This window comes from Lissotriton helveticus, chromosome 2_1, assembly GCF_964261635.1.
Source record: "Lissotriton helveticus chromosome 2_1, aLisHel1.1, whole genome shotgun sequence".
Lineage (NCBI taxonomy): Eukaryota > Metazoa > Chordata > Amphibia > Caudata > Salamandridae > Lissotriton > Lissotriton helveticus.
Genome location: NC_136059.1, coordinates 309796369 through 309940547, shown reverse-complemented (window position 1 = coordinate 309940547; position 144179 = coordinate 309796369). Strand labels below are relative to the sequence as shown.

Sequence of the window (144179 nt, the reverse complement as noted above, 5' to 3'; positions counted from 1 at the left end):
GGCAGTGCCTAGCTCTACTGCAAACTACAGAGAATTATCTGTATCTTTCTTTAGCTACCTAATAAACAGGCAAGCTCTCACTTTCTGGCATGGAATATGGTGCAAAGACGAGACCAAATTTACCAAAGATTTAATTATGGACTGTTTAGCTCTCGACTATTGCAAGAATATCCCTTGGTTGGAGCATATCTATACCCTTTTGAAATTCTGTAAGATAGATACTGATAGAAAGAACCCAGTAGCTATCCAAGATTTTAGCAAAAGAGACTTAAAGCTAAGATACATGAATTCTGCAGAATGCGTAAGGGAGGCTGAAGCTAGCCAAATGCATAGTGTTATTTCTTACTGTGAAAATATAACTGTAAGAGGCGTACCGATGTACTTAACACAGGCTAGGAATTTACAACACAGATTTTACTGAACACAGCTTAGATTAGGCACGATTCACTACTTAACAGCCTTCCCCAAAAGGGAAAATTGGTGCTATAAACTCCTGTATTGCCCATGTGATGGTAAAACCCCTCTATCCATGATGCATTTTATCCTTTTTTGTAGTTTTTATAAAGATATCCGAAAATGTATTTTAAAACCTCTGTTTTTATGTAATACCCTTTTCCATTACAAACATGCTTTTAACTCTATATGTGGACTGTGCAATGAAAAAGTTATCAATGCTGTTCTTCTGTTTATACTATTAGCAATAAGGAAAAGAAAAGCATATGCATTTTTGGACGCTCTGCAATACGAAAATGTTGATGATTAATTATAGCTGGTTACATACCCTATTCTTTTATGTTTAATAGCTTCATGCACTTTACTCACTTGTTTGAAATGTCTGCATCCTGTTAGGATTTTGCACCTTGCACTTTACTATGTATTTGATATATCTGCGCTTTGCATTTTAGGCATCCGGTCACTTGTTATATGCATTATTTTTAAAGTATAATACGTTGTGTCATACTGAATGTTCATGAAATGTTTTAATTTTTATTGTTTAAATTCTGACAACTAACTGCAGCTTGTATTGATTCCCCTTGATTAGCATGCTTTTATGGTGATATAATTTCACCGAATAAAGTTGTTTTTGACTTTTGACCTTTTTAGAAGCAAGTATTAGCAAAACCAACAGGTCTCGACAGTGAAACTTGCTGGATTTTACCAATGCTTTTTTTTGTTTTAGTTAGCCAATGTGGATGCATGTGCATCCACCATGGTCCTGTTTGAATGGATTTGTTAAATTGTAACAAACTAATTTAAAGATGGCTGTCAAATACATGTGTGTGTGCCATGACAGCCATCTTTGAATGCATTTGCAATATTTTAACAAACTGATTAAAAAATGGCTACAGCATATGCAGGTGTGACTCTAGCTGTCACCTTTGAATACGTTTGTTAAATAATACAGCTCCTGGGAAGCTGTCTGTAGCCTACACCTAAAAACAACCAATGGCAAAGCCAATAGGTCTGATGCCTAGAGACTCTCTTTGAAGTGCAAGTGTGCTACACAAGCACCAAATAAAAAAATGTAAAAACGTGACAACGCATGCAAATACAGGCACACAGAAATGTATGTATATACAATAATACATCAGAGCCAGATTTATTGGCTTAAAAGACATGCTTTGGTGGCGGTGTAATGAATAGTTGTGTTGGTACTGGTGGTGATGGGGTAGTATTGGTTCTGGAGCTATTGATATTGTGGTGGTGATATTGGTATTGAGGCAGGGATGGTGATGTGGTATTGGTGGCTGTGATATTGGTTGGGGTATTAGTGGTATTGATGTTGGTGTTAGAGGATTTAGTGGTGTTATTGGTACTTCTCGTGATATTAGTGGTGCATTGGTAGCAAACATAATGCATGTTTTGGACATATAAATACAACTAACATCTAAGAAATTAGCAGTGTTTAAATACATTTATGATAAATCAATTAACCTGATGCAAGTCGATGGTTCAACCAAAGCCTAGAATTACTAAGATTTGCATGGTCTCTCAAGCTAAGCAGCACAATGTTGCACTTTGTCTGATGCACATTTGAATGGTAAGTATATAGACACAATGGTTTGCAACAATTTGCACCATAAGGCTAATTTTGTGTAGGCACCCGCACTTTTTAATTGCAAAATTATAGGCAGAGAGCTTGTCAGGGTAAACATTCTAAGTGGACCCTGGGTTAGGAAATGCAAGAGAAATATCTCTGTGTGGACAATTATATCAGCATTGTTGTGGCAACAACAATGGAATCCAATAAGCCTACTTCAGATGTTTGTTCTGTGAAATCCAATCTGTAGGACTCTACAGGTGTTTACCCACAGATGACTGAAGATGCTGAGTTGTCTTTGAAACGGGCATTCTGTAATCTGGATCACACAGTGGCTACAGCCCCAGTCAATGCACAAGAGAAAACGAGAAAACGCATTCCTACCTTCAAGTGGCAGAGAATTATCTTTCTTGCTACTTGCTGCACAAAAAACTCAGAAGCACACAAAAGAGAAAATGCATTTGCTAGGGGCTGCTCTGCCATATTTAAAGAAGCCTAGAAAAGCTGTGCTGGTCTTGTGATGGGAAATTGAGCCTGGGAGAGGATTACAATTAGGGTAGTCTGCTAGTGGGTGAACAGGCGCCGGGGAATCACAGGGATGTAAGAGGTTGAAAGCTGACTGCCGCTCCCCTCAAAACTGTCTCCAAACTGTTTGTACTCAGACCACATACAGCTGCTTTTCATGATCCCTGCAGGGCCCAAAAGGTGAAGCGGCAGATGTTGAGAGTTAGAGCTTGGAGCTACTAGGAAAACCCTCGTCATTTCCCAAGGTGATCTGACTTCTGGCTGACCTGAAGTGTTAGGATTCGAGGAGAAGTGATCCTTAGAATGCTTCAGGCACTACAGTGGCATTCACATACCTTAAGGTGGTCTGTGCAGAAGACTAACGGTTAGAGCCTAATAATTGATTCCCCAGATTCCTTCTCTACTGGAGCCTCTATGCTCTTGGTCCAAGGAGGGAAAAAGTTCTAGGATTTCAGCATCTTGGCTGCTAGAGTAGAGTGACTGGGCGAGTAAGCGGTGCAGATCACTGCATTGAGGCTGGGAGTAAAGATGCAGGGCACAGACCCCTGCTTATTGTATTCAATTTTATTCTATTCTTGGCATTTCTACAGCGCAAGGCTACCCAACAAACTCCCCAGGGTTCGGTCGACCACAACTAGACTCTCAGAAAAATACCTGCACACTTAGCCAAAAAGCAACATCTTCAATTGTTTCCTAAAACTCAGCTCATCCTTATTTATTCTTAAAATTACACGTTGCGCATTCCATATTTTAGAGGCCTGATCGTCCTCTGCTTATTGCTTTCTTAATCTTAGGGACTGTTAGTAACGCTGCGGAGGAGGATCGCAGTGATCTCCTTGGGCTATATGGACATATCAAATGCTGTGGTATCTGGGGGCCCTACCTCTGCTCTGCCTCAGGGGCTATACATAGTACCTTGTACTGAATCCTTTTTAGTATAGGCAGCCATTTTAATAATGCCAGTCCATTGGATATTTCATGGTGTTTGGCAGTATTTGAGCAGCTTCATTCTGAACTACTAGTAGTCATTTGATCACAAATTGGGGCTACCCAAACAGAGCACATTCCTGTAGTTCAGTTTGGATATCGGTAAAGATTGCACCACTACTCTTCGGTTTGACCTTGGTAGCTTATGCAGCAATTTTCTGAGTATTTTCAGTAGCCAAGAGCAGCACGCAACTAATTTCTTGGCTTGAAAACTCCAGAGAGAGCTTGCTGTCAAGCCACATCTCCAAGCTCTTTCAAGCAGATTTGATGATTGAATGACCACCTAAAGAGTGTGGCCAGTTTATTTCAGATCAAATAGTAGAGTTATTGCTGACTGCCGTACTACTGTTTTGTCTGTTTATTCTTAGGCAGCTAGCAGACATTTTGCTGTTTGGAGACTAACTCTGGGTCAGGCCCAAGTGACAAGAAAATGTGCATGTCATATGCATGAGACACCAATGAAACCCCATGCGTAGATAAAATCTCCACTAGTGGACGAATGTATAGACTAAATGGCATGGGATTTAAGGCAGAGCCCTGTGGTACCCCACACTTTAAGAGGTATGATTTTGATTAATATGGTTCCTCATAAGACCTGAAAGCTTCTATCTTTCACAGAGGAGACACGCCAAGTAAAAGCTGAGCCCATAAAACCCACCTCTTATAGTCTTGTTAACAGGATGGGGTAGGATACGGTATCAAACGAGGTTCTACGATCCAATATTTTAACTGTGGCTAACCCGCCTTTATCAAGACTTTTTTTTATTTCATCTATAACTACTAGTAGTGCTGTTTCCGTACTGTGGGTTAAATATATTAATCCAACTCCAAGCAGCACAACAGTATGGAAAGCGTTGGACTTCATAGGGAATACATTTACTATTTCCACTCCAGTCTGTGCAACAGTAGGGAAAGCGTTGGACTTCAGAAGGGTAAAATTTACTATTTCCACTCCAATCTGTGCAACAGTAGGGAAAGCGTTGGACTTCGGAAGGATAACATTTACTAGTCCCACTCCAATCCAAGCAACAGTAGGTAAACTATTTATTTTCAAACACATTACATATTTGCATAACCATTTTAATTTAGAAAATGTATAAAACTCTTAACATATAAATATGATTAATTAGCACAACAAAATACATAAAAATCAATTAACCAATTTATAAAATGTATTATCAATCTAATAATTAATTTCAATTTAAAAATAATGATGATTCAATTATTATGTAATTAACTGGCCACCCTATACCCTACAAGTCTAGTAACCCACAACTAGAATATATAATTAAAATAAATAAGTATAAAACAATTTACATAATCAATAATTGTTAGATCTGGGGGTCTCTAGTTGGCAGAGGTAGGTACCACTGTCCAAATAGGGACCCTTGCTTCTAGTCAGGGCAAGGAGATAACCCTCTGAGATAACCCCTGCTCACCCTCTAGGTAGCTTGGCACGAGCAGTCTAGGCTAACCAGAGGCAATGCGTAAAGTATTTGTACCAACACTCACAGTAACACAGTGAAAACACCACAAACTGACTCCACAACAGTTTAGAAAAATAAAGGTATTTTTAATCTAAACTACACAAGACCAAAACGACAAAAATCCAACATACACAGTTCAAGAATATGGTTTCAAAAAGAGTTCTTAAGGTTGCGTTAAAGTTCTTCAAGTTGCGGTAAAATAAACCACAGATGCGTGAAAAGTTCACAGTTGCGTCACGTTTACTCACAGTACCTTTAGTTGCAACAAAGTTCCAAAAGCAGTAGCTGGTGCGGTGGAAAACAAGCGATGCGTTGCTCCTGAGACCCTGGGGAGGCGATGCGACAGCCCCGCTGCAGCAGCGGGCGTGTTGCGACGAATCCGGTCTGTATGGGGAGGAAGGCCACTTGTATGGATTCCGGTGCGTAGGTTCCGTAGGAAGTCTGTTCTCGCAAAGGCACGATGCGACGATCTAGTAGGGGCTGCGACGATCTCCGGGGTGACGATGCGCGGTCCAGCAGGGATCCTCTCTCTCGCAGCTCCTCGATGCGTTGATTCTGCGACGACACTCGCAGCGACGTGATGCGACCCGCAAGCAAGCGGTGCGGCGATCTCACCCAGCGACGACAGGCTCTGCGACGATACTCGCAGCGATGTTCGATTCTCCCGCACCGGTCTGGTGCGTCCCGCAAACGGAGGATGCGACGTCTCTGGCAGCGGCGTCAGGCGCTGCGACGATCTCGACCTCCGCAGCGGCGGGAAACTTCTCGCACTGTCGGGGATGCGCTCCGCAAGCCAGCGATGCGACACTTTTCAAGTTCCAAAGTCACTCAAGCTCTGTTTCAAGCTTCCCAGCTCAGGTACAACTTCCAGAGGCCCCACAACTGGATCAAGCACTCTAGGAAGGACAGAACTCTCTCAGCAGAGTTCAGGGAAGCTGGGGGTGAAGTCCTTTTGTTCCTGGGACTTCAAAACAGGGAGCCAGCTCTTCTCAGGCCCTTGGAGATTCCTTCAAGACAGGGGACACAGCACACAGCAAAGTCCTTCCCCTCTCCTTGGCAGCAAAGCAACAGGTCAGTCCAGCAGAGCAACAGCAGGACAATCTTCCTTCTTCAGTTTCAGCTTTCTCCTTGGCAGAGGTTCCTTCTTGATTTCCAGGATGATCTAATTTTCTGTTGTCAGGGGTCCTGTACTTATACCCCTAAAGTCTTTGTTCTCTTGGTGCATGTGGGCCCTGAGCCCGGTCTAAACCAGTTCTGGGTGGATCCTGAGCACTTTGTTTTGCTGGCTGCATCTTTCCTTTCAGAGTGAGGGGCAGGGTCCTCAGCCGCCCAGCAGGGGGGTGGAGCCAGCATTGTGGAAGGCAGGCACAGCCCTATTCAGCCCAGGTGCTAACTCCTCCCACCACTCCAGTTGCAACTGCAGTCATTCAGCCTAGTGCTGACTTATCCATCCTGCTGGGGAATTCCCCAGCCCCTGTCACTCACAAACCAGACAGTCAATACACAAACAGCCCAAGGCACACAGAAGGGTTAGACAAGAGAACAGCAACTTTCTAAAAGTGCTGTTCTCAAACACAGGATCTAAAAACAATCTTTCCTAAAAGATGTGTTATTAAATTCTGAGTTCAGGGATACTAGATACTTATGTCCTATCTTGTTCCTATGAGAAGAAATGCTGTTAACCACTGTAGCCAGCATCCCCCATGTTAATCTATGTAGCAAGATAACCTTACAATAGTGAAAAACGAAAATGGCTGTAATTCACTACCAGAACATGTTACCTGCACCAGTACATGCTCTACCTTTCACATACACTGCACCCTGCCCAGGGGGGTACCTTGGGCCTTCCATAGGGGTGGCTGATGTGCACAAAAAGGGAAGGGTTAGGCCTGGTCAGTGGGGACACTGACCAGGAGGACATGGCAGTTCTAAACTGCCCATAGGCACTGCAGTGGCAGGCCTGAGACACCATTTTAGAGCTACTCCTGTGGGTGGCACAATCAGTGCTGCAGGCCCACTAGTAGCATTTGTCATCACCTGCCCTGGCACACCCAGTGCACTTTACTAGGGACTTCATGGTGATACAAATATGCCAAACATGTATATTCAATCAGAATAACAATTTACACAGGGAGCACTTACACTCTGGCACTGATCAGCAGTGGCAGAGTGTCCAAAGCATCTAAACCAGCAAAAACGAAATCCAGCACAGCATCAAAAAATACAGGAGGTAGAGCCAAAAGATAGGGGAAACCACGCCAAAGATGCCAGGTCTAACATGTGTCCCCTCCAGCTGAAAGTGGGGAGAACTACCCACCCTCTTGGGAGTTCTCTTCACTAAGGCGGAAAAACCTGGACAGACCATCAGCGTTGGCGTGTTCTGTACCAGGGCGGTGTTCCACCGTAAAGTCCATTCCCTGTAGGGAGATGGACCACCTCAACAGCTTTGGATTCTCACCCCTCATCTGCATTAACCATCTGAGGGGCCTGTGGTCGGTCTGAACACGGAAGTGAGTCCCAAACAGGTAGGGCCTCAACTTTTTCAGAGCCCAGACCACAGCAAATGCTTCTCTCTCAATCGCACTCCACCTCTGTTCCCTGGGGAGTAGTCTCCTGCTAATGAAGGCTACCGGCTGGTCTCCTCCCTCCTCAGTGATTTGTGAGAGTACTGCTCCCACACCATGCTCTGAAGCGTCTGTCTGAACTATGAACTCACTGGAAAAGTCAGGTGCCTTGAGCACCGGCGCTGTGCACATGGCAGTTTTCAGGGTTTCAAAAGCAGTTTGGCAGGTGTCAGTCCAGTCAACTCTTTTGGGCAACTTCTTGGAAGTGAGTTCTGTCAAGGGGGCGACAATGGTGCCATATCCCTTGACAAACCGTCGGTAATACCCGGTGAGTCCTAAAAAGGCCCTCACCTCTGTCTGGGTCTTGGGGGGTTCCCAAGCCAGAATGGTATCAATCTTGGCCTGTAGGGGCGCCACCTGGCCGCTCCCCACCTGGTGTCCCAAATACACCACAGATCCCTGCCCTATCTGGCACTTGCTGGCCTTGATAGTGAGGCCTGCCCTTTGCAGAGCCTTCAACACTTCGCAGAGGTGTTGCAGGTGTTCCTCCCACGTGGAGCTAAACACAGCAATGTCATCCAGGTATGCGGCGCTGAATTCCTCCAGCCCGGTCAGTACCTGGTTAACCAGTCTCTGGAATGTGGCAGGGGTATTCTTCAACCCAAAGGGCATGACACGGAACTGGAAGTGCCCCTCTGGCGTTGAAAATGCAGACCTCTCTTTGGCCCCATCAGTTAAGGCAATCTGCCAGTACCCTGAAGTCAAATAAAATGTACTGAGGTACTGGGCAGCTCCCAACCGATCCACGAGCTCATCAGCTCTGGGGATGGGGTGTGCGTCAGTCTTCGTGACCGCATTGAGCCCACGGTAGTCCACGCAAAACCGGAGTTCTGGAGGGCCACCGGGGGTAGCAGCTTTCTTGGGTACCAAGACCACTGGGCTAGCCCAGGGGCTGCTGGAGGGCTCAATCACCCCTAGTGCCAACATCTTGGAAACCTCTTCCTTGATGCTGGCCCTGACCTTGTCAGCTACCCTGTAAAATTTCTGTTTCACAGGCAGACTGTCTCCAGTGTCCACATCATGGACGCACCAGTTGGTGACTCCTGGGGTCAGGGAGAACAGGGAGGAGAACTGACCCAACACTTGGCGACAGTCACTCTGCTGTTCTGGGGTCAGAGTGGGCGAGAGGACCACACCATCCACTGACCCATCTTGCTCCTTAACTGCCAGGAGGTCAGGGAGAGGATCACTATCCTCTTCCATTCCTGCATCTGTAGCCAGGAGCATGGTTACTTCAGACCTCTTAAAGTGTGGTTTGAGGCGGTTCACATGCAAGACTCTCAGGGGCTGCCTGGGAGTCTTCAGGTTAACCAGGTAGGTTACCTCACTCTTCCTTTCCACCACCTCATATGGCCCAGTCCACTTGTCTTGGAGCGCACAAGGCTCCACTGGCGCCATCACCCACACTTCCTGCCCAGGTTGAAATTCGACCAGAGTGGTATTCTGGTCGTACCATCTTTTCATTTCTTCCTGGCTTGCTTCCAGGTTCGCCTGAGCGAGCTTCCTGAAGCGTTGTGTCTGGTTGCGGATGGCCAGCACATAGCTGAACACATCCTGGGGGGTTTTCCCACGGGACTTTTCCCAACCCTCCTTCACCAGTGAGAGAGGTCCTCTAACAGGGTGGCCATACAGGAGTTCAAAGGGACTGAACCCTAAGGACTTCTGAGGCACCTCCCTGTAGGCAAACAACAGGCATGGTAACAAGACGTCCCACTTGCGTCTCATGGGCTCCGCTAGGCCCATAATCATACCTTTCAGGGTCCGGTTGAACCTTTCAACCAACCCATTTCCTTGAGGGTGGTAAGGAGTGGTGAACTTATAAGTTACCCCACACTCCTCCCACAGAGACTTCATGTACTTAGAGATGAAGTTGGTACCTCGGTCGGAGACCACCTCTCTGGGGAACCCCACACGGGAAAAGATCCCCATCAATGCACGGCCCACCACGGGTGCTGTGATTGTCCTGAGAGGGACTGCTTCCGGGTACCGAGTGGCATGGTCCACCAAGACCAGGATGAACCTGTTGCCTAAGGCCGTCTTGGGGTCCAGGGGCCCTACGATGTCTATGCCCACCCGCTCGAAAGGGGTGCTCACCACTGGGAAGGGCTGAAGGGGGGCCTTCAGCTTCATTCCAGTCTTGCCACTGGCTTGACAGGTTTGGCAAGATCTGCAAAAGGAACCAACATGCTTTCTCATCTGGGGCCAGTGAAAGTGGGTGACAAGCCGGGTTAGGGTCTTGTCTTGCCCCAGATGTCCTGCAAGAGGCACGTCATGAGCCAGACCCATTAGGAAGTTTCTGAAGCGCTCGGGTACCACCAGCACACGGGCTGCACCGGGCTCAGCAAACTTAGGCTCACTATACAACAAGTCATCTTCCCAGTAGATAAAGTGATCTCTGGCTGCTCCACCTGCTGCCTGGTCTACAGCCTGTTGCCGCAGACCCTCGAGGGAAGGGCATTCTTTCTGCGCCTGGCAGAACTCCTCCCTGGAGGGACCACCTTCTTGCTGCCAATGGGTCAGCTCAGGTAATTCTCCCAGTTTGGCTACCTGTTCCCCTGTAGGTTCCAGGGCATCCCCCTCGGGTTCTGCTCCTTCCTGGACCGTGGGAACGGCTGGGGCTGGTTTCCCGCGCCCTCTGCCTCTTCCTCTCCTGGCAGGTCTCTGGGCCACTGTTTCAGGCTCCAGTTCTGCTGAATCACCCTTACTGGCTGCCATAGCACGCGTGGTCACACAGATCCACGCAGGCAGACCCAACATCTCCAAGTGAGTTCTGTGTTCTACATCCTTCCATGGAGAACTCTCCAGGTCGTTGCCTAACAGACAGTCTACAGGCAAGGCATCACTGACAACTACCTCCAAGAGACCAGAGACTCCTCCCCATGCAAAGGGAACCTTCGCCAGCTTGCAGAGGCGCACTGAGCTGTCAGCTGCCACTACAGGGCGGAGTACACCAGGGATGATTTGCTCTTCAGACACCCACTGACACCTCACGGATGTCACACTGGCTCCTGTGTCTCTCAGAGCCTCAATCTCCCTCCCATTGATGGTCACCTTCTGCCCATATTTCTTAGTGTTAGAGGGCAGCAAGGTTTCCTGGACCATCTCTTGGTCTCCTAGAGAGACAAGGGTCATGACTGCTAGCTCCCCCCAATCACTAGAAACCAAATCCCCTCCCAAAGCTACACTAGTTAACGCTGGGGCGGGGGCACCAGTGGGTGCTTGCTTCTTCTTGGGACATTTTGGAGCTATGTGGCCCACCTCATTGCAGTGATAGCAGGTAGGTGGGCCCCTGTTGTCTTTATTGTCCCGCCTGCCCTTAGAGGGCCATGGCTGTTTAGGTTTGGGGGGTTGGGATTCCTTTCCCTGGGAACTATTTTGGGGCCCTTCTGAGAACTCCTTTTGATTACCCTTGTCCCCCCCACTCTTCTGCTGGGGACCCTGCCCACCTTTGGCTGTGGTACCCACAATTCCTCTGTGGACCCTGGTACTGGTCCAGCGGTCCGCCTCCTTAGCAAGCTCAATGGGGTCTGTCAGCTTGCGGTCTAAAAGATGCTGGCGCAGCTCTGGAACACAAAGACTACTCAAGTGCTCCCAACTGATTAAATGCAACAACCCCTTAAAATCAGTTACTTTACTGCCCTTCATCCAACCTTCCAGTGCACGCGAGTACAAATTCACACACTCCATCCAAGTCTCAGACTCTCTCTTCTTGGAGTTCCTAAACTGCAGTCTGTACTGCTCTGGGGTAAGGCCATACCTGAGACATAAGGCCTCCTTCATATTGGGGTAGGTCATGGCACCTGCTAATTCTAAGGGCTCTAGAGCACTCCTCCCAGAAGCCTCAAAATGTTTCCACAGGCCCGCCCCCCAATGCTGATCAGGCACACCATTCATCTTCAATGCAATTTCATACGAAGTGAACCAGGCATAAATATCCTCACCCCTATGGTAATTCTGTACCAGGTCCTTGGGAATATATACTTTACCCCCATGCACTGGCTGCGCGCTGCCACCATTTGAACTGGCATCCACCTTCTTGGCTTCAAGATCCAGTTCTTTCATGCTCAACACATGAGCCAAAAGCAATTTCTTTTCCTCTAGGGCACGAGCCTCTCTCGTCTTCCGCTGCCCTTTCTTTCTCCAATTCCAATTGCCTCAGTTTCATTTTCATGACTTCCAAGTCATATTCTCTCACTCTCTGATTTTCTTGTAACTCTTCTGGGGTGAGGCCCCTACCAGAGTGGTTGCTGCCAGCTCCTGAGCCTACTCTGCCCACTGGCAGATCTGCGCTTTGAAAACCATTTTCTACATCCACATCATTTCCCTCTTGTGCCTCCCAATGGGCTCTCAAGATTCTCTGCAGCTCCTCCTTTCTGTAGGCGCTTTTTATGGGGCACTCAAACTCAAGGCAGAATTTCTTCAGTTGCTCAACTTTGTATGAACACAAATCCTCAATGCAAAACTCTAATTCTGCTTCTGCCCCCTCACTGAGTGCCTTTCCTTTCGCAGACATGATGCTTTGAAGAGTTACTCAAAAATAGAAAAATCAAAACCAAAAAAAAATCAGTAGTATGCGGTGGCGTAGTGGTCTGCACTCACTAGTGATGTACACCAATTACTGTGGGTCAAGTACAAATACAAGTTCAAATCCCACCGCCTGACCACCAATGTTAGATCTGGGGGTCTCTAGTTGGCAGAGGTAGGTACCACTGTCCAAATAGGGACCATTGCTTCTAGTCAGGGCAAGGAGATAACCCTCTGAGATAACCCCTGCTCACCCTCTAGGTAGCTTGGCACGAGCAGTCTAGGCTAACCAGAGGCAATGCGTAAAGTATTTGTACCAACACTCACAGTAACATAGTGAAAACACCACAAACTGACTCCACAACAGTTTAGAAAAATAAAGGTATTTTTAATCTAAACTACACAAGACCAAAACGACAAAAATCCAACATACACAGTTCAAGAATATGGTTTCAAAAAGAGTTCTTAAGGTTGCGTTAAAGTTCTTCAAGTTGCGGTAAAATAAACCACAGATGCGTGAAAAGTTCACAGTTGCGTCACGTTTACTCACAGTACCTTTAGTTGCAACAAAGTTCCAAAAGCAGAAGCTGGTGCGGTGGAAAACAAGCGATGCGTTGCTCCTGAGACCCTGGGGAGGCGATGCGACAGCCCCGCTGCAGCAGCGGGCGTGTTGCGACGAATCCGGTCTGTATGGGGAGGAAGGCCACTTGTATGGATTCCGGTGCGTAGGTTCCGTAGGAAGTCTGTTCTCGCAAAGGCACGATGCGACGATCTCGTAGGGGCTGCGACGATCTCCGGGGCGATGATGCGCGGTCCAGCGGGGATCCTCTCTCTCGCAGCTCCTCGATGCGTTGATTCTGCGACGACACTCGCAGCGACGTGATGCGACCCGCAAGCAAGCGGTGCGGCGATCTCACCCAGCGACGACAGGCTCTGCGACGATACTCGCAGCGATGTTCGATTCTCCCGCACCGGTCTGGTGCGTCCCGCAAACGGAGGATGCGACGTCTCTGGCAGCGGCGTCAGGCGCTGCGACGATCTCGACCTCCGTAGCGGCGGGAAACTTCTCGCACTGTCGGGGATGCGCTCCGCAAGCGAGCGATGCGACACTTTTCAAGTTCCAAAGTCACTCAAGCTCTGTTTCAAGCTTCCCAGCTCAGGTACAACTTCCAGAGGCCCCACAACTGGATCAAGCACTCTAGGAAGGACAGAACTCTCTCAGCAGAGTTCAGGGAAGCTGGGGGTGAAGTCCTTTTGTTCCTGGGACTTCAAAACAGGGAGCCAGCTCTTCTCAGGCCCTTGGAGATTCCTTCAAGACAGGGGACACAGCACACAGCAAAGTCCTTCCCCTCTCCGTGGCAGCAAAGCAACAGGTCAGTCCAGCAGAGCAACAGCAGGACAATCTTCCTTCTTCAGTTTCAGCTTTCTCCTTGCCAGAGGTTCCTTCTTGATTTCCAGGATGATCTAATTTTCTGTTGTCAGGGGTCCTGTACTTATACCCCTAAAGTCTTTGTTCTCTTGGTGCATGTGGGCCCTGAGCCCGGTCTAAACCAGTTCTGGGTGGATCCTGAGCACTTTGGTTTGCTGGCTGCATCTTTCCTTTCAGAGTGAGGGGCAGGGTCCTCAGCCGCCCAGCAGGGGGGTGGAGCCAGCATTGTGGAAGGCAGGCACAGCCCTATTCAGCCCAGGTGCTAACTCCTCCCACCACTCCAGTTGCAACTGCAGTCATTCAGCCTAGTGCTGACTCATCCATCCTGCTGGGGAATTCCCCAGCCCCTGTCACTCACAAACCAGACAGTCAATACACAAACAGCCCAAGGCACACAGAAGGGTTAGACAAGAGAACAGCAACTTTCTAAAAGTGCTGTTCTCAAACACAGGATCTAAAAACAATCTTTCCTAAAAGATGTGTTATTAAATTCTGAGTTCAGGGATACTAGATACTTATGTCCTATCTTGTTCCTATGAGAAGAAATGCTGTTAACCACTGTAGCCAGCATCCCCCATGTTAATCTATGGAGCAAGATAACCTTACAATAGTGAAAAACAAAAATGGCTGTAATTCACTACCAGAACATGTTACCTGCACCAGTACATGCTCTACCTTTCACATACACTGCACCCTGCCCAGGGGGGTACCTTGGGCCTTCCATAGGGGTGGCTGATGTGCACAAAAAGGGAAGGGTTAGGCCTGGTCAGTGGGGACACTGACCAGGAGGACATGGCAGTTCTAAACTGCCCATAGGCACTGCAGTGGCAGGCCTGAGACACCATTTTAGAGCTACTCCTGTGGGTGGCACAATCAGTGCTGCAGGCCCACTAGTAGCATTTGTCATCACCTGCCCTGGCACACCCAGTGCACTTTACTAGGGACTTCATGGTGATACAAATATGCCAAACATGTATATTCAATCAGAATAACAATTTACACAGGGAGCACTTACACTCTGGCACTGATCAGCAGTGGCAGAGTGTCCAAAGCATCTAAACCAGCAAAAACGAAATCCAGCACAGCATCAAAAAATACAGGAGGTAGAGGCAAAAGATAGGGGAAACCACGCCAAAGATGCCAGGTCTAACAATAATCATGTAAATAATTAACAATTATTAATTAGTTGTTAATTAATAATGACTTGATTAACTTCCCCTAAAACAACCCTACAAACCCAACAGCCCACACCTAAAATATAACTAATATATATTTATTACACAATTTAAATAATTTTTAATCAATTAAATATTTACTTATACATGAATAATAATATTTCAAATATTTCTTTATTAACTTCCCACCTTATACCCACCTTAAACCCCACAAACCTAGCAACAAACAACTAAATTATAACTAAAATGATTCAGTATTACATAATGTGCATAATTAATCACTTCAATAATTCATAATAAATGAATAATTTAATATTAGCTCATTATTACTTAACTTTTTACTCTGTACCTCTACAAATCCAGTAACCCGCACCCAACATCTAGATGCAGTATATGATAATTACACAATGTACATAATTAATAATCAATTACATAATTAAAGATGATTAAACATGAATTGCTATATAATGATTTCCTAATTAACTTCCCACCCAATACTCCTACAATCATAGCAACTTGTACCTAAAATATTATTAATTAAATGAGTATTACATTAAATATATAATTATTATCAGTCACATACTGTTGTATAGTTCCTACTAATTCAATAAGACTGTGCTTTTAAGCAACATAAAATTCCAAACTATTTGGGACTGAGTCCGCTCATACCAACAAAATATATTGACACTTTTCCTGGCTAGCTAACAGTGCACCATATGGACCTCTAAACCTTACAAAGTACCGGATGATGTCTGCAACCTCAGAACATGACAATGCTGATTTCCCCAAAGAAATCGTAGAAACAGATCTACCCTTTCGTTGTTATCTCAGGCATGCCCAAAGGGAGACACAAGAAATAAATGAAATAGCATTTCAAACATTTATTGAAACAATTGGATTCTTGTGTAAAATATGTGTGCTGCGATGATTAGTATAATAAAACAAACATAGTAGCCAGCTTTATGAGAATGGTGAAAAAGATTAATAATTCAACTATGGTAGTTATTGCATGAATTATGTGAAGTCATTCAAAAGGGAGGAACCAGGAGCAATTACAGGTCCAACCAGCCCGTGCTCCTAACTCTACATCTAATATTCATAGAAAAGTAGGGAGGCTGTTCGTAAAGTGTGGAAGGTAAAAGAGAGAGAAGGTTGGAGTACCAATTAATACTGGAAAGTCTTCTTTTTTGGAAGATAAAGCCCTCACACACCCGAATAGGTGTCATGCTTCTCTCTCTCCTATCTTCCTCGCTTTAGGAACAGCCTCCCTACTTTTGTATGAATGGATTATATGAATACATATAATTGTACTCCTATACTGCCTATCCTAGAGAGCATAAGGTGGATGTACTTCTGCCAGGTACCTTAGAGTGTCCTAACTTCCATTAACCTGCATGCATGTGTCATCTGGTAGCCAGTCTGGTGTAGAAAAGGCCACTCTCCCTCTCAGGATAGCGATGAGATTCAGCTGAGCTGGAACTCAGACACAGTGCGACCACGACAATTCATAGGAATGCTCCTCTACCAAACACAGACTTAGGGGCAGATTTACTCTTCCTGGTGCATCCCTGCAAATCAGCAGAGATGTGCCAGGAAAGATGTGTGATGCAAGTTTACCCTTGCACCACCACGGATGCACCATATTTACAATGCAGCGCATCATGGCGCAAGGATAAACAGATGCGTGTCGCATCTGCCAGCGTAAGGTTGGTGCAGTGCTGGAGTTGTGTCGCGGGCACGACGCAACTCTAGCACTGTTCCAACCTGGCTTATCCTCAACATGGTGCTTCAAGCAGGCGCAAGGTTTTGACGTTGTGGCGTCGGAAAAGTGACTAAGTGAAATCTTGTAGATTTCACTCAGGCACTTTTCTGAGGCGTTCCTACGACGGAACGCCCACCCTGCGCTGGAACGCCCACATGAAACCTGACGCAGGTTTCATGTGGCGCAGGGCTGTACAACGTGAGGCATCTCCCTAGATGTGTCAAGTTGTAAATAGGGCGCAACGTGGCGCATGGGTTATGCCGCCGTTGCATCACAAAAGTGACGCAACAGCGGTGCAAATGTGGTGCATGGGGCTCATAAATCTGCCCCTTAGTATAGCATATATAATAAAAAACCTTTCCCATTGGTTCTGTGCCTGAGCTCCGGTCCGGCTGTCATTGTTGATTCTACTTACCCAGTGGTGTGGCCGAACAGACAACAACAAACAAGAGCAGTTTGCGCAGTGCATGTGGTCATTGAACAAAAGGAATAATGAACAGAGTGCTGAAACCTAAACCGGTCCCAGAATGTTTGTTTCTGGTCCAGGGAGAAGAGGAACCAGAAGAGGACCCAGAGGAGGAGGGGTTGATGGTGGGCGCAGCGGCTGCCAGGTAGGTGAGTACTATAATTTTTAATTAATTCCCCCGTGACCTGTATTTAAATGTTTCATTTATCCCCCTGTAGCCCCCCACTGCCTTCAAATACCAGCCACCACTGTGAGAGTTTGTTTCCCCGAAAACGGTCCCAGGATGCTTGTTTTGGGTCCAGGGAAGACCTGGCTTGGCAGTTTGGGCTGGACTGTTCCCATGAGGAACATAGTCAAGACTGATTTGCATATAGCTGGGTCTGAACTGGGGAGGCGAAGTGAGCTAAAGAACGATGATGGATTCAACCTCGTTCTGTGACTGGGGGTGTGTCTCAAAAATATCAGTGCTCTATCCATCATCTCCTTGTGTTTACCTTGTTCACTCTAAGTTGGCAGGATATGTCCAGACGTGGGTCCCTTGCTCACTTTGCCGCTGGATTCATGCTAGTGTGGCTGATGAGGAGTGTTTCCCCGAAACCTGTCCCAGGAGGCTTGTTCCCGGTCCAGGGAAGACCTGGCTTGGCAGTGTGGGCTGGACTGTTCCCATGAGGAACAGGGTCAAGACTGATTTGCATATGCCTGGGTCTGAACTGGGGTGGCGAAGTGAGCTAAAGAACTATGATGGATTCGCCCAGATCTGTGACTGGGGTGAGTGTCTGAAAAGTTTCAGAGCTCAGTCCATCATCTCCTTGTGCTTGTTTTGTTCACCCTAAGTTGGCAGGGTTTGCCCAGGCATGGGTGCCTTGCTCACTGTGCCACTGCATTCAAGCTAGCCTGGCTGATGAGGGTAATACCCCAAAACCGGTCCCAGGATGTTTGTTTCCGGTCCAGGGTGGATCTGGCTTGGCAGTTCGGGCTGGACTGTTCCCAGGCAGAGCATGGGGTCAAGAATGATTTGTATATGGCTGCGTCTACATTTGGGTGGCATGATGAGCAAAAGAATGATGGATTTAACCCAGATCTCTTGTCTGGGGATGAATTTATGATTTATTCAGCAATACATCCATCATTTGTTTGTGTATCACTTTTAGAAAGTTGGCATTTTCATGCCCTTGCTATGTGGTGCCTGCAGCTAGTCCCAGGTCACATGACTGGGTGTAGTTGGCAGTTGGACTTTCTTCCTTTCAGATAGTAACACAATAGAGGGATTGGGTGTACCTGAATTGGCCATCAACTGGCAGGGTTGGTGTATGGAGATTGGCACAGCCCCACTTGAAACTGAGTAGTCGGTGTTCTGTCTTTAGACAAAGGACTGGGCACACTGCATAACTCATTCAACCAGCTTGGGGCCAGAGCAGGGGAGTCACGAAACTTTAAAAACTTCAAAGCGAATTCTGTAGAAGCTTCTACTTCAAAGAAGGCAAACTTTAACACAGGCTTCCTCTGAGGGCCAATTTGCTGGCTTCCTAACCAGAGCCTCAGAACAAAAATGTATCCAACCATCTTGTACCTGCACCTGGACACAGCCTGAGTGAGCCCTAACCCCTTAAGTGGTGTCCCTCCAATCGTGGAACCTTGGTTGTGGTGTTCAAGGTGCTCAGATAGCCAAAATACAAAACTTGGCCCTTAGAAAATGTATGGCTAAAAACTGCTCTAAGTACTAAGGGAACACCAGAACCAGCCTTCTTGTCTTTCAACCCCAAGTTGCATCGCCGGTCAGCTTGACTACACAGTAGGTCTAACCACATTCTTCTCTTCAGCAGAAAATCCTGCTCAGCAGTCCTTCACCCAAAGAGCATCTGGCTTCCTGAAACTCTCATCAGCTCCAGCTTCTAGCTTGGTCCTGCTGAAGATTTTCAACTTCCAAAAAAAAGACTAAGTCTGAATGTAAAAATCTTTACCACAAGTTACTCCAATGGCACCCTGATGATGAAGCCTCTCCTCAGACACCACCTACAGGCTTGCCCTGCTGAACTTTACCTTCTCAGACAATTTTCTTCAAAATGTTTTCCAGGTTGGAAGGTAAGCATAAGCATCGACTGGGTCCAACCGTGCTCCACCGCAGTTGGCCTTATTTTTTACTTTGACGCGGTGTTGCACAGCTAGATGTCCGCAGTTGGCGCTTTGATCTTTCAGGTGCTTGATTTCACCTATAATTTAAAAATTCATAACTCTGGTTGTACTGATTGAATTTTTGTCTCTGTAGGGTTAAATACATCATTAAAATGTGTTCTAGTTTTCTAAATTGGAGTGGAATTTTCCTTTTGTTGTAGTTTCACTTTATTACTGTTTGTGTGCTAAATAAATACTTTACACATTGCCGCTACCAGAAAGTTAAGCACAGGTTAACTTAGTGACTTTTCAAAGTCCTCCCTGACAGGGACTGTGGCTAATGTTTGACCAGGGCTCACCCCAGTCAACCAACAACCCAATCTCTCACACTGAAATGTTGCATGATTTAATAGGCGGAAGGATACATTCTCCTGGGTCTGGGATTTTTTCTATTTCACACTGTTACTACTGTCTCAGTTACCAGGTGGTAACATAGAAATATTCTGGTACTAGGACATATTTTCCAATAATTATTAGAAATGCTTCAGGCAGAAGAGGTGTAGTAGGCACTGAAAGAAACAATCTGTGGGTTGATTTGTTTTCTCATGCTAAAATGTATTTATTGTTTAAAGAACTGTTGCAAGGATTCTGCTCATACACAGAACTATGCACAAGAAAACAGGACCTCAGTTAATAGGGGTGTACCTCCTACCACATTAGTACCAAAAATCCTAATCAACTAGCAATAGTGTCTCATTTGCTCTACGAATTATTAGACAACCCAGAACCCAAGCACTCTCGACTCACCTCAGGAATCACAGGAACAAGACACTCTTTCGCTCTCTCATACTTGTCCACAATAAGAATAATCAGAGTCACTAAATAAGTTCAAACTTTTTATTTTGACTATAGTCATTCATAAAACAGTATGCGAACCACGACCAGCATCAAAATGTATAAATCTAGCATTATCAGCATTGTTACAGTACCATAGAATACAAAAGAAGTCGTCATTTTATAAAGACTGTAAAAAAGGCAAAACAACTAGGCTAATCACCCTCCCCTTGGCAGTAAGAAGTTATTTTATATAACAGAAGATCTCTAGGTGTTGTTAGCAGACCCACTACCTGAAAGCCTAAACGCAAAGGTTTACATCATAGGAACAGCAGAGCTCAGCTCCATGGAACAGATTTCTTCAAGTGTGTATTAAAAACATGCAATTACGATATATCACAGCACGATTCTTTCATACTGCAGCTGTTGGTAACATGTTTTGTCTAGGTAATAGGTACTGACCAGAACAGAATAACAAGAGACATTGTTGATCGACCTTGCACATTATGTTCAGACAGAATTGAAGGGAAAGCTGAGAACGTGAAAAACAATCTGTTATCAGAGGCAAAGTGTCGCGAAAACAAACTCTAGCAGAGGCATGCGCAAAAGCAGCAGCATAGGGCAAGCAAAACTCATGCTAACTTCGCAATGTTGACAATGTATGTAAGAGCCACATAAACCAATATAACAGGACTATGGGCCCGTTCTGCCAGTAAATGTTTTTTAATTCTTTGTTTATTCGTTTTTTGTTTGTTTCCATTTCTACATCAGGTATAACACTGAGACTGTTGAATGAGAGATTTCCCATCAGGGTGATAAGTGGAACTCAGTGATCAATTATTGGTGAGGCTTGCGGTTCCTTCGAAAATGTAACATCACTCCAACTGCAAACAAATCGAGTCATTCCAAGACGGAGGCAAAGAGTATTGCAGTCATCAAAAGGTTGCAACAACTATATGGTAGGGCTACATTCCCACAAAAAGGACCACTCTATGTCAACATAAATCATGGTTTGTGAATTTTACAAGTGGGATATGTAATTTGTGATTAGGTTACCAAATGAATCATGGCTGGTACATCATACACCATAAAAGGGTGAATAACATCACTTCATAAATGAGCGTTTGAGTGTTTTTGCATACCATTTGCATTTTAGCTTCTCTAAGATTCTTTTTATGCCCTCACCCAGTGTTCCACCTCACGTTTCCAATCAGCATATTCGGGTCCCGGTGCCTGTTGGACTTGGCTCTTTCTGCCAGGTCATCCCTAAACTTTAGCCTCAGCCCTAGACTGTGGAACTCTTTCCCCCTGGAGATCCGATCATGCACTGACCTTCTGAAGTTCAGCAGGTCCTTCAAAACATGGCTATTTGCGCAAGCCTACAACTGACTTCTCCTTAGGTAACGCACAGAGCCTACTACAGTGCCATGAAACCAACCGGTGAACATGTGCTTTACAAATCATTCTTTACATTAACATTAACATTAGCCTTCTTGCTCCTATTTTATTTTTTTGCTGAATTTGTTTTCATTGGGCTGAGGAATCTGCACACTTTTACAACTGCTAACCAGTGCTAAAGTGCTTGTGCTCTCTCCTTAAAATGTGGTAATTTTGGCTACCTCACAATTGGCATATTTATTTTACTTGTAAGACCCTAGCAAAGTGGCTCTACCTGTGCCAAGGGCCTGTCAATTAAATGCTACTAGTGGGCCTGCAGCACTGATTGGGGCATTAACTTACAAAGCACTTTAAACATGTCTTTGGCCGGCCATTGAAGCCTGTGTGTGCAATTTTTAAACTGCCAATTTCGACCTGGCAAAATAAACCTTTTTCAAGGCTTAAATATTCTTTTTTATTTAATACATGTAAGTCACCCCTAGGGTACACCCTGAAGAGCCCATAGAAAAAGGTGCAATGTATTTAAAAAGTGGTACATGGGCTTTTTAGTTTTACATGTCTCGTGGTAGTGAAATACTCTTACATTCGTTTTTCACTACTGAAAGGTCTACCTCTCCCTTAGGCTAACATTGGAGTTACCATTTTACATTTTTAAGTATAATTTTCAAATGGGAACAGGTGACCAGATCATGTTTGGTGTCTCTGGAATTGTAATGTAAAAACCTAACTTATAGTGAGGTCAGTTTGTAAATGTCGATTATAAAAATACCACTTTTAGAAAGTTGGCATTTTCTTACCTTAGACATTTGGTGCCTGCAGCTTGTCTCTGGATCACATGACTGGGTGTAGTTGATAGTTGGGCTTTGTGTATTCCTCATAGACAGCCACACACAATGGGTAGCTTAGGTGTGAATGGACAGGCAGGATGAGAGGAGCTGTCCCACTTAAACTTGAATTGACTGTCTTGTCTCCACACAAAGGGCTGCATACTTCCTGTAGTTAGTATAGAGCCAAGAAGGCAGGGCATCTGTGCACTTCACATGCATGACTCTAGAAGCTTCTCCCCACTGCAAAGGCACAAGTGTGTATAAATACTGGACCTCAGACACCACCTCTTCAATACAGCTGTGCTGCTGAAAAGACTGCCACTCTGCTGGACTCCTGTTCTGAAGAACTGCTGCCATGCTGTGATGGCATGATGTCCTCCTGCCTGGGTGAGCAGGACTAGACCTGCATCTCTTGAATCAGATCCCAGAGTGACTCCAAGGGCTAATTGGCTGGTCTCCTGAACTGAAGCTCAGGGACACAACAGGCTTCCAACAACCTTGCATTTGCACCTGGGCTCTGCCATTTGCGAGGCTACCCTGCAAAATGGAGCCACCCCAGTCCTGGACCCTTGGAAGTGGGTGTAAGGAGCTCTGCCAGTGTCTGTGGATTCATCAGAACCAATGAATCACCTCTGCTGCACGGCGCAAAATCGAGCAGAACTAAAGCATCGCCGCTGCGTGGATTCGACCCGTCAAAAAGACCCACATCACATCTCAGCTCATCTGAGCCACCGCTCTGAGGTGCATCCTTGGATTAGGCCCTTGCATCTTTTGTCAACGGCAGCCATGGTGACGACACCAGCCTCTGCTTCGCAGTTCTTCGGAACCGCTGCATCGCCCTGACTGCACGCCTCATCACCCAACGCCAGACTTCGCATCACATGCAAAATTGACAGGATCCTCAAGGAAGATGCAGGCCCGCTCATCGCCCGCTCATCGCTGCCTCATCACATCTCAGAACCGACATATCAGATGCATGATGCATCTTCAATTCGGACGCCTTGCACACTCTATAACCCGGGATTTAAGGTACTTTGCTCAGTGGGCCTAACTGGGTCCCTGCAGCCGGCCCATGCTCCGTCATTGTCAGACTTAATTTGTGACTTGGTCCCAGTCCAGCGCAATCAGATATCCACAGTTGGCGCTTTGTACTTTGCCATGTTATTTTCACTAAAATCTTTAAAATTGCATATCTCTGGTTCTACTGATTGGATTTTTGTCGTTTCACTCTTGTTTTATTTATTAGAGAAAGTTAGTTCAAGATGCTTTTGATGTGGTGTTTTTTACTTTATTACTATTTGAAGTGTTGCACGAATTCTTTACACATTGCACAGTTCAGCCTGACTGCTCTATGCCAAACTACCAGAGGGTGGAGCACAGGTTAATTTAGGGCTGGCTTGTGCCTCATCCTGGCAAGGACTGTGGTTGCTGTTTTACCAGGGCTCGCACCCCAGTCAACTACACAACCCAAATTCGTTCAGCCCCCATTTGCAAACAGCCATTTAACCAATGCCATGGCCAGGTCGAGGAGCTTTTTCCCCACTTGTTTAGCCTTAGGTCTAGGTAATAGGCCCAGGAGACACACCATAGGCCCACTTGGAAATTCCCTTTTCATTGTTTTCGCTAGATGTCATTTGAGCTGCTCCCAGAAGACTCCTTCTTGAGGGAAGCTCCATACCATGTGAAACAAATCCACTTATGTTAGTGCACAGCAAGAGCAGGCTCTTGGGTCATCACTAAATATCTCACTAATTTGAGAAGGGTATAGGTATGTCTGGTGAAGGTAATTGAACTATATCAGCTTAAGTCTGGTATTTTGAGAATGTGTTTGTGCGTATCTTCCAGATCTTATTGCCCATGTCTGTACCAATGAGGTATCCAAAAATGATGGATGGAATGCTTGAATTAATCTCAGTTACTGGTAATCACTCTGAGCTGTATCCCAGTCCATCATTATTTTGCACCACATGCCATCTCAGTTTTGACCCAGCCACATGCAAATCAGCCTTGACCCTGCTCCAATGGGAACAGTCTACCCCAACAGCCAGGCCAAGTCCTCCCTGAGCTTGAACACAAACAACTCAGGACCGGTTTCTCCCTTATTGGAGCTCATCAGTCAAGTATAGCGTTGTTGCCAGTGGCACTGTGTACAAATGATCCACATCTGGGCATACCCCTCCAACCTAGGGAATCACATTGAAGAATACAAAACGTGATGGATAGAATACTTGAATTAATCTTAGCCACTGGGAATTACTCAGAGCTCCTTTCCTGTACATCGTTATATTGAACTCCATGCCACCTCAGTTTGGACCCAGCCCGATGCATATCAGCCTTGAACTTCCTCCAGTTAGAACAATCCAGCCAGAACTGTTAGATCCTCCCTGCAGCAAAAACAAGCTGCCCAGGACTGGTTTTGCCCTTGTTAGGGCTCATCAGCCAAGTTTATCTGGGCTCCAGTGGCACATCTGGGTATACCTGTCCCACCTAGGGCATCATACTGTACCATAAAAAAATTGATAGATAGGATGCTTGAGCTCCCTTGAGTATGAGAGACATACTTTTTACAGTTCTGAGCCATGTAGAGCTCTCATAACCTCGTACCGAAAACTGTTCTTTGCGGTTTTCAGTACGAGGTTATGAGAGCTGAACACGGCTCAGACCTATAAAAATGACATCTCCCATACTCGAGGGAGATCTTGACATCTTCACAAGCTTTTTGGGGATGTTTCCAATGGATCACACTCTTGGACACATCACCCCTGCTATTATCGAACCTGAACCGACCTATTGAAAGTTCATAACTGGGACTACAGTAACAGCTACTAGTGCCTAGCACCTTCGGTCAGTTCTTTGCGAGTTCTTTTATATTGTACTTGTTGTTTTAGGGACCTCCTGTTAAAGGCTCTTATGTTTTTAACACTTTGAATGCTGCACTGATTCTAGCCATATTGATTTTAATTGCCTGCATTGCTGCTCATCACGCTCTACACTGTCTCCTGCTGCTTAGCCACTTAGCTGCTCTTTCTTTTACTTCAGGGCCGACCCCGTTTCTCTGCGGCTGACGTGGCGTTTGTGTGGAGGGCGGACTCTTTCACTTCAGTTCAGGCCAGACTTCCGGGGAGGACACGGTCTAGTCGTCCCCCGGAAATCACTACTTAACCAGCAGATGGTGCGGACACGCCTTAAAGGCAAGACCTTCGGCACCCGTCCGCGCCCGGACTGCACCCAGTGCCAGAAACTCTGGCCCAACGCCCGCCCAAACTGTAAGTTACTCCGTCAGAGAGCTATATTCTTTTAATAAAATGAAAGGGAGTTGCTGTGTGGTAGGGAAAGCTTTGCTAGCTGCGTATGCAGCTTCTCACTTCCTCAAGCGCAAGGCATTACTGCCTTGCAATCTCCCCAAAACCTTCAGAGTCACAATGCAAATACATCTTCTAACAGTTTATGCTGTATGGTGGCCTTGTCAACACTAGATCCTTGGCAAAGCATAAATATGAGGTAGCTTTCATCATACAAAATTTGGGTCTGGAAATATTATTTATAACAGAAACCTGGGCAGATGCTGCCTCGGACCCCGATTTTATCACCGCTACCCCTGTAGGGTATCGAGCAATCAGAGTAAATAGGTCACTAAAAAGAGGTGGTGGAGTGGCTTTCATTTTCGGAGAACACCTTTCTGTCACCCACTACCCTGCTTCTACTCCTTACTATGAGGCCCCCCACTTCACATTTGAACTTAGCCCTAAACTGACTTTCAGAGGCATTCTAATATATCGACCACCAGGTTCCAGAAATGTTTTTAACTAACCTTGATACCCTCCTTGAACCCAATCTTTTAAATAATGATTTTACCATCCATGGAGATTTCAATTTTTACTTGGAAGATAAAGATAATAGAGAAACTGCAGTACTTTTAGATACACTTGGAGCCGTAGGACTAGCCCAGTTAGTGCAATCCCCCACCCATGAGTCCGGGCACACACTGGATGGCGTGTTTACCTTTAGCTCATGGGCTTACAGTGAAAGAAACTCTTCCACTTACGTGGTCAGACCACTCATTAATTAAATGTAGTCTTCCTAGCACCACAACGGGGCAGGTTGACACTACCAAGCCACCTGTTTTTCCTTGTAAAGCATGGAGTAAAGTGGACAAAACACTCCTTCGCACCCATCTGGAAAGCTCACCACCTCAACTTCAGGGCCATGTGGATTCAGCGGTCACTAAATACACTAACTGGATTTTTGAGGGAGTTAACACCTCGGGACCCACAAAAATAGTGTCCAGAAATAGAAATACTCCTTCCGACCCCTGGTTCTCAGAAAAAATTCGGAAAGAAAAACGGAACGTCGTTGGCGAACAAATTATCACGAGTCAGAAAAGAAAGCATATAGGTTGACCTTAGTGAACTATAAAACCGTACTTATATCTGAAAAAATAAGCTATTTCACTCACCAGATTGAGACAGCCAATAATTCCCCGAAGGAATTATTTTCGGTAATAAACAAACTTACTGTACCTAAAAAATCAGGAAAGAAGGGCAACCAAAAGTTCTGCAATGATATTGCTGCCATATTCAAATCTAAAGTTCTGGACATTTTTAAATGTCTTTAAGGACAGTTCAGGCCCCTGTTTTTCGACTCCAGTGAGCTGCCCCAACCCTGATAAAAGTACTCTGCTTACCTTCTCTGTTTCTTCGGAAGCAGTAGAAAAGTTCATAAACAAAGCCAGGTCAGGATCTCCTTTGGACCCATGCCCACCAGTACTTCTTAAGGAAATAGCAGATCTGGTGAGTCCCGGGCTTGCTGACATTTTCTTTTTTTAAATTTCTTTTTATTAAAGTGAAAAACATGTAAACATAAAAGAAAAAACAGCACAAGGCAGTACATTCATAAATGTGTCACATCAATGCGAGGATAAGGACATACAAATGCAATACAATCGGCAGAATCACGGGAGAGGCAGGGGAGAGGAAGTCTGGAACAGGAGAAATGCTTAAATGGTTGTGGAGGAAACATCAGGTTGGGAGGGAAGCAGTTCAGTCTCTAAATCCACGTGGGGGGGAGCACATATCTCACCACGGTACGAGTTCCATTGATTCCAGATCTTCCCCCATTTACGAGGTCTGCCACGGGCAACGTACACCGTCTTCTCTCTAAACATGCACCAATCCATGTTTTGTTTCCATGCCAAAACCGCAGGCGGCCTCTGGGCGCCCCATAATTGGGCTATGTCTCTCTTGGCAATCATATTGCCCAGGGTCACCCATTGAAGCTGCGCCACATTGTAGTCATTCGGCTCCCACACATTCAACAAGCACCGCCTAGCCTCAGGCAACGACATCACACCCGTGACCTCACTCATAACCTCATGCCCACGAGTCCAATAGCGCGCCACCGCAGGACATTCCCAGATTATATGGACAAAGGTACCCACGAGGCCACAACCACGCCTACACAGCCCATCCAGAGAAAATCCCATGTGCATCAGACGCGGACCGGTAACATAGACCCTGTGAAGAATTTTGAGTTGAACAAACCGAAGGCACGCCGGGATTGCCATCTCCTTAGGGGAAGACACTGCCGCCTGCCAATCCTCATCATCTAGCTCCAAGCCGTCACTGGTCCAAGCCTCTCGGAGGCGACATAGGAGGTCAACCCTGTTATTTATCAACTTTTTATATATCAGCGAAATCGTGCTGTCCGGGACATACCCGTCCAGTATTCGGTCTTCAAGCGGGGATGCCTCCGGAATATCCACACCCAATGGAAAAACAGATAACACCGCATGTCGAATTTGCGCGTAACGAAAAAATTCCCTAGCATTCAAATCATACTCCACCGTCAGCTCCTCAAACGTCTTGACCCTACCTTTGGTCCACACATCAGTCACCCTGCAGATACCAATTACGTCCCACTTATCGAATCCCTTCGTTTTCCATAGGGACCCCAGTCTCTCAGACGCATACAGCGGGGTCGCTCGAGTCAATTTATCCGTGGGGGCTGTGGCGCGATGCCATACCTGTACTGCTATCCTGGTGGGGCCCGTGAGTGCCCTCCCAGCGGATCTTGCGTACAGAACCCTGTTGTAGTCTCCGCCGGGTAACAACCACTTATCCATCTCGAACGCCGGATTCGGCGCGGGACCATAAATACAGTGGTTAATCGCCCCCATCTGAGAGGCCCAATAATAACGACGAATGTCAGGAAGCGCGATTCCGCCATCGTACCACGGGAGTGTCATCTTCGCGAGGGCAATACGGGGACGACCTCCCCATAGAAATTGCCTCTGTAGACTTTCAACCTCCCGAAAATAGCTAGCAGGCATAGTGTCGAAAGTATTCTGCAGCGCATATAAGAATCGGGGCAGCGACATCATCTTGAACAACGCCGCCCGTCCTAGAGGGGATAGAGGTAGCCTATGCCAGGCAGCAACGTCAGACCTGAGGCGCTGAAGCGGAGGTAACAAATTACGCTCATAACGGAGTACGGGGTCCAAGGGGATAAAGATCCACAAATACTTGAATCCCTCCCGCACCACCTGTATAGGACATCCACGAGGCAAAAGGGGAGTGTCGCCCGAGAGAACATAGATACAAGACTTAGACCAGTTAATGACAAGACCGGAATTTTTACGGAAAGAGTTCAAGACGTCGAACAGGACTATCAACGACTTCCGAGGTGACGTAAGATACAACAGGAGATCCTCCGCGTACAAGGACACACGGTCTTCAAAGTCTGAAGTCCATCGGATGCCCTTCAAAGATGGCTCCCACCTCAGCCAGGCCGCCAGGGGTTCCAAGGCAAGAGCAAAAAGAAGGGGGGACAAGGGGCAGCCCTGGCGCGTCCCTCTGCCAAGGGCAAACGGAGCAGAAACTCGGCCGTTTACAACCACTTGAGCTAAAGGATCAGTGCAGAGCAACTTCACCCAACTAATAAATATTGGGCCAAAACCGAACTTTGCGAGGGCCGCCTAAAGATATGGCCATTCCAGCATATCAAACGCCATTGTGGCGTCCAAAGAAGCCAAAATGGCCGGCTCACGTAACGTCGCCGCCCTCGCGAGGGCGCCATGCAGGCGCCGGAGGTTCAATGCTGTGTTGCGGTGTGGTATAAAGCCGGATTGATCGGGGTGAACCAAGTCGCCGATGAAGGTTATTAAGCGATTAGCAAGCAGTTTGGCCAGGATCTTAGGCTCGGAATTTAAAAGAGATATGGGTCTATAAGAGGTGCAGCGGTCGCGCGGCCTCCTCCTTGTGGATGACAACAATAGAAGCCAGTCTTTGATCAGGAGGGAGGGAACCCGCTTCCAACGATTCCAAGAACATCGACCTAAGATAAGGGGCTATCGTATCCGGGCGAAGCTTGTGGAGCTCAAAGGGGAGTCCATTCGGGCCCGTGGCCTTCCCCGACCGAACCGCGCGGACAGCAATAGCCACCTCCTCGACAGTAGGTGTGGCATCGATGAATTCTCTTTCAGGGTCTGACAAACAGGGCAACGCGATATCCCACAAAAGTAGCCGAGAGTCCTGCTCAGTTCTATCCGACACAGGGGAATAGACATTCCGGAAATATTCCGCAAAACACTCCACTATCTCAGCAGGGCCAGTTATTCTCGCTCCATTCGCACTCTCAATCACCGGAACCACACGACTAGCACACTCCTTCTTATCCAACCACGCGAGCAATTTCCCCGCTTTGTCACCCACATCATACAGACGTCCTTGCTGCTCTCTGCTCATTACTTTTGCAGCGTCAGTAACCAGTGCTCTATAATCAAGTTGCTTAAGACCAAGGAGATGCAGCCTATCTTGGGTAACCCCCGAATCCCACTCCCCTTCCAAAGCAGTTATTTCATTTTCGATTCGAACAACCGCCTCCTGTTTACGCTTCTTAACATTGCTAACTAAGGAAAGGGCCTGTCCCCGAATGACAGTCTTGTACGCTTCCCACAGTGAGACAGAAGAGGACACAGAACCCACATTCTCCGCAAAGTAATGATCTAGCGCTTTAATCAGTTCCGCCTGCACCTTAGGGTCCCGGAGATACCAGGGGTTAATCGGAGCCACCCGACCCTCCATTCCCAGCTTCGTGTTCATGATCAACCATAATGGGGAGTGGTCCGAAACACCCCATGCCAGATGTTTAATCTCCCTGATAGAGGAGGCCTGCGGAGAGGGCATCAGCACGTAATCTAGTCTTGAAAGACTACCGTGGGCACCGGAATGGAACGTGTACTGCAACTGCCACAGGTGGAGCAATCTCCAACAATCGACCAGTCCCAGAGTGTCCAAGAAGCCACCTAACCAGGAATGAGACTTCGCAATTTCCCTGGGAGGGTAGCGATCGCACATCCCGGACACCACTGAATTAAAATCTCCACCCACCACCAGCTGACTCTCTGGAACTCCCAGGATCACTTTCCCCAAATCGGCAAAAGTCGTAGTCTGCAGGCCAGGCGGAACATAGACAGAGAGGAGGGTGATGACCCTCCCCTCCCAGCGCCAACAATGGCGGCGTACCGCCCTCTATCGTTGAGGATAATATCATCAACCTCAAGAGGGAGGGAGTTCCTAACTAGAATACCAACCCCCCTAGAGCAAGAGGTGAAACCGGAGTGCGCTAAGAGACGATAACCACGCCTGTTCATAGCATGGCACGTATTGCCTATTAAGTGCGTCTCCTGTAGCAACACCACATCAGGGGATAAACGACAAATCAATTGTAGTACCACTCCCCGTTTTATCCTATCTCCAAACCCATTGACGTTCCAACACAATAACCTCAATCCCCTACCCCCATCCCAGAAACCAACCCCGCCCCCATCCCACAACAGATGCAACACAGAAGTACAGGAGATCATCAGTACATTGCCTTGAGAGAAACAAAAGAACAGTAACTTCGCCCCTTCTACCCCCCAACAGACCCCCAACATCATACCCCCACCCTGCACCCCTGCGTGAGACTCAAAAGCCACCCCAACTTGCAGTGTGCCTGTCGCCCTAACATACAACTAATCTACGAAAAGAACCCTAGAGGAGGAAAGACTCACCCACCCCCTGCCCATACCCCCGAAAGACAGTACAGTAGCAATCAGATTTGCATAGCATCAAACCACTGCTGAAAGTCAATATGTTGATCCGGGAGCCGAATTCGCCCCCTATTCCTGCTCCACCGGGCCGCCCTCAGCCCCTTCGGAATATTCAGAGTGTTCTTGCCGCATGGGCAGTGTGTCAAGCCAGTCTCCTGCAGCCTCAGGATGGTTAAAGAAAAATGTCCGATCTTCGTACACCACACATAGCCGGGCCGGGAAGAGCATAGCATACTTCATGTCCCTGTCTCTCAATCTCTTTTTCACCCCTCGGAACCCCAATCGCTGTTTCTGTACCTGCTGGGTGAAGTCCGGGTAAAAACTCACTGTAGTGTTTTCAAAGGCAGTGGGATCACTCTGTCGCGACGCTTGCAGGATCGCGTCTCTGTCCCGAAAGTTGAAAATCCTAGCAATAATGGGTCGCGGGGTGGCCCCCTGCTTGGGCATTCCTCCCGGTATCCTATGAGCCCGTTCCACAGCGAAGAACTTACTGAGACCCTTGGGAGCGAGGTGGTTCACAACAAGGTCCTCCACAAGCAGGTCAACCGAAGAAGCATCTGTTTTTTCAAGGACACCGACCACACGAATGTTGTTCCGTCGTGCACAGCTTTCAAAATCTTCCAGGCGACGAGAGAAAAAGTCGTGTGAAGATCGCAGGTTGCTGACCTCCGCCTGTAGATCAGAGACGTCGGTGGTGAGACTGGAGGTCTTCAAATTGAGAGATTTGACCTTTTCATTGGTCTTAGCTAGATCTGCCCTGATCAGGGTGACATCAATAGCAACTGTGTCCAGTTTGTGGGCCAAGGCCTCATACTGTTGACCCAGCGAGGCCTTCATGCCAGCAATGGCGCCCATGATGTCTCGCAGCGTCAAGTCCTCACCCGTCAAGGAATCATCTCCAACGTTGCTCGGGGGTTTATTCGGTCCCCCCGGAGAGCCCTTGGAGAGAGTGTATCTGTCCATGACGTTTGACTGTATGGAGCTCCCACGAAGAGCCGGCTTGGTCTTGCGCTTCTCACCCTCGGGCTTGGTGGCCATCTTGGGTACAGCGCCCCGGAGGGGAGCCTTGGACCTGGTGAAAATGGCTACACTTGATGCGCCCAAAACGGGTTCGTAAGATAAAGTGGGCACTTCACACCACCCGATGAACCACAATAGGCCAGCGCAGCACTCGAGGTGGAGCAGCAAAGCAGAATGTGACCAGGGCAGGTCAGGGCAAACCAGAGTCGGAGAGGTCTCAAAGCCAAAAACGAAACCGAAAGTGAATGGCAGGGCAAGGAGACTCGGGCAAGCCGTTGTTGTTCGATTACTGCCCGACTGGCAGAGAAATCGAGCCCGGGCCAGCACCGAGGAGCAGGCCAGAAAAGTTCAGGAGCCCGTAACTTCGGCTCCCAAAATCAAAACCGGAATCCGAAAACGGCTATTAGGTCAGCCGGGTTGTGCCAGTAATGACCCGTCGTCGTGGCCAGGATAAGATGCAGGATAAGCGGCGGAGGTGGCGGAGGTCCGGGAGCCCTGTGCTCACGCGACCATACCGGTTGCGCGCGAAGCTCCTCCTTCGACATTTTCAACTCTATGTTTTACTCTGGTACCTTTCCTGTTAGCTGGAAAGAGACGTCCATTCTTCCTTTGTTAACAAAGCCTACCTTAGATGCATCTAACCCTAATAACTATCAACCTATTGCCAGACTGCTAACACTGGCTAAAATAGTGGACAAAATTATAAATATTCAATTATCACAATTCATTAGTGATAACAACTTGCTGGATCATTCCTAGTTCGGGTTTCAGAAAGAACACAGGACAGAAACGGCGCTTATTAAGGCTATCGAAGAGATCAGAGCTGAGATGGACGAAGTAGGCACAGCTGCTCTTTGCTTCTCGATCTATCTGCCGCTTTTGACACGGTTGATCACGTTCTTTTGCAGCAGCGGTTGGAGAAGTTGGAGTAGCCGCTACTGCCCTGGCACTGCTGTCCTCCTTCCTGAAGGACCGGAGATCAACGGTGTCATTTGACGGTTTCGACTCGTCTCCTTATACCCTGCCATATGGAGTGCCAGAGGGCAGCTTATTAAGCCCTTCTTTGTTCAACATTAAGTTTTCAAACTGGCCATACTGATCCGGGAATTTGGGTTTAGTTTGACATCATACGCCGATGACACCCAGATTGTGGTAGCTGCATACAAAACACCAAACCTCGCCTATCCAGCAGTTCCAGAACTGTATGGGCACAATCAACAGATGGATGAATGCACATTGCCTCAAACTTAATTCCGAAAAACCTGAGGTTTTGATCTTTGGTAACATGCAGCCAACCTGGGGCAATATGTGGTGGCCAGCAGAGATGGGTACACCTCCCAAACCAGCAGCCAAAGTCAAGATCTTGGGTGTCTGGATTGATAATAAATTAACTCTTTATCAGCAGACCAATACCATTGTCTCTGCCTCCTATTTTCTTATAAAGAAAATAAGGAAGATACTCCTGTACATTACAACGTGTACCAGAAAAACGATAGTAACATCTCTCATTCAGTCCAAACTAGACTACTGTAATGGGCTATATCTGTATGTTCAGAAGCAGTGTCTAAGGAAGCTTCAGATAGTTCAAAATTCAGCTGCACGCCTATTGTTCAACATCCCTAGGCACAAAGCGGTTTCTAAGGAAATGCGCAATCTGCACTGGCTCCCTGTTCCTCAGCGTATTAAGTTCAAGGCACCGTGTCTCACCTGCAAAGCTTTGAATCGCACAGGCCCTTCTTTTCTCCAGAATCTTTTTGTATGGTACCAACCGAACAGACACCTACGTTCCGCGGGGGCTAGACTCCTTACAGTGCCCAGAATTCGTACTGCACACTGGGGTGGCTGCAGTTTTCACTACGGCACCTCTAAACTTTGTAACTCCCTTCCAATGGAACTTAGAGACGCTAGCTCCTTAGTGAGTTTTAGGAGAAAGTTAAATACTGGTCTGTTTCAGGACCAGACGCTAAACATACTTACTGTGGTCTTCAGCGCCAAGACACCGCCGGGTATTCGTGCGCTCTTACAAATCCCATTAACATTAACATTGATCTAAGACTACAGTCTCTAAAGGGGGTCCTCCACTCTGGCTTAACACTCTACACCCTAAGAACCACCTGGTGGTGTTACCAGTACCCTGATTTAGCCCTGTTTAGGGAGAAACGTGTTGGCTGCAGGTGTACTCGGTTGAAGTCATTAAAGAAGAATTTTATATCATCTGAAGACTCAAGAACATTTATTTGGTCATTTAACTGTCTATATCTGTTGCCTCTCTTTCTTTTGTGTTTTGTGTAACCTTATTACATGGTCTATAAGCGGCAGACCTTAAAGGAGGGCAATAGTTTTTACAGAGAAAATGAGTTTGTTGATATATACTGAAGTGACCAACTGGGCTGAGCGGCTTTATTCATCCTTAGCTGCTTTTTCTTTGATATTTCAGGAGTACCTTTGAAGCAGACTCTCCGTATTTCAATTGAAAGTACTGCCCCAGGGCAGCACGTGTTTGCAGCTTCCTGAGGTTCGGTACAAAAGGGGGTGGAGATGGATGTAGCATCTGAACCAATCAAACACTCACACCCAGTCAAAAGATCTGGGTTTAATCCATCACCGTTCTTTAGCCCACTTGCCACCCCAGTTCAGACATGGCTATATGCAAATCAGTCTGACCATGTGCCTCATGGGAACAGTCCAGCCCGAACTGCCAAGCCATGTCTACCCTGGACCGGAAACAAGCTTCCGAGGACCGGTTTCTGGCATTACAGCCTTCTTCAGCCCGGCTTGCTTGAATCCAGTGGCAAAGTGAGCAAGGGACTCACATCTGAGCATACCCTGCCACACTGATGGCGGCCAAAGCGGTACAAAAGGGGGTGGTGATGGACGGAGCATCTGAACCAATCAAACACACACACCCAGTCAAAAGATCTGGGTTTAATCCATCACCGTTCTTTAGCCCACTCTGCCACCCCAGTTCAGACGAATGTATGACGGTACGACGCATACCGTCACAACGCGTGCTGTTACAACGCGTCTTTTACAACGCAAGTCGTGACAACGACTTGCGTTAGGGGCGCAGATCGTGAATAGTATCATTTACTATTCTAACACCAGTCCCCCTGGACACTAGGGAAGGTGTTGGAATAGTAAATATACTACTCTTAATCCTGTAGCGCCCTCCAGCGCAAGTCGTGGTTACGACTTGCGTTGTAAAGGACGCGTCGTAACAGCACTGCGTTGAAACATCCGCGGTGTAAAGGATGTTAACCGTTCAGACATGGCTATATGCAAATCAGTCTGACCATGTGCCTCATGGGAACAGTCCAGCCCGAACTGCCAAGCCATGTCTTCCCTGGACCGGAAACAAGCTTCCGAGGACCGGTTCCTGGCATTGCAGCCGTCTTCAGCCCGGCTTGCTTGAATCCAGTGGCAAAGTGAGCAAGGGACTCACGTCTGAGCATACCCTGCCACACTTATGGCGGCCAAAGCGGTACAAAAGGGGGTGGTGATGGACGGAGCATCTGAACCAATCAAATACTCACACGCAGTCAAAAGATCTGGGTTGCTCACTTTGCCACTGGATTCAAGCAAGCCGGGCTGAAGACGGCTGGAATGCCAGAAACCGGTCCTCGGAAGCTTGTTTCCGGTCCAGGGAAGGCATGGCTTGGCAGTTCGGGCTGGACTGTTCCCATGAGGCACAGGGTCAGACTGATTTGCATATAGCCATAACTGAACTGGGGTGGCAGAGTGGGCTAAAGAACGGTGATGGATCAAACCCAGATCTTTTGTCTGGGTGTGAGTGTTTGATTGGTTCAGATGCTCCGTCCATCACCACCCCCTTTTGTACCGCTTCCTGAGGTTCAGCATATTCAACATAATAGGGCACACTTTCCCTGTTTGAGCATGGTGCACCAGTCCTCACTCGGAACACAGAACTATCCCACATTGGATCGTACACACGTCTTCTCCTACAAACGGTGCCACATAAACAAGAGGGTTATCCGCCCGTCCACGCCGCATTGATTTACGCTTTTTTAACTCCCTTAGATTCCCAATATTAGAGAGTTTGTCACCACAAAACTAGCTTCTGACGGTGGAAAAATAGAATTCCACCTTTGTGTACGATTTTGACACATCTGACTTCTATTTAGGACCGGGGAATCTATAGACTCATCCCTAGATCGGATCCCTCTACTCCTACAAGTCTACTACGCCTTTGAGTCCTGGGCCCTGCCGGGTCGGAAATTTCACCGGTGGAGCAACTTCCCTTGAGATTGATTCTTTCAACATAGCCCTGAGGAGTTGCAGGAGAATAATCCCACTAGCAACGAAACACGTGTTGGCTGGACTGCTTTGAAGAACATTAAACACTGTGGGGCAGATTTATGAAGGCCTTGCGCCGCCGGTGCGTCACTTTTAACATGGGAAAAAGTGACGCACCGGTGGCGCAAGGCCTTCATAAATAAGGCCCTGTCTTTCTTACGCACCAGATGACAAACTTGTTGTTTTTTCCACAGGCTTTGTTTTCAGTGTACAAATGTCTACACAGACACATCGTATCATATGTAACAGTTGTGTGCTAGGGTATTTTGTTGTGTATTTCTAGTGTGCTGGCCTTTGCTGTCACACAATTGGGGGGTTATAGGGCTTAACCCCTAACCCTTTTTTGCACTACATTTCTACCCAAGATTCCAGACCCACTTTTTTGCGTCCACTTTTAGCAGTGCGCCCTTTTCCTGACTTAAAAACCCTTTGAATTCTCTCACCAGTTTGAAGGTGCTCCATGGCGTAATCAGGAAAAGTGCTCCCTAGACAAAATAGAGCCCAGGTGTTAAACCATACTCATTTGTGAATGTATATAAGAAAATGATTTCACCATCGGAACAGCGGTACCCCACTGTAACTTTACCAACCTCAATTCACTGTAATGAAAGATGTGCTACAAAGAAGGGAAAGTCCCCTCGTGGAAGGCTGACAAGAGGCAGGACAGGGGCATATAAAGGGCAGCCTGGTGTCCTCCTAACATAGCAGCTCCAACTTTTCAGCACAATAGAAGGAGCATCACATGGTTCTGTCTTGTACTCTTTCTTCCCTTTAAGAGCACCACAAACACCGCTGGTTACGTTCCCTCCCAAGCCGTCCCATCTCCGCACACCCAACTCCATTTAGCCAACACGCAATCCATTGCAACTGTGCTACCAGATAGTAGAGCTCATAGTCAAGGGGTTCCCAGATCACCCTCAGTAATAGGCCTTTCAAATATTCAATGCAAAACTCACTGCTGTCCCCATCCCATGTAAGCTCCCTAATAAGGGAATCAAATTGTTTAAACCAGCAGCACAGAAGCCACACTCGCAAATTTCTGAACAAATAAAGGAGTCTGGGTAGCATAATCATTTTAATTAGGGATAATCTAGCCATGCTTGCTACCTGTTAAAAGCGCCAAAAAGTTGTGTTGCCTCCTAGTGCCATGAGTAGATTGCTATCTCGGAGATCCGAAGCAACGGGATAAAATTTCACTGCCAGATATTCAAAGGTGTGAGGAGAACACTGAATCCCGAAATTGAGTAAGTGGGATTCTATGCTGTCAGGAAGAAACGAGAAAACAAAGCTTTTTCCCATATTAAAAGTGACGCACCGGCAGTGCAGGGAGCTTGCAAATAAGACCCAAAGGTTTTAGACCTATTGGTGTTAATCCCATAAACAGTCTCATATTCTAATAACAGCTGAAACGATGGTGTTATGCTCCTCTAGTATAAAGCATCCCTTCCTGCCACTATGTTAACTGTACTCTGACTTCCTAGCTATAAAATGCCTATCACTGAAGTTCAAGGACCAGGTAAAGAAATTTGACCTGATCGGCCGGTGGTTTACAGCATTCCTATATTCCAGCTAAAGCGGGAATTCGCGCATTTCCGGATAAAGCTAGCACCTCATGGACAACAGTGCATGAGCAAAGCCGACCCCTGGCAGCAAGGTCTTAAAGGGGCCACCTGGTGAATGATGTCAAAGTAGATCTCAAAACCCAAGCTCCCGCCAAGAAACAAAGCAATGTTCTCAAATGTCTATTGTTGGCGATTGTTAGAGATACAGAACTAGGCAAAGGAAACTTTTCACGAGGGCCCCTTTAAAAATCTTTCTGTTTTAAAATTGGGAACAAAGGGCTATATTATCAAGAACGGCGTTAAAAATTATCGCCGTTTTAGCAGCAGAAAACTGCCACTAAAGCAGCGATAATAGGCTAGATAATATGCCCTGGAGAATTCCAATAGAAGTCCATGTTCTGGTGTGAACATGGACTTCTATTGGAATTCTCCGGGGCATATTATCAAGCCCATTATCACCGCTTTAGCAGCAGTTTTGTCGCTAAACCGGCGATAATTTTAACGCTGTTCTTGTTAATATGCCTCAGAGTTACTAGTTGCAGCGCTTAGATGCCTTGGGGTATTTAGCGCTCTATACGTCTAAGTCTGATGATGCAGTGAAGCTATTACAGACCTCTGTCTCTAATTGGGATTCCGTAAACTGACGGGTCATTCTCCAATCTGCTGAATCGCTTTCACTGGAGGAAATAAATGTGCTGTTTGATGGGGCTATCGAATACTCAGAATATATGAAATATAGGTTAAATATTAAGAAATGTGAAATATGCTGCTTCATCACTTATATATTTTACTACGAAATAATTTATCCAATGGCGCCCTCTGGTGGAGAAATAGAAAGTAGGCCATACTCGAGCTGACGATGACCTGCGAGGCCATAATGCACATGGAAACACTGCTGAAAAGGTCTGCAGTGCAGAATTGCTTAGAACATCACAGGGATTCGTTTTCGTTTCTGCACTCTCACCGCACAGTGCGAGAGGATTTTCCCCATTTATTTTGCTAATTTCTAAAATAGAAACAAGCGTAACAATCGGGAATCATTTATGTGATTCAGTTCAAAATACTTTATTTCCGCCTGTAAGACCATAAAAGTAAAAATACAAATTTATGTGATTGTTAAATCACTTGACAATGGGGCAAATGTATAAAAATATTTATGAGAACCCCCCCCCAGCAAACGTGCAAACTGCCTTTTCATTTATAATACGTACATAAGAATATTTCCATTTTCCCATTTGAGATGTTTTGGGGCGTTTCACAAGGTATGTCAAGGAGTGCTGTAGAAGCGCTAATTTACAAATACCATGGGGCAGATTTACACGCCCCTTGCGCCACCACTACATCACTTTTCGTGACGTACTGGTGGCGCAGGGGACTCCTCCATATTTACAAGGAGATAAAAAGCCACCCTGCGTGACTTTTCCTCTCCTCATAAATATGGCCCCATCACATGCAGCAGTGTGCGTTGAAGGGGCGTTCCATGGGTGTTGCTGGGGGTGTTCCCACGAAGCACCCATGGAACAAGGCACATCTCCAGATTTACGAGAAATCGTAAATCTGGGGATGCGTGTGAATGCTACGCCACCCTAGAGGTGGAGTAGCGAGGCGCAACGAGGAGAAATGTTTTCATTTCTCCTCGTTTTTTCCTCTTTCAATGCGTGATGCATTCTACAGCACGCATTGAGACGAAAAAGCCTCTTGTGATTGTTTTTGTGCAGGAAGGTGTGCCTTCCTGCACAAAAACAATCTCCCCACAACGCAGGCACCCTTGCACCATGGTGCAAGGGTGCCTGCACCGGCGCATGGCTGCAGTTTGTGCGTCAGCGCAGTGAAAGGACAGAGATGCGACATATTCTTGTAAATATGTCGCATCTCTGTGCTTTCCAAACGTACGCAGCACAGTGCAGCAAAATGACTTTCTGCACCATGCTGCGTTACTTTGTTGGAAATCTGCCCCCAAATGCTTTTGAACAGGACAGTTTTGAAGAAGATCTAGACACGTAAAAGCAATATTTTGTGCTCCAAGACTTAGTTTTCCTCATCGCACTCTTTCCTCAAACGTGGGCGAGCTGTTACCTTGAAGACTACAATGCCACATATTCTGTAGCTCTGGATATTCCGCCTCTTCTTCATCACCATTTCGGGCAGCCTCACACTTTTTGCACCTTTGGGCAGCTCCCCTGTGTGCATACAAAGCCATTTCAAAATCCCTGAGGCCAGAAACCAGGAATCGGGACTGTGCAAGGAAGTGCTTAATTTGTAAAATAATAAGTGCCAGGGCTCTGACCAGGAGGCCACTGCAGCTTGCACCACCCATCACTCCTGCCATGGGGTGACCAAGCGTCCTGGATTTGCCTGGACGGTCCCGGTTTTTCACCAAATGTCCCCGCAGATTTCAGGAAATTTAGCTCCTGATCCGGTTTTTAGAGAGGGTTGAAAATAGCAGGTGGTGTTTTTTATGTTGTACAAAGCAGGGATAGTTAGCAGTTGTTTCTATAAAGCAAGTGAATTAACAGGCAAGCTTCTGGGTTTAAAAATTGCATTTTATTTATGTTTTAACCTCCTGTTCTGTACTGCTGAGGAGCGCTGTCATTCTGTGCGCTCACTTGGAGTAAAACTGTAGTCCTTCTTCTATTTTTGTGAAATGTCCTGGTTTTTGGCTTTACAATTCTGGTCACCCTACCCCTGCCATCACTATCAAAACAACTACTATCGATCTTTCCCACCTGCAAGTGGGACAGTTCAGATTATTCCAGGTCCCCAAAGCTAAAGGAATGGCTGGGGAGGCTGGTGTTAGTAATTTTAAATGTATATTGTATTACCAAACAACCGTTGTTTTTGCTTATCTCTAAATTAGATGAACAGCGCCACCATGTGGCAGACAGCCATAAGTGCGGTGTTGATAATTTAGTGCAGGTGCCAAGAGCTGGAAACCAATTACCTGCCGATGCTGAGCACCGGAAACCATCGGCTCAAATTAAGCACAGGTGCAAGGAAGGCTAAAAGCTATACAAATATTGAAATGCAGGTATGTAATAATGGGCTTAATGTGCAAAGCATCTATGCCGGAGAAGGTCATCTGGCCAAGGCATTCTGAGTTCGTAGTTCTCTTTTATAATGGGATCAACAGGACTACAAATCCCAGAACTCAAAGGAAAAAGCCTGCACTGGTTGAACTACTCAGGTATGGAACTTGGAACCTGGGAGCTTTTTAACTTTGCATATTCAGATTTAAAAGTCAAGGGAGGCCTATTTAGTTTTCAGATGGGCTACATGCTGGCTTTTGGATTTTGAAAACACAGCATCATAAGACACAAGGCAAATAGGAGCATAGACAGCATCAATGAGCAAGTGATTAAAGGGCAACTTAGAGAAGAAAAGAAAATGGCCAGCGCTCACAATTCACCGGAAATAAGCTACACTTGATTTCGGTTTTTACAAAAAGCAGTCTTCCTTTGAGCTCTCTCAAGCACACATTCACTCTAGAAGAACGGCTATATTTCTCATCTGGGGTATACCTCGCAGATTAAATATACTTTCATGATCTTAAAAAAAATGTACGTGAGTGCGCACATTTTTTAATCCTACATTTCCTATACGTTATATATCGAACCCTGTTGAAATAAAAGTCAGTGGGAAGTAGCCTGTGCAGTGAGCTATTTAAGTAGGCATGTGCTATGTTGTGACCTTTGAGTTTTTGAACCTCATAATTGTTCAAAGTGATCTTAATATGGTCTTTCCCTCTTCTTCCTCAACTTTCCAAACTCCCACTGTACTATGATGAATTAACTAGAATGATTTTATTTCCTAAATGGCACCAATCAAATACCATCTTAACCTGTAGCTAAGTATTTCGTTCACAGTAATGTGTATATCTAGGCAGCACCTCTTTAGCCGAATGTGTTCTCTTATAACTTGTTCTTTTGAATGAAATGGCCTTTCTTTACTTTTTATGCCTAAAATCAAGCAATCAAATATCAGCCTATATCAGATAAGCATCTCTCAGGTTTGGGTATGTATAGAGTTAGCAGTCAATTTTGTGGCGTAAGATGCCCCTGCAGACAAACGTGCAAAACTTTCTTATAGTTAGTGAGAGGGTTTCAGAGATCACACGGCAAGTAGAGGTTACTGGGCTCCGATTGTGACAGACTGAGGGGCATATTTATGAGAGGCTTTTGTTACGCTTGCACCGGTACAAAGCCACTTTGCGTGACTTTGAATGCTGTTAAAAATCTAGAGTAAGGCAACGCAGCACAAATCGCTGCATTGCCTTACTCTGCACAAGGGAGACGTTCCATGGGCGTTGCTGCAGGTGTTTTCATGCAAATCCCATGGTTTTTGATGCATTCACAGATTTACAAGGACTTGTAAACCTGGAAATTTGCCAAAATCTTACGACTCCCCAGGTGAGGCGTAACAAGGAGAAATATCTTTATTTTTTCCTCTTTCTATGTGTGCAGCCTTCTGCAGCACACATAAAAGAGGAAAAGGCTTTGCAGGATTGCTTTTGGGCAGGAAGGTGCCCCCCTTCCTGCACAAAAGCAATCCTGCTTGCAAAGGAGGCCCTCATGCACCGTGGTGCAAGGGTGCCCGCATTGCCACTAGGCTGGCAAAGCGGTGCCAGCACAAGGGGAATGGACAGGAACGCGCCATATCAGATAAATAACAGTGCATTCCTGCCCTTTCCCAATGATGCAGGGCAGCGCAGCAAGGTGACTTGCTGGCCCGATCTGCGCCACTATTTTCATAAATATGCCCCTGAGTTGTTTACTCTGAGGTATCTGAAGCAACCATACTTTAAGACACAAATTGATTAGCAAGTTCTCTCCTGAATCACTTGGCTTTCTCAGGGTAGCAATGCAGTGCAGTTAAAGGGTTACACAATATTGTGGATAGAAACTCAGAACAAAGCCAAATACCCCTTAATAAATCGATGTGCAGATAGTGCTTTACTTTAAAAAAAATACTTTAAGAGTTGCAGAACTAAATACTGTACATACAATGGAGTTTAACACCGGAAACCAGAACTTGCTAGCCTTTCCTGGCTAGAGTACACATGTATGTATACAACTCAATCCCTAAGTGCTATATTGTACTCAATATTAGGTCAATGGTAATGTTTTTTCAATGGTGTTTATGAATAGTGACTACAGTGCCCAAAACGAAGCCCATCCCAAAAACGGGCCCATCCATGTTTGGTAATGCAGATCAGCGTACAAAGGTTAAGCAGGGTGAAGGGGCAGTATACCTCTGGTCAGGGACCTGCTCTCTTCCCCAGGAGCTTTGTTGTTGTGCCGCTGCTGCTGAGAGGTGGCTGATAGGTGTTCAAGCCTTGCCTCTGCTGTGTCCGCTGTTACCCGTCTGCCTCATTCTGCCCGTTTATCCTTGTGACTTGGCTGTCTTTTTGGTAATAATTTGTAAATTGTGGTTGCTGTGACTTGTTGGGCCTCGTGACTTAGGCTGTCTTTTTAATAATTATCTGTAATTTAAATTGTTACAGTGCCCGTTTTATCCTTTTTCTTTGTGCTTTATCCTTGTGTCTTCACTGAGTGGTGTGGCTCACTGGTTAGAGGCGGCAGACCCGGAAGCAGAGAATGGCCCGGGACCAGGGTTCAATTCCCGACACGGCAGGGTCGTGGACCAGGGTCAGCGGACTCGATAATTCTCGCCTCGGGGCCTACTCTAACCAGGGATCACACTCGGCAACTCTGGGCATTAGCTTGCCTCATCTCTACAACGGCCCCCCACATTCGCCGGGGATGCCTGGTTTCACCTTGGAGATACCCAGTAGAGACCATCTCACAGGGATAGCCAGGACGGGTTCCCCAGCAGTCTACAGTGCCGCGACACCTCAGGGCAGCAGTGTGCTTTACAAGACACATACATTTACATTTTACATTTACTGATGTGCCTGTTATCTATGCCCTTGCTAGCTTTTCTGTGCCCGTTCTCTCACTGCCCTTTTCCTGCCGCTGGTCCCCCATGGCCCCTCCCCCCTGCTGTTCCTGCTCCTGCCTCCCAGCTGAGCTTCCCACCCCTTTTTCTATTTAATGACAGCCGCTGCGAGGGTGAGCAAGCACGATCTCTGATCTCTGGTCAGAGACCTGCTCCCTCCCCCAGCAGCTTCGCTGTTGTGCAGCTGCCGCTGAGAGGTGGCTGGTAGGTGTTCGGGCCTTGCCTCCGCTGTGTCTGCTGTTACCTGTAGGCCTCGTTCTGCCCATTTATCCTTGTGACTTGACTGTCTTTTTGGTAATAATTTGTAAATTTTTAAATATGTAAAATTAATAACTCCAGATTTACTTATTTAATTAGTTTTGACGTCATTTTATTTATTAAAATGTACTCCATTGTTTGCAATTGGTTTTGGATTTTTCTTGGGATGTGTTGTCACGTTATGACTATTTGTGTACTGCATAAATACTTTACACATCTAGGTTAAGCCTGACTGCGTTTGAGCCAAGCTCCGAGAGGGTTAAGCAAATCTTAATTTACTGACTATTGGGGTTCACCCTGAAGAGGATTGTGGTTCTTGCCTGAGTGAGGCTTCCACCCCCTCAACCAAGAACTCAATTTCTTATTCCTATCCAATGGGAATGTGTTGCCTCGCAAATCACACTACCACTTTGCAGACAAGTTCATAAACAATATCTTGAGATCTTGGATTAGGACCAATCCGATTACCTTAATCACAAAGAACAACATTAAAACTTTTCATATATGACAAATATATCAAAAGCACAGTAATTTAACCACTGACTTAATTTAGAATCAGCAGAGCAAAACCACAAAGGCCAAATGCTGTGTAACAATTCATAACTCAACGCAAACCACAATCTCAACTATACTTCCTACAATACATCACACTGAACACTCGCAATCTCAAGAATTATTCTGCCCTATTGACACTCACAATTCTTTTGCTCAGGAACAGCACCGGAGCGCTGGGACACAGCAATTATTTCAAAAGTGGATTCTGGAATGTAGACAGAAAATCAGTCTAGGAATAGGGACAAATATAATCTCTAAAACCACCATCTCTCTAACCATCCTCTGCTACCAAAAAACTGTAGATGCTCTGTGCACGAAAATCTTGCAGCTTAGCTGGGTGCCTAGAGTTGGGTGGATCAGGGACAGTGTTAACCTTAGGGTAGGATAGGATAGGATAGGATAAAGATTTGTAGAGCGCACTAAACCAAAAAGGTGTCAAGGCGCTAGGCTGAACGATAGGGAACCAACTACAACGCAAAAAGCCAGCTCTTTAACATCGTCTTAAAGGAGACAAGTGAGTTTGCCGTAGTGATAGAAAGAGGTAGATTGTTTCAAAGTTTGGCAGCTGCCACGGAGAACGAATGACCCCCCATCTGGAACGACAGAATCTAGGCGAGATAAGCTTTTTCTGGATGAAGGCCCTCATGGAACTGCCTGTGGTGTACCAGTGGAATAAGGTTGTAAGGTGAGATGATTCAATATCATGCATGGCCTTGTACATCAAATTCAGAGCCTTAAAGGTGATGCGCTTCCTAATCGAAAGCCAATGTAAGTTATGAATTCCTTCACTAATGGAGTGATATTTGGGGGATGTTCAGTATGAGTCTTGCTGCAGCATTTTGAACAACCTGCAGCTTGTTCAGTGAGCCTTTACTGATGTTGAAGTATAAAGCATTTCAGTAGTCAAGCCGTGAGGTGACTAAGGCCATGATAGTGGGTCGATGAAGATCTAGGGGAATGTAAGGCAACACTTTCTTAAGCATTTTAAGAATATGAAAACAGGTGCTAACCATACGGTTCACCTGTGTGTCGAAAGCCAGCCCCTTGTCAAAAATGACTCCTAGGTTTTTGGCTGTTGTTACCGGGACAGTAAGAGGGCCACAGAAATCAGGCCACCAGGCGGCAGACCAGATTAGGGGCTGAGTGCAGAAAACCGGAACTTTGGTTTTCTCCGTATTAATTTTAAGAGAATTATCCTGCATCCAGTGTATTATAAGACCCTCCAGGATTTCGCGATTTTGCGATTACGCGATTTGCCACGAAATCGGCACTTTTGTAAAAATGCAGCGGTTTTTACAAAAGTGACAGCGAAATTGAAGGAATGCAGAGACAAACTAAAACGGCACAAGACTAGTGCATTTGAGTTTGTCTCCGCATTCCTTCAATGCTGTGGTACCCTTGCCAATAACTTCCCCCAAACCCTCTTGCTAACAAAACACCTATCTGTAAGCTCAGGCGTATGATGAATCGTGCATGGAAGCGTGCATGAATTCCTGCACGTAGAAGCGTAATAGTAGGAAATGACTGGGGCATGTCTGTACCCCTGGGGTGAGGCGGGGTTACGGTGTCCGGCAATTATATAAAAAGGAGTAGGGTGTATGCCTTTGCTAACAGTGAGAGAGGGAAGGAGGCGCGGCCCGTAGTGTGGCGTGGGTAAGAGGTCCTCAGTATGCATAGATAGGGCACGCATGTTCATCACTCCTCCTCTCGTACTTCATCCTGCACCATGAATCTTTCTAGAAGGGCAAAACTGTACAGACAGGATGTCCTGTGATGAGGACCAGAAGGGATGGGAAGGCTGTAGGAAGTCCTGTGTCTGTGTGTGATATGTAAAGAGTCTTCAAGAAGGTAATGTTTGTTGTATTCAAAGTTCTTAGACCAGCGGGAAAGTGACAGGTGGCCCCGGATCAATTCAGGATGCTTTTATAGGGTGATACTGCAATCTGGATGTTTACCTCAAACTTGTACTTAACACACGGTCTGGATGTCTTCCTACATCCATGAGGTATTTGAAGATGGTCCATCATTGATGCTAGCGCTCATCCATCCTGAGTTGGGCAAGGTGTTGCTGAAGTGCAACACTTCCATCAGTTAGCCTCATTCCATCTAGCATTGCTCCTCCTCATCAAAACCCTATGTTGGAACCCATGGGATGCAGGATTCTCCCATGCCTCTTTCACCAAAAGTAAAACTTCTTTCTCTAGTATGCTCACACATGGCAGGATCAGTCTCAGACTGGTTTTGGGGACTTAAGAGCCTTGTCCACCTGCCTGTACGCAAGCACCACTCGGTTGAGTTCTTTGACCAGTTGTTTCACTGACCAGACCAGTGTATGGTCCACAGGTCTGGCTTGTACAATGACCTGGCGCACAACAACTCCCCTTGGACTCTTCAGACCGGATGCTGGTTTTTGTGTTTTTGAGTCTCTTCTGTGCAATGGTGACCTGATGCTTGCCCAGGCTGGGGCGGTCTTTCATGGTTAGCCTAAGCTTTGCAGTTTTGACTGTACTGCACAATGTGAAACCGGAAAACCTGGTATTAATCCTGTGTTCCCCTCTTTACCAAATTATGCGATCCTAGGCAATTGTTTCACTTTTCCTCCTTTTTCTCAAAGATCACATACAATAGAACCTCGAAATATATGATTTCAGGATGTGTGCTTTATAAAATCCTCTCCTGTGTTTGAATTGAAAAATTATAATGTTGTTCATGTGTAATATGAACTCAGGCCACCCAGAGGATGCACATAACAACTGACTGAACTCTTAGTTCAATATTCACATTGTTCTCAGGATGGGGGGAAGAATGAATGTCAACGCACTAATGTGACCCTGACATACTGACAGTGCCTAATTTGAGCCTGTGGTTTTCGGTGCTCCGCACCAACACTTAATTGTTAGAACCGGCGTGTGTGACAGTCTGCCACAAGGTGGTGCTGTCCTGTTAATGTAGAGGTGATCAGAACAACAGTTGATTATTAATTCAATGCACATTAAAAATGACTATTACCTGCCGTGCAAGCCTTTCTTAATGCTTTGGGGGACTGAAATAGTCAGAGTTGCTACACCTGTAGGAGTGTGATGGTTAGTAGTTGTGTTGGTACTGTCATTGGCAGCATGGCAGGGGCAATGTGTGGTGCAAGCTGCAGTGGTCTCCTGATGAATGCCCTGGCACTTCCTTTTTCACAAATTAAACACTGTGTTCTAAGGAGATACAAATCAATTAATGTAATGATGGCACAGTACTCAAACTGAAAGTAATGTGAACATAAAGAGAAACATGAAGAGAAATAGGCCCATAGTTCTTCAATTCTGAGGGATCAGCATTAGGCTTCTTAAGGAGGAGTGAGACAGTGGCTTCCTTCCAGATGTTTGGATATTGTCCAGATAGAAGAATGTTATTATACATTTTGCACAAAGACTGCTATGGGATCGGGCACCAGCTTAAGTGTGGAGACTCTACAAGGATCAATAGGGGACCCAGATTTGAGACCAAGTAGGAGTTCCATAGTACGCAAGACTGCAATAGCTGGAAACCGTGCCAGGTTAGGAGTAGTAGGCAAGGCTGCCAAAGTGCAATCTGTTGCAGGCTTACTTTCCTCAGAGGAGGAGAATTTGTAAAAAATTTTCAGGACTTTCTGCTGAAAATGAAGAGCTATGTCATCGCAAAAGTCGTGGGTAGGATTGAGTAGTGGAACTCCTGGGGGTTCTGTAATTTCTTTGATAACTTTAAAAAGCATGCTAGATGAGTTATCAGCAGACCTAATTTTGTCAGTAAAATACTGGGATTACGCCTGGAAGGTGGCATGCTAATAATCCTTCACCAAGGATCACTGTATCACTTTTTCCCATAAACAGGGGGCTGCCCGCCACTTCCGTTCTCGCTTGCGACAGAGCTGCGTAAGAGTTCTAAGTTCATTAGAGAACCACGGGGCTGAGGGTTTGGCTGTCTTAGTGGTACAGCATTTAACATGAGCGACAGTGTCCAGTGCCTTGGTAATCCAATCACGGAAACCCTTAGCCATTGTAGGATAAGCAGTAGGACTACTGGCCGAGGTTGAGGTCAGAGCCTTCCTCCAGTCCGTGGCCGTGACCTTTTGCATTTTTCGGCTAACAATGAATTTGGGAGGCAAATTAGACGTGACCTTAGTACAAGAGGGAAAAGTGATAAGAACTCAACCAGCTCATGGTCAGCCCAGGTAAGAAGCAAAAGGGTTTTGAACTTGAGATAGCTGTGGTTGACAAAAATGCCATCCAGAGTATGGCCGGCCCTATGTGTGGGGGAGTGAATAAGTTGCTCGAAACCCATGGATTTCATGAGATCAAGAAGGTGTACTGAATCCGTGTTCAGGTTACAATCAAGATGGTAGTTGAAGCCCCCAAGAATTGTATAATTTGTCATAATAGCATAGGGTTCTAAAATCTGGAGGGCGATAGACCAGCAGGACTGAGAAGCTACCGTCTCCTCCGGATTTAATGCAAAAAGTGCCCGCTTCTAGAAGCGAACCCGGAGCTCCCAACTGCGGGGTGAGGGTACAGTTAAGAAAGTCTTTACCCACAAAGGCTAGGCCGCCACCCATTCTGCGGGAACGGTCATGTCTAAGAATAGTGTAGCCTGGGGGAACAGCAACGGTCAGGTCAGGCATAGTGTGTTCTGTAGCCCAGGTTTCAGTAATAAAAAGGCAGTCCAGATCAAGCATAGTAATAGTTAGAGCGATTTCTGTCTTATGCATGATCATGGAGCGGGCATTAATCAGTGCCCCCTTAAGGACAGAAGATCTGCTGGTTGTCGGGGGACCATGGATATGCATCTCTGCATTTCCCAACACCTGTGGCCAGTCTAAAGAAGCCAGAAAGGAGGCCAGACCATTAACCATTAATGGGATGAAAATTGCACAATTGGCAGTAGTCAGTCTCCCCATTAGTTAGGTTTATACTAGGTTTACACTTCCTAAATGGGGATTTGGGTCATAGTGCAAGTAATTGAGCCCCCAAATACCTAATTATCTGGTAGATACTATTTTTTTAAAGAACTTACCGCATGCCTGGCCCCTGGCGCCGGCCTGTTGCGGACGGGCGCAGACGTGCTGGGCTTTGGTGCGCCAGAGGCGCACCTGCTGCACACGTCTGCTGCGGGCTCGGGGAAGCACCTGATTAATATGCCCCCTTCACCGGAACCGGAAGGGGGTAGAAGCGGTGAAAGAACTAGACTGCTAACCAAAAAATGGTATCTAGCTAGGATATATTAAGAAACAGAGAGCAACAGGAGAAATTGTTTCTAGGGCTCTTTCCGCTCAAACGGGGAGCCCCGCGGCAGACCGTAGAGTCAGGGAAAGTGAAGAGAAACAAAAAAGCTTCACAAGAACAAGGTAAGTAATAGTCCGTCCGATAAGAGCAAATCAGAATGTTAAAAGAATGGCACGATTAGCACCCAAATGAGCCAGGAACAGAGCAGCAAATAGTGTGAAAGTTAACACAATAAAACCATGACAGAGGTACAGGGTGGAAGGCAATTGAACTTACTCCCCAAGTCCGCTTCAGGGTGCATATGTCCTGGAGATAAGGTACAAAACAATATCTCAGAAATACAGTTTAATATGTAAGAACTGTCTCAAAAGGTAAGTTCTAGGGCATCATTTAGAAAAACCATGAAGGTTTAATAAGAATTCAAAAGTAAAATACAGAAATAGAAAAATTCAGAAGCTGCTGAGTTATGTAGAAGTCAATTACCATAAAGGCAATTAAGGCAGAATAATACAGAATTGTGGCAAAATAAGGGAAATGGCAATTGCCAAGTGTGTTGCAAAATTAACAGGAAATCGGACAGCATCCTTATTAGAGAACTAAAAAGATCAATAGAGTTCTGCCTCAGACCCAAATTCAACGGTTTATATAGCCAATTTCTTCATAGGGGAACTTTTGATCGCAAAATTACTGTGGTGTGAGTAACTAAACACATTTTCAACAAATCAGCATGCAGAATTTTAACACGTCGTACAGCCCTACCAACTTAGCACTACCCCACTACATAAATATATTGATTCAGCCCCTTCTCACCTAATATCATCTTGAGGTTTCAGGACAAACTTGTTACATAAACAACAGTGAACAATTGTGAATTATTGCAATACTGCATGCAAGCAGATCCTTGAGAAACTGTTACAGTATGCTAGAGAAACTTCTTCGAGAGAAGTGTAATTCGGAAATAAACAAATCACAATTGCTTGACTACATTCAGCAATAACACAAAGAATAAACATAATTTGGCATCCAATTTGGACATGATGGCATCATGGCCTAACTGCGGCCTAGTTAGTATAAGCCAGGAAAACACATTTTAGCATGTCATAGCAAATTCATTGCAATAGATTCATGTCAGTATACACATGTGAAATTGATTGTAGATGCATTGTTATGTATACTATTCATAACTCATATCTTAATAACACCCTTAAATTCGTCCTCACCAGGGGCGTAACACAGACCCCTGCAGCCCATGCGGTGCGGGGGGCCCCTAGTTCCAAGGGGCCCCCTCGGCACTGAACTCTGGCCGGGAGAGCTCCTGATTGAACCCGGGGGGGCCCCACTAAGTACCGGGCAGGGAGGCCCCCTCACTTTTTGTTACGCCAGTGGTCCTCACTCCTGCATTTTAAAGTGCACCATAAGATATGACATGACAAGTGCATCATAAGATGTGATATGGGGATTTCTCAGGGCACCATTTTCTGATAAACCGCATGTCAGTGTGGAATGTGCAGAGTATTACAAAGAAGGATGAATCGCCACGTTTACTTAAGTTTTAAAAATACACTATGAAGAAAAATAAGCACAAATTGAGGGGAAAATATGCACCTTAAAGCAAATAGTTCCCAATGCTATATACAACTCAAATAGACAATTTAGCACCATGGGCCAGATGTACAAAGCTTTTTTCAGCTCGCAAACCGAAAACCCACTAGATACCAGGGACTATTTTTACATTGTGTAGGGATGCCCCCCTCAAAAATATTGGGCAGTCTTGCTAGATTTTTTAAGCAAAATTTGAGGTTTGCAGGGGATTCTGGGTACGAAAGCATTGGGGGGATCCACACAAGCCACGCCTCATTGGACTTCCCCGGGTGTCTAGTTTTAAGAAATGTCTGGGTTTGGTAGGTTTCCCTAGATGGTTGCCGAGACAGAGACCAAAAACGCAGGTGACTCACTCGCAAAACAAGGTCTTTTTGTGATTGATCATTTTGAAGTCTCCATTGTACGCTTTAAACCATTTCCTGTCAAAGTGAGGTACCATTTTTATCGGAAGACTTGCAGGAGTGCTGAATGGGCGGTAGTTTGTGGCTCCCAGCAGATTCCAGAAATTTCCATCACTGAAATGTGAGGAAAATGTGTTTTTTACAAAGTTTGAGGTCTGCAAGGGATCATGGGTAGGTGACAGTGGTGGCCTGAAAGGCTAGCCGGGCCGCGGGCCTCGGGCTTGGTGCTTACACAGGCATGTGGTGGGCCCTCCATGACACACGCCGATGTCAGATGCAGATCAGTGTGGCCTGGCTGCGTAGGCTCGGGCCTGGCAGGTTCGTGGCCAGCAGGCCGGGGTATGGCAGGTGCACAGAATCTCAGGCAACTATGCTAACTAAGACGGCATCGGCCTCGTGGCAGGGTGGGAGGCACCACCCTGGCTGAGATGTTGGGCTTTCCCAAAGAGGACCACACCCAGGGCTACGTGCTTTTTACTCACACCCCTATGCTGGCCTGGCGTACGCTGGGCCATTCCACTCTGCTCACACTTACGGGGTATAACAGGCAACATGTCCGCAAGGACCCCCACTGGCTGGGGTGAAATGGCTGTGTCCACTGTCCACTACACTCCATACACCAGAGGTGTCTGTCGCCATGGATATGGGTGTATTCTGCATACTGCGGTCTGTCCAGCACTCCTCCATCACTCTTGCAATTGTGTACGTTCCCAATCAGGGTTCTACTGCATCCTTCACACATGCCTGGTTGCCTCCTCTCCCCACATTCGTCTATTGTGTGGCTGAGATGCCATGCTGTTGATTGGTCATGTCCACAGTTTTCCCAGGTTACCATTGTAAGTTGTTCTATCGTGTCTGGTGGGTGGGCATGTTGTTGTGCATGTTGGTTGTGAACTTGTGACGTGTGCATTGCCAGAGTTGTGTATTGCATGGTTGTGGAGTTGAGATGAGTGGGGTGTTAATTGGGAACTTGCCAAGGGGCTGTGCATTTCCCTTGGTCCCATCCTGGGAAGTCTGGTTGCTGATGCACTGTCGGAGTATGAACGAATCATGCACACTGGCTGTGTATTTGGAGGCGACATTGGTGTAGGTCCCACGGTGTTCTGATGTTGTCTGCACATTGATGTGTGACGTGTGCTTCCTGTTGCTCTGATTGTGTGCTGTGTCACCAGGGGGCACAGGTGGGACATGTATGTATTGGATTGCCCACAACACATGCCTGCATCCGGCTATGGTGTATGGTCCTTGCTTGGTCTCCAGCGTTTCCTGCACATTGTGTTGGCCGTACGGTATGGTGATATCCAGGACAGGTGTGGGGACTTGGATGTGGCAGGCTGTGAGACGCTGCCGACTCTGGCAGGTGTTGGTTGGGGTGTGCCAGGGGCCAACAGCTATCCTGGCTGAAGACGGCCATATGGCCATGTGTGAACTGGGGTGGTGAGGTGAGAAAAAAACGATGGATTTAGGCCCAGATCTCTGTAGTGGGGTGAATGTATGACATTGTTCTGCATTCTATCCATCAACTTTTGTTTTTGCATTTGTCACCCCGAGTGGGACGGGTATGCTCAGACGTGAGTCCCGTGCTCTCCACGCCACTGGAGTCAAGCTATCCTGGCTGAAGGCGGCTGATAGCCAGAAATCGGTCCTAGGATGCTTGATTCCGGTCCAGGGAAGACATGGCTTGGTAGTTCGGGCTGGACTGTTCCCATAAGGCACAGGGTCAAGGCTGATTTGCATATGGCCATGTCTGAACTGGGGTGGTGTGGTGAGCAAAAAAAACAATGGATTTAGGCCCAGATCTCTGTACTGGGGTGAATGTATGACATTGTTCTGCATTCTGTCCATCAACTGTTGTTTTTGCAGGGGTCAACAGGTGCAGCACAGCAAGCAGCTTGGTGTGGGGTGAGATGTTGGTTGTCTGCTGTGTTGCTGCCGTTGGCCTGTTGGGGCGAAGACGGCCAGGATGCGTAGGATGGTTATCCTGTTCAGTCTGTAGTGGACAGTGACATTGTCAGATGTTGTGCCTGTGAGGCAGGTGCATTTCCTGGGGGGCCGCTGTCTTTGTCTGCGCTGCCTCTGTGGTGGTCGGGGGATTGCCGGGTGGGTGTTGTGGACCGTTTGGGTGTTGGGCTGCATGTTCAGTTGCTCCATGGCATCTGTTGCTCTTCAAATGGCGCCCTGGGCTCTGCTCTCTACTGTGGTGAAGGCTGCTGTCCGACTTTACACCAGGTCGGAGCAGGTGTAAATTTCCTGCTGCTAACGCGCCTTATCGCATATTTTGTGTTCTTGTCCCGATCTGTCCGGTCGTTGTGAATGTTGAGGTATTGTGTTGTTGCGGGTTTTGTCACGGGAATGCCTACTTTGCATCTCATTAGCCATAGTTGCGTTGGTCCTCTGTGGCGATGATTTTTGCGGCTGCTATCGTTGGAAAACTGGTGCTGTAAGCTGTTAGCACCAGCTTGTGAATGGTGGGGTAAATTTATCATGACTTTGGCTGCGCAAAAGTGCGGTTAATTCGGCGATAGCACCTTGTGAATATGCCTCATTGTTCTCTATTCACAGAAAAAGTTACAACAAAGTTGTAACTCTGCACCTGCAGTCTTACTACCTTATACGGATACAGACTGTGGAAAACAGGCTTGTGGAAAACTGCAGCAGTCGTCCAGGCGTAAACTGGAACAGGCGTGAGATCCGAAGGAAAAAAGGTAAACACATATTTTTTGCAGGAGAGAAAAATGCAAGTGCAAAAGCACGTGTTAACTTTTTCCGTTTTTATCTCCACGGACAAAGCATTTATCCCTGTTTCCCGTCTTCTACACCCCTATTTATTTTAGAGGTGTGAGCTTTACCTTTCTGCAAAGGAACTGATTGCCTCCCCTGCCCGTTTTTATCTTTACGCTCATACAAGGAGCTATATGCACATATAAATCAATTTTACAAATGCGATCAGCTTTATGAGTAGGACAAAAGCAATTTGCAGCACTGACTTGTGCATGAAAAAAGTACGAACATAACACCCCTGTACTGAGAAATATCGCGTGAAATAACATTTTAGTACAAACTAGCAGCGCTCAGCACTCGTTTAGTCCCACTTCCAACTGCCTTTCACAGATAACAGGTGCATATTTTAACAAGCAGATGGCATTTGTAAAGGACATTTCATTTAGAGGTACACCATGAAGAGGGGGAAGTCTTTGATAAAAACTGAAAGGAAGGAAGGCGACATTTTCACAGAATGTCGCACTTTTCTGAAGAGATGAAGGTCCGATCGGGAAGAGCGGATGCGTTTCTAAAGAGGAGCAGGTGCGACCACGAAGTCCCATTTAAAATAGGAGCCGGGCTTTCTTTGGTGAGCACGAGGACTCGACTGTGTCCAATGGGCGTCATTGATATGTGCAGGAAAAGCGGTTAAAACTGGCTGTGCTTTAAAAGTGTTCAAGCGAATTACAGTTTAGATATATTTGGTTCTACTGAATAATCCTGGAGCGCCCTCTTATGGCCAGTTAAGCCTGTTACCAAATACATTTGAGCTATTTCTAGTGAATGTTATTTAAATTAAAATATTACACATTTTTATAACTGTTAATTTGAAAAGCGGGCTCTTGCTCTCTAACTTTTGGCCGACTCTAGGAAAACTTTACACAGCAATGAAGATGTCTGAGCTCAGCATCCATGGCTTAGAACACCCCTTCCACAAAAACTCAAATGCGACATTTTCTTTTCTTATTCTATGAGATCTCATATATCCGCATAGGTAACCTGATGCTGCAGATGTTTTGTCACCGAATTTATGTTGACAGTGCAACCAAATTAATATTTTGTGTCTTTAGTTAGAAGCAGTACATTCATATAGTTTCTGCTGTTGTATTTTCGTTAGTAACTGTATCAGTAGTGTAAGAGCGTGGATTATTATCCGAGATGGGAGACTGCCCATCTCAAGGAATAATAACACTTCTTGTTAGGGTGAACCTTGAAAGTAAATTAATTAACCTGAGCTCAAACCCCTTGTTAGCTATGGTGCAAACAAGCTTAACTTTGGGCAGTTTGTAGAGTATTTATGCAGTATCAAAACAGTAATAAAGTAAAACCACCAAACAATAAAAAAAATCCAAAACTGAATTAGAAATATAGATAAAAATGTAAGAAACAAAATTACACAAAGAAAACTAAAATCTAATAAAGGGAACTAGAGGTATGAATTTTTAAATCGTTAAGTGGAAATAGTGCCAAAAGCACAAAGAGCCAATTACGGTCTGACTAAGCAGAGCAGGACCTAGGCGTGATTTGAAGCTGAACACAATGGAGTCCTCTCAGATACAACAAGTGGATTGGTCCGGGTCAAAAACATGGAATTCAAAAATCACAAAAAGGTTTTTAACTCCCACTTCAGAAAGGAACATTGAAACTTTTTTGAAGAAAAACTTTGACATTTCTTCTAGGTCCATGTGCAGACTTGGTCACATTTTAGAAGAAAAATCCTCCCTGAGCAGAATGCCGCCATGAAACTGAAGGCCGGAAACTTGAAGTAGAATGGTCCTGTTGGAGCACCAGAGCTTTGGAGATTTCTCACAGAAAATTTCTAAGTACCAAAGCAGAATGAGATTATGGGGCTGATTATGATATCGGGCAGAGAGATGCTTCCACCTGACATTGTCTCGGTCATGGGACCAACCGACACCTGGTCAGCAGTCCCGACCGGCCCATTAGGATGCGACCGAACACTGTTTGGTCTCAATCCTACATTTAACAATGGGAGCATGCATACTGGCCGTAAACCGCCCGGAATGCATGCTCCAATTGTAAAGTGGAAGGTGCAGTTCATCCCTGCACCCCGTGGCAGGCACCATAAGGAGCCTGCCACGGGGTGCCGGGATCATCAGGGGGGAACCCGGACTCCAACTGAAGGCCGTGCACCCAAGGGGGGCCCTGATGTGGGCCCCAAAATGCGAGTTCCAATAGCCTTTCTGATTCGGAAAGGCCGGCACGGAAAGGCTTCCAAAACCCGACATCATAATCCCAAGGGCAGAAAGAGCAGGCGTTTGGTTTACAGGCTTCATTCTGACTGGCCGACGGGCTCTCCGAGCCCATTGGAAGCCAGTCAGAATGACCGTCAGATTCCTTTCCGACCACCGCCATTGTAATGAGGCGTTTGGAAAGGAGTTCAACAGGCAAATTATGATGCGGTCGGAAAGGCTGCAACCAAGGGTCGGGCCTTTTACGACCGCATCGTCATAGGCCCCTGAGTCGTTTTTTGGAGGTGCTGTAAGCCTTGATCAGGATGAAGTTGAAGCTGTGGAACTGCTTTTGGGATATTTTGCTGACAAGTATTCCTTAAGCTCTGGAAGAATAATTTTCAAAATTTCTAAACTTCTTCTGGTCCCAAACAACCACAGAGATACACTTCAAAAGCCCCTAGGACATCTTTTGGAAGGTACGTAGAGACTCTCTGGGTTCCAGGTAGAGGCCAAAACCAAAGTCCAGTTCAGGTCCAGTTGCCACTGATCAGCTGAGTATTTCCGGAAAATAGCCGCCTTTGTGGAGTGGTGTTTTTCCGAACTCCGTAAGCTCCGCATAACCTAGGCATAATATTAACTTAAGTTTCCATGCCAGGGGTGTAGTTCTGCACAATATAGTGTGGTCTTATGAGAAACCTAATTGCACTAATCGTGTTTAAACCAATTTCAATATGTTTAAAGGGGGAGCACAGACACTTTACTCCTGCTTAGCAGGGGTAAAGTGCACATATTTCTAAGTACTGCAAAAATAGGATCCAGAAAAAGGTGAAAAATATGGGTGACCATGCAGAAAAAGTGCAAGTAGCTTTTAGTCAATTACATTTCAGTGGAATACTAGAGCATGAAGTGTATTGTTTTAACACCTTTTAATAATAAAATATTTTTTTAATTGTCCAAAAGCTCCAGAAACTGTGCAGTTATTAATTCTAAAACCCGTCCCTTCTTCCTCCTCTCAATGTCCCCTGCTTATGACATTCCCTGCTCATGATGCCACATACACTGGCATAACAAATGGCATTCTATAGACAACTCAAGTTTCATCTTTCCATGCGTCCGTAACTTGTCCAGTCCAGGTTTTTTTGTGGAATGAAAAGATGCATAGACCTGTGTAAACCATTATTTGAAAATCAGGATTACAAGTCCCAGATTTCACAAAGAACACCTGCAATGGGTGGTCTATGTACATGACTAAGTAATATGAGAGCTCTGTTCCCATGACCATACATATAACATTATTGGTTTACATCACTGATGTCCTTTAACAACAAGTCTGCAGCAGTGTTTCTTAAGGATAGGCAGGGAATGGCTTGTGTTTGTCTGCACTTCATATAAAACTAGGGGTAGGCGGTGAACTCTGCTCTGCCCTTGGAGTTTTCAGAGTTTTTCTCACTCCGCACTCTGTCAGAGGCAGGGGCGTAACAGAGTTTACCGACGCTCACCCGTAATAAGTTGGTTAGTGTTAGTTCATAAAATAATACATCTGTGTTCTTATTCAAGATGTGCAAGTTGCAATGTTTAGTGCATCGTCGAATCATTACTTCTCTTTTAAACTTTGCAAAATTTTTATTTTAAAAAACATGAGAGGTTGCTTCAGTGGTCTTTCGATGGTATAGCCAATTCTTCCTGATGCGACAAATGAACATAAGCGGCAGGGTCTACTGGTGTTTGGCAGCAATCCTCCCTGTAACAGAGCTGCAATCCAATGTTCTAAAAATGCTACAGGGTCCACTCTCTCTACTATCTCCTGGAGGCCAAAAATGCAAATGTTGCGGAATGAGCGGCCCTGAGCATCGTCAAGTTTACTTTCAGCAACACACAGACTTTCCATGGTGTCTTGAGTTAACCACATGTGTAGAAGGTTGTAGTTCCTCTATAGCTTGTGTATTTGCAGTGATCTTTTTTGGACATCTTATGTCAAATTTGTCCTCAAATGCTTCTCGAGACTCGTCAATAGCTGCTAATATTTTGTCCATCTTATCCCACGTAGGCGTCATCCCACACAAATTTACACCTATAGTGGATGATTTGTCAGTCCTAGGCAGGGAATCCTTTCAAAATTCCTGCCTGGTGCCTGCACATTCCCCTCCGTCATCCCAAAGTCCTAAAAACGTCCCCTAGTAAATGATTAACCACGTTGCCAAGAACTTGGGAGAAGGAGGAGGGGCCGGCAAGGGGCTAGGGGAGCAGACGGTGCCGGAGACCCGCCTCACTTATTTCCAGCATGAGCCATGCATACAGGGGCACGAGCAGTCTCAGGGATCCCAAGAAGCAACAAGTATTGGCATAGCCAATAGGTCTCGCTTTTGGGACCCTATAAGTATTTAGGTATGCAGCACAATATCCTTGATGCATCAACATCAACTGTTACATGGCTAAACACTTACAAGGTCCCAAAGGCGAGACCTATTGGCTATGCTAATGCTTGTTTTTTTTACTGGCGGCCAACCAAAGCCTAAGGAGGGGGAAAGTAGACAGATGTAAGTATCAACCCGAACCTACAACAGAACCTTTCTAGTACTGGCCCAACCTCAAAAGGAGAGAAGGGGAGGGGTGAAGAATCTGCAGAAGATAGATTATACACCATAAAAAGAGTTATCGGACACAAGGGATACTTCTTCCCCAGACACCTAATCTTAAGAAAGTGTCTCAAAGCAGTACCCAACAGGCGGCATTAAGAAGTGCCAATCAGACAAGAAAATCATGCAAAACTGGCCAGGCAAATGAGTTACTGCTCCTCTCCTGACAAGCCAGACAGTTGTCCTTGGCAAACACATGCCCCGTAGTTCCTGAGTCAGCCTTGACATGTTTAGCTGTTCGAATCGTTGTCTTTTAACCGAGCGAGCAGAACATCAAGACCGGTCAAGGGGCATTTCAGGGAGAGCTTTGAGACGGTCTGTGGCAGATTGAAATACTGAGGCAAGTTTGTAAGGAATAAGGGTCGGTGTCCGAGGTGATTAGCTCCATTTGGGACAAGTTGTCTACACGATTTACAGCAGGCTGTCAGAAACGTATGGGAAACAGATGGGAAAAGCATATGGAATCTGTATTGCAGCTACACAGCTCTGGAGCGTTTTGAAAGTACAAGCTTTGATCAGAAACATTAACATTTAATTTCCATTAGGAGAAAAGACTTTTCAATATTAGAAATGTTAATGTTTTCAAGGGAAATAGATTTAAATAACACTTTTTATTGCCCTTAAAGGAAAAAATATTTCTACTCTGACTTTCTGGATGTAAATGTTACGATATTCTTAACACCTTAATTAAATGTGTGCTTTAGACAGACACTGCCACAGAGAGCAAAAAAGAGACACGGGGAGAGGATACAGAGATGGAGAGAGAAAGTGCGAGATAAATAAAGGATGAGAACATGAGAAGGAGGAGAGGAATAGAGTGAGGGAGAGAGGCAGAGAAGGAAGAGGAGAGGCAGAGAGAGAGAGAGAGAGGAGAACGAGAAAGACAGAATGCGCACAAGAGAGCATAATCCCAGGGTGATGAAGAGTTAAACTTCTGGGCCCCGATGTAGGTAATCCCAGATTACCGATTCTTAAATACCGAATCATACCGATTCGGTATTTAAGAACTGGCAATCGGGATGTAGGTAATTTTACCGAATTAATTACCGAATCGGTATGATTCGGTAATTAATGAATCTGTATTTACCAATTCTGTAATTGGCAATGATTCCTATGGGCCTTGAGGCCCATAGGAATCAATGTCAATTACCGAATCGGTAAATACCGATTCAGTAAAAATACCGATTTTGCAAGGGGGACAGGGTGTCACTTTGACACCCTGTTGCACCCCTGATTCTGGCTTGTGTGCCATGTGGCACACATACATGCCCTAAGGGGCATGTATTCCCTTAGGGCATGTATGTGTGCCACATGGCACAGGTGTACATGCACAGATGTGCATGTACACAGGAATTTGTTATTTACCATGACATAGTATGTCATGGTAAATAACAAATTCTTAAGGGCCGGTGGCACTGTTTTCAGTGCCACCTACATCACAAATGTGAGATTCGTTATATTTACCAATTTGGTAATTTACAGAATCTGTAAATTTACCGATTCTGTAAATATACCGAATCGGTAAATTCAAGGCCCCCTACATCTCAATCACCAAATACCGGTCGGTAACGGCCGAAATCTGCCGTTACCGACCTGTATTTGGTGACCTACATCTGGCCCCCGGAGATTACAATTCCTCACCACACAGAGTAGATATACATCTCCTTGCTGCATTGTTTCAAGTCCATGATTGTGCCCAGTGGTCGAAGTGGGGGAAAAAAAGTAGGGGAACTGTGGGCGGTGACTCTGAGTGTGGAGATAACCCAAGGATTGGATCAGTGGGCGGAGTCAGAGGTGTGGCCAGAATGTGCCAAACATCCCAATTTTTTGTATTTCTTTGGCATTTCACCGACCAGTGACAGCTTTTTCTGTTATTTAATTCAACCAATGGATACACTTGATTATTTAAGGTATAATAGGAGTTATTGGCATTTAAATACATTAACAAAGTGGAATATATTTCCAATCACACAATGTCCCAAATACGCTTGAAAGTGGAATCACAAGCCATTTGTCTCCAAGCCATGCAGTTTCTCTCATTAGCACTTCTCCGCCCTTCTTCCACAAGAGCAGTTCAAACATGAATGGCAAAGTATCCTAGTTTGCATATGTTTTTTATATAATTATGGCTCTGTCATATTTGTCACATCATCTACTGCATATTCTTACAGTTTTAACTAATCATTTTTGTAGCTCAAATGGAGAAAAAGTTACTAAAAAATGTGACTTGAGTTGCTGCAAAGTGGATGACCCTTTGCAAAGGTTGACTGATCACCTTTCTCACTGCTGCATTTGTATGTTATACTGATACTAAGGAGGATAATTCTTTGCTGAGACTTAACATGTGTAAAAATGTCGAAATAATAAAGTATAAGAAAATATATTGCATTACGCTGCAGCCTTTTTTTGTTGCATAATTTAGTCAACACAGCGCCATCATTTTGTCCCCCATTGCTGCATAATTCCAGTGGCTCCAGAGCAGGTAGCACATGTTAAAATGCTTGTGCATGAAGCAGAGAGTGTGAAGTTTGACAAACCTAGTTTGGTGTGTGTGCAAGTCCTGCATTGCCGATCCTTGGTGAGTTGCAGCTACTACTGCTGAAGCAAGGCCAATGGAGGTACCAATGGGTGAGGGGGACTGGCCTCGATGGCAGGATGGGCTTTAGTGCTGTGCGACAATGTTTGTTGGTGCCCCCAAAGATCACCTACGCCTCGGACACTACACAGAGACAATCATTTATACGTGTGTAATTCACTGTATAGGAAATGTTACATAAGACAAAGGACTACAAGGTGTAGAAGCCACATTACAACCACACTAGTAGGCAGTATAGTTTAATAGCTCACTGTTCTATGTTAGGATTTTAACTTATAAACTGCAAGTAACAAAAGGATCTCTCTGACACAAGCAGTAACCTACTAACCTAGTTAACATTATGTGCACTTTGTGATCTGCATGGTACATGTTCTTTGCAGCAGGCACATTAACGCTCTGTGCCACCTTTCCAGGAGTCAAACCTTCCACAGACAAAACTCCGATCTCTCTCTAGGAAGAACATTAATCACTGAAGTTGTCATGACATTTTTATTGTTGCTGAAAGTTGCTGGAGGCCAGGAAGGAGGCAGCAAATGTTTTTTTAAAACCATAATATACTTGCAAACACTACGCACCCACCCGAAATAGGTACCCAGTATGGTCACACTATTCGCAGCGCCCTAACCTGCTCAAGGTTCATGTGACCTCAGTGACAGAGTCACAGTGACTGGATCAATGTTGCTCTAGGGAGTGCTGCTTCGTAGGCCTGCCCTCAAGGCTGGAGGTGAACTTCAGTATGGATTGTTGTGGACATGCCTTCAAGGTCATCCAACACTTGCCATTGCAATGGTCCACCTGCTGGTGTTGAGACACTTGGGCTTCTAAGGTCTAGTGGGGCTTTCTAAAGTCTAGCATGGGAATGTGCTCCCTCAGGAGAGTGGTCTGGGGACTGGTCATGAAGGCTGAACCATGCTCCCAGGTTCCAAATTCGACAGCTCTGGCGATAGTGCCACATCCTCTCCTCCACTGAACATCATACTGCCCCACTAAGAAAAACTCACACTGCCTTCAGCTACAACCCAATTGTGCCCTGCTATAAACACCAGGATGCGACTTAATTCAAATTATGCATTTGATAAGAGTAATATACTGCCTGGAAAAAAAGGTAAAAGCAAACACTCATAGATTAAGTAAAGCATGTGACTTGTAAGCAGAAACAACATGGTTACCTTAACAATCTCTCACTCACTATTCAGAAATCAGCAAGTGGTTTTACCTGAAAAGTTAAGGACATGACTACAGGGCCCTGAAGGGAACCGTTTCAATGTCCATTGCTTATATCCTTAATAAACTTAAACAGTATGGTTTCAAAAGACCACATCCATAAACACAGAGGTACACATTTTGTTTTCCAATACACCCATTAACCAGGTATTGCAATAGATCCAGGAATGGTGCACTTCCCCACCTTGGGACAACAATGCTGTTCAAAGAAAGACGATTAAAAAAAGTAGCGCTTCACTGCAAAGTCTGTAAAGTGAGGCTGATGTGTTTGGATGTGAATAAAACCAATCTGGCCACTTTGCTTTATTTTGTTATGTATTTATTTTTCATATTTAAAACCTTTTATTTCTCTCCATCCCGAGGCTGCGCTTTGGAATAGAAAAATGTCAGAAAGAGGGCATTTCCTGCAAGAGTGTTTGTTTTTTTTGGATCCATTTCACAGGGAAGCAACTAAATGAAAGAAGGAAAGAGAGGTTGTGAACCGTTTCTTCAAGTCACGGTTTTCAGTAAGTGAGGAGCAAGACAGAAAGAGAGGGAATAATAGGAAGAGGGGTGGGGGTTAGCTGCCAGCACAGAAAAGAAGAGTCCATTGTCCTTGTCTTCTCTGGGCAGTAAGGAAGAGACAGAGTCCTTTTCCTTCTCTGCCCATCCCCGAACGTCCACGAAAGCAAGCCGAGGCCTTATCTGAATAGATACGACATGCCTTCTTAAGATAAACAGGAGAGGCATAGCAAGCATTGGAGAGGTGGAGCGAGGCAAGCGCACGTGCGCGCGTAACAGCAAGCTCTAGGCCGCCACAAGCAAAAGCATGTGGTAGCATTTCTTTGAGCCACACACTAAATGTCTCGCAGAGCATCGCATGCGCTAGCTCAGCGAGACCTAAAAAAGGCCAGGCTCATTAATCACTTCCACACAGAGCAGGAGACAGGGTCCAAGCAGGCCTTCAATACCCACAAGGCACGGCTTGACCAAGCATGGGCCCCAAGGGCAGTCACAAGGCAGAGTAGCAGCCAAACGAGGAAGCAATTGTCCTGCAGGAAGGTTAGTGGTCAGTTCCAGACCACCCTGGGGACTGGGGGGGGGGGTCCCAGGGCAGGTACACACCAAGGGGGAGAAAAGGGCAGGTAACACACACCCCAAATGGTGGAGCAGGCTCTTAGGCCAGCGTCACACGTCTCTCATGAGTTTGTAGCTATGAAGGCTCACAGCCTCAGCCAGGCGGTGGCCCCCCGCAGGCATCTGTCTCTGCCCACCAGGTCGTCCGGTCACCCCCACTGCAGCAGGTACCACTCCAGCACTCCAAGGAATACCTGACACTATCCACCTTTACCTCCGGGCCCGCTCAGTCCGTACAGGCTCAAGCCCCTCACAGAGCACTCTCCGGGCCTGACAAGTGGCACAGGCTCGCTTCAGCTGCTGAAAGACAGAGGCCGACTGCACATCAGGGTGAACCCCTGGCCTGATAACACACCCCAGGCTGCGGTCCAGAGTGTTTCAGCATTTGTTGCTTGATCCCCTTGCCTGTTATCTACACATGGGAGGTTTTTGAAGAAGAGTCCCTATTATTGTTGTTCTGTTTTACACTTTAGTGTGTGGTATCACTGCCTATTGTGTACTATACTTTGACTTTCAGTCCTCTTCAATATGGCTGATTTGTTCTTAACCTTGGCTCACCTAGGTGCCAAGGCGCGCATTGCACATGCCAATATTTATTAGCTTGAATAGCGTGTTTGAGCATTTGTTGCCTATTCCATGTGTTTAGTCATCTACACATGGGAGGAATTTCTAGGAAGTAGCAATATTTTAACTGGTGTTTTGGTAAGTGCCCCAGAGTTTACAATGGCACTTTTGTTGCTTTTATACTGTCACCCGGACAGACATTGACTCAAACAGTTGTTTTTGTATGTCACCTCATTCAAAAAGGTTTTGTAAGTATAATTCTATCCTTGTACTTTCAGAATTTTGTGCTCCCTATAGGGCCTTTAGTGATGTCTTTTTTCGTTGGTGTGATGTGGCCTAGCTCCACGTTCTGTGTTCTAACATGGAACTAGGTCCACTGGGGGGTTTGACTGCTTGACAGTTGGTGACTGCAGGCTGATGAATGAGGATGCTTGATAAATGCCTCTTGACAACATCACATTTTGTCATACTGCTTACATTATCACACTGGCGACGATAGCGTGTGTGAGCAGGAGGTGTGAAGAAAGAAGCAACCTCAACATCAAGATTCATTTAGAATCGTAATTTAAAATATATAATTACCGGGCATGAAGAATCTATTTGAGCAGTGAGGTCGAGGAGCGCTGAGGAGAGAAGGTCGAGGAGACAGAGTGGGCGTTCTGGAGACGATTGCGGCGATTCCGGTGCTGACTGAGCCTTGCTGGCAGGAGGTATTCGAGCGTGACACGCGTAGGCCTATCTGCGTATCACGCCTCCAGAGACAGATAATTGTGGACAACTCTCCTTTAGAAATAAGACCAAAAGACATTCTGGTCTTCTGGGAGAATACAAGCCCAATTTCTTGCCGAAAGAAAGCTAATGGTTGGAAAACAAGCTCTATTACATGCAGAAAGAGAGCTGATTGTTTTGGATGACGTCGTCGGTGGACATCTTAAGTGTATAATTTTCAACTCGGGAAAAGTAACAGAATAAAGAAAGAAAGAGAGCCTATGCTTCACGTAATGTCAATGGTGGACATTTTACAGGAGTACAACTTTAAGTTTGAATATATTCCTGGAAGTACAAATGTTTCTGTCACGTTTAGTGAATAATATAGAAACAACGGATCTTTCTGGGGAGGATGGCCTGTATGAAGAAGAGTTTGAAGTAAAGGTGTGTGACATAACATTAGGTGCTATAAAAGAAGAAGAGTGGACGGAAGAATTAAATAAAGACAATGAGATGTTGGCAGTGATGAATTTGTTATCACAGAATAAGACTAACAGTCTTAGTAAACCATGGTCATTAGTGTCTCATGAATTAGCTATTGTTGATGGCGTTCTAACTAGAGGTACAAGATTAATTTCACCTGAAATTTTAAGGAACAACATTGTAAAGATGGCACATGAAAGACATATGGGCATTTCTAAAACAAAGAACGCATCAGACAAGATTTTTGGTGGCTTGGTCTGGATTTAACGTGGGAACGTGCTGTTCGTGATTGTGTCTCTTGTCAATTGAGTGATATGGATTTATACTCCCGATGGGTTGAAGTCAGTTCTGTGAGTGAGATAACAACTCAATGTATTATTAAGTTTTTAGAATCTATTTTTAAACGTGAGAGTTTTCCTAATTCATTACTCTCGGACAATGGACTGGAAAGATTCATCAAAACTTTGAAGGAGAGAATTCAATTGGCAAAAGTTAACTGTCTTGATTGGATTAGACTTATGCCCCCAACCAACCCAAAGAAAATTATGTCTATAGGGACAACAACCAGCAGAGGACAGTGACAGCTGTCAGTGTCAACAGCCCGGCCCTGGATCAAGCACTGCCTATGGAGGCTCCAAGCTGGGATATCACTTTCAGGCGTGGGGCGGGCAAGAATTTCTCTACTTCAGTGGTTCCCAAACTTTTTCAACCCATGGCTCCCTTGGCTTGTTGGCCGTTGGCCGTGGCTCCCTATTATACTAATTTGTTTTGCGGGTGGATGGCCTCGGGAGTACTTACACTTTTCTCCATTAAAATAATTGGGATAAAGTTGGGTCATGTACCCCATGACATGCCTAACAGTCATGGGGTACTCCTGTAGTATAGAATGGGATGGAACACCTAGTTCAGCTGGGACATTTATCACACAAAATAAATGTCAATTCTTTTATAAGAAGAAAAATGACTTAATTTACTTTAGGAAGATGTACTTTATAACTTCAGGAAGCCAAACATTGCAATCTGTTCTCAGAGTAAATGTTTGTGGTTACTTTGGAGCTAAAACTACACTGTGGGCTGTCTGACCATCTATGACAGAAATATCAATCAATCAATCAATCAGTGACACTTATAGAGCGCGCTACCTACCCGAAGGGTCTCAAGGCGCTGGGGGGGGGGGGGGTGCCGCTACTGCTCGAACAGCCAGGTCTTCAGCTTCTTCCTGAAGGAGAGGTGGTCTTGGGTCAGGCGCAGGTCGGTCGGGAGGGAGTTCCAGGTCTTGGCGGCCAGGTAGGAGAAGGACCTTCCTCCTGATGTCGCTCTTCGGATGCGGGGGACGGCGGCGAGGGCGTGGTTGGCTGATCGGAGGTGGCGTTTGGGAGCGTAGAAGTTGACTCGGCTGTTGAGGTAGCTCGGGCTTTGGTCGTGTAGGGCTTTGTGTGCGTGGGTGAGGAGGCGGAACGTGATTCTTTTGTTGACGGGGAGCCAGTGAAGGTCTCTCAGCTGTCCGGAGATGTGGCTGGTTCGTGGGAGGTCGAGGATGAGTCTGGCTGAGGCGTTCTGGATCCGCTGGAGTATCTTCTGGAGCTTGGCGGTGGTCCCGGCGTAGAGGGCGTTGCCGTAGTCCAGCCGGCTGGTGACGAGGGCCTGGGTGACGGTCTTCCTGGTCTCGGTGGGGATCCACCAGAAGATCTTCCGTAGCATGCGCAGGATGTTGAAGCACGCCGAGGAGACGTTGTTGACTTGCCTGGTCATGGAGAGGGAGGAGTCCAGGATGAAGCCCAGGTTGCGTGCGTGGTCCGTCGGTTTGGGTGCGGTGCCCAGGGCGGGGGGCCACCAGGAGTCGTCCCAGGCGGAGGGCGAGGAGCCCAGGATGAGGACCTATAATGGCAAGTTTATATTTGGACTCAAAGCGCTAAGTCATGACATAGTTTTGCAAGGCTATATCTAACTTGGTTCCGCAGATGGAATACAATATTCTTGTTGGGCAGCATTGGTGGAACTGCGCTGCTCGAGCACCATCCATGCTTGGGAGTCAGTTGTGCTTTCTTCCTATCTCAATTTCGTATTTGCTCAGGGTGTGTGCTCCTGATGAGCAGATGTGTTCTACAGTGCTGCAGAGTCAGCAGAAGCAACTGACACTGGCACGGTCAGAACTGCCAAGCCAATGTAGAGGTCTAAAGTGCTACACTGGTATGAGCAACAAACTGAGGTCTATTGCTGCTTGTTATTGAACAAAGGTGCATAGGTAGGTATGAATCACACTCTGTCCCCTCATCATAGGAAAACTGTTGGAGTGAGTGGAGAGGAGGTACGCAGGCCTTGATGGGCTCAGCGCTGCTTGTCAGGAAACGCAGGTGCAGCAGAAGGTGCGGTAGATTAAGGGCATATAGGGTGCCTCAGAGCAGATCTTAGTCAAGCTGACCAGTGATCACTATTCTCCAGCCTCTCTCACTTGATTCACTTGACTGACACTCAGAAATGCTAGACTCCAGCTCTCCAGAAGCAAGGCAAATTCTCTCCATGCTGGGGCCGGTAGTGTTTCTTCTTTCTCTTTTTAATTTCAAAGCAGCCCTGTTTTTTCCTCAGTTCTGGAGTAATTCCCTAATCCTGCAGGAAAAACAGCCAAACATTTTGCCTCCTCTTCCAAATGTATTTCAGGACTGTATAAGCCTGGAGGGTGCTGCTTATATCCAGTACTATGATAAGTGGGCTCCAGCTATACAAATTTAAAATGGGCCCTGTATATTCTAGAGTAGCTTCATTACAAATCGCTTTTCCTTCCTGTGTTCTATAGCAGCCTCCTACCATGACCACTGTCACTCAGGTTGTGGATTGGGAATGGGGTGAACTCTTACCATGCAGATGCTCTTGTTTGTTGCTGGCTCCACTAGGAACATTTAGTTATGTGCTCTTAATAAATAGTGCTCTGCTGCCATCTGGTGGATAAAGGGGTTTATGCTTTTAGCCATGCAGATGCTCTTGTTTGTTGATGGCTCCACTAGGAACATTTAGTTATGTGCTCTTAATAAATAGTGCTCTGCTGCCATCTGGTGGATAAATGGGTTTTATGCTTTTACCCAATAACATATTTCTGTGATGTTACCGGCAATTTATGGCTTGAAATCGAAATTCTGAAACCTTTGGAGCACAGCGCCCCTGGCTAGTCTGGAGGGCGCACCAGGGAGTCACGGCATACAGATTGAGAACCACTGCCCTACTTGTTCCTGAGGTTCCCCCTGACCTCTTATATTTCTTAAAGTGGGGAGGCAAAAGCTCCAGGTGTTAGGCACCCTACCTTTACTCTCCTTCCCACTAGCTCAGGGAGGATATCCCGAGACTGGCCTCTCAGCACAGGGTCTGTACCCTGAGGCTGAACAGGTACCTGCCAAACCAGAACTACTGGGGGGGGGGACCACCACCCCCTCAAGGATGATATACTGATACACTCTGTGTCATGCAGGGCTCTGCCTGGTGCCGATCTCCTGTCCTCTGTCTCTGTGATAGGACAGGCAGTACCTCAGGTCATAAGTGGCTTCACGAGTGTCAGTCTTAGGGTGCTCTTCTGTCATAGCTGGCAACCCCACTGGTCCTCCAGCTGTAGACAGTCTTGATCTGTTGCCTCCTGTCTTCCATAGATCCCTCTAGGAGTAGTACCCCATAAACCTGAGCTTTCAAACAACCCAGCTACTCTAACACTGGTGGAAACTAATTTCCCAGGATGCAGTCAATGGACATGTGGGGACTGACTATGACTTTCCTCTAGCCACTTTCCCCCCCTATTCCATGGATACCAGAGCCATATAACAGAGTAAGTCCATCTGATTGTCCTGGGATACCCTGCACACCTGTCTTGGCAGGTACTGATCTAGGGAAATCAGCCCTTCCACCACCAACATCTGGCTGGCACCAGTATCCCTTAGAGCAGTGATAGATATTCCATTCACTTTGATCTGGTGAAAGTGGCGGCTATCACCCTCAGGGATCACAAGCTTACCCTTTGATTTTTTTCTCTCGACTAGGGAAGACCAGAGAATGTTCTACTCTCTCTGTTTCTGGGGACTGCCTCCCCTAAGGTTGCACTGGCCTCCCCGTGGAGGCCCCACCAGTGGAGGGTTTCTCAGTACAGAGTCCCACTGCTTGTGTTCCAACTGGATAAAATCAAAGCATCAGGGTTGGAAATCAGGTGCCCCTGGGCCACCGCCCACAAGAACATTCTCCCTATTTTTCAAAAGGGGAATGGGAATAATTATCCCTGCCTTATTCTGGGACCTGTCTGTGTCACCTGGGACTTCCCCCGTCACTCTGCTGGAGGTGCTTAAACAACCCTTCTTGGGGTCACTTCCAGGTACCTTCTATTGGACCCTGGTATTGAGCCAGAGAACTGCTTTCTTTGCAAGCTCCTTGGATATAGAGAGCTTGGTGTCTTATAGGTGTTGGCAAAGCTCTGTAAAGCAGTTACTGACCATGTGCTCTTTTATAATCAGTTTACCATCCATCAACATCACTCATATTATTGTCCTCCACGCAACTATTCAGTGCCTTCCCAGAGTAGTCCAAGAAATCTACCCAGGACTGGCTTGGCAGCTTCTGACTTTCCTTTAACATCTGCAAAAAGAACAATTGATGGACAGAATGTAGAACAATGTCATACATTCACCTCAGTACAGAGATGTGGGCCTAAATCCATAGTTTTTTTGCTCACCATGCCATTCCAGTTTGGACCCAGCCATATGCAAATCAGTCTTGACCCTGCGCCCAAAGGGAACAGTCCAGCCCGAACTGCCAGTCCAGGTCCTCCCTGGACAGGAAACAAGCATCCTAGGACCGGTTTCGGGCTTTCAACAACCTTAACCATCAACCTATACTTTCCAAGGGTATAGGACTATACTTTTTGACAAGGGCTATTTCATAAGTGGGACCTACAAACGGTCACCCTTTCCTAGGGCCAACAAAGAATCACTACGCACACACTGTAGGCTGCAGAAGGCGTTGGGTGGTGCTAACAGGTGGTCACAGCCCCGGAGGAATTTTCCCAAATACTGGCAGCTCTTACCGGCATCCAACAAGAGGGATGCTGGGAAATGCAGTTTGATGGTGTCCTCCAATGGGAAGGTAGCATTGGACTTTTTAGCGGGACTGCATACAGCGCCTGTATAGGGAGTGAAGGCATCTGAAGAGGGACGACTTCCCGAAACGTGTCATGCCACACAAGAACTGCTCTTTTTAACCCACCTACCTGAAGCACCACCCGCTGAGTCCCTCGTTGTTTTTTTACGGAGGCAAGGTTTTTGAATATATATATATATATATATATATATATATATATATATATATATATATATATATATATATATATATATATATATATATATATATATATATATATATATATATATATATATATATATATATATATATATATATATATATATATATATATATATATTTCCAAAGTGTGGCCCCTGGTTCCGGCCTCCAGGCGCTCTCAGGTGGTGGATATATATATCAAAACGTCAAATTTGCCCAAATGGGGAGCCACACACCTCCAGAATTACACCACTGTCGCAGGTGTCACTGGCATGAAGAGGCAGGAAGCAGGTTACGAAGAACTGCACTTTATTTATATAATTAGAGTCCCGCCCCAGTGTCAAAAAGGCATGCTGGTCATGGTAGTCCAAAATGACACCAAAGACTCTTGGTGTTCTCTTGCCAAGTGGCCCCAGTCCTGCCGCTCAATATTATAAAAATCCCTGTAGGGAGGGAGGCTGTAAGCGCCTGCTACTGTACACCGCCAATGTCTCCAGCAATGAGGCTCTGTCAGTCCAAGGAGTGCTGGTGTATCCCAGCACTCAGGATCCACCATTCCGGCGTCGGGGCTCCCCGCGGTTGAGCAAGCCGCTATATGCCAAAACGCCAAATTTGCCCAAATGGGGAGCCACACACCTATATATATATATATGTGGACATGGATTATAGATATCTATTTAGATAGATAGATAGGTATTTGCTGCAACTCTAAAAGTTAAAGTGACATTACAGTTTGATAGGGCAAGGCAATAGGTTTTAACTTACATTTAAAAAACACAAGTTCACTGACAAAAAAATCTAGGCATGTAAGGGGTTGAAATGAGATAAGAACTAACGTTTAAAAACAGAAGAAAAAGACACTGAAATTTGCTATATAGTTTAGTGAACTAACTATAACTTGCTCCTTTGCCATGCACGGCTTATAACCTCACATATTATTTTAAATGACGTCATTGATGACATCACGAAACCTCCGACATAACTATAAGTGCACAGTAATATATGTAGTGTGTGTGTGTGTGTGTGTGTGTGTGTGTGTGTCTCTCTCTCTCTCTCTCTCTCTCTCTCTCTCTCTCTCTCTCTCTCTCTCTCTCTCTCTCTCTCTCTCTCTCTCTCTCTCTCTCTCTCTCCCTGGTATGCATTATCAAAGTGTAATCATATGATTGTATCATGCAGTGGCGTAATGAAACCTGAGGGGGCCCCCCTGCAAAGTACATGGAGGGGGCCCCCTATTCTCCGCATCAGTCAAGAGCTCTCAGACCAGCGACCCGCCATACTGCAGGGGCTCACCCCAGCCATAAAAAAAGGATTCTGGTTCCTCCCTTGGTCACATCCGTCCTTTCATCTGGCGGTTTACATATATCAGTAAATACTGCTGCTGCGCCCTCCAGCAAAGTTACATAACACTGCCTCCAGCCGGCCCACCAAACACATCCTCCTACATGATGACCCACCTTTAAGCGAAGCCCCCTCAGTGAACCACCTCCAAACACAGACCACTGCCTTTGTGCCTGCTACTAACGCATCCATTAACTCTACTCTCACCCCTACATAACCTGCAATTATGCTTTTCCAAGCGCCTTTCAAACCACCCCTCGGATGTCACTGCGAACCCGTGCCCGCAGCCCACTGTTCTATTGTCCACCACCGACAGAAAGACTGATGGCCAGTCCCCATCTAACCACTGCCTACCAGTAAATACAGAGCCTTTCAGCTGCTGCCCTCCCCAATGCCTCTGTGGTAGTTTAAAACATGTTAAACAATCTCTTCAAATGACCACCCCAAAACAGTTCTTCTTGCTAGCCTCTACGGCATCAAAACCGTTCCTGCTACTTTTCATCCTCTGCATGATGCACACAATAAAATTAAATGTCTAAGTTTTTGTTTCCTCACACCAACATTAATTTACACTATGTACCCTACTAAACCATACCTCCTGTCAAAGGCAAACCTGATCCCATTTGTAGCATCAGTCAGCAAGTACCCCACGGAAAAACACCAGAGAGAATGCACGATTCATGTAATTAAATCTACAGTGACAACGTAGCATTTCCCCACCCACTGTCAGCCCAGCAAAGTCTACAACCGCACAGAAGCCATCAATACCGGCAACATCTAAAGGGCATTTCGACTTCCTTTCAATGACGGCTCCTGATACCTATACCTATGACTTCTGGGCGGCATCTACCACAGACCACAGCATTCTTTGTCTCCCTAAAACGAACCGAATGCTGTTGGCGAACGCTTCTCTTCCCCCTTCCTTACTAATAACTAATGGAGGATAATGAAAAAAATATATAGTACTTTCTTATGCAAGTTGCGTGTCAAGCACTTGTTGCCTGGCTAGTGAAGATGAAATAGTAGATTTAGCCCTTGCATGGCTGTCTAAGGGGCAACAGGATTTCCTGATGCACTCGCTCACTGCTGAGGAGATCAAGGAAGCTGTCACTACACTGCCTAACGGGTAAAGCCGTGGGGTCAGACGGACTTCCATCTGAATTTTATAAAGAATACGCTGATATAATATTGCCTCATTTAACAGCCATGTACGCAGAGGCGTTTGAGCAGCAGTGCCTGCCTGACTCTCTTAGGGAAGCCTTGATCGTCGCATTATTGAAACCGGGCAAGCCGCCGGATCTCTGTGACTCGTATAGGCCGTTATCGCTTATGAACACTGATGTTAAGATTCTGGCAAAAGTCATAGCGACACGATTATGCCTACTTTTAAATGTGATGGTCCTCCCAGACCAGTCGGGCTTTGTCCCTACTCGCGCCACAGCGCACAAACTGAGGGCACTGTTTTCAGTCCTGCATCTTTTAAAACCGGAATTACCAGCAGTTGCGGTTTTACTAGACGCCGCTAAGGCGTTTGATTCGATTGCATGGACTTATATGTTTACTGTACTCCATCGTATGGGAGTGACAATCGTTTTTACAAATTGGACCAGGTTGCTGTACACGGATCCGATGGCTAGGGTGCGTGTGAATGGACATCTCTGATTTGTTCCCGATTGAGCGGGGTACACATTTCAATGCTGTCCGCTCTCCCCCTTGATTTTTGCACTTATGCTGGAGCCCCTGGCGTGTGTGCTGAGGCAGAGGCATGCTGACTCAGCCTTGAGGTTCTATCAGCGTCCATTAGCAGTATCCATGTACGCTGATGACATGGTTCTGTACGTGAGGGAACCCGCACAATATCTAGAGCAGGTTATTAGGGAGAACATACGTTTTGAATGGTACTCGGGATTAGCTATTAATTGGAACAAATCTATCATACTTCCTCTTACGCAGAGTACCGTGCCCTTTGTGCTAAATTACCCTTTAGAGTGGGCTAAGGACCCCATAAGGTATCTTGGTATTTGGATACACGGGGACCTGCAGGAGGTTATCAGGGCCAATTATGGGGTGGCAATCTCGAAACTTGAAGACAGGGTGGCTCGGTGGATTCGGTTACCACTGACTTTTGCAGACAGGGTGGCGCTAATCACAATGGTAGTACTTCCAAAATTCTTGTATTTGTTTGTCAATGTACCTGTCAAGCTGACGCAGCACTTTTTTAATACGCTACTCTCCTTGTTAATCACACTTAAATGGGTAGGGGGGGCTAGAAATTCCGTATAGGTTGGGAGACTCTGATGAAGATTCATGCTATGGGTGGTTTTACGGTGCCCGACAGGCACTTATATTATTTGTGTGCTCAGGCGCAGTTTGCATACTATTGGCAGAATGCGCCACAATTTATGCCGCATGTGGCGGTGGAGGCTGGCGTGCTTCACCCATTGCCCCTGAAGGCGATGATTGTTAATCCATATTCAGTATATGAGCGTGGAAAGGTTGATACAGTTAAATGTATGGCTCGAGCCTAGGAAGAACTTGGGAGGAGGGCGCGACGTCTCCCACTGTATTCACCGGCTATGCCTTTGCTGCACCATGCGGCGATATCTGTGTCAGGGGAAACTGGGGCACTCAAGGTTTTACATGCTGCTGGGATACGCACAATGGGAGATGCTTATATACATGGGACATTTATTTCAGTGCAGGAGTTCATGAAGGAGGGGGCGAGTGAAGCAATGGCCACATTCATATACACCAGACTCCGCGCGGCCATGCGCAGCTTGTACTCGGACTTTCCTGTGGAACCTCCCTTGTTGGGGGCATTGCAGCTGCTATATACCGCGCAGAATAAGGTTAAATTAGTTTCACAACTGTATTATGCCTCCCAATTGGATGAGGGTGCGGTGCCAGGCAACTCTAGAGCCAAGTGGGATGCATGTTTGATGCAACCACTAACAGATGAGAAGTGGGAAGAGAGTTGTAGCATGACTGGGAGCTTTGCGGTAAATGGTCATTTTAAACTTTTTCATTATATGTACATTCATCAAACGTACTATACCCCTGCTCAATTGCATAAATATGGCTTACGGGAATCTCACTGTTATAGGAGATGTGGGGCTGACAATGCTGAGTTTGTTCATCCGGCCGGGGCCTGTCCCAAAGTATCTACCGTCTGGGCCGACGTGACTGCCGCATTGACGGAAATGATGGAAGTACAGATCATGCAGAACGTAAAGATATGCTTATTGAGTATTGTTTCTACAGTGCCAGTGGGTGTTTGTAAACTGGTGGTGTTGGCTATGCAGCTGGCTAAGCGCAGAGTTGCTATGTGTTGGGATGGTAGGCCAGCACCTTTGTTGAAGCAATGGCTCCATGATCTAGCTTATTGTAGGGATCAACTCACCTGTTACGCTTAGGAGTTACCAAGGCAATCTAGACCACAAGATATATGGAGCCCTTACACTACATATATGTTATCCCATTCAGAGGATGAAGAAATGCATAGTACCTGATTGAATCGTTAAGAAAGTATTGTCTGGATCTACTGGATGTGTCCCCTTTTGCACTTTGACTATGCACTGGTATATGTACTGTAACAATTTCACACCTGATGTATTATGTACTTTCTTGATTATATGCACCTGTGACTGCTGTACTTTGTTTATGTTTACAAAATGATAAATAAAAAAAATTAAAAAAGCACTTGCTGCCTGCAGTCCTCACCAGATCCACATGTATCAATATTCTGCTATCACACAATCCTGTCAACCCCATTATTATCTGGAGATATTTTGTATCCTTTCCGTGAACTTTGAAAAGCAATACCTTGCACAAAAACAAGTCCCTTTAAAACCTTTGCTACTTATATAGACTCGCAAAGCACTTACTGGTTTTACTAACTGTCACTATAAAGAAAACAGGTAACTCATTCTAGGATTGGAATTACTGCTTAGAAGTGTGGAAGTTAATACTGAGATGCAGGATGAATTTTTGCATGTCTGCCAGACACTTGTTCTTCCCTGCATGCGCACACAATGCAACAATACAATTTAGCTTAACAAACTATTCAGAAACGTACCGGAAGGTAAAGAACCAGCCCATATTATTTTTACAAAGAAAAAAAGAGAAACGTCCACTTTATACCCCATAAAATAAAAGCCTTGTCCAAATCCACTTGTCCAAAAGCCCTGCCAAGTACCACGTACCACGCATCTGGCGTTAGACTAATGCATTTAAGTGTGGCGATCCGCATCACCGCACTGAAATGAAAAATCATGCATCGCGCCCCTTTGGGTACCAATGCTGCTAATTAATGATGGTGTAGTATTATTTCCATGTGCCGATGTCTGTTTTCTGGTGCTTCCTGTAGGAAACTGGATCTATATATCCTACACCAACATGAGGTATAATGTGTATAGAGTCCAGGTGACCCCAGAGGTAGGCAGAGGTTAAAGTTAGATAGAACCTTACTCTCTATTTTTGGTAGAGTGGTCGAGCAGGAAGGCAGTATCAGAGGACAGTGTTAAGCATTTGATGTACACACTCAGTCAGCAAATGAATTCACACAATCTAGAACTGAACTCTAGGCCAATTGTTTTTGTATAAAAATATACACTGTTAGAACCAAGCAGGCCTGACACAGTTAAGCATTAAATACTTTACAGTAATAAATTGCTGATTGTAGAACAGTTTGAAAATGCAATAGGATTTGTACTTTGTTTGATTTACAGGGGATGCAGTAAGTTGCAATACTTAGCTAATACAGTACATTGAAATGAATAGGCTTTTTTAGTAAATTACAGGTAAGTTACTTTTTACGTTATTTTTCTAACTCACTGCTGGATACCTAGATTCAGCACTGGGACATTTCCTGCAAACAGGTAAGTAAATAGGTTTTGGTTATTCTTGCGATATTTAAATAATATTTTTAGATTTCAAAACTCCACACTTAGAATCTTTTTGGAAGAAAATTGTCAAAGTTATCCTATAGAGGAAAAACAGGTTATCGGTTCACAGGTAAGTTATCGACTGTGGGAGTTAAGGTTCTGGGTTAGACTCAGGGGTCCCCCAGGGTCAGTGATGCACTCTTGCTACACCCTCAGCGGCACTAGGGTGGCCGGGTGCAGAGTGTTGAGGCCCAGTGTTATCCTATAGGGGATAGGGGGCCTCCAGTTGATGGCTGTTGGCAAGCAGGCCACTGGGTTGTGAGAGCAAAGCTCCTACGGTTTAGGTGAGGGCAAATGGGGAAACAACGTGGCACAAAAGGTGCACCAAAGCAAAACCAAAGGTGGTGATGGACGGAGCGTTGACAATACAAGCACTCACCCCCAGTCAACTGATCTGGGTTGAATCCATCGCCGTTCTTTAGCCCACTCTGCCACCCAATCAGATCAGTTGACTGGGGGTGAGTGTTGGTATTGTCCCAGGGGTCCAGAAACATGCCTGGTGGTGGCAGCCTGAGCAGCCACTCAGTCGGGGCACTAGAGGTAGGCTCGTTTTCAGGGGGTATCTCTGAGATGCCCTCTGTGTGCATTTTTCCTTAAATCCCACACTGGCATCAGTGTGGGTTTAATGTGCTGAGAAGTTTGATACCAAACTACTCAGTTTTCAGTGTAGCGATTATGGTGCTGTGGAGTTCGTAATGACAAACTCCCAGCACCATATCGTCTTAATCGCAGCACTGCACTTACAATGTCTAAGAATAGACTTGGGCAATGTAGGGGTACAGGGCCCATGCACCTGTCCCCTCAACACTGGTATAGTGCACTAAACTAGAGGGGTGACTGATCTATGCCAGGGCAGTGGGTTGTAGGCGGGTATGTATGACATGTCGATTCTTCACTTTGTTCTGTGCCATAACATGAAGCCTGCAAAGGCAATGTGTGAGTGTAGTGGTACAGGACCTGTAAGGGTGTCACAATAAGTGCTGTAGCCCTTAGAGGCCTTCTCTGGTCACAGTGCCCTGGATATCTGTGGTACCATTTACCAGTGGCTGACCTGTGACCAGAGATGCCAATTGAGTTTGTTTTGGGGGAAAACACAGGCCCTGGGAACCTGATTGGCAGGGACCCAGGGCATACGAAGTAAAAGTAGATCAGTAGTCTGGCAAAAAGTGGGGCAACAGAAACCCACTTTCCTACACTTCCCCTGTCTCCTAAACGCGATGCAGTAAGTTTCGTTATGCAGTACAGCTGCCTGTGTGGTAGTCCTCTAGTGAATATGCCTTTTCTATGCCCACAACATTTTGCCGTATTTCCGTAGTATGTCCATAAAGTTAGGTCTCGCGAGGATTTGTTGCAGGCGCACGCCCCTTGCACCGGCAGCCCTATGATGTCAGCTGCTTCGAGTGCGACATCTGCAAAGACTGGTTCCTGATGAGAGCTAGGGGCATAAGAAGGGCACCGGAGCTCTGGAGTGTGTTATGTGACCCGGGACAACCCCAACTCCCTGCAGGGAGCGATGTGCAAAAACAGCCGCTCTTCATGGAGGAGCCGGGATCTAAGTTTCCAACATGATGACACCACAGCGCTGAAGTGCCCAATTTCATTGCTGTTTTGTTGTTGGGGGAACGGAAATAACGATGAGTAAGTATTAAAGGAAAAGGATGTGGGAGTCTGTTTCCAGGCTGCTTCCTACTTGTTTTCTTCAAAACTGTCACATGGCAGTAATAGCTACTATCAGCAGCAGACATACCGGAATGAAAAACAAAAACGTTAATTGTGAAGGTCCTGTAACTCCTGTGACCTAGGTGTATTGGTAACCGTTACCTGTGTCAGAGCGCTGATTTCTTCTGCACTGATTAGGGGTGTTACATTGAGTAATTGCTAAATGAGTGACAGTGGTTTCAGAAAGCGTTACTGTACCCAGGTGACATTGTATTGATACCGCACAATACACTCTCGGAGTGCATAGGCATAACCTCCCCTCTCCTTACTGCCATGAATTATTGCTCCTCAGAGGGTTAGCGCCTCTAGTCATCTCTCGTCAAGCTGACGCAGCACTTTTTTAATACCCTACTCTCCTTGTTAATCACACTTAAATGGGGGGGGGGCTAGAAATTCCGTATAGGTTGGGAGACTCTGATGAAGATTCATGCTATGGGTGGTTTTACGGTGCCCGACAGGCACTTATATTATTTGTGTGCTCAGGCGCAGTTTGCATACTATTGGCAGAATGCGCCACAATTTATGCCGCATGTGGCGGTGGAGGCTGGCGCGGTTCACCCATTGCCCCTGAAGGCGATGATTGTTAATCCATATTCAGTATATGAGCGTGGAGAGGTTGATACAGTTAAATGTATGGCTCGAGCCTAGGAAGAACTTGGGAGGAGGGCGCGACGTCTCCCACTGTATTCACCGGCTATGCCTTTGCTGCACCATGCGGCGATATCTGTGTCAGGGGAAACTGGGGCACTCAAGGTTTTACATGCTGCTGGGATACGCACAATGGGAGATGCTTATATACATGGGACATTTATTTCAGTGCAGGAGTTCATGAAGGAGGGGGTGAGTGAAGCAATGGCCACATTCATATACACCAGACTCTGCGCGGCCATGCGCAGCTTGTACTCGGACTTTCCTGTGGAACCTCCCTTGTTGGGGGCATTGCAGCTGCTATATACCGCGCAGAATAAGGTTAAATTAGTTTCACAACTGTATTATGCCTCCCAATTGGATGAGGGTGCGGTGCCAGGCAACTCTAGAGCCAAGTGGGATGCATGTTTGATGCAACCACTAACAGATGAGAAGTGGGAAGAGAGTTGTAGCATGACTGGGAGCTTTGCGGTAAATGGTCATTTTAAACTTTTTCATTATATGTACATTCATCAAAAGTACTATACCCCTGCTCAATTGCATAAATATGGCTTACGGGAATCTCACTGTTATAGGAGATGTGGGGCTGACAATGCTGAGTTTGTTCATCCGGCCGGGGCCTGTCCCAAAGTATCTACCGTCTGGGCCGACGTGACTGCCGCATTGACGGAAATGATGGAAGTACAGATCATGCAGAACGTAAAGATATGCTTATTGAGTATTGTTTCTACAGTGCCAGTGGGTGTTTGTAAAATGGTGGTGTTGGCTATGCAGCTGGCTAAGCGCAGAGTTGCTATGTGTTGGGATGGTAGGCCAGCACCTTTGTTGAAGCAATGGCTCCATGATCTAGCTTATTGCAGGGATCAACTCACCTGTTACGCTTAGGAGTTACCAAGGCAATCTAGACCACAAGATATATGGAGCCCTTACACTACATATATGTTATCCCATTCAGAGGATGAAGAAATGCATAGTACCTGATTGAATCGTTAAGAAAGTATTGTCTGGATCTACTGGATGTGTCCCCTTTTGCACTTTGACTATGCACTGGTATATGTACTGTAACAATTTCACACCTGATGTATTATGTACTTTCTTGATTATATGCACCTGTGACTGCTGTACTTTGTTTATGTTTACAAAATGATAAATAAAAAAAATTTAAAAAGCACTTGCTGCCTGCAGTCCTCACCAGATCCACATGTATCAATATTCTGCTATCACACCATCCTGTCAACCCCATTATTATCTGGAGATATTTTGTATCCTTTCCGTGAACTTTGAAAAGCAATACCTTGCACAAAAACAAGTCCCTTTAAAACCTTTGCTACTTATATAGACTCGCAAAGCACTTACTGGTTTTACTAACTGTCACTATAAAGAAAACAGGTAACTCATTCTAGGATTGGAATTACTGCTTAGAAGTGTGGAAGTTATTACTGAGATGCAGGATGAATTTCTGCATGTCTGCCAGACACTTGTTCTTCCCTGCATGCGCACACAATGCAACAATACAATTTAGCTTAACAAACTGTTCAGAAACGTACCGGAAGGTAAAGAACCAGCCCATATTATTTTTACAAAGAAAAAAAGAGAAACGTCCACTTTATACCCCATAAAATAAAAGCCTTGTCCAAATCCACTTGTCCAAAAGCCCTGCCAAGTACCACGTACCACGCATCTGGCGTTAGACTAATGCATTTAAGTGTGGCGATCCGCATCACCGCACTGAAATGCAAAATCACGCATCGCGCCCCTTTGGGTACCAATACTGCTAATTAATGATGGTGTAGTATTATTTCCATGTGCCGATGTCTGTTTTCTGGTGCTTCCTGTAGGAAACTGGATCTATATATCCTACACCAACATGAGGCATAATGTGTATAGAGTCCAGGTGACCCCAGAGGTAGGCAGAGGTTAAAGTTAGATAGAACCTTACTCTCTATTTTTGGTAGAGTGGTCGAGCAGGAAGGCAGTATCAGAGGACAGTGTTAAGCATTTGATGTACACACTCAGTCAGCAAATGAATTCACACAATCTAGAACTGAACTCTAGGCCAATTGTTTTTGTATAAAAATATACACTGTTAGAACCAAGCAGGCCTGACACAGTTAAGCATTAAATACTTTACAGTAATAAATTGCTGATTGTAGAACAGTTTGAAAATGCAATAGGATTTGTACTTTGTTTGATTTACAGGGGATGCAGTAAGTGGCAATACTTAGCTAATACAGTACATTGAAATGAATAGGCTTTTTTAGTAAATTACAGGTAAGTTACTTTTTACGTTATTTTTCTAACTCACTGCTGGATACCTAGATTCAGCACTGGGACATTTCCTGCAAACAGGTAAGTAAATAGGTTTTGGTTATTCTTGCGATATTTAAATAATATTTTTAGATTTCAAAACTCCACACTTAGAATCTTTTTGGAAGAAAATTGTCAAAGTTATCCTATAGAGGAAAAACAGGTTATCGGTTCACAGGTAAGTTATCGACTGTGGGAGTTAAGCTTCTGGGTTAGACTCAGGGGTCCCCCAGGGTCAGTGATGCACTCTTGCTACACCCTCAGCGGCACTAGGGTGGCCGGGTGCAGAGTGTTGAGGCCCAGTGTTATCCTATAGGGGATAGGGGGCCTCCAGTTGATGGCTGTTGGCAAGCAGGCCACTGGGCTGTGAGAGCAAAGCTCCTACGGTTTAGGTGAGGGCAAATGGGGAAACAAAGTGGCACAAAAGGTGCACCAAAGCAAAACCAAAGGTGGTGATGGACGGAGCGTTGACAATACAAGCACTCACCCCCAGTCAACTGATCTGGGTTTAATCCATCGCCGTTCTTTAGCCCACTCTGCCACCCAATCAGATCAGTTGACTGGGGGTGAGTGTTTGTATTGTCAACGCTCCGTCCATCACCACCTTTGTTTTTTTTGTTTGTTTTTTCTTACAAAAGGTGCACCTCAGCGGCACTGAGGCGGCCAGGTGCAAAGTGCTGTTTCGACGTCGGTCGCCCTGTTGTTTTCAATAGAGAACCTCCGGTTTGCGAAAGCACTGCAGGCAGGGAGACAAAGGACTTCTGGGTGCGACCACCACTTCGAGAGGTAAGTTTGGAAATTAAGGGTTGGTTAGGCATCGTCGGTTTGGGCACACAAAGACCGTGGGACGTCGGGTGCAGGGGTGCCTTTTGGGGTCGGATCTTCTTACCAGCTCCTGGTCGCGGTTAGGGGGGATTTGTGGATTTAGACTGCAGGCGTCGGCTGGAGACTTGAGGCAGGTGAGGGATCACTGGATCTCAGTTCAGGATCGCCAGAGTGACCTCCTCGAGGTGTTTTTCCACTCGAGCTTGAACCGGATTCAGCAGGTGCAGAGTGGGCTGGATTCGTGGTCTCCCGCTGCTGCCAGAGGTTGCAGTTGAAAAAATCCGGTGTTCACGGGAGAAGCAGTCTTTGGAAGTGAAGGCAGGCAGGTCCTCCGGGGTTTTTGAGGTTGCTGGCTGCAGGACACACCAGGATTTTGCAGGAGCAAGTTCGAGGAGAGACAGGCCTGTAGGGCTGTTGCTAAGTCCATGGGGGTCTTCCTCTTCTTAGCTGGCTGCACGGCTGCACGGCTGTTCGGTCCTTCTTTTCTTCTTGTCATTTCTGGATCTGTGGAAGCAAGGTTCAGGGTGCCCCTAAATACTAGATTTAGGGCATTACAGGTAGGTAGAGGGCAGGGACCAATGGGTCCCTTCCCTGGGGAGGATATACCCCCTATTGTGCCACCCTCCAGTGGGAGTGGGGCACAAGTCTGTCCCTGGTTGGTTGGGTCCCCCCATCCTCAAGATGGTGGGGACTCGGAGTTATGCTTCACCTCGCCTCCCCCACCTGAGGGGTGGAGGTGGCAGAGTTGGGCACACCTCTGTTCCTCATTTGTTTTTCCCACCGGTTCTCCCAACCAAAGTGGGGGGCAGAACCAGTGGGGACCAGTTGCTGAAGGCAGCAAGTGGTCTGGGGAAGCTCACAAAGGTGGCAAGCCTTTGAAGCTTCACCTTCGTGAACCCTGCCCATCCTGGGAGAGGAGGCTTGGCACCTCGTCCCAGGATGTGCATTGTTTAAGGCCCCCAAGAGCAGCAGGCTCTTGGCCCAGGGGTCCAGAAACATGCCTGGTGGTGGCAGCCTAAGCAGCCACTCAGTCGGGGCACTAGAGGTAGGCTCGTTTTCAGGGGGTATCTCTGAGATGCCCTCTGTGTGCATTTTTCCTTAAATCCCACACTGGCATCAGTGTGGGTTTAATGTGCTGAGAAGTTTGATACCAAACTACTCAGTTTTCAGTGTAGCGATTATGGTGCTGTGGAGTTCGTAATGACAAACTCCCAGCACCATAAACTCTTAATCGCAGCACTGCACTTACAATGTCTAAGAATAGACTTGGGCAATGTAGGGGTACAGGGCTCATGCACCTGTCCCCTCAACACGGGTATAGTGCACTAAACTAGAGGGGTGACTGATCTATGCCAGGGCAGTGGGTTGTAGGCGGGTATGTATGACATGTCGATTCTTCACTTTGTTCTGTGCCATAACATGAAGCCTGCAAAGGCAATGTGTGAGTGTAGTGGTACAGGACCTGTAAGGGTGTCACAATAAGTGCTGTAGCCCTTAGAGGCCTTCTCTGGTCACAGTGCCCTGGATATCTGTGGTACCATTTACCAGTGGCTGACCTGTGACCAGAGATGCCAATTGAGTTTGTTTTGGGGGAAAACACAGGCCCTGGGAACCTGATTGGCAGGGACCCAGGGCATACCAAGTAAAAGTAGATCAGTAGTCTGGCAAAAAGTGGGGCAACAGAAACCCACTTTCCTACACTTCCCCTGTCTCCTAAACGCGATGCAGTAAGTTTCGTTATGCAGTACAGCTGCCTGTGTGGTAGTCCTCTAGTGAATATGCCTTTTCTATGCCCACAACATTTTGCCGTATTTCCGTAGTATGTCCATAAAGTTAGGTCTCGCGAGGATTTGTTGCAGGCGCACGCCCCTTGCACCGGCAGCCCTATGATGTCAGCTGCTTCAAGTGCGACATCTGCAAAGACTGGTTCCTGATGAGAGCTAGGGGCATAAGAAGGGCACCGGAGCTCTGGAGTGTGTTATGTGACCCGGGACAACCCCACCTCCCTGCAGGGAGCGATGTGCAAAAACAGCCGCTCTTCATGGAGGAGCCGGGATCTAAGTTTCCAACATGATGACACCACAGCGCTGAAGTGCCCAATTTCATTGCTGTTTTGTTGTTGGGGGAACGGAAATAACGATGAGTAAGTATTAAAGGAAAAGGATGTGGGAGTCTGTTTCCAGGCTGCTTCCTACTTGTTTTCTTCAAAACTGTCACATGGCAGTAATAGCTACTATCAGCAGCAGACATACCGGAATGAAAAACAAAAACGTTAATTGTGAAGGTCCTGTAACTCCTGTGACCTAGGTGTATTGGTAACCGTTACCTGTGTCAGAGCGCTGATTTCTTCTGCACTGATTAGGGGTGTTACATTGAGTAATTGCTAAATGAGTGACAGTGGTTTCAGAAAGCGTTACTGTACCCAGGTGACATTGTATTGATACCGCACAATACACTCTCGGAGTGCATAGGCATAACCTCCCCTCTCCTTACTGCCATGAATTATTGCTCCTCAGAGGGTTAGCGCCTCTAGTCATCTCTCGTAGTTCCACCTGTTACTGTGGTCAATCACCTCGCAGCCATCCAACGCCTGTTGGCCCTCTTGCGGTCCTCAATATTCCTCTTTTAACTAGAGTCTATCGAGAGGCATGCTCTAACAGTCTCCTATATTTCCTCATCCAGCCTCTCAATTTCGGGCCTATGACTGCTGGTCGCAGGCCTGTGAAACTCAATCTACACACACACAGACGAGGACTCAGGTCCCTGTTCGTCCAGCTGGTGTTGTATTAATGCACCTACAGACCTTGCTCCGCAGACAAGCTGATTGTGCCAAGGGTCTAGGTGCCTACCGTGGCACAGGGAGCTGTGGCCTAACTCTAGTCTCGAAGCATCAGAGGCACCACAGCACATAATGCTTCAGGCTCGGATCTCCCCTCCTCACACTCCTGGCTAAATGGACGAAACACTTCAGACCAGGGCAGTCTAGACCACATAGTCCTAAAACATGTTAGATCCCTGTTGCACCCTACCTCAGACAGAAGATCACTGAGGAGGGACTAGAGGGTAAGTCACTGGGTCTTACTGTGATTTTAGCATCCCAGAAATGGACTGATTACTCATAGATAAAAGTAGCTCTTTTTGGAAGGTTTAATCTGATCACAGATTAGCATTTAAAAACAACTTTGCAGCATTTCTACGCAGAGTAACCAGACATTATGGGAGGCCTGATTGGACCTTGAATGAAGTGCCACTTTTAAAGTGCTGGAGTAAGTGTAACCTGTCGCAGGCAAACCTCTGATTTCTGCAGAGAACATCCTATGTATTTATTTTGTATTGTTACATTATCATGTAGCTGATGGAAAACTGCTTGGCGCTTGCAAGTTTGCAAAGGCACATGGCAGTCTGGTCACCATGATGGTGAAGAGGAATACACCTCAATTAGAGCACATTTTCACACTGATACACTCATAGATGCCTAGTTTCTGATTGGTAAGTGTGACGTTTTCATAATTTAACTGTAATAATGGGTGACATTCACACAGTCTGACTCTGCTCAGTCTTCAGTAGCCTGCTGTTAGCACACTGTAGTTCAGTGACTTTCTTAGAGTTTCTAGATGCTCAAATGGGCGTAATTTCGAATATTTATATGTTTACCTCCTCTTAATCACTTGATTTTGTTCACAAGAAAGTGTCACTCAGTCGTTGAAATGTCACTCATAACTTCACTGAAATTATGAAAATGTCACACATCGCAATCAGAAACCTTGGCAGCTATGCTAAGTCTACCACATACACAGCACATATGAACATCTAATAATTCCATGCCACACAATTCTACTATAAATTATTGAACCCTACAACATTCCATACCACATAATTACAATCCTAAAAATTAAGAAACACATATTTCCACTTCACTCCATACCACATAATTCCACATTACATAATACCCTTCCACACAACTTAATACCACTCCAAACCACATAATTACACTCCACACAACACAAATCAACTACACATAATTACACTTCAACCTATATAATTATACTTTACACAACATATTTACACTCCACTCCAAAACACATAATTCCCTTCCACAAAATACAACTCTGCAACATGCTGCATAGTTCCACTCCGCACAATTATACACCACACCATGCCACATAATTCCACACGTCACACAATTCCACAATTCATTCCCACACGATTCATCACACAACATAATTACACTCCACATAATACCACTCAGCACCACATAATTTACCTCCACATAATTATGCTCTACTCCATATTGGATAAATACACTCCACATAAATCCAGTCTATGCCACGTAGCAACATTCTACATAACTACACTTAACACCATGCCTCATAATACCACTCAACAGCGCACACTTCCACGTCACACAAATTCAACTCTACACATTTCCATTCAACACCACATAATTCAACAACAAGCTACATAATTCAAACCAACAACACAATTACACAACGCACCACATACATCCAATCTACACCGCAAAATAGCACACCATGCTACAATATTTAAAAGCACGCCACATTAGTAAACTTCACTACATACCACTCCACAACAGAAAATACCATTCCAGATAATCTCTCTCCAAGACACACAATCCCACCCCATGACACACAATCCCACTCCACATAATTACAGTACACTCAATACCACACAATTTCTATCCACATAATTACACTGCACACTATGGCACATTATTTCACTACACAGATCCAATCCACACAACACAATTCCACAACTAACTATTCTAATCCAAACCATATATGACTTGCATATATGCGAATGCATATATTGCAAAACCATATATTGCAAATGATTCTTTACCTTGCAATGCCTCCCTGTAGATCCTGTTCCTGGGAGGAGCTGCAATCCTTCTCCTGGTCCTGTCAGCTCTGTGCTACCTCGTCCCTTCTCAGAGGCTGTGCCCTGTGGAGAATGCTGTCTCTGGGGCCCACACCCATATCCTTTTTCCGGGCCTGACTCATGGATCTGACTGAAGAGAAACAATGTAACTTGTTACTTTTTTTCTCTTCAGTCCTGGGTCAGGCAAGGAGCTCAGAGCAGGCTGCTTTAGAGGCTGCTTTAGAGAGAGAGAGAGAAGCTTGCTTCAAAGCAAGCCTCTCTCTCACAGCTCTCTACCGAAGAGCTGAGGGGGCCCCCTTAATTTACTGAAGACTGGGGCCCCCCGCACCACGGGGCCAGTGGGGGTGTTTGTTACGCCCCTGTTATCATGCATGCCTTTGTTGAGAATCAATTAAGTTGTGCCTGACAATCATCATTGTTCACAAAAGGGGTCACCCCATTTTTATTTTATTTTTATTTGTTTTATTTTTTAAAAGACCTTTATTGCTCAAGACAGTCTACTTTGCAGTCACACAGCATATAGCCTACAACCCACAGGGGCCGGCAGCAAGGTTGGTGAACAAGAGATATTGGGCAAGATGACACAGCCATTCAGCCGACAACCCGGGGGTCCGGCGGCGTAGTATAAGTAGAACATGTAGACATAAGATAACACATAGCCCGGTTAATAGATAGGTCGATAGATTTTTCCATTTTTATTTTTGCGGTCAATCGTGTAGGCTCATTAGCGCATCTGCGGCATTTGTGTTACATGGGCAGTTGCCTATATCCACAGGGAGCGTCTAGTGACAGAGGTGGTTGTCAGGTAGTGTGTGGATAGGCAACAGAGGGATTGAAGATTCCGCATGCGTGATGGCGCCATGTAGTAAGCAGGTGTATGTTGGTATAGCTCACTAATGCAGGGAACTAGGCTCGTATAGCCGGTGACGTCAAAGCATGATTATTGCAGTCAAGGCCAAGATGTTCGGTAGCCTGATACTCTTGGTGTCCCTCAATGACAGCCGTGTAAGTGCACACATCAGAGGCGAGAGGCTGCTCCCATGCTTGGTCTCCTGGTGTCGGAGAGGGGGGCATCTGTCCCTATCGTGGCTCGCATTCGCTCAAAGGTTTGGAAAATGTCAGTGAGAGATTCTGGGACAGCAGTCAGATCTCTGACGTATAATAGCAGGTCATCCGCATATAGCGAGACCACATGTAGTCCATCTGCCAATGGGATACCCCATTCACCTCCCCGTGTCCGGAGGATCGTGGCCAGAGGTTCCATGGCTAAGGAGAACAGCAGTGGCGACAGAGGGCAGCCCTGTCTGGTACCTCTGCGTACACAGATGGCGTCAGAGAGAAGTCTCCCAGTGCGGACCCGTACTGTAGGTCCGCGGTAAAGCAGATCTACCATGTTCTCATAGCCGCCTCCCAGGCCGTATTTCTTCAACACCGCCCCCAGGTACGGCCACTCAACAGAATCGAACGCCTTCTCTAGGTCCAACACTAGGCAGCCCACTCGAGGCCAGTGTCGAACAACGTACTCCTGAACACGAAACAGGCGACATATATTATAAGATGTGTGGCGTGTTGGAACAAATCCATTCTGGTCATGGTGTACCAGGAGGGGGACTAAGGGCGCCAATCTCCGGGCTAGTGTGGAAGCAAGTATTTTTTAGTTCGTGTTTAGGAGGGCCGGGGGACGATAAGAGCCCATTCGTGTCGTATCCCTGCCAGGTTTGGGTATGGATATCAGGTTGGCTTCGTGTAGTGTGGGAGGAAGAGTGGAGTCTTCCGCAGCTGCGGTGTACATCTTTAGGAGTTTCGGTACGAGGATATCTGAGCCAGCCTTGTAAAACTCAGCCGGTAACCCATCCGGGCCAGGGGTTTTGCCGTTAGATAAGTGAAAGATGGCGTCACGGAGCTCATCAGGTGTGAGCGGGGCTCCGAGTTCATCTTGTTGCGCAATAGTTAGTTGTGGCATCTGGAGGGGGGAGAGATACCCAACTATGTCTGGGTGGGGGTCGTGGAGTCTGGAGCGATATAAAGCGTCGTAATGTGTCGTGAACGCTTTGTGAATGTGGTGTTGTGAGTATTGTAGGCCTGTCTCGTCCACGTGTATTGCTGCCACCGGGGATGCCCGGTCTTCTCGCGAAATCAACCACGCCAGTAGTTTAACAGGTCTGTCACTCAGATGGTGTGTTCGTGCCGAGTGAGCAGCGTAGTTAAGAGTGCGTAGCCTTTCCAGGAGGCGTGCATGTTCCGCCCGTGCCTCCGTCAGCGGGTCAGCTGCGCCATCTACCGCATCTTGCTCTCTATCGAGTAGGCCGGTCTCCAGTCGTGTTAAGTCGCCCTCCAGTTGTCGCTGCATGTGTCCCTGTGTGCCCTAACAGTGGCCCCGAATCAAAACTTTAAAGGCGTCCCATTCAATCTGGGGAGAGGACGCCGTGTCGGCATTTTCCTCAAAGTATTGGGCTGTCTGCGTGAGTAGGGAGTCACAAAAGGCCGCATCTAGCAGCAGCGCCGGTTGGAGTCGCCAGGTGGGAATGGGTGGATGTGGGTGTTCCCAAGCAATGGTCAGGAAGTGCGGATTGTGGTCCGAATGAGTGCGACCCATGTATCTCGTGTCAGTGACAAGTGGCTGGAGGTCGGTGGATACTATGAATCTTTCTAGGCGTACATGCAGGTTGTGTGCGCCAGAGTAATAGGAGTATACCCGTGTCGCGGGATTGTCAACCCGCCAAGCATCTTGAAGGTCCCACTGTGCAGCCCAGTCTAGTAGCGCTCTCAGGGGCCGTGCGTCAGTGCGTTAGCTGGGGGTGGGGAGGAGCGGTCGAGGACCGTGTCTAATACGCAGTTGTAATCACCCCCCAGTATCCATGGGGCCGTGTGCCAGGCTGCTATTGTCGTAGAGAGGCGCGCGAGAAAACTGCCCTGGTCTGTATTCGGGGAGTAGAGAGAGGCTAGCGCCACCTGTTGCCCATCTAGTCTGCCCCGGGCCGCCACGTATCTACCCTCGGGATCTATGTGTGTGTTCGTGACTACCCAAGGGGTCCCAGGGCGAATCCACAACAGGGCGCCGCGTGCGTATGAGGAGTAGTCTGTGGCATAGAGCTATCCACGCCACCTACGGTACAAAGCGCGCACCTCCGTTTTATTCAGATGCGTTTCTTGGAGTAGCGCTACATTTATTTTATGACGTTTGAGATAGGAGTAAATCTGATAGCGCCTGGCTGGTGTGTGCATGCCTCTGACATTCCAGGTGCAAATCCTGATTTCAGCCATATTCACCACTCGTGTAGGGCCCCTTCCCACCAGCCCGGGGCAGCTCTGCAGGTGGGGCACCCCGCAAGCCCTCCAACCCCACCCCCACCCCCTCCTGCGGGCCATCTTAGCCAAGGAGATCCACAGTCTGTGGCGTGACTTCCGGAGGATCCGTGGATTGTTGGGAGTCTGTTAGGCCGTAGATTGCTTCATCATCACTTGGAAACGTGGTCGGGCTAGCATTCGGGGCGTTGGACGGGGTCGGGGAGCTGCTGATCTCCGTGACCCTGCGTAGCGCATCCTGTTGTTCCTGTAATATTAGATCCGCTGGTGGAGAGCGTGTAGGCACCTCCTGGGTGCGGGGGGGGGGTAGAGGTTCTGCGTCTGCGTTGCCGTCTAGATCCCCAGGCACGCGAAGTCGTGTGGGCCCCTTGTGTCCTCCGAGGCGCCTCAGCCACGCCCCGTCTAGCCAGGCCTCAACTTCGTCAGGGTTGGTGAAGAAGTGCGTTTTGTCCTGTGCCACCACTCGTAGCTTGGCGGGGAAAAGCAGGGAATACTTGAGATTCTCTTGTCGTAGTCGTCTTTTCACTGCTAAGAATGAGTGACGCTGTCTTTGAACTTGCACTGTGTAGTCAGGGAAAAACATCACTGTGGTGTTATCTATTCGGACTTCGCCAAGTTTTCTGGATTACCGCAGGATCATATCGCGGTCTCTGTAATTGAGGACTCGAAAGATTAAAGGCCTGGGGTTGGAGCCCGTGGGGTGGGGCCGTGTGGGTACCCGGTGAGCCCGTTCCACCACAAAATGGGGCGACAGTACTCCCTCCGGCAGCAATTCCTGTATCCAGGCTTCAACTCGTCTAACTGGGTCCATCCCCTCCCATTTTTCCGGGACACCGACCAAGCGGATGTTATTTCTCCGTGCCCGTCCTTCCGCATCCTCAGCTCGTTCCTCCAAAAATTCCACACGATTGAGTAGGTCTTGGATGTGTCTGTCCATCTGGCTCACCGTGGGCTCCAGCGTCTATACCGTCGCCTCCAGGGTTGATGTGCGGTCCTGTAGCTTCTTATGGTCGGCTCTGAGGTGGGTCAGGTCTATCTTAGTCTCCATGGAGGTGCGGGTCTGCTAGAGGGATTCCTCCAGCCGCTCCATGACAGCTAGCACATGGTCTAGTTTGGACGTCACTTGTTCCGTGTCCATTGTAGACGTCGCCTTGGGAAGCTTCCCTTTGATCGACGTGCCCCCGGTGCCGGTCCGCGTCTTCACCCCTCCAGACATGGGCTAGGCACGGTGACTGTGTAAGGCCGGTGCGTTGGTGGGATCGTGCAAGGCATAGACTCAGGTGGCCAGTATGTAGTACCCTGGGAGCTCGGCAACCGCAAACACAGTCCAGGCCCGGCGCGGCGACAATGGCAGCGGCGCCCCACAGCGTCTGCAGCTCCGCAGCTACAGAATAGTCATTAGCGCCCGTTCGCGGGTGCACGGATGTGTGGCGCAGGCAGTGGCCGAGTGGGGGGTCTTGAAGTGGTCGAGCAGTTTCTCTCACAACACCCCCTCAGCAAGTGTCCTGATGGCGCGGGGGCAGAGGCATCAGCACGCGGCAGTCGCTGCGTTAAGGCTATTCCCAGGGTCGCAGTAGAGGGGTAGTAATGGGGTATCCGCAGTATGGTAGTGGCTCCCAGTTCGCCTCGAAGGGTTCCCGCTGGGCAGAGCACAAATCTCCACCCCTCCGGGTGGCTCGTGGCACAGCATCTCCGGAAGCGTCAGGGTCGTGGTGGAGGCAGCTCTTCGCATCCGCGACTGATGATGGCAGACGATGGGTAGGGTCCCCCTTGCTGGTCGTAGCTTTCGCCATGCCCTTGGCCGCAGCCGCACATGCCACCCGCCCCACTGCGCTCCCGTGGAGATTGTTGGAGAGGGAGAGAAGGGGGGGTGCGCGGCCCAGTCCCCTCGATGCTATATGCAGCGGGTGGCGCCCAATCGAAAAAGGGGGGGCTCGTTGGTCGGCCCCCGGAGCGGCGGCCGCGAGCCAGGTGCAATGCCCGCACCACGTTCCAGAGGGTATGTGCCGCCCAGGGTTAGCGGGGGAGCGGGGGGGTGCTATACAGTCTCGGCCCCCCGGGCCATGCTGGGTGTAGCGAGGGAGTGGATGGGCCGTGAGGTTTGGCCTAGTGACTCTGCCAGCAATTGTAGGTGTCGGTATACGTGGGGGAGGGAGGGGACCGTCTCCAGCCCTCCAGTCGCTGCTCCCCTCAGTCACTCACCAGCGATGCCGTGGCATTGTCTTATGCCGGTTAGATGCTGTGTTCGGGGCGCCCGGGCCGTCAGATCGCCCAGTCCCCCAAGTCGCGGCCCTGCTCGGCACCTCCGCCTCTCGCCGTCCTCCGCCGCGTTCGCCTGCGGGGGTTACAGGTGGGGAGGGTCCAGTGACTCTTCAGAAGGCGGCCAGCAGCACCATCGGTCGTGCAGTGTGCGCATTCAGGCGCCGCGAAGTTCTGGTGACTTCACGTGTAGGCCGCAGAGTGAGGCCTAGTTGCAGCTCCAAAGCCCCGACCTCACGTGGACGAAGGCCCCAGGGAAGTCGCGACCACACCGGCTACCGCCCTTCAGTATGGGCCGGTGCGGATCCTCGTGTCCGAGCCGCTTCACAGCTGGTCAGTGGCTGGGCGGGAGGCAGATGAGGGTCCGCCAGCAGTTTCCGGCCGTGTGAGGAGAACTATGCCGGAAAATTTGCCCGGGAGAGGGGAGCTCAAGCAGGAGCTCTACCCGAGCACGCCTTCCTCCATCGCACTCAAAGCCACGCCCCCACAAAAGGGGTCACCCCATTGCTCTTGACATATACTTCACAGTTGAATTGTTTAGGGTTGTCCATACCTTCAACACTATCAGGGCAAAGTATAGAAAAAGTGTTGCATTATATTGACGTTAGTGCGAAACATTTATATATTGAATACCCAAACAGACAAGAGCAGAAAGAACCCAAACTCAAATAAACCAAAATTAAAAAATCAATAACCAAACACTTTGGCCCAAGTGGGCAAATAGTCACCTTTGAGTCGACATTTTCATAAATCAAAGATATTATCATCAATAGGTACACATTGGACCATTGCAAACATGCTAGTTTAATAACAAAAAGAATGTATGTGCTAATATAGAGCACTGATCAAATAGCGCCTGCTCCTTGTTTCCTACATTTGCCACGTGTACACCCAACATGACTCACACTTTAAGTAAATAACATGGTTAGATCACCTCATTATATGAAGAGAGGAGTACGTTCAGGACCTATAGACGTGTGTAGAGGACTTCCTCAATAGCAGACACAAGGAAATGATGGACGGAGTGCTGAAACTTTTCAGACACTCACCCCCTGTCACAGATCTGGGTTGAACCCATCTTGGCTCTTTAACTCACTTCGTCACCCCAGGTCATACCCAGCCATATGCAAATCAGTCTTGAGCCTGTTCTGTATGGGAACAGTTCAGCCCGAAGTGCCAAGACTGGTCTTCCCTGGACCACAAACAAGCATGCTGGGACTGGTTTTGGGCTAACACCCCTCATCAGCCAGGCTAGCTTGAATCCAGTGGCAAAGTGAGCAAGGGGCCCACATCTGAGCATACTCTGCCAACTTTGGGTGAACAAAGCAACAACAAGGAGACGATGGACGGAGCGCTGAAACTTTTCAGACACTCACCCCCAGTCACAGATCTGGGTTGAATTCATCATCGTTCTTTAGCTCACTCTGCCACTCCAGTGCAGACTCAGCCATATGCAAATCAGTCTTCACAATGTTCCTTATGGGAACAGTCCAGCCCAAACTGCCAAGCCAGGTCTTCCCTGAAACAGAAACAAGCCTCCTAGCACCAGTTTCGGGGTAACACCCCTCATCAGCCACGCTAGCTTGAATCCAGCGGTAAAGTATGCAAGGGACCCACGTCTGGGCATACCCTGCCAACTTAGGGCGGACAAAGCAAACACAAGGAGGGCCTGCTGCAAAGACCAGCTCTCTATTTTATGTGGATAGCTAAGTGGATTAGTAAAGCCAGGCATTACAAATACTTTAAAACAAATACAATGTATGTGACAGAAGGGCTATGGAGGGATAAGGGGCACCTATGCTGGGTGGTAGTGAAGAAATCCAAGGAGGCGGTCATAACATGGCGTGTATTTGTAAAGCACATGGTCATCTATGGGCATCCTGGCGCTGAATAACAAATGTTTATTTGTAGGTCATGGGAGGGAGGCATCAAAAATGATTGTCGCACTGGGTGCCATCAGCGCTAAAGACTGTGATGATGGGTAGGTGGCAAGGTGAAGTAATACTGGGTCCTTTTTTGTCTTTTCAGTGTCTTTGGAGAACCTGCTGATTTTGGAAAGGTATGGTAAGGTGACTTCATCATTGTTGACTGTTGCACACATCACTCATGCACACACCCACCTACTGTTTCAAATCCAAAACCTATCTGCCTTCTACATAGAATAGTGTTTTAGAAGGACGATTCTGAGGGAGACAATGATGACAGTCTTCCCCTTCGCAAGCGCAGTCTGTGAAGTGGTACAACAGTAGCAGGTTAGGCCAACCCAGATAGAAGGCACGTTTGGGGGCAAGCACAGACAGAGTGCTCTCTTGGCAGCCTCCCAATTTAGTTTGGCTCCAAAGTGCGCCTTTCACTGGTGAAGCTGGATCTAAAGTCTATACGGCCATTTTTTTGCCAATGACTACATCCATCTTTTTTGGGATGCTTACTTCCTTGAGGAAATTGTGCAGCAAACAAATTTGCATGCCGAACAATTTCTGCAGAAGCATGAAGACACTTCATTAGGGCAGTTAAAGACATTGTTGGACCTTACGCTCGAAATGGATGCATAAATCAACCTTGCTGTTCTACTTGCATGGTTTGGTTAACCTCCATCTTTGCACCGTACATGAGCAGAGATCGTTGTTTGCTATTGCCGCGCATCCAGCATTTCAATGCGAATTTTGCTGCATTGCCCCGGGCCCATCCAGACCATAACAGGTTTTTCAAAATTCAGCCTGTTGTGGAACATTTGTCTACCAGTTTTCCAGAGGTTTATACTCCTGGAAAGAGTCCTTGATCCTGTACAAAGGGCAGCTGCTGTTCAGGCGGATCACTGACAAAATATCGAATACAAAAATATAGAATACCTAAAATATTGATGACAAAATATAGAATGCAAAAATATCGAAGTCCTATCTACAAACAGGTAAGTACAAAAATATCGAATCAAAAATATCGTTAAAAAAATATAGTTAGTCAAAATATCGATTTTTTTTTTAAATGTCTTAAAAGTAATTTAAAATTAATTAAATAATAAATATAATTTACTAAAACATACTTAAAAATAATTAAATAACCTTAGAATTATTAAATAACTATTTTAAGTTAAAAAAATAAACATAACATTTTATTTTTTAACACATATATATATATATATATATATATATATATATATCTCTCAGCAAAACTCGTTTCAATCAAGAAACACGCCGCACACTACTCCATAGGTTCAATTCTTAAGTTTATTTTCTGTAGGATCCCCACCTACGCGTTTCGGACAACAATCTGTCCCTGGTCACGGTACAAACATTAGTCCATCATCACTTTCCACTTTTTATACCTGTAGTCACCACTTGGCAATTAAGATGCATTGTGGGCACAGTAGTTTTATGGATTGGTTTCATTCCAAATCATGCACCAAAAAGGCCGGATCCCAACATTTTCACGACACAAATAATGCTCAATTACTTTAAATTCAGCGATGAAAAACCATGACGCTAAATGTAGTCCATCCGGACTGTTGTTGATGTAGCTGAGTATGCTTACATCTTAAAGCGCCAATTTCATCTGTATTATGTAATATTGTTAGTAGTGGACTGAGTGTCCTTATTGTCAGTAATGGCTGAGTGCCTGTGAGCCTACATTGAGTCGCTCCATGCTGTGGATCAACAGTAATCATGATGCTTGAATAATTAAAATCAATTTACTACTTGTCACACAAATTGAATATAAATTGCTAGGCTTGGTAAATACAGAAGCTTCTTTGTTGCTACAGAATTTCATTTCATCATATGCTACGAGAATTATGGACTATAATACTTGTTTAGTCAAACAGAGTATTGATGATGGTATCAAACTTGTATTTCTGATGGTATCGAACTTATAAATGTACATAGAGTTCCTCATCGGCGTTGAGACCCCAAGGGCTTCTTGTTTTGAATCTAATTATTAGCTTTGACTCAAGCCTTCTCAAGTTGGTTGCTCTATCACCACCTCTCTCATTCTCGCCAACCAACGCTATTCCTGAATACTTCATATCTTTCCAGGTTTTTCCTGGATGTGAGTTCAGGTGTTTAGCTGTTGCGTAGGTTTGGTCATTCTTCTGGATTGCTCTTGTATGTTCAAGAATTCTCTTCTTCAAAGGACAAGTTGTTGAGCCAATGTACTTTTTTCCACAGAAACATTGGATTAAATATACTACAAATTGTGAGTCACAAGTGATTTTGTTCCGAATGTCAAAAGTCCTGCCCCTGGGATCAGTGAGTGATTTCAAATTTCGACCAATCTTACAGGCTTTGCACGTCATGCATTTGCTAAAACCCAATTGTCTTTTTTCCAACCAACTTTGAGTTCTTGTTTGTTTGAAATGGCTGTTGACTAGAGTATCACGGATTGATGGAGCTTTGCGATATGTTACAAGTGGATTGTCGCCGATCAGGTTGCCTATGTCATTGTCTTTTTTTAATACATTCCAGTATTTTTGCAATGCTCGCTTGATGTTGTAACTTTCCTTGGAGTATGTTAATACTAATCGCGGTTGGTCATTTTCTTCACTCTGTTCAATTGGACTCTGTTTTGTTATTAGAGTTTCTGCTCTGGTCTTGGCTCTTGCTTTTTGTTCTCCTTTGGTTATGTCAGCATGTTTATATCCCCGCTTGGAGAATCGATCTTTTGTCTCTTTAAATTTGTTCTCCATTTCGGTTTCTTCCGAGCAATTCCTTTTCATTCTAATAAATTCCCCATAGGGGATGCTCTTTTTAAGTGAGGTGGGATGGAAACTGCTTCCATGTAACACACTATTTGTAGAGGTTGCTTTTCTGAATACAGTTGTTTCCAGTCTATTATTTCTAACATAGACTCTGGTATCGAGAAATTCTATTTCTTCTTTCTGTATGTTTGACGTAAATTGTAGTCCAACTTCATTCTCATTGAGAATTGCAATGTATTCCACCAGTTTCTGTTTGGTCCCTTTCCAAAGGAGGAACAAATCGTCTATAAATCTTAGCCATATAACCACGTCCGTGGTATATGGCTCATTTCCTTCTACATTTAGCGTCATGGTTTTTCATCGCTGAATTTAAAGTAATTGAGCATTATTTGTGTCGTGAAAATGTTGGGATCCGGCCTTTTTGGTGCATGATTTGGAATGAAACCAATCCATAAAACTACTGTGCCCACAATGCATCTTAATTGCCAAGTGGTGACTACAGGTATAAAAAGTGGAAAGTGATGATGGACTAATGTTTGTACCGTGACCAGGGACAGATTGTTGTCCGAAACGCGTAGGTGGGGATCCTACAGAAAATAAACTTAAGAATTGAACCTATGGAGTAGTGTGCGGCGTGTTTCTTGATTGAAACGAGTTTTGCTGAGAGGTATTTTGCGAGGGTGTCCTGAACCTCGCCGCCGGCACCAGCTACAGAGCTCCTCTCATTATTGGGACATTTGCTCATACATATATATATATATATACATATATATATATATATATATATATATATATATATATATATATATATATATATATATATATATATATATATATATAAACATAATATTATTAAAAAATATACAATATTTTCACCGTAGGATAGCGGGAGGCTAAAATTTACTATTACCACTCCAGTAAGTGCAACAGCAGGGAAAGCGTTGGATAGCGTTAGGGTAAAAATTACTATTCCCACTCCAGTGAGTGCAACAGTAGGGAAAGCGTTGGATAGAGGAAGGGTACAAATTACTATTCCCACTCCAGTGAGTGCAACAGTAGGGAAAGCGTTGGATAGCGTAGGGGTAAAAATTACTATTCCCACTCCAGTGAGTGCAACAGTAGGGAAAGTGTTGGATAGAGGGAGGGTAAAAATTACTATTCCCACTCCAGAGAGTGCAACAGTAGGGAAAGCGTTGGATAGGGGGAGGGTAAGAATTACTATTCCCACTCCAGAGAGTGCAACAGTAGAGAAAGCGTTGGATAGCGTAGGGGTAAAAATTACTATTCCCACTCCAGAGAGTGCAACAGTAGGGAAAGCGTTGGATAGCGTATGGGGAAAAAATTACTATTCCCACTCCAGAGACTGCAACAGTAGGGAAAGAGTTGGATAGCATAGAGGTAAAAATTACTATTCCCACTCCAGAGAGTGCAACAGTAGAGAAAGCGTTGGATAGCGTAGGGGTAAAAATTATTATTCCCACTCCAGAGAGTGCAATAGTAGGGTAAGCGTTGGATAGCGTAGGGGTAAAAATGACTATTCCCACTCCAGAGAGTGCAACAGTAGGGAAAGCGTTGGATAGCGTATAGCGTAGGAATAAAAATTACTATTCCCACTCTAGTGAGTTTAACAGTAGGGAAAGTAAAGATTTTTTTTTTTTTTTTTAAAACCTTTATTTATCTTATGCATAGTACACAGCGTCTGCCTACAACCACTACGGGCCGGCCGCTATGACAATCAACAACATTCCACGTCGTCTTACTATGCGGAAAAGCTAAAAAATAAGAGCGCTACGGTGTATTAGTAGCAGACATAAGAAGAATAACGTAGGTTTCATTTTATAAATTTAAAGAGGTGTCATACATTCAGACCAGACAACCGAAAGGGCGAGCCGTACGACATAGTATCAACTAAAGGAGCAGCAACAGTTAGGATTTGTGCGTTGAACATTGCAGACAGGATACATAAACACTATACTTCATTCCGCGCCAGTCAGTGCCCACCCAGTCTATATATCACTGCAGGTTTTATTTGCAAACTTAACCACTATATAGCAGGACGTGAGAGGGCACAGTCGTACAGCAGGAAGAAAGGATCCAGTGTCATACAATAAAGCAAGTTTTACGTGGAACAAGCCATGTAGGAGGATACAGGCCCTCTAAGAAATATAATCGGGAAGTGAAAACAGGATATGCGAGCTTTCAATGGCTGTGTACTAATATCAACGCCGTACACACAAAATCCAATAAACAGTGCAAACAACATAAGCACAGAGTGCTAAATCTACCCAAAAGGAACACCACCCGACCCCTGGTCTGATCTAAAATATACGAGAAAATGAAAAAGGAAAAAGAAATAAAAGAAATATAAAAGGAGAAACACAATCGTGCAAGATGGGCGCCACCCCGGGCCAGGCATCCCGCGGCTAATAATACAGAAGAAAGTAGAGATCTGGCGAGAAGAAGGGTATGGCAGTCGCGACGGAGCATCGAAACAGATAAAAGTGGCATAGCGACAGACCCCAACCCATTCATGCCAGAGAAGCGAGGACAGAAGCGGCACCGCTATAAAGGGATAGAAGAGGGCCATAGAACCAAAAAAGGAACATCTGAAAGACCCCGCCCACCCGTCCCACCCCGCACCCCTGCAGAAGGCTACGGCCTACCCTCCAAACAGCGTGCCTGTCGCCCTAATCCGAAACCCGAAATATAGTAAGGAAAGAAAGTAGAATAAGGAGACAAAAAGAAGGAGAAAAGGGAATATGAAACAAAAATAAGATGAGAGGGAGGAGCCAGAGGATATGAACAAACACACTCGGCTACAACCCTCCCCCGACCAGCAAATGAATAATTATCAAATCAATGCTACACCTTCACTTACAGCAAAAACCCGCAGGGGGGGGAGGGGGGGAAATTTTAACATTTCACAATGTCGAGAGTACAAGCATCAGTGCAACGGACAGGTATACCAGCAGTCTATCAGTGACTTGCAACTTACCCCCAGCCCTTCCTAATCACGAAACCAACCCAATAAAGGATAACATGGAGCGGACCACCCAGCACAGAATAATCGTAATGTTGACCAGGGTTACGGCAGTGAGGTAGAGTAGGGAGAGCCACCATACTAATGGAATACAAAAAGTCAATGAAGCAAGTCAATTGTAGCAGCAACGACAGGGCAAGCAAAAGCAAGCCGGAGTCCAGTTTCGCAGTTCGACAATGCAAAGGTGCCCCACCAGGACAAAAGCTCGAATCCATCGAACCGGGAGCAAACAGCGGTCCACCATAGTTCCCAATTGTCCGGGAAGGAGCAGATCTCCGCGTCGGGTGCAAGTCCTCGAAGTCCGGGTGGTGAGAAAGCGGAGGTTCAAAAGCCACCGGCCCATCAAGCGGCCGAAGAACAGCGACAGCAACTCCTGGCGCAGCCGAAGGGGGCAAAGCAATGGAGGCATCAAGACGATAGGGGTGCAGGAAAGAGCGACGACCCAAAATGGCGGCGGGCCGCACGGGGTCGGTAGAAGCACCGGGGGCCAAGACAGCGTACAAGGACATCAAGGCGTCCAGGACATCTCCGAGCGTGGGCGCTCGAGCACACGCCCAAGCCTCCGCGCAATCCGGCCAGCAAGGTTTGTCGGTGCAGAGCGGATCACCCCACACGTTGTTGGTAGCCATTTTGTGAGTTTCGCCGCCCCGCACTCCACCGTGGGCCCCCAAACAGTTCCCAAATGTAGGACTTTACAGACCTCCGGAGGCTCCCAACAACGGCCCCACCGGCACAGAACGGGCCGGCGCTCAATGGGGGGGGGGGCCCCCTCCGAACAGTGGCGGGCCCCACAAGCGAGAGCCAGGCGCGGGGTCCAGGGCTGCCGGACAGAACAAAGGCGAAGGGACCCCTTCACACAGTCAGCCCCCGACACATCTCGTCCCCCTCCAGCCGCACGGTCCACAAATCGGGCCGGTTCAGGATCGCCGGGGCATACACACAACGGCTCCCACCAGTGGCTCACTCTCGCGGCCGGGGCTGGCAATCTCAGCACCGCCGGTCGGGTCCCACAGGCGAGGTCCCGGTCTCGAGCGCCCGGAGGCCCCAATCCCACCGAAGGCACAGCTGCGGACCCACAGCACGCAGGAGCCTCCGGACCAGACGGTGAGTAAGAGTGGGTCGTTAAATTCCAAAACCCCCCTGCCCTTGCGTGCAAATGCACACCTTTCGTTTTTTGCATTGCGGCGGATGCTGCTTCAAGCAGCATCCGCCGCAATGTAAAACATACAGGATGTGACCGCCAGGGTGGCGGTCACATCCTAATTGCTATGGAGGGACCGCCGCTGCCCATGCGGACGGTCCCTCCAACTCAGGGGTGGCGGACGGACGCAAGTCCGTCCGCCATCCTAATCGGCCCCTCTGTCTGTATACCGTTCAGGCAGTACATTGCAAGAAAACAAGATAATTATGGCATCAAGATGTACATGCTGTGTGAGAGCTCAACTGGCTATGTGTACAGCTTAAGAGTGTATACTGGGAAGGACTTTCTCTAAACCCTGTAGGTTGCCCTCCCACACTAGGGGTCACAGGAAAGATTGTATGGGAGCTTGTCCAGCCACTCCTTCACAAAGGTTATAACCTTTATGTGGACAAATCTATACAGGAGTAGTGCTTTTCAGTGAGCTCTACAAAGCTGGCCTGTGACACAATTTGTTGTTGCCACAAACGATTCCTGCAAGAGCTTGTTTGCAAGAAGCTCCAGAAATCCCAAAGCACTACGTTGCGTTCCAATGAACTGCTAGCAGGCAAGTTCTCAAATAAGCCTAATTTGTACGTGCTCACTACAATTCATGATGAGGCACTTCCCCATCATGATTTGGGGTCAACTGGCTGAGGTTCACAAGCCCACCTGTTTACTTGATTACAACAAGTACATGGGTGGAGTGGACAGGAACAACCATGTTCTTCAGCCATACAATGCAAGTCATAAAGCTCGCACTTGGTATCAGAAACTGTTCACCCACCTCATGTAGATGGCAACATGCAGTATGTATGTTGTTTATTGTCAGACAACCATAGGAAGACTCATGTCTTTCCTTGACTTTCAGTTGTCTGTAATTGAAAGTCACACTGCTACAGAGGCAGCAGCCTCCACTTCATATGTTCTGGAGTGTGTTACAAGGCTGTATGTGCAACACTTTGCTGATTGCATTCCTGCAACACCCAAAAAGGAGTGACCATGTTGTAGTTGTAAAGTGTGATCGATGTAGAGAAAGAGACAGGAGAGTGGTGTTTACTGTCCCCAGTGCCCTTCTCAGCCAGCATTGTGTTTTCCTACTTGCTTTATGTTGTATCATACTAAATCAAAGTACTGGGAAATTGACTGAGGTGGAGCTGCCTTTAGGTAAACCTTTCAATGGCTGTGAATGGATACCTACTGTCTATGGGCCACTACTTCGCTAGACAAGCAGCAGCAGAATTTTAGTACCTCTACTTCAGAAAATCTTGGACTTCTCAACACCTTTATCCACCCTCAGACTGTGGTTGGTGTTCTGATTGCTGATTGACAAGTGAATTATAGTCCCCACACTGCACATACTGGTGGACAGAACATAAGCCACATTTTTATGGAGTACCCTCTGTGACAAAATGTTAAAGGCTTGACTGAATTTTGAAGTGCTTGTTAGGGAACTTATGTATACTACGCAAGGACCACCTTGATTGCAATTGAGAACCAGAGTAAGTGTAATAAGTCCAACAAATCTCCAGTGGGACTTATTCAGCAACATTTCTACTTGGTTTGAAAGTGTGCAAACACAATTAGTAACTTGTATCATAACTATGTTATTGGAAAGGGGTACAGGACACAATAGCTTGTATGATGATTGTTTTACCATCTTTAGTATAAGATTTGAAAACAATCATCATACAAGATATTGTGTCCTGCACCCTTTTTCAATAACATTGGGTATGATACAAGTTAGTAATTGAGGTTTCTCGATGTCAAAGCAAAAGTAAAAGTGTCAGTGAATGAGTCCCACAGGACATTTGTTTGGCTTATTACTTTAGGTAACTAAAGAATATTTCCCAGCATGTTTGCCTTAGTTTCAACAGTAGATATGCTCTCTCAGTTTGAAGAACAGGCCTATGTATCAGATTGAATCTGTTTAGCTCCAGTTTTATTACGGCATTCAATTTGGAAAAGGGATACTATGGCCCTAACACTAAATATTATTAGAGATTGTTTAATCCTTGATAAGGCACACAGTGTTCAGTAGATCCAATATGTAAAAGAAACATTAACTGCTTTGGGACTGCAATCCCTTTACATGGATCGAGCAAATTGTCAAAAGATTTTGAAAACTGAAATTAAAAATCTTTTCCTAACAAATGGATGGAATAATAGGCATGAAGGGGGCGTGGCTTAGCAAGCCACGATGGCGGCTGTGTTCTGCTGAGGCTCCGCGATCGGGCTAGCATCCTGCCCAGTTCCAGTGATCGCCGGGAGCCTCAACTTTCAGGTTCGGCACCCGGAGTGCCCCTGCTTCAGGCGGCACCCCCATGGTGCGGCGCGGATCGCGCTACAATGCGGAGTCTTCTGTGTCACCTCCCGCCGGAGCCACGCGCCGAGATACAAAATGGCGGTCGCGGCTCTGTTCCGCTGATCCCTGCGCCACTATCACCCGATCGGTGGCCTTAAGCGGTGCGACCAGCCGGCAATCGCGGAAACCCGAACAGTGAGTTTGACCAGGCTACAACATCGACCCCGCCCGCCGCCGTGGATTACCTGTGCCTGCGGACACATCTGCTTCACCGGGCCGGACCCTCCCGTAGACCGCGACCCTCCCAGGCGGTGAATGCCGCCCCCCCCGGAGATTCCAGCCCCAGTGCCCTGACGGCCCCCCGCACTCTCCGGGGCTCAGCGGGGGATGCTCGCCTCTACAGGCCCCCCTGGGCGGGCGGGTCAAGACATTACTGGATCCACGGATGACTCTCCTGGTCGTGGCGCCTGACCCCAACATGGCGCCTGCGGGGACCTAAACACCGGGCTCGGTGCATGCTGCCACGTCCCTGAGAACAGCGACGCCCCCGGATTGGCGGCGCCCGCCTGTCACACCGCCGTCGACCCACCACCACACCCGGACCTCTGGAGCCTTGCCGCTTACCCCTGGCCCCGGCAAACAGTACATAGACTAACCTGAGTACCAGACAGGGGGGCGGGAGCCTGCCGCCGCCACATAACCTCATCATGGGCAGCGAGAGGGGCCCCTACCTCTGAAGAGACTTGGCAACAGGGTAGGACCGCCGAATCGGGTGTGCCCTTGGACGCGCACCTAACCCCCTGCTGCGCCACTGAAGCCACCAACGACCGCCCCAGCGAACTGGTGTTTGGCGGCCCACTTTCCCCTGACCACACAGCGATACAGGGGCCCTTCCCATCGACCCCATGGGGAAACCGAAAGGCCCGCAGGTGACCGCCGTCCCTGAAACGGCCCCTGAGAACATGCCACAGACACGGGCCTGGTTGCAGGTAAACACGCCACGCACTGACCCCACATTGTCTGCGAAACTGGACCAGGTGCTGGCAGCAATAGAACTGTCCGACTCTCAATGGAGGAACGGTTGGGTGTCCTGATGACAGACATCAGCCTGATCCGCGATGACCACCGTAAGCTGGCGGACAGAGTGAAGGAGGGGGAGCAGGTTGTGGCCGCGTTGCAACCCAAGGTGAAAACTCAAGCGACGGACATGCAGGAGGTCCTGCGCCGACTGACGGCCCTCGAGGAACGTACGGTGGATTTGGAGGGACGCTCGAGGCGATGCAACATCCGCGTCCTAGGTCTGCCGGAAGGAATTGAACACTCAGACCCCCTGACCTACATGGAATCATGGACCAGATCATTCACCCCCGAGTCGGAGCGCTCGGCATACTTCTCTATTGAAAGAGCGCACAGGGTCCCCGCCCGGGAACCTAAGCCGGGTCTCCCTCCATGTCCCATGCTGGCCAAGTTCCTACACTTCCGAGACCGCGATGCAGTGCTACGGGCCCCCTGCAGGTGGAGGACCAACAGGTCATGGTGTTCCCAGACTATGCCCGAGAAGTCCAACAGCAGAGGTCTACTTTTCTAGACGTTAAGAGACGCCTCCGTGCGAACGATCTCCAGTACTCCTTACTGTTCCCGGCCCGCCTCAAGGTGCTACACAATGGGAAGGCCATATTTTTCACCACTGCGGATGAGGCACAGGACTGGGCTGAGTTCCACTGTCCGCTGATCCCGAAAGCTGGGCCCCAACGGGAACGCACCATTCACGACGATCCAGAAGACGGGACACGAAACGTACCCAGGCGGGCTCATCCAAAAGCCAAGCATCCTCCCCCTCGGGCTCACCAGACCTCATGCAAATCGTACGGGAGAGACGAGACGCTTTGAAGGCGGTGGCCGACCTACACCTCTCTCCCCTTGCACCGGACTTAGAACGGCAACCGCATCTGTTCACCCCTGAGAAAGACCGAGACAGCGATGGCACAATGTCGGGGTTTGGCCCAATTTCTTCCCCTCTCATTGCCGTGCACACGATGGACGCTGACCTGGCTGGGCAACCCGGCACCTCTTCCTGATGGGCGAAATGACAATTAATGTATCCTCTTTTCTTGGTCGCTGTATGTGCTGTTTGTGAGCCGAAGCTGCATGTCTAATTGGCTGTGTGCGCTCGCGCGCGATAGACACATCTCCTGCAAAAGCCCGATCCGCGCACAAGCCCAGCGGTAACACATGCTGCCACCCCCGCAGAATTTTGTTGTACTTCTCTCCTAGTGGGACACTAGTTTGGATATGCCACCCCCGGTTAAATATCCCCTGTATTGGGACTGTTTCCCACCCTTGGTTTTACCTGTTCTTACTCCCGCAAGTTCCCCCCCGACACCTACGGAGGCATGGCGCGCAGGAGCACACGCGAGACACATGACCACACTGTCCCCGGGATCTGCAGGGTGGCCCCGATCGCATGCACGACCCCTTGGCGATGATGGCTCCTAGTTCGGACGTTAATGTCCTCACACTAAATGTACGAGGCCTCTACACGCCCAGTAAACGCTACTCAGTCTACTCCTACATAAGGCGCATGACAGCTAATATTGCTCTTTTACAAGAGACACATGTTAACGCTACCGAGCTAGGCCGGTTACAGGCAAAGTGGCGGGGGACCTTTTGCGCCACGACATACTCTGCATTTGCGCGCGCGCCTTTATATGGGTTAGGCCGGGAACCCCCTTCCAAGTCCTCAGGCGGGTGGTGGACAAGGAAGGCAGATATGCACTACTAGAGGGACCCTTAGATGGACAGGGGATCCTCCTGGGCAGCATTTACGCCCCCAATGCTGAGCAAGATAAGTTTTGGGATCACCTTACGGGAGTATTGGCCCAGTTCACTGCCGTTCCTTGGGTCTTAGAGGGTGACTACAACTGCACGTTGGACCCTACGTTGGAGCGCTCACACCCCCCCTGCACGTTCCCCGGCCCCCCGGCAAGCGGAGCTATTTAGAGCGTGGGCCTCACACTGGGCGCTTACTGATGCTTGGCGACACTTATACCCTCATGCCCGTGTTTACTCATTCCACTCAATACCCCACAACCTCCGGGTCCGCCTGGACAGATTCTTATGCTCTGCCCCGATCCTCCCTAAACTAATCTCCTCGGATTACCTGGGCCGGAACATCTCGGACCATGACGCCCACATACTGCGCCTAACCTGGCACCCCCCACACCCGCCTGTCCCCACTTGGCGACTTCCTAAGGACTGTTTGACAGACCAGGTATTCAGGGACTCACACCAGAACAGCATACAAGACTACTTTTCACACAATGCGAACACGGCATCATCGGCGCTAGTGGAATGGGATGCGTTTAAGGTGGTGGCACGGGGGGACTGCATCAAACAGATCGCAGGGGTTCGCCGTACATTGGAGCAGACACTTGCGACCACGGAACAGCGTCTAGCTGCACTCACTAAACAAACCGATATCTCAGCAGCTGAGGCGAAGTCAACATACCAGGCGGCCTGTGCTGATCTCAGGAAATATAATTTCAGGGCTTATGCCGCCAGAGTCCATAAAGATAGGGACAAAACAGGAGCACTGCTGGCCTGGATGGCGAGGCAAGACACCGAGATCAAACCAATCGCGGACATCATCAACCCAGAGGGTGTGCTAGTGCGATCTCAAGCTGAGATCCTCCTGGCATTCCAACGCTATTACGCTAAGGTGTACGGGGCCCCGCCCCGGTTCTCCCCGGCGTTCGTGGACCATTTCCTCGATCCACTGTCGCTGCCCCAGATATCGGACGCTGACAAACGGACGCTGGACACTAAAATAGCTCCCTCAGACATCACCCAAGCATTGCGTGCCTTGTCTCGTAATAAGACCCCGGGTCTTGACGGCCTCCCGCTGGAATACTACATGACGTTTTCCTCCCTGGTGGTCCCTCGCCTGGCTCAAGTGTTCGCGACAGCCCTTGATCCTTACGAGAATCAGTGATTGTTACCTTCCCCAAACCGCACAGAGACCCACACCACATGGGCTTGTACCGCCCCATCACGCTCCTGTCGGCGGACTGTAAGGTCCTCGGGAAGATACTGGCTGACAGATACGCCCAGGTCGTATGCCCACTGATCCACCCTGACCAATGCGGGTTCGTTCCAGGGAGAAACACCTCACAGAACATCCGCCGAGTCTTCCATGTCCAGGACCAGGTGCGGGACAGATTCCCTCGGGCTGCCTGCCTCATCTTAGATCTGGAGAAGGCGTTCGACACCCTCACCTGGCCGTACCTTTTCTAGGTCCTACGCCGTCTCAACATCGGCCCAATACTCGCAGCATACACACGCCTTCTATACACCGATCTGACGACGCGCGTCCGGATTGGGAAATACATTTTGCCTGCATTTGAGGTCCGGCGAGGCACAAGACAGGGGTGCCCCCTGTCACCTCTTCTTTTCGCCCTAGCCGTCGAACCGCTAGCGATCAGACTGCGTCAGGAGGGATTGCACTGGGGCATCCCGCTTGCGGATGTCACACACTGCGTCTCCATGTACGCAGATGACCTCCTCATCTATGTCCGGGACATCGAAGCTGACCTTACCCCCATAGGGGTGGCGCTCACTGAGTTCGCAGATGCCTCGGGACTCCGAGTGAACTGGGACAAGTCCACGATCTACCCCTTCCACCCGGAATTCCCGCCCCGGGACGTTCAGCTAGGGACTCATAGACTCTCGTGGTCCGCGGAGGCCCCCCGGTACCTAGGTGTCCGTCTGTATCATTCTCCGGCTGACATCTTCGACGGTAATCACCGCAGAGCGCTAGCTAGCCTTCGCCCGGCGGTTGCCTTCTGGACCAAGCTCCCACTAGCCCTGATAGGGCGGATAGCCCTGGCTAAAAGGGTGATGCTCCCCCGGCTCCTCTATCATTTCGCTAACCTACCAGTGATGCCACCTAGGTCCTTCTTCCGAGACCTCAACTCCCTCCTAGGCACCCTTATATGGGGCTCAGGTCGACGCAGAGTGGCCCTGAAAACCCTCCAACTCCCCACAACACAGGGCGGGCTCGGGGCTCCCTCCTTTGAGTCCTATTTCCTGGCGGCACAACTCCAATGGCTGTCGTATTGGACGGCGGACCGACATACCCTGGAGGCTTGCACCCCGGCCGGCAGAGTCACAACCCCGGAGCTTACCCGACTTCTCCTCACGGGCACCAAACCACGACGTACGTACCCCCTCCAAGTCGCGATAGCGCGTCAATGCATAATGCGGATCCACCGGATTTCCTCCGGAAGGACCTCATACTCCCCGTTACTGCCGCTGGTTGGCTGCCCCAGACGGGAATCCTATTTCTCGGCTCCTATGCTCACCGAATGGACGCACTGCGACATCACGGACATGGAGTCGCTCTTTGAGGAAGGTCAGCTGAAATCGTTCGACCGGCTGGTCGCTGAGTTCGCACTCCCCCCAGGTCAATTCCTCAGATACCGACAACTACTCGAGGGTTTCCGTCCTTACCAGAATCTCCAGGCCGGCGAACCTGACACACATCCAGTTATACACACTATCCTGCGTATGGGAACGGGATGCCATATAGTCACCTGGCTATATAAATCGATCCAAGAACTCTCGTACGCCACCCTGGCGACCCTGCGGGCTGCGTGGGAGGAAGACATCGGGCGCGCATTACACGATTCAGAGTGGACCAAGGCGCTCGAGGCCCCGAAACGAGTCTCTAGGAACGCCCATTTCAAAAACATCCAATACTACATACTACACAGGGCATACCTCACACCGGCGCGACTGCAAAAATGTTATCCCACAACACAATTCCTTTGCCCCAGATGTCATTCCCCCGATGCGGATTTCTGCCACATGTTTTGGAGCTGCCCCGGCCTCCAATCCCTATGGCAGACGGTACACGACACACTGAAAGACCTCACAGGCCTCGCAACCCTAGCCTCCTGGGAATCCAGCGCGCTAGGCATTTTTCATATCTCTAAACGGATCCCGGCACACAGACGCTTTGTATCCTTAGCGCTGCTACTGGCGAACAGATGTATAGCTATGCATTGGCGATCCCCGGAAGGTCCCCCCATAGGGGCATGGATAGGGGCAGTCTGTAAGTGGGTGGCGGCCGAGGAAGATGCCCTTCGGGAGGAGGAATCCAGGGGCGCACGTAAACATCCCATATCTATGGAATGGGCCATGCTCCTCCATAGCTTCCGGCAGTCCTTGCACACTGATGACCCGCCCACGTCTACACCTTCCCCCCCCACTCACGGGCCCCGACTGTTTCCCCTCCCCCTCCCCAGCCAACCTGCCCGAGTGAACCCATAATCCTTGGCTGATACCCTAACTCCTGCACCGGATTCCGGTACTCCACGCCCCCCTCGTCAACGCCCCGCCCCAATGTCGACCGTCCCACTACCCACATGCACGGGGCACCTCCGCCCTTTGGCCGCTTTCCCTCACTGTGAGCGAATGCTATGGACCCCCTTGCCACCCGGCGCCCGACACCTGTCTCCTTCTGCTATGCTCTTGCTACCGCCTACATGCCCCCTCCCACAGTTCTGTCCCCTCAGTTACTTGGCACCACTGCTCTGTGAACTGTACAGGCCCTGATCCAAAGACCCCTCTGGTGGGGACTTACAAGACTATAATTAATCTCCTTTCTTCCTTGCGGAGCTGGTTTCCTGTACCCTAGCCTGAATACTTGTTTGATTGGTCTGTGATGTTCAGTGGATGGTATGCCAAATTACACAGGTTTATGCACAGAAAAGTTGCGCGAACGGCTGACCGTGGCTGAATGTTGACGCCACGCCAGCAGATGATCTACCTTGTACTTATGCTTGATGATGCAACAATAAAATACAAGTTTAAAAAAAAAAAAGGAATAGTAGGCATGAAAGAAATCATTACAAAACAATGGTAATTTTATATTCAGGGTTACCTTTTATCGCTTTTGAGTCAAAGTCATATTTACCTTTTTTCACTAATATGTGCCATTGTTTTATATTGGTGAGATTTCGATTAAATCTCATTTTGAGTATGATGGGCTTCCCTGAGGGAATTTACTCTCCAAATGAATTGCCAGTTTACCTATGTGATGGAATCTCCTCACAATCCAATTTGCACGTTATTTTCGTCTGTAAATTTTGCTCGATACATGATGAAAAGGTTATTGTTCCACTTATGCGGCAATATATATTTACACAATGTCGCCCTTCTCCTCACTTTTGCCAAATGGTGTCTGATCCCTTTGGATGCTATTGCCTTGCATCTTATCTCTGTCTGGCGATTGCGTCGAGGAGATCTATTGTTTCATAATAATAATCAATTGATCACATAAAAAAAATAATTCATCAGTCAAGGCTGGTGTTTTCCTTTTGAATAACAGTGTTTTTTATCCTTTTTATAATTGTTATCTGTGTATAACTTCTATTACGTGAACTATGAGTTGGTATGCTTCATGAAATATGATTGAATGCCATGATAATTGGAAGATTCTACTGGTGGATATTCTGCACTGTACTTTTATGATCTTATTTTAAGATCGAATAAAGTTATCTGACTGACTTGCCTAGCAGGGTTTACTCGTACACCCCCAACTTGCATCCACAAAGTGGAAGGAGTTTGATTTAGCACTGTATGGGGAGATTTACCATGTATTCATGTAGCGCACTGCAGCAGCCGCAAATGCTGCGCTGCGTGAAAAGGATGGAGAAAGAGAGCGTCCAATTTACTAAAATAGGGCACTCTCTTTCCCTCACCCTTGTGCCGGGATTGAAATCAGCTGCCGTGCGCCACGGAGACACCTTTGTGCCCTGGTGCAAGGGTGTGTTCTTGAGTCTAGCATAAGTTTTGTACCTAAAGGGAACTCTTACAGTACAAAATACTATGCTTAGATTAACTTGAAGCATTTTCCCACTTTGTATGTGTGCTGTAAAGTGCATCACACATGAAAAGGCAGAAAAGGAAGGAAAAATTAAATCATTTCTCCTTCGTTCCTCCTACTTTCAAAGGGCGCAGTGTTCTCACTTTACTTTATTTAGTAAATTGGGTTTAGCGTGAGAAATCTTGGGTGTTGCATGGGAACGCCCATGTTCCACCCATGGTATGCCCTCTTGGTGCTAAGTAATGCAAAGCAGCACTATGCCCTGCTTTGCATTACTTTCCTGTCATTTCCAGCACTAAAATTTGGGGGAAAAAGATTTTGCATCTTTTTGTGACACAAAAACTGTGTAAAATCTTGGTAAATCTCCCCCTACATGTGTTGTTGGCACATGGCAGTCACCTTTAAGATTTAATATATTAATAAAAATAAATTACATATCGATACCAATAAAAAAGTAATTAAAATAAATTACCAATTTAATATTATGTAATAATTACTCAATTAAAATACAAATAAATATTAGTTATTCAAATTAATTTCCTATTAATACAAATGAATTACCAATTAACAATTAATTAACAATAAATTAAAAATAAATACCAATAAATAAATAAAAATGATTTACTTAATTACAATTAAATTACTTCCCACCCTATTCCCCTATAAACCCACAACGATCTACAGAAAATAAATTAATAAAATTAACATAATTATCAATTACTCGAGCTTCAAGTAGCTAGGTTAGGAAGGCATTAGTATAGGTTCACTTGACAATAGTACGTGATTAGTCGGGACTCTGATGTGGACAGAGACAGGAATGGGTAAGATACAGTAGGTATGCTTTCCCAGAGATATTTCATAGGTAAAAGGCAAATAATAAAGGTAGCTCAGATACACAAGCCATGACTTCATTTTCACAAATGGATTCAAACCCATTGGTGCCACACTTGCATTGAATTACTATAGTAGGTATGGGTCAATGCTTGACCTGCTTGCCATGTTCATCCTCCATCAGAGCTTAGTATTTATTTATTTATTTGAGGTTTTATAGAGCGTGACCCGTTAGGGTATCAGAGCACTTTACAGGGAGAAACATGTTATGCACAGCATTAGGCATGGGCATGAAAAAATAGGGAATGGGGGTTAGGGAATTGAACAACAATAGGACAAAGACAGAGCTATACACAATAACCAGTGCAGAACCAAAATCAGTGAGCGACATGTAAGCGATAAAAAGGGAAAACCAGCAATTGTATACGAGGGGACAGAAGATAGCAAAAGGTAGAGGGAACCGGCAGAGCATTTGAAGGAGTGAGAGTTGGTACACAGAGAGTGCCAAGCAGTATAGATTATGCACAGAAACAAAAGTCATGATAAAAGGCGGTATGTGCGATCAAGGAGAGTTATTGAAGGAATTTGCTCATTAGGAAGGTTTTAGCTTCCTTTTTGAAGATTGACAGAGAAGGTATTCCTCTGATGGAGTATGGTAGCAAGTTCCAGATTCTTGGAGCAGGCTCAGAGGGCATTTGGTTATAGGTTTTTTCCTTGCAGAAGCGGGGTGGCTGTAGTACAAAGTCTCTGGTGGACCTGGAGTTTCTGAGTTTCCCAGACACCACAATTTACTGGGCAAGGTATGCCGGGGAGTTCGTGTTCAGGGGTTTGTGTGTGATGCAGGCAAGCTTGAGCTGGATTCTGTCCTCAAGAAGAAGTCAGTTCAAGGCCTTCAGATGTGGTGAAATGTGGTAAAGGTTTCTTGAGCCAGATAAGAGTCTAGCTACTCCGTTGAGGCAAGCTTTTAGAGGGGCCGTGGAAGTCTTTGGTAGGCCAGATAGGGTAGAGCAGCCGTATTCAATTCTGGAGATAACTAACGCCTGAACTGTGTTTTTTAGGTCGGCAGTTTCAACAAAGTCGTATGCAATATTGTCACAGACTACCTAGTGTTTCAAACACTACCATTCTTCATAGTTTATGATGTTCTCTTTAGAAAATTTCAGAAAATTCCCCAACATGTTTGCCTTATTTTCAAAGGTAGATATGCTTGCTCAATTCGAGGAATTGGCCATGGGGCATACTCGGACACCCTCTAATTTGTATCCACAAACTGGATGGAGTTGGATTTACACAGCGAATGCTCTAAAAGCCCACGAAAGACATGTCTTCATGTGCCTCATGTGGCTGTTATGTGAGCCATTAGGAAAGGTTCACTAGGCATGAGTTCGATACTTTTTCAGAAAGAAGGAAGAGGTTACTTGACATGTGATAAAATGTAGCCAAACTGATTCAGTCCTGTGGCATATGAATGTCATGGGCCTTTGCATTGTGGCGTTATGTTGATGTGACCGCACTGATCTCTTGGATTGGGCCTCTGGCTGGAGATATGAAAGTCTTGTGTGAGGTGCGTAAATGGTAGGTAAATGGACCATAAAGTGCTTGGTGCTGTGAAGTGGCTTTATGGCTCATCTTCAGAGGGCTTGGTTTCAATATTTAGATATTTTGATAAGTATTTGTGCTTTGAATCCAGCATTTCTGGAGGTGCCAAAACCAACCAGTGCAAGTGGTAGATTAACTTTAACAAATTAGTACCATATTTGTGCGCATTTAGTAAGAACTCTTTTTTTGTGATCCTTTTAGAGAGCTGTGGATTTTGTGCCTTAGCTCAGCTGTCACCTGCACATTTTTGAAAAGTAGACAACGAGGGGTGAGAGGAGGACAGGGGTGCATGACACTCACGGCTCTCACTAGGTTTGTTTTACCCAGAATCCCCTTCAAACCTCAAATGTAGCAATTTGTTTTTATTTTCCTCACATTTAAGTGATGGAAAGTTCCAAAATCTGCAGGGAGCCACAAACTTCCATCTACAAAGCTCAGGCCTTTCTCCAAGACTTTATGTTGTGGTTCCGTCAGTTGTAGATCAGATAGATTGACCACTAGGTGTTGAACCCGGTGGTTGACGGTTGATGAGTGGATGCCGTCATGCTCCGTGTTGAGACTCGTGGTGGGTCTACCAGATTCTGGTTCCAATGCACTTGGTTGCCTCTCCGGTTTCTTCCTCTTCGTGGTCCGTGACGTTGGCCTAAAAATGGCAGTGGACCGTAGTAGCCATATTCCGGCAGTGTGTGTGTGTTTTGTTTCCATTGGGGGTACATGAGAGCTACCGGCGTTGCTGTAGCTACGTTCAGGCACCTCCCTTAACCAACATGGCCGCCTGCTGCAGCCTCTGCTTTCAAATAACTACAACTTGTTTACCCCAACAATTCTGGAGGTCTAAATTTAGCGGACATGGTAAGCCTTTCTCTCCGATGCTCAATAGAGTTACCAACAAAATTACGATAGACAAGGCAATTCTCCTAGCACCAATATGGCCCCCAACAAATCCTCACAAATAACGCATGCCATTCTAGTGTTTTTCTCCAACATCCGGCCACACCCATCACAGCCAGGGGTATACAATTTCAAAACAATTAACCAATCAGGCCTTGCCTAAATACACCACTGATCGCCCTCTCAAACCACATCCACGGAACCACGGGTTGGCGAGAGAGGAAGGAGTGACTGCACAACAGAATGTAAGTACGGCCTAGCCGTTTGGGGAGAGAACTGACCATGCTTATTTACCTCTGACCCACGATTACTCCTGAAGTCATTTTCTTCCCCAATGAGCGATAACAACAGACTCTGTGTTTGTTTTTTGTCTTTCCTTGTTCCCACACATACAGATGAGAGTTTCATTTCACCTCACGACCCGAAGACTCATGGAGCACTGACTCAGTTAGTTTCTAGCATGTACTTTTGAATTTTCAAACAACTTTCATTCCTCCTAGCCAATACGAAACCACTCTGAAAGTCAGCATATAGAGTGTGGTGTGATTTCGGTTCTATGTTGTTTCGTTGTGTGTATTGTCTCCCCCTTCCTTTACCGATACAGGTCACAGCACCTATGTTTAACTATAGAAGTTTTCACTTTGCATCACCTTTTCTTCCCTAGGTGATAATGTGTCTGCGCATTGGGAGCGCCCTGGAAATAACTGTGCTCTCTCTCTCTACAGGCTTATACTCAGAAATACTGATAAAGCTTTAGAAAACCCATATCTGTACCAATTAGGTATTGTCAGTTCAGTTCAAATAAACTTTATTTCGGTCAAAATGACCTAAAAAGTGCAACACAATAATCACACATGTTTAAAATACGTTAAAAATTCACTAACGATTACAAATCACATTAATAATTAAACAAATATTATTCATTCAAATCCTCAAAGTTAGCGATGTGATGCATCTAGGCGAAGGACACAAAGTTAATTCCAGAAAGTGCGTGGTACTTTAATAAATATATAAATTATCTATTATCTAAAACAATAAGAATAAAAAGAGAGAACAGTAAATCTTCAATTAAGAAAATATACAAAAGGGGCTACAAATAATTGAACCAGCATGCTATAATAGGACTATTACTTCATTACGGTGGAATCACTACAGCATTTTCGAGGTTTCAGAAAAGCCCTTCTGGTGCACCAAATGGAGAACAAAAAGTCTGCAACTGAATAAACAATTGGGATATTCGAATCAGTTTTCAATATCCTAAATACTTCAAGGTTGCGCCTATCACCAAGATTTCTACAGATCTGAACCAACCAACGTTCGGTATTGTATTTTTTTAACATCACTTGTAAATATTTCTCTTCACATATTGATAGCAACAAAATGAGTGACTGAGGGATCATACTCTGTCCTGAGGAAGACGCATCTCAAGCTTCGAAACATGTTGACACTTAAAGGAGAATACGCACATTACTAGCATGATCTCTGCGACTCACATTTTTTAACAATACCAGCCTATGACCAATTAACATTTTTGAATCCATAAGGCCAGGTATTTTTTAACATCACCTTTTCATCCACCCCTGACCCTTTTTCACTCACAACAGATACACCTCACATAGCACATACAATAATAGAGTGCTCCAGCGTAGTCGCCAGTCGCAGCATGCCCCGTACCGCAGCAGGGCGGGAAGACCCCGATGATGAAGCATGACCCCAAGGGTCCTTTTGGTTTTATTCAAGCTGCAAAAACGCCTGATGCGTTTCAGAGCTTGTTGCTCCTTGGTTGCGGGTCAGTTACGTTTGCACATTCCATACGTAAATACTAGTGACTTCCACAATTAACATAAAAGTAGGACTACAGAGCATCTTCTTTTAAGTTATATCTGGCGGGCATCTTAAAACATTGTCATTCATGTTTTAGACTGATACCAAGTTATAACATATATTTAGTAGAACTTACCTAACATAATTGACAAAATCAATTCATATTTGATGTTACATATATAATTATATTTTTATACTTTTGACAATGCTGATGGTTAAATCAACATTTGTAAATCATTATGTAGATATAGCAAGAGGCACGAGCAGCCAGCTGTGAATGTATAACATTTGGGAATTCAAGCAACAAACGTAATTACAGTGAGATAATGATATGCAAATGTTGATTTAATCCTCAGCATTGAGTATTGAAATATGTATATATATATATATATATATATATATATATATATATATATATATATATAGTAGATAGATAGACAGACAGACAGATAGCAAGATAGATAGATAGATAGATAGATAGATAGATAGATTCACCTAAAATACTAAAGGTAATAGGGATGTTATATTTAGGCTCAGATTTAACTCATACAAAACCATAGACATAGTTACCTGAGTAAAACTGTAACCTATGCACCCACAATGCACTGCTTATGACCTCACATATAACATCACTCATGACATCACTGATGACATCTCAAATGACATCACTGATGGCTTTGCTGATAACATCATCCAGTGAGTGTAAGTGTTTTCTAAATGTTTATGAGTGTTAAACATATACTAAGGTACTACAAAAGTTACATTTGTATACTTTGTGTAGTACTAATGAGTGAAACTATTTCTAACATATATTATGTAAGTGGCTGTGTCACTGTGTGTATCTGTGTGTGACTGGGTGTGCCAGTGACTGTTTGGGTGTGTGAGTGGGTGGGTGGGTGGTTGTATAGGTAAATAAGTGGGTTTGTGAGTAGGTGTATGGGTGAATACGTGGGTATCTGTATGGGTGAATGAGCGGCTGTGTAAGTAGCTGTATTGGTGAGTGAGTGGCTGTCTGAGTGTCTGTATGTGTGAGTGAGTGGCTCTAGGGGTGAGTGACTGGGTGGGTGAATGGTTGTATGGGTGATTGAGTGGCTGTTTGATTAATTAAGGTGTATAGCTGTATGGATGAGTGAGAGGCTGTGTAAGTAGCTGTATTGGTCAGTGAGTGGCTCTAGGGGTGAGTGACTGGGTGAGTGAATGGTTGTATGGGTGATTGAGTGGCTGTTCGATTAACTAGGTTGTGTAGCTGTATGGATGAGTGAGAGGCTGTGTAAGTAGCTGTATTGGTGAGTGAGTGGCTCTAGGGGTGAGTGACTGGGTGAGTGAATGGTTGTATGGGTGATTGAGTGGCTGTTTGATTAACTAGGTTGTGTAGCTGTATGGATGAGTGAGAGGCTGTGTAAGTAGCTGTATTGGTGAGTGAGTGGCTGTGTGAGTGGCTGTATGTATGAGTGAGTGGCTCTCTTGATGAGTGACTGGGTGGGTGAATGGTTGTATGGGTGATTGAGTGGCAGTTTGAGTTGCTGTTTGATTAACTAAGGTGTGTAGCTGTATGGATGACTGAGAGGCTATGTAAGTAGCTGTATTGGTGAGTGAGTGGCTTTAGGGGTGAGTGACTGGGTGTGTGAGTGGTTGTATGGGTGATTGAGTGGCTGTTTGATTAACTAAGTGGGTCTGGGAGTGGCTGTATTGGAGAGTGATTGTCTGAGTGGCTGTATGGGTAAGTGAGTAGACATGTGAGTGCTTGTATGGATATGTGAATGGGTAAGTAAGTGTTTGTGTGGGTATATAAGTGACACTGTTGAGAGGCTGTATGGGTGAATGACTGGTTGTGTGAGTAGCTATATTGGTGAGTGAGTGGGCATGTGAGTAGCCATATGGAAGAGTGAATGGCTGTGTGAGTGACTGTATGGGTGAGTAAGTAGACGTATGGATTTGTGAATGGGTAAGTAAGTGGTTGTGTAGGTGAGTGAGTGGCTCTGTAGAGTGGCTGCATGTGTGAGTGAGTAGCTGTGTGAGTAGGTGTATGGGTAAGTGAGTTGCTGTCCCTATAACCTTTGTTTTTTCAGGGAATTTCTACGTTTTTTTTAATTCTATTTCCTAACTATAATGTCTCTGTAATCTTAGTTTTCTCTCTAACCTCTATCCTTTGAGTGGGCGTGTGACTGGCTGCATAGGTAGGTGAGTGGGTGTGTGAATTGCTGTATGGGTCTCTGAGTGGGTAGGTGAGTGTTTTTCTTGTGTGTGAGTGGCTGTATGGGTCTGTGAGTGACTGTATGGGTGTGTACATGGCTGTGTGAGTGGGTGTGTGAATGTCTGTGTGGATTGTGTGTGGGTGCCTGAGTGGGCATCATGCTGATTTAAGATCAATATGATCTGCACCCATCACTTCTTCCCCCAAGTGTACAAACAGCCAAAAACACTGAGGACTCGCACTCCAGCCCATCCTCTTTGAAACAAAAACATACCAGAATGGGATGGAGAAAGGGCTTGCATGTTTGTTTATGTCTAGTCAAGTCAACCCTGCCTCACTTGTCTCTAGCTGCTATGTGGACCCGACCCCCACTGCCACAGCACTTAACACCCTTAAAGAATCAAACACTCTGGCATTGCAAAATGCCGCGCCCTCTACCCTGACGACACAACACTGCCTTGTGCCTCCAGGGCGAGTAAACTCTTGCTCAGCCCGACAAATGTACAGAAGCATCCACTTTTACAGCTCATAAAATATTTGTTTTTTGAAGAGCTGAAATCTGACTAAACACCACAGAGTGTAGTGTGGGCTGGGCCTTGTTACCCACATTGTTAAGTTATCATAGGCTTATTAGAAGCTTAAATGCCATTTTACCTTTTTGCCACTTTTGCACACGACACTGCATATAATTGTTGTTGCAAATTGGGCTGTGTGAAATGCTTCACATGAGAATGGCTCGTTTTCAGCATCCCTAGACTTACATCATGACTGTAGTCTGCACACTGAGTTCTAAAGCCTACAAGGTCATCACAACAAAGTAGCTGTTGTTCGAACTGATCGGCTCACGTTTTTAGACATAACACAAATGCGGCTGCAGCCAACGTGATTCTGGCGCCTTTACTATCACACTGTAAGCTAGATTTCAGACACTTGGAAGAATCCCAGACAGACAGAGAGCTTTTGCAGATCCTGATGTGATACACAACTGCTGATCACAGAGATATGGGGTCCCCCAAATAAGCCTAAGAGACATTATATATATATATATATTTTTTTAAAGATTATTAACACTGAGGAGACTGGAGTCCAAGTACATAATTCTGTTAAACAGCAGAGCCCCACATGGGCTCAATGCAGACGAAGCTCTCAATGTACACCTCTGACAAACACCCCTTTTATTAAATTGTAACACTTGTCTGATTATACATTCACTATCTCGCATTCTGCCAAATCCTCCTCCGCCATAAACATCTGAAACTCACCACCTTGTAAATACCCGCACAGCACTTGGCAAACACAAACCACAAACACCGTATATACAGGCACTAAACAAGATAGACACTCTTTTCACTAAGTGATGGACCTCGGTTGTACACAAGAATCACGAGCAAACAATCCACAGTTGTCACTCACCATGCGCAGACTATGAAGAGTAGAAACCCATACGCACACATGATAACGCGAACCACATAGGTGAACTCACGCGGACCCCGGGCTTCCAGCGCTACAAATCCACTAGGAAAGCGACATGCGTAAAACCCGAGCGAGCTCCCAGTGAGGTGATCCAATAACATTATGCCTTCATACATGCACACCAGTGCTCCCACACATCATGTTTAACCTAACCCACACCTTACCTCAAACTGTGTTAAGCACCAAGCGACTTCACAGTAACACGAGCAGCTCACACACGGGCCGTTGCAAACTGAAGTTGAAGTTACAGACTATGCGCGCAAGTGAGGGCTTTTATTCATGAGGTGTCAAAATGCTCGCAACTTTCATCACTCTCTGAAGGTATCCTTACACATGGCAATCCGAATAGAAAGCTTATCTACCGATTATAATATACAATGCAACATGGAAATAAGGAAAATACACTGTTTAAATTGATTTCAAAATTAATGTTATTTCACCATGACTTGCGTTTTTTGCCGTTTAAACTTCACTATGTCTATCGTGAAAGTGCCTGTAACCATGACAATCAATGGTCTGTTTTCTATTATTTTCACTTACTATGTAATCTGTTTTCACTTTAATTTAATCACATGGTAATTTGTGGCTTGTATAAAACACGTATGCACTTGGAGAGTAGTAGATGTAGTGACCAAGGCGGCTGGGTCCGTCGAAACGCGTCGACGGTATGGAATAAAGAAATAATCCTTGATACTTACCTCACGGTGTCGGTGCCTACTTTATATGCTGTGGAGAAGGAGTGAAACAATTTATAGAGGTATCCCGGAACCTCTTACACCGACCCTCCTCGATCTGGTGCACTCAGCTGCCGGTACAATTTATTGGACTGTCTTCTGACGAGGAAAACTGAGAGCCCCCCGGTTTGGAAAATCGGATGACGGAAACTGAAGCGCTGGTTGTGTAACCGTGAGTACCCTGACCTTGTGTGTGCCGGAGGGCGGGCAGAAGGGAAGGTTGAACTTACAAGTGCACAAGGTGATTTTCAGTACCAATATATCTGCGTCCAACATAAGGGAGAGAGAGACCTGTGAGCAACGCTCAGTAACAGGCAGTGAGGAACAAGGAATACGAATAATTCCATACTAATGGCGGACGAGGAAGTCAGAGAACGCGAGGAAGCTGCACTAGATGTATTCAGCGAAAAAGATGACCCCAACACCACTAACTTGAATGAAGAGGGTGTAGAAACAGCGAGTGGTGGCAATGACCTCAAAAAATTATTGAATGAATTGGAGAGATACCAAAGACAAGAAATGGCAAAATGGTGGGAAATTACTTCCCTCAAAAAATATCTAGAAGTGGGAAGAGTACCCAGAGGCCTCAGAGTCCTTGTGGCCCCGACGTATGAGGATCCTGATCCTGAAATGCTAAAGGCTTGGGCTGAAAACAGCGCCCAATCCTCAAAGAACATGTTAGAAATTCTGGTACAATTTGCAACAACGGACAGAGCAAAACTATTGGCACAAATTGAAACACTGTTGAAAGAACTGGAAAAAAACACGGACCAGGCAGCTGTACAAAAAGGATTGGCGGATATTAAAATCAAAGTACAGAAACAGGAACAAACTATAAAAGATAGGAAGGCGGTGAAGTTTCAAAGAGATAGAAACGACTATCAACAAGGCAAAATCTACACCTTCTCAAGAAAATTTGATAATATACGCCGCCAGCAACTGTCATCTGCGAACAGCACGACTCAGTACCCGACGGGAGTGAGTGAATCGGAGGCCAGTTCAGGAGCAGAGTCAGAACCAGAAGCAAGCAGAAATAAAGAGCAAAACAGGAAGATTCCGACACCCGTGGATGAATTTGCTTTTTTACGTATGGAGCGGCTGACAAGCCTCAGACCATCGACGCGAAGACAGGGACAGACGCGAGCAAACCTACCCCCTCCAAGAACAGAAGGAGAAAAAACAGGCGGTGGAGGAGAAATAGCTCAAAGAACCAGAAACAGTTACAAAAGGAACAAGAGACAATGAAAGATATAACAGACTCATGAAACACAGTCATAAATCTAACAGACATGGCTTTGACAAATGATGAAGAAAAGACATTGGCTCTTGGCCTATTCTTTTGCAAAGAGGCAATTTTTAACTATACAGACACCAGAATTGATCTGTACAAATTCACCAGAAAACTAAAATTGCAAAAATATTTCTCCAACGCAAAAGAAAAACCTCAAGAAAAACAATCTCCCACAACAGGTGAAATAGGGGGTGGAACTCTAAACGTCACAGATATGGAACTTTTGAGAGATCTAACAGAAATAAATCTAAATGCTGCAAGTAACCCTGAAGGCATCAGCAGCACACAGGCAGCAAGAGCATCAGAAATTTCGATTGGGGCAATATGCAAAACACCATTTTGTCCTAAGTCAGTATTTACCCCTCTCATGCCAAAGGACAATATAGACATTTTTTCAGAGAAAGTGACACAGGATCTAAAAATGTTAGCCTTATCCAGCAGCAAAGAATTCAACAGAAAGACATCTAATCAGAGTATGAAGTATACTAAACTGATGGACAAAATAAAATCTAGACCTGACATTGTGGTACGATGTGCAGACAAGGGGGGAAATGTCATGCTATGGCCCTTGAAAATGTATAATCATGAAGCACAACTTCAGCTACAGGACAAAGACTGCTACATAAGAACTACATCTACAAACATTGTGAATATCAAAGAAAGATTTGATGCGAGCCTATACGAGTGGAAAAGACAAGGACTAATAACAAAACCAGAATTTGACTTCCTAAAAAATGACTACCCTATAACACCTCAATTATATCTGATCCCTAAGATCCACAAGGACCGCCTACAACCGCCAGGGAGACCGATCATATCGGCCATAGGAAGTCTTTTCGAAAAAACAAGCCAATATGTGGACTTTTTTCTGCAACCCTTTGTTACTGCCCTACCTGCTTACACTAGAGACACCAGCCATTTTCTGTCGCTGATTTCTGATTGTATGTGGCAAGATGATTATGTCCTAATAACACTAGATGTACAGAGTCTGTATACGAGCATCAGGCACAGGGACGGTCTCAAAGCACTACAACACTACTTAGGCACTAGAGAGATCAAATTTTACAAACACTCACAAATGCTCCTACACATGGTAGAATGGTGCCTAGAGAATAACACCTTCCTTTTTTATAAATTACTGTACAGACAGATACAGGGCACAGCAATGGGTACCTGCTTTGCCCCCAGCTATGCGAATCTGCATATGGGCTGGTGGGAGGAGCAGGTACTCAGGACCCAATATCAGGATGTGATGTCTGAAAACGTGATGGTATATCGTCGTTACATTGATGATATCTTCATCCTATGGAGAGGGACAGAACAGGAAGCACTTGAATTTACTGACAAAATTAACAGCAACACCCTAAACCTGAAGTTTACTTGGAACTCTAGCAAAGAGAAGATCACATTTCTAGATCTAGAAATCTATCACGAAGACAATAGAATCCAAACCCGTACCTACAGAAAAGAGACTGCGGGAAACTCCATCCTTCACGCGCAGAGTTCCCACCCCAGAAAACTTGTTGAGAGCATTCCCTATGCAGAGTGTCTCAGAATGAGGAGAAATTGTAGCACCAGCAGAGATCTAGAGACCTGCACCTCCAGTCTCTTCACAAGACTCAGACAGAGAGGATACAATGACACTACATTGATTAAAGCAAAAGAGAGAAGCGGAAAAAACCCCAGAGAAGAGCTCCTAAAAAACAAGGTCTCTAACCAAGAGACAACAATTCAGGAAGATAATACCATTCCACGCATGATTACAGGCTACAATAAGTACCACACAAATTTGCGCAAAATCCTGTACCGGCACTGGCCGATAATTCAATGTGATCCTGTGATTGGTGCTAAATGCGCCAAAATGCCACAACTCACATTTAGAAAAGCCAAGTCAATGAGGGAAGAATTGGTGAACAACGCACCAACCTTGACACCCAAATCAGATTGGCTTAAAGCGCAAGCAGGGTTTTTCAAGTGCACAAAGTGCAAAGCATATAAGCATGCAGAAAATACCCGCTTCATAACATCGCCTCTCAGAAAAAGTCCCCTGAAAATAAAAAGCCACTTTACATGCAAAACAGAATATGCAGTATATGTTTTGCGTTGTACCTGCAACAAAATCTATGTGGGCAGCACACTGCACCCGGTGCACGTAAGAATCTTACAACATCTCAGGGCGATCGCTAATGATGATCCGGCCTACCCGGTAGCGAGACACATAAACAAAGACCATCATGGCAGAGCAGGGGACCTAAGCTATTTTGTAATAGACAGTGTCCCAAAACCCCAGAGGGGGGGAAACAGATTATTAACACTGAGGAGACTGGAGTCCAAGTACATAATTCTGTTAAACAGCAGAGCCCCACATGGGCTCAATGCAGACGAAGCTCTCAATGTACACCTCTGACAAACACCCCTTTTATTAAATTGTAACACTTGTCTGATTATACATTCACTATCTCGCATTCTGCCAAATCCTCCTCCGCCATAAACATCTGAAACTCACCACCTTGTAAATACCCGCACAGCACTTGGCAAACACAAACCACAAACACCGTATATACAGGCACTAAACAAGATAGACACTCTTTTCACTAAGTGATGGACCTCGATTGTACACAAGAATCACGAGCAAACAATCCACAGTTGTCACTCACCATGCGCAGACTATGAAGAGTAGAAACCCATACGCACACATGATAACGCGAACCACATAGGTGAACTCACGCGGACCCCGGGCTTCCAGCGCTACAAATCCACTAGGAAAGCGACATGCGTAAAACCCGAGCGAGCTCCCAGTGAGGTGATCCAATAACATTATGCCTTCATACATGCACACCAGTGCTCCCACACATCATGTTTAACCTAACCCACACCTTACCTCAAACTGTGTTAAGCGCCAAGCGACTTCACAGTAACACGAGCAGCTCACACACGGGCCGTTGCAAACTGAAGTTGAAGTTACAGACTGCGCGCGCAAGTGAGGGCTTTTATTCATGAGGTGTCAAAATGCTCGCAACTTTCATCACTCTCTGAAGTTATCCTTACACATGGCAATCCGAATAGAAAGCTTATCTACCGATTATAATATACAATGCAACATGGAAATAAGGAAAATACACTGTTTAAATTGATTTCAAAATTAATGTTATTTCACCATGACTTGCGTTTTTTGCCGTTTAAACTTCACTATGTCTATCGTGAAAGTGCCTGTAACCATGACAATCAATGGTCTGTTTTCTATTATTTTCACTTACTATGTAATCTGTTTTCACTTTAATTTAATCACATGGTAATTTGTGGCTTGTATAAAACACGTATGCACTTGGAGAGTAGTAGATGTAGTGACCAAGGCGGCTGGGTCCGTCGAAACGCGTCTACGGTATGGAATAAAGAAATAATCCTTGATACATACCTCACGGTGTCGGTGCCTACTTTATATGCTGTGGAGAAGGAGTGAAAGAATATATATATATATATATATATATATATATATATATATATATATATATATATATATATATATATATATATATATATATATTTATTACCTACTGGCGGTCGCCAGAAGGTATATATAGTTAGGACCTAGTTACCATAGGAAATTCCGAACATTCTATTGGGAATAACTTTGGCACCGATTGAGGGATCTGCCTGTAATTTTCCTTACATTTGCCTCGCTCCGCTCCGCTCCTTCCCTGAAAGTTTCGGGGGGATTCGTCAAGCGGGGGCCGAGAAAAAAGGGGGGTCCCAAAACGTGTTTTCCCCATGTTAATTTCCATTGGGACATTCTGACAAGGCTACAGCTCGAACGGCTGAACGGAATTACACCAGATTTGGCAAAATGGTAGGGACTGGTATGCAGCAGTGCCTTTTGTATGTTTGGTGTAAATCCCTCCAGTAGTTCTTGAGAAAATTGAATTTGAAATTTTTCAAATGGCATTTTCAATGGGACCTTTAGACAAGGCTACAGCCCGAACGGCTGAACGGAATTACACCAAACTTGGCAAAATGGTAGGGACAGGTATGCAGTAGTGCCTTTTCTATATTTGGTGAAAATCCCTCCAGTAGTTGTTTAGAAAATTGAATTTGAGCAAATTATATATCTATATGTGCTCACCGTACGCGCACCGTACGGGTATGGTACGCGTACCATGCGCGTACCCTTACGTGCGCGAGCGAGCTTCTGATTGGCTGGCAGTCGACTGTCAACATTCCAAACTGTCCAAACCAGGAAGTGTTGGCCACCATCTTGTTTTTCAGGAGAACTGAGGCACAAGAGAGCCGAAAACAAGAGTGGAAAACACAAAAAGGGGGCAGGGTAGAGACCCCCCAACCCTCTAGCCCTTCTCAGGGGGTCCCAAAAGGATCCCCAAGGGCAAAAACAAAAAAAATAACAAAAAATTTAAATATGGCGCGCAATAACGAAAGTCACATTGGTCCTATGTTTGTTGCAACTACCCAGAATGCAATCATAAAATGGTGCCGCGCACAGCGTTCCGATGTAAACACTGACGAAGGGAACTTTTCCCGAAACGCGTTTGTTTGAGAAATAAATCCGTTCTGCTAAGCTACCAAATCCCGAGAGTGCTGTATTCTTCTTCTGACCCGGCTGGGTATTTGTGGAGGAATTGGAGCTGAGATATATATATATATATATATGTATTACCTACTGGCGGTCGCCAGTAGGTATATATAGTTAGGATTTTTTCTCTATGGGTTTTTTGAAAATTCTATGTCTAATAACTTTGGCGTTTGTGGACGGAATCGGCTGAAATTTTCAGGAAAATGGCACATTTTGTTTCTGAGCAGCCCTTGAAAATTTGGGGGGGGTTCGTCCAGTGGGGGCCGAGAAAAAAGGGGGGTCCCAAAACGTGTTTTTAACATTGAGTTTTCCATAGGGCGGTTGGCCTCACTTTTAGCCCGAACGGCTGAATGGATTTGCACGAAACTTGGCAAAATTGTAGGGACTGGTAGCCCGATGTGCCTTTTGTAGGTCTCAATATATGTGCTCCAGTGGATTTTGAGAAATTAACGTTTAAAAAAAGATATATATCTGTAACAGCGGACCGGTTAGCGCTCTGGTTCGCGGACTTTTCGCGCAACGGAGCTTTGTGAAGCGAAGCTGATTGGTTCTCCGGCGTCTGTCAACATTCCAAACAGTCCGTAGCGGCCGCCATCTTGTCTCTCGGTAGGATCGAGAGACAAGAGGAGGTCAAAACAAAGGGGGAAATAACTATAAGGGGGCATAGTAGATCCTCGCTGACCCCCTAGGTTTGATGTGGAGGTTTTAAAAGGGCCCCGCGGGGCAAAAAAAAATAATAATAATAATAATCGAACGGCTGAATGGATTTGCACGAAACTTGGCAAAATTGTAGGGACTGGTAGCCCGATGTGCCTTTGCTAGGTCTCAATATATGTGCTTCAGTGGATTTTGAGAAATTAACGTTCAAAAAAAGATATATATCTGTAACAGCGCACCGCTTCGCGTACTTTTCGCGTTACGGAGCTTTGCGAAGCGAAGCTGATTGGCTCTCCGGTGTCTGTAAACATTCCAAACAGTACGTAGCGGCCGCCATCTTGTCTCTCGGTAGGATCGAGAGACAAGAGGAGGCCAAAGCGAAGGGGCAAATGACCATAAGGGGGCATAGTAGATCCTCGCTGACCCCCTAGGTTTGATGTGGAGGTTTTAAAAGGGCCCCGCGGGGCAAAAAAAAAAAATAATAATAATAATCGAACGGCTGATGACCATAAGGGGGCATAGTAGATCCTCGCTGACCCCCTAGGTTTGATGTGGAGGTTTTAAAAGGGCCCCGCGGGGCAAAAAAAAAAATAATAATAATAATCGAACGGCTGAATGGATTTGCACGAAACTTGGTAAAATATTAGGGACTGGTAGCCCGATGTGCCTTTGCTATGTCTCAATATATGTGCTTCAGTGCATTTTGAGAAATTAACGTTCAAAAACAAGATATATATCTGTAACAGCGCTCCGCTTCGCGGAGATAAAATTATATGTGTATTACCTAGCTGTTGCTAACACCAGTTAGCGACGGCTAGTAGGAGATAGCGACCATCTTGGGTCCCACTTTGCATGTGAGTGATATTTATCACTAATGACATGCAAAGTGGGCATGCCAAGATGTTAGCGACTGGAAACAGTCGCTAACATCGCTATCTCCTATTATCAACTTTTGGAAATATTCGAGATAAGCGCGAATATCTCCAAAAAGTAACAGCTGCCCTGAGCAGTTCTTAGCCATGTTATCCAATGGGAGGTGGATAACATGGCTAAGAGCATTAGCTCGGTAATGCATGAATATCGCGGAGTTTTCAGCGATATTAATGCATTGCGCTCGTTTTTTATCGTATTTGCGATAAACCTTGATAATAGCAAGGTTTATCTGCGATAATTTCTGACGGTAAAAAAATCTTTGCAATGCATCGTTAGGGATAAATATCGCTTAACTTTGGTAATATGCCCCAACGTCTGTTAACGTTCGATTCGAAGGAAATCAGGAATTGTTGAAAAACATTGTGTGCGCCATCTTGTCTTTTTTCAAATGCCACACTTTTGTCGTGCACGGCAGCCATTTTAGATGCCTTGACCAGATCCACTCTGTGCACGCTGTCGATCCTTAGCATGGCTCCCCACCCTCGCAAGCATCTCCCCCAGGCAGTGGTCACCCCCGCTCTCTGTTTTATGCATGGGTAATAAACCTCCCCCCATCTGCGCTGTTCTTCCCTGAGAATCACACCCTGTGCCCGCCCGACACCTCCCTTTCGCCCTATTCACTACCGCACCCTCTGACACTCCTTTTCCTCTGTGTCCGATTGTCCAGGCCGGTCCTAGGCTATCAGCTAGCCCTGCAGATGTAGTTTATGGCCACAGCTGTAAAGAATCACCCGTCTTCAAAGGAGTTATAGTAGATCAAGGCCCACACTCGATGAGATCTGTCACAGCAGAAGCGTTGCTATTATCTGAAAACCATCCTGTATTGTGATTGGGGAGGGGACCGAGCGTGAAGCGGAAGATTCCAGGGATGACTCTTTGTACATCAAAGTTTTTACAATTATGTGTCACATTAAAAATATATAGCACTCCGACAAAGTAGTAAGATTATAAAACTTTAATAATTTATAAATATATACAAGAAAACAAAAATAGTAATAACATATAAACATTTTTAGAGAAAAACAACGAAGTAGCGGTCGGCTGTGCGAATAGTCCCAACGCAGCACAACGTCCAGATTTCCGGCGTGGGGCGTCGCGGGGGGTGGGTGATCAGTAGCAAACTGTTGTGCGAATAGTTCCAAGGCAGCAGAACGCGCCGAAATCTAGATGACACAAAAGTGATGTCTAGTAAGTTGCCACCCAGCAAATAACGGCGTGGGGCGTCGCGGGGGGTGGGTCATCAGTAGCAAACTGTTGTGCGAATAGTTCCAAGGCAGCAGAACGATGGCACCAAGGTGATGTCCAGTAAGTTGCCGCACTGGTTTTGGTATCCTACAATGCTGCTCCGAATAACGGCGTGGAGCGCCCCGGGGGAGGCGGCGTGAACGGGCCTCTCCAGGTTGAGTCTCGTCTGTTGTAGTGGGGCGCCCCTTTACCGTTTCAGTTGCCATTCCGTCCGCTTTTGGTCCACTGTGTCAAAATCCGCCATTCAGCTGAGTTGCGCCCACTCTTGCGGTGCAGCGATAGGCGGCTGTCACAGGACTCTCAAAATGGCGGCAGGCTGTTTCCTTTTTGGGCCTGGTCCACTGAAATGGCCCTGGGACACCTTGGAAATCGGACGCTTGTCTGCTAGGTCTTGGACCCCATTCTCGAAAGCGTCCCCTCCGCCTTGAGAATTCATCAAAAGTTTTGGGGGCCCCGACTCCTGCAGGCTTCTGGTGGGGAGCGGCTGCCATGATTGCTCGCGGAATGACCACGACGGAGCTACGAGATGGTGGTGCTCTCATGGTGACGCCAGCTTCAGTCTGAAACATCCAGAAACAAGGTGGGGCTTTCATCGTTTGGGGGAAAAAAAAAGTTTTCATCCAATGAAAAGTGTTGTTTTTAGGTCATATGATCAAGCCTTCCATCATTAGGAAACCAAAAGTAAAATGAACCAATGAAAAGTTTTATAAACAAGTCACATGACCTGTTATGCGGCATAGGGTATAAAATGCGGAGAAAATACGTTGGCACGTGAGGCGGCGTCAGTAGCGGACCGATGTGCGAATTGGCCGAAGGCAATACAACGCGCCAAGATCCGGATGGCATCGAGGTGGTGTCATAGTTGAGAGTTCTGAGCAGCGGTTGTAACACTGTCTGAAGCTTATTTGCAGCTGCTGCAGCTTCACTACGCGCCAAGATCCGGATGGCACCGAGGTGGTGTGTAGGAAGTTGCCGCACTGGTGTGGCCATCCTACAATGCTGAAAGTCGGCGTGGGGCGCCCCGTTGGCCTGTGAGTTTGCGTCAGTAGCGGACCGATGTGCGAATAGGCCGAAGGCAGCACAACGCGCCAAGATCCGGATGGCACCGAGGTGGTGTCTAGTAAGTTGTCGCACTTCTGTGGCCATCCTACAATGTTGAAAGTCGGCGTGGGGCGCCCCGTTGGCCTGTGAGATGGTGTCAGTAGCGGACTGATGTGTGAATGGGGCCAAAGGCAGCGCAACAATATTTTCTACTATATTTCCGGTGTAGAAGAGACCACAAGGCGCTGAGATGCCAAGATCGGGATGGCACCGAGGTGGTGTGTAGCAAGTTGCCGCACTGGTGTGGCCATCCTACAATGCTGAAAGTCGGCGTGGGGCGCCCCGTTGGCCTGTGAGATGGCGTCAGTAGCGGACCGATGTGCGAATAGGCCGAAGGCAGCACAACAATATTTTCTGACTGACACCACAAGGCGCTGAGATGCCAAGATCCGGATGGCACCGAGGTGATGTCTAAGTTGCGGACTGATGTGCGAATGGGGCCAAAGGCAGCGTAACAATATTTTTTGTATGGAAGATACCACTAGGCGTTGAGATGCCAAGATTCGGATGGCACTGAGGTGATGTCTAGCAAGTTGGTGTGGTCATCCTACAATGCTGAAACTCGGCGTGGGTCACCCCATTAGCCTGTGAGATGGCGTCAGTAGCGGACCGATGTGCGAATAGGCCGAAGGCAGCACAACGCGCCAAGATCCGGATGTCACCGTGGTGGTTTCATAGTTGAGAGGCACTTCATCTGCAGTGGGGCGCCGAGATCCGGATGGCACCGAGGTGATGTCTAGCAAGTTGCTGTACTGGTGTGGTCATCCTACAATGCTGAAACTCGGCGTGGGTCGCCCCATTAGCCTGTGAGATGGCGTCAGTAGCGGACCGATGTGCGAATAGGCCGAAGGCAGCACAACGCGCCAAGATCCGGATGTCACCGTGGTGGTTTCATAGTTGAGAGGCACTTCATCTGCAGTGGGGCGCCGAGATCCGGATGGCACCGAGGTGATGTCTAGCAAGTTGCTGTACTGGTGTGGTCATCCTACAATGCTGAAACTCGGCGTGGGTCGCCCCATTAGCCTGTGAGATGGCGTCAGTAGCGGACCGATGTGCGAATAGGCCGAAGGCAGCACAACGCGCCAAGATCCGGATGTCACCGTGGTGGTTTCATAGTTGAGAGGCACTTCATCTGCAGTGGGGCGCCGAGATCCGGATGGCACCGAGGTGATGTCTAGCAAGTTGCTGTACTTGTGTGGTCATCCTACAATGCTGAAACTCGGCGTGGGTCGCCCCATTAGCCTGTGAGATAGCTGTTCTTTGGATTTGGGCCTGGCTCGTCTGCTGTAGTGGGGCGCCCCTTTACCGTTTCAGTTGCCATTCAGCTGAGTTTCGGCTGCTCTTGATGCTACAGCGACAGGCGGCTGCAACAGGACTCTCAAAATGGCGGCCTGTTCTTTGGATTTGGGCCTGGTCCACTAAAATGGCCCTGGGACACCTTAGAACTCGGACGCTCGATTTTTTTTTCCTTTCCTGTACATGCAAAAAAAGGTAAATGCCCGGTACGTTACACGCTTCATCTGCCACGATGAACTCTCCAGAGGAACCGAAAAAAAATATAGTTGTGGTAACTATACCATGCATCGTCATATGGAGAGGTGGCACCAATTAATTATAGTGCTGCATAAAAGAGAGATTTGGAGGAGAACCCCTGACCTGCTAGTACATTCATCAAAGAAGTGGCACTGAGAGCTTCAGAGGCAAGGGAAACGGTCCCAAATGTTTAGAAGAACTTTGGAAAGATTAAAATGACATGTTTAGATTGTGGCAAATTAATTTCATGTGGACAGATGAGTGTTACTCTAATAAATACAGCATATGAACATCATCATAGTCGATGGTTGGTAGAGACATTTTGACTATATCCTGGACCTGCCCGTCCTCGCCCAAAATGGCGCCAGAATAAATGGGACTCGTAACTCCTTGTTGTGTACTGGTTGCAGAACCTTGAAATCACGAGATACGTATGCAGTTTTGAAGCACATGGCGGGCGGGGACGAGAATTGATTGAATATTTCGACATCCCTATTGATATTAAGTTCTGATGTGTTATTGATTACTGTACTGTTGAAAGTTCGAATTAACGTCACCCATGGTACTTGCCCGCAAATGTATATCTAGATAATTTTATTGTAACTGGCCCTGTCGTATTTTAATTATAAAATGTACGTCCACCGATTCCGTAACTGTTAGACACCTTAGTTCTTGCAACCTAATGGCCCGCCCGTTACGTTCCTCTACAGTGTAAATGTCTATTCATCATATACGATTACAGTTTGCTCCGTGGCCGGCCCACGTGGTTATAGGCTCGTATTTGTATAATGAAATTTTCACAATAAAGGTTTTTAAAAGAAAACATGGTAGTAGTATATACATTGGTAAAGTTTTTAATAATAGTCACTGTTTTAGAATCATTAAAAGGCAAGTGAAATAAAGCAGACCAATTACATGAAGGGTAAAAGGTATAATACGAAGGAACGCAGTAAAGATAAATGGTCAAGGGCTGTTGTGTTTTCTATTCCTGCAACATAAAGTGATCGATAAGAATCTCATATTCAGGCGTATCGGCGACTAAGACAGCAGGTCGACCCTCTTTTGCTCAACGGCTCCGTCATGGGACGAAGAAACGCTCTTTTTCTCGAAAAAAGAATATATTTTACTTGCAGGACAGTTGTAAAATTTCCGGGAAAGTACATTAGCCTGGAACATTATAACATATATTTAAGAAAAAATAATGTTCGGAAGTAATGAAAAGCGTAATTTTTAGGTCATATGACCAAGCCTTTCATCATTACAATAAGAAAAGTAAAATGAACCAATGAAAAGTTTTATTAACAAGTCACATGACTTGTTATGCTTACGTTACGCGCTGCGCGCCCCGGATGACTTCCGGATGCGCTAACGCGGCGCGTCATATGACGCATTACGCGACAACGCAGGTACAGAATATAGTCAAAATGTCTCCACCAACCAGCGGTCGGAACACAACCCCTTTCAGCAGGCTAAATAGTTCTGTTAAATGACAACAGAAGGGACAGGCAACAAGAACCATCAGTCAAAGAGGGGAGGGCTAGTTCTTCTCTACCGGGTTACATTGGGGCGCTACCGGAACTGATCGAATTGGTAGTCTACAGTGTTTCTGGATGTTTCAGACTGAAGCTGGGGTTAGCATGAGAGCAGCACCATTTCGTAGCTCCGTCGTGGTCATTCCGCAACCAATCATGGCAGCCGTTCTTTATCGTTATTTTGGGCGGGGTGGGTGGCGGAGCCGAGCTGTTTTGCAGCCATCATTGTGTGGAGTTCAGTTCATCTCACTAGTTTTGTATTTGTCATGAGGGGTTGTTCCTAATGTTTCTATTTTAGCGAGGTCAAAAAGAGATCCCATTAGTGGCCTACTGATTTTGCTCGATTCCTTTTCTTTTTTTTTACACAATTTTTCGTTATCTGCAAAGACTAAACAGAGTATTGCGACTCTGTGTTTGTTTGTAAATAGAGAATGAACCAAAGAGAACTAATTCTAAAACAGTAAATACTTGGATAACAATGAATCAAATGGAGAGAGAAGCAGGCACGACGGATTACAATGGGGGCAAAGACCTGCGTTAACTACCTTTCACTATCTGCAAAGAGAGAGTACTCCTAATAGAAATGAGGGGGGGGGGGCACCATTCAAAGCAGATCAGTGTGCATAAACACGAAAATGTTTTCACTTACCACGTACTTGACATTCGACAGCTTATGATATTTGCTATTAAAAAACCATTGAAATTCACTGAAAAAACCATAGGTTATAGACCATATATAGTTAGGAATTAGCATTTACAAAACCTTGAAAATTCACTGAAAAAACCATAGGTTATAGACCATATATAGTTAGGAATTAGCATTTAAAAAACCTTATTTTACTCACACAAAACCATTGAAATTCCATATATAGTTAGTTGCACTAACTATATATCGCGCACCTGCAATCCACTGCTGATGATGTCACATATTACATCATTCATGACATGGTCAGTGACATCACTGATGACATCACTGATGACATCTCAAATGACATCACTGATGACATCACTGATGACAACATCCAGTGACTGTATGTTTCTGTAAAGTTAAAATGTGTCTTACATATTGAAGAATGAGTGGAAGTATAAGTGTCTGGACAAAGGATTTAGTAGGTGCATGACTGAATGCATGAGTGAGTGATTAAATGTGTCTCACTGAGTGCATGGGTTAGTGACTAAAGTGTCTTAATTTGTGCATCATTATGTCTGTTGTTCTGTAAACTGCTGCATGTTTTGATCAGTAGCTATATGATTAACTATATGGGTTACTGATTGATTGTCCAAGTATTTGTATGGGAGACTGAGTGTGTGTGTGGCTGGCTGGGAGGTGTGTGACTCTGTGCAGATCAATGTGTACTTGTATCAATGATTGTATAACAAGGTAAGTATGTGTTAGTATATGTTTGAAAATGTAAGGTGCTCTATGTTTAACTGTATAGACAAGAAAATGGAAGTGTCATTGATTCTTTACAGGACTGACTAGGTGTGTGAGTAACTCCATGGATGAGTGGCAGACTGTGAGTGTCTGTATAGGTGTATGAGTGCATATGATAGTGTTGTAAAGATGAGTGATTGTATGTATGAATGATAGTATGGGTGAATGAGTGAAGGTGTGTGTAGACGTAGGAATCAGTGAGTGCGTATGTAGTAACTAGTATTGGTGTGTCAATGGTTTCAAAAATTATATTCTGTATTTAACACTGGGTGAAACAGAGGTTATATTAAAATGTGAGGAGATGCATTGTATTGTCACATGAATGATATCATCAGTGATGTGGTCATTGATGTCAAATGAGATGTCATCAGTGATGTCATCAGTGATGTCATTTGAGATGTCATCAGTGATGTCATCAGTGATGTCACTGACCATGTCATGAATGATGTAATATGTGACATCATCAGCAGTGGATTGCAGGTGCGCGATATATAGTTAGTGCAACTAACTATATATGGAATTTCAATGGTTTTGTGTGAGTAAAATAAGGTTTTTTAAATGCTAATTCCTAACTATATATGGTCTATAACCTATGGTTTTTTCAGTGAATATATATATATATATATTATAAAACATAGTACCTTGCTAGAGAGGGTGATTTACTAGGCGCTATAGGATCTATTTTCACCATCATTGTAATATAATTTCTCCCTTTGTGTTTTATGGAATTGTAACAATGCTGATCATATTATTTCTAATCATATGTCTCATTATGTTAGCAAAGATACTGCATCTTAGAACACCGCGTTAAAATAAATATTTTAACTTTGCCCGTGTCTCTCTTTACTCCTGTTGTGGACTGGTATGAGAGTATAACGAAAGAGTGTTCTTATTTCCCACCATTCCTGAGTATAACCTTAGTCACATGTTCTGGGTTGTCTAATCATTGGTTGCTTTGCTATAGACCGAAGAGTTAATGTGGCACTGATGCTAGCTGGTTAAGGTTTCTAGGCACTAAGGTGAGTTTTTTGGTACAACACAATTCATTGAGGTCCTGGGTCTCTGTGCACAGTTCTGTGTAGGAGCAGAATCCCTGCAACAAGAGCCTTTCATTAAAGCAACTCAGAGGGGTTTACTGTTAGTAGTGCAATGCCCTCTTTGCCCCTTAATACCAGCCCACCTGTTTGGTGGGAAACAACTCAAAAGTATTCAAATGACAGTTAAGGGTCATCTCAGATTGATAATGCAAATGATTTGTTACTTACACAAAGGCAACCTGGTACAGACATTCTTCCTGAACAATCTAATGATGGCATTACGTTTCCATTTAACACCAGAGCTGTACACAATACTACTATGCCTTCCAATTTAAGGATTACTATATGTATCACAAAATAAATAAGAGATGTCAATATTGTGTTATGCTTATTCTAGATGTTTTTATTTTAAAAATGTTTATATGAATAATTTAGCTTTGTTTTCAAAAAGTGAAGATGTTGTACCATACGACACTCTAGTAATATATGGAGTGTACAGTACCTTTAAGAACATATTATAAGCCAGCGATCTCCTGCTCATTTGTCAAAAGTAAATGCATTCGAGTTGCTCTCTTTCTTTTTAAGTTACTTCTTTATGGCCCATGCTGCTGTCCCTCATCGGTTGCTCAGTCTTCGTGGGTATCTGATGCATGAGGACAGGTGGTGTGTGGGCTTATTTATTACCTTGTACTTCACGAAATAAACACTGTATTTATCTCCACTTGCCTTTGGAAGTCTCTATGTAAACTGCACCCAGGGCCGGACTGAGAACCAAAACCGGCCCTGGCAAAGTGCTCGGCCGGCCCCCTGGGGGTGCGACCCAGCTCTTTGCAGGGGACGGTTTTCGGCCGTTTTTGTTACAGGGCCGATTTTGCAGCTATGCTGCAAAAACGGCCCAGTAATAAAAACGGCCCCCAGAGCCCAAAACCGGCCCCCACCCTTGCGGCGCACCGGGGGATTGCCCGGTGCCTGCAACGGCCAGTCCGGGCCTGACTGCACCTGCTCGTCTCCATCAGTGCGTCCATCTTAGGTGTCAGCAATGAGTCACACAGTCTGTGCTGAAGCTCTATTATGCACTCTTCATCTTTCACGGTGCGTTCCACTGGAATTACTCTCCGATGCAAGTCAACTCCTGATGGCCAACTTGATCTTGCACTAACATTCTTGGACACTATCATGTTATATTAATCTAAACAGTGCATTCACAGGCTTTCTCATCTGCGCCTATTGTAAGACGTGTAACTGTTATTTGTCACATTGCTTCATTTAATCTATTTCCCAAAAAATGCTGAGTTTTGCTTTTTTCTCTCGCCATTTCAGTTGTCATTTTGGGCTAATGCTATAATCTATATTCAGTATTTTACTTCAGAATGTGAAAATTAATTTCCAAGTTGATGCTTATGATTTAATGTGATTTTCTTTTTTTTGTTTCAGAGTGAACGGGTATACCTTCCCTTCTGTATCCGTGTACGTTTTGCGGTTTTGGTGCGGCATTTGTTCTCTGCACCTTTTTCACCTGATCCCGCACTGTTTCTTTATTTGTTGTTTTGTCTTCCCCTCCCTATTGCTCCACCTCCAGCGTTGGTCTGCGCAGAGGTGTGTTAGCAACCCTATGATGAAGCATGCCACAGATTTCTGTGGTTAGAGGGCAGTTTTAAAACCCTTTTGTGTTTTTTCACCTCTAGATTACAGTGATTTTATTTGCAAAGCCCCATTTCTACATGTGTGTGTAGGTTATTGTAGGAGGTCGCAGTGGGGCATTTTCCTCCCACCCCTTAACTACCGTGTGTGTTGAGTATTGAGCGCGGCCGCTGAGCCACAGGGTCTTTTTCATTTTAATACCCATCACCTCTGCTTTACTAATTTACTGTACACGCCCGCAACACTGTGTGGTGGGACAATGGCAGAGGAACAGGGTTTGGCGTTTGGAGAGGATGCAGTAGCACAGATTCTCGTAGGGCCATTTATGCTGGGCAACACAACCATTAATCAAGTCCTGACCCAGGGAAAAGGGCGGGACACTTTGATTGTACTAAAGCGGTCACACGTAAAGGCAATTCTACATGGGGCGATATTGACAGAATATCTGAGGGGGAATGGGCTGTGATGTATTCCTATAGGTTCTGTATCGATCCCCCTATTCCTGACCCTGTTCTGGTTAACAAGTTAACTAGCAGCCATCCCATGATGCAGAAACCGTTATCTGATTAAGCCACACTACGGCACAGGAACGTGTTATCTGATTAGGTCATAACGCTTGCCATCTAATTAGACAAGCGATATTTCTCCAGCCCCTGATAAGGCATACGGAGTTCTCAAAACAAATCAAACCTATGACAACCTGGGAAAAACCCTGCGGCCATTGTTTTGATTTCATCGAGAACTTCAGCAAAAGAATGTGCTAACGACCAAGTCGTATGACATCCTTATTGACGTATCTATGTCCATCCTTACGTCAATCTCGGCACCTTACAGGTATAAATATTACCGGTATTGCCTTAAGCAAACACACGCGGTGGTGACGAGATCGGAGCAGCCAGACTTGCCGAAGCCCAGAGCAGAGCAGACCCCGCTGGCGCAGCCCCGCCTTCCTGACGCGCTGAGAACGAGACGCTGCTTTCTCCTGCCGAGAAATCCAGCTCCGGCGCTTCCGGGTAGCCCTCGCAGGCAGCCTGGAATATCGAGACCAGAGACGAGAGATACCATCCCTCATTCATCCTAGATTCCAGGTACAGAACTGAATAACCCCTTGCAGAGAATTCTTGAGTCAGTCACTTGGCAAAACAAACTTAACTTAAACTGCTACTTTCTATTCCCGCCCACGTATTAGGCTTAGGTCAGGTACACCGGGGTAGGCGTAGTTAGAAACACCAGTTGAGTACGATTAGTCAAATGTATATGTGTATGTATCTATTTTATCCATTTTAAACCACCTTATGGCTTAGAAACCATATAAATGTTTTTACAGTATTATTTTATACTTCTGCTTTTATTGTATGCACTTTACTTAACCATAAGTATTGCGATAATATCGATCCATTTCTCTTGTATGAGAAAAGAGACTGATCAATAAATAACATCTTTTATTGAACACGCCCGTCTCTTCCTTTTCTCTACAATCTGGTGAGACTAAGAATGCACGTACTGACTGAGTAAAATAAGTTGTCTTTTGTTTTCACATGACTCTAGAGATACACTCTTGATTAGGGGAGAGCAAAGTTGTCATGTTCTATGGTTGTCAGAAACTAAATCCCTTCTTGTCTATCCAGGGAGGTTCAACTCCTCCTTGCCTATTCGAGAAAGTTTCTAGTGAACTCTGAGCTAGCTGACAAACCCAAAACTTTAAGTCTAATATCGACAATAGAAGACCTAGTTAACGGCTGGTCTAGGCCTATACTATTGAAGGTATTATTCCAATGCGCAGAGCCTATTGGGATAATAGGAACTACACTACATGGCGCCCAAACGTTTGGAAAGGCGATAAAACTAACGCAAGACATTAGAGTAACTCAGTCGTGCTTTTTCACTCAGACCCCTTTTTTCCCATAATACTCCAAAGACGTCTGGAGTGGGTGAAAGGTCATATCCGCCAAACCTCGCAGGAGGAAACTCCTATGTATGGTTCTTGGTTTAGTCAACGTTGAAGGATACACTGTTCCAAAATATTGTGCATCTAATCTTTGTTTCCATAAGAAACCTGATCTGCAAACAAACAAACAAAAAAACAAAACAAAAAAACCTTCCTGACAGTAGAATGTCAGACACTGAAGAAGAAAGAGAGATAGCTAGAGTAGCAGCTGAACTCGTAGCAGCTGATAATACTATGCAAGAAGCAGACCCGGATTTAATACTCATCCCGGTCAACATAAGAAAATCTATAACTTTAAAACTTATAGAAAATGGACTAACACCTAGAGGTGGCACAGTCATATTCGTAATAGAGGCACACGAATATCGGCAGACAGAGGTATTCTATTCATGGATAAACTTTCCAGCAGCAAACGCTGTAACAAAGGTCTTCCACCATTACAAAACAGAGGAACCTCCTGAGGAATACACTCCTTTCGAGGAGGTGGAAGTACCACTTAAATTTCAAGAGCACCTGCTCTTGTTTAATGGCGCCCTAAAACACAACAATCACATCACCAGGCTCGGTCCATTAGGTAGACCAGGAGCAACGTGGCCGGTCCTAGCCGGATACACACCACATCCAGACATCGAAAGAATGTCTGCAGCAGATCTTCTAATACAACTAAAACAATTAATAAAAGTACATAGACAATTAGTCCAATATGTAATGCGGACTTCAACAATCCAACCAGCAATTAAAATTCCACAGCTGACCCCTCATCAGGAGAACACAAATAAAATTACACCACAGAACATACAGTCCTGCCTAGGTAAAGTACCAGCTAAAAGGGAACAAATACCATTCTGGTTAGCACAAAAAATCACCCAAATAGAGGCGGTGTTTCCAGACACCACCCCTGTGGATAAACACAGGATTCTGACTATCTGTCTTCCAATGGGAATCGCACCACACGTAGAGGACTGTGACACTTGGGGTACAGTCTTTGCCTCCATCTACACAAAAACGCATGGTGTTCCATCCATTTCGGTAATACCAGATGTGCTAAAACAAATTCAAGACGAATACGGTCCAGAACCCGCTTTAACTCTTGGTATGAAATTACTGAAAGACTTCAAGCAGGTCTCGGCTATATCACTAGCCAATATAAAGGGAGAAGCAGCAAACGTGGCGATCCGCCAAAGGTTAAAAGAAACAGATATAGCAGACCAACCAGCTGAAATTGCCAGAATTATAGAAAAATCCTATGAGGAACTAGGTAGAGATAGTTTAGGTGGAATACCAGTAAAACCCCAACTGATTGAAAGTCCTGAAAAAAATATTTATTAAAAATCATCTAAACAGTCAAAAGAAGAACTGGGATGGAAACAAACAATCCAATCCAAAAGAAAAGAGATTCCAGTCCAGAGGTAGGTCTCCTCGGCGTAGAGAAAGATCTCCGGACCAAGGACCCAAGTCTCCCCAAAGTGAGCCCTCTGTGAAAAAATACAACCTTAGAAATAGGGATAATATAAAGAAACCGGATAGATATCAAGATTTTGATACACGTCCCTCTCAATCTTTTCAGACTTCCTCGCAGAAATCGGAAAGAAGAGGACGATCGGAACCCAGGGAAGGGCACGTCAAGTCCAAAGACAAGGAACCTGCTCATCCAAATAAGAAATTACAATTTCCAAAAAAGAAGGTAGCCAGTATTAAAGTAGTTAACAATGCCGAGAATACTGAGGACACAACTGAAAAACGGAGAATGGGCTCAGACAATGCTAGATAGCGCAGGAGAAGTGAGCATAGCTCGCAAAGTCCTTATGAATCATCTGGAGACAGTGGACACGAATGAATATCTTCAAGTGGAAACTGCAGACACCAGAGTTAGCAAACCTCACAAAATATATGAAATAACTTTACGTATAGAAGGGGATAAGACTAGAAAAATAAGGGGACTATTTTGGGATAATCTCTCCAAGGGCTATGACATCCTTCTAGCTGAAAAAGACTGGCCACCAGAGTTTGTCAGGGACTGCCCTCATGGCGAAGAAATAATTATGCCTGCCTTCTCAAATCATATCCCAATTCATAAAAAATACACACTTGCTAGAAAGTGGGCAGTAGCTCAAGCTCCTGCTTTATATAAAAATCACGTAGGATGGGATGAGGACTCTCCTCCTCACAAAATCCAGTTAAAATCACAACCTACTGCACAAAGACAGTACCCAATTAAGCAAGAAGCTAAAAAACAGGTAAAAGAAATCCTAGATCAACTAGAATACCAGGGGGTGATTGAAACTTGCACCTCACAAATGAACAACCCTTTGTTTCCTGTCTCCAAACCAGACAATTCATATCGTCTAGTTTTGGATTACAGACACCTTAACTCATGTTGCAAAACTTTTGCAGTGCAAAACTCGCATAGTGCAGCGCTAATGAATAACATAGTGCGCAAAAAATACAAAACAACATTAGACATCTCTAATGGATTCTTTTGTCAAAATATAGCACCAGAGAGCAGATATTTGTCTGCGTTCACAATAAATGGCGCTCAAAAACAATTCTGTCGGTTACCCCAAGGG

At 46.1% G+C, this 144179-nt stretch overlaps 1 long non-coding RNA gene across 1 annotated transcript; it reads left to right on the top strand.

Annotated features, from left to right (window-relative positions):
- Nucleotides 1-25364: 25364 nt before the first annotated feature.
- Nucleotides 25365-140316, top strand: LOC144819328 (uncharacterized). The gene is made up of 4 exons (XR_013607295.1): nucleotides 25365-25457; nucleotides 54758-54900; nucleotides 96057-96087; nucleotides 139458-140316. It is a non-coding gene; the product is annotated as an uncharacterized LOC144819328 (long non-coding RNA).
- The last annotated feature ends 3863 nt before the right edge of the window (nucleotides 140317-144179 follow it).